We start from the raw sequence: 129,413 nt of genomic DNA, 5'->3' as shown, positions 1-129,413 counted from the left end.
TGCATATAAGAACTGGGGTACAGGCCAGAGGCGTGGGGGGTGAGAGGACCCACCAGAGACAGAGTGGGGAACAGAACAGGCAGATCGACTGAAATGCACTGCTGAGGGGAACAGCAGGCGAGTCGTTAGAGGTCTGCTGCACCACACGGGCAGCTCCCTGCGGGGGATTGAACTTGTGCTTCAGTGGCTGCAGATAGCCCTGTAGGTTGCGTCTTAACCCCTTGTGCCACCAGGGAGGCCTGGATTCTGGCATATTTTAAAAATTGTGTTAAGAGGATTTACATCAAGGATGATCCCATGATTTGCGGTCTAGCTCAATATTCAACTAGAAGCAGTATTAGGGAGATCTCAGTTTCAGACACATTGGGTTGGAGATTCCCATTCAGTATCCAAATGGAGAGAGCCAGTTGGAGCAGTCCTGAGTTCCAGGGGTAGGGCAGGCCTGGACATGTAGATGCGTGGGTGCCAGAGCACCAAAGACATTTGCTGGGACTTGTGGAGAGCCCAGGGATGCATGGAAAGAAGGGGTTCAGGAAGCTTAGGGGCACTTGGAGAGAGAGGGCACCAGAAGCAGGGCTTGGGGTACATGGAGAAGAGTCGGAATGGAGCCAGTATCTCCAGGTGCAGGGGCTAAGCATTCCTATGACCCAGAGATGTAGGGGAGAAGGACAATAAGAAGGAGTCAGGGGCTTAGCTCAGTGGGTGTTTATTTAGGCAGGAGCAGAGAACTCACTGTGAAGGGAAATGGAACCTCAGAAAATTCCGTTGTCTACAACATGAAGCAATTCCTCATTTGCAAGGAATGCTGCAAATAAATCTCTGCTCAGCAGGATTAGAAGGGGGCTGCAGTTTTCCAGTGGCGACCCCTTGTTACAGAGCAGCCACTCCCTACTAGTTCTGGTTTGCCAAGAAATCTTACAGGAAAAGGTGTGGGATTTACAAAGTGGCTTTCAGCAGGTATTGGATAATCAAAAGGTGTTCTCCTTTGCTAAGTAAATGAAGGGATCTTCTTCCAGAAACGGCCTCACCTGAGCTAGACAGCAGTGTCCAGACACCTCCAGGAAACACCGGTGACTGTCCTTCTTTTCCTTGTGCTGTGAGCAATTTCTGTGGCATACGAAGTATCTGTTCTTTGAGTGTCTGATGACGCTGTCATATAAAATGAGCATGGCTTTTGTTTTTAGGAAAAAATATTTGATCATTTTTCAATTTCCTCTCTGACGATTGGTCTAGTTTCTTTTTCTAGTACTTCTTAAGTCATTTTGGGTCACTGGAATTTTGCTTTAAAAGTCCCGTTTTCGGGCCTCCCCGGTGGCGCAGCGGTTGAGCTCTGGGTTGCGAAGCTGCCCGCAGCCTCTGCGGCGCCGGTTCGATCCCCGGCTGCTCCCCGGCCACCGGAGGAGGGTCCCGCATGGCGCGCAGACCTCTCCTGCCACCCGCTGCTCCCCTCAGCAGTGTACTTCGGTCCTTCTGCCTGCTCTGCTCCCCGCTCTGGCTCTGGTGAATTCTCTCACCCTCCCGGGCTTCTGACTGTACCCAGTGCATGTATCAACAAACAAACAAATAAATAAATAAATGAAAAACATGCCTCTATAGAAAAAAAAAAAGTCCCGTTTTCATTTGTATCATCCCATACAAGGGCACTGAGTGGCACGGTCTTTCCTGGGGATACTGTAACCAGCCCCCCATTTCCACTCGTATACATCTCTCATTCCTAAGACATTTATTTCTTCTCCCTTCTCTTTCCTCAATCAGATTTCACAACCAATTAACTCTCCTATTGGGCTATTCAGAGAAATGTCTTTTATTTTATTAGCCAACTTCACCATTGTTTCTTTTTGGCTGCTTTGATTGTGTTCTGTATGACTCCATTCCTTCTCCACTTAGGCTTATTTCATTGTTCTTTCTGTAGTGCCGCACACGGAAAGCTAAGCTCTTATTTTCAGTCGTTTCCAATTTCTAATGAATGCGTCATCACGCCACGCTTCCTACTTGAGCCCTTTGGGGGTGTCCTGCCGGTTTTAATCAGTGCCGCGCTCACTGTGTTCATTTCTGAATAGTCTATAATTTCCCTTCTGGTTTACTTCACAGTCCCCAAATTATATATCAGACTATTTTTATTTGTGTTATTAATTTCCAGGTAGAAATATTTTTGAAGCTTAGTTTTTGTCTTACTAAACTGCATTGTGTTTAATGAACAGACTAAAGAGTATATGTCTGTGAGTAGCTGTGTGTGTGTCTGCGTGTGGACTCTGTGAACAGGTTACCTTCATGTGCAATTTCCTAACATTTATTTATGGCCAATAGATGGCCAGTTTTTTTGTGTCTATTCCACTATGAAAGAAAAGAATATAAAATCATTTGAGCAATGCAGAAATGTACAAAATAAACTCTTTACTGTTTCATTTGCTCCTTTATTGACTTTGTATTCTGGTTTTTTTTTTTTTAAAGATTTATTTATTTATTTATTTTTATTTATACAATAGCTGGAGTATAGGCCAGAAGCACAGGAGGGTGAGAGGATTCACCAGAGACAGAGTGAGGAGCAGAACAGGCAGACGGATGGAAAGCACTGCTGAGGGGAGCAGCGGGTGAGACAGGAGAGGTCTGCCCCGCCATGTGGGACTCTCCCTGGCAGGCTGGGATTCGAACCCGCGCTGCAGAGACTGTAGACAGCTTCACAGTGCTGTGCTCAACCTGCTGTGCCACTGGGGAGGCCCGTGATCTGTTTTTTTTTTTTTTTTAAAAGATTTATTTTTTATTTATACAAGCACAAAGCAGGAGGGTGAGAGAATTCACCAGAGACAGAGCGGGGAACAGAATAGGCAGACTGATGAAATACACTGCTGAGGGGAGCAGCAGGCGGCAGGAGTGGTCTGTGCGCCCTGTGGGACCCTCGCTGGGGGATCGAACTGGCGCTGCAGAGGCTGTGGGCAGCTTTGCAGCCCAGCGCTGAACCGCTGCACCACCAGCGGAGGCCCCTGTGATCTGTTTTTAATTAGAACACAGGAGGACAGGGGCTCTGTTTTCTAAAGACTCCTCAGGTAGTGGTTGGAGAATTCAAACCTGAGGGCCAGGCAGAGGCCTGGCGAGTGGCGGTGGGTGAAAGGGTGAGGTCAGTAGGCTGGTGATGGTTGTTGTAGGGATAGGCCATCTTCACTCATGGAAAGCTTCCCCACACAGCAGCTCTCTAGCCCCTCAACTCCACACAGAGGATGCTGGTCTTAGTGTCTCTTCTCTTAAGGAGGCGTCTCTCCTACCATGGTTCTCCCCTCCTGGCCTGTTACCCTGTCAGTCCCTTGCTAGCCAAGCCCCAGGCAGGTGGGATCTTCCATTCTCTCTGGCTCTCCAGACAGGGATTAAGACTATGTGCCCCATAATACCAATGTACAGTTGGATGCTCGATGAAGACTATGGTCTGCTTCTGCCTGCTGTCCAGAGCCAACCCCTCCCCTACCAGACTGTCCCCACCTCCAGCTCCCAGAATAGCCCGCGGCTGAGGTTGGCCTGTGGTAAACAGCCCTGAGCCTCCATGTGGGTCTTGGATGAATAATTCTTAGCTAAACATCACAGGACCTGAGCCGTGAGTGGGTCACTCTGGGACTGCCTTGTTCACAACAGGGCAGGAAAACCTGTGATCCTTTGCTTGGCGAGGGCTCAGCCAGACATGAGCCACAGTTCCTACACAGTTCCTAGGATGGCCTGTCCTCTTCAGTCAGTTCTTCCTGCCCAGCTTCTACTCCCCAGGCCCTGTGGCTTGTGCTGTGGTGTGGGCTGGGTGTTTGTTCCTCAGTGCGGTTGCCATGTCTCTCATGCAGTGTCCATGGATGTGCAGTTTCTTTCCCTTTCTCACACACAGGTAGCATGCCAGGTGCATGCTGCACTCCTTGGTCCAGATTTTTTCTTTACTTAATAGGGCCCCTTTTTGCTTAATGAGAGGAAGGGTGGCTTAGCAGCCAGGCTGGCTAGTCGCTTCTCACCCCACAGAGACAGGAAGAGGCTTATGTCCGTCTTCAAGGTTGCAGCTTTGACAGGACTCAGAGAACCCAGGACAGGGTTCACAGCTGCTAGGAACCTATCAGAGGCAGGAGCTGTCTTGTCCCTCCTATTCCCAGGATCTACCGTGAAGGACCCCAAGACACCATTTCTCATGAGCAGGCTGCTCTGCTTTGCCTAGGAAGCTCCTACCCCTGCCACTTCATTGGGATCCTCCAATGACTGACCCTTCTCCCCCTTACACCTGCAGGTAGGGCTGAGTGTCCAAGGGTGAGGTGGAGAAGGGAGCTAGTCCTCCCGTGAGCCTTCTCAGTGTCCAGGTGCCCTATCTGGTTCAGGAATAGGAGGTCGGTCAGTCCTGCCTTGTACCCACATCATCCCGTTTCTCTACTCCCTTTCACACAAAGCCCCTTTAAAGATCACTCTCCACTTGGTCTCCATCACTCTCCACTTCTCCTAAGAGTCTTCTGCTGGTTTTCATCCCAACTACACCAAGACTGTCCAGTAAGCCCCCCCACCTGGTGTCCCCCACATGCCTCTCCTTGCTGGAGGTCCCAGGCCAGTTCTCAGTCTCCTACCCATTCTCTCCTGGCCCTGACACCCCATCTCCACCAACCCTGCCATGGCTCTAGGCACACAGACAATGCACAATCCAAAATCAGATCCCAATTTCCTTGCACTTAATTTGCTTGTTCACATAGCCCCCGGCTCTAGCTGAACCCCAGCCCTCCTTCCTTCCCATCCCAAGGTTGACCCCTTACCCTAGGTTCATCAGGTATCTGAGCCTGAGATATGGGGGAGCCTGCCCCTACCAATCCAGGTCACCGTAACTGGTCTCCTTACTTCTGCCTTCATCCACCCATCTCAGGTCCAGGCAAGGTATACCTCTCCCATTCCAACTTCTCAAGAGTTTCTCTGACCACTTATATAATAGTCAGACAAATGCTGTACCAACCCTATTTTTATTCAGAATTCCACTCACCACCTGCCATAATTTGTGTTGGCTCATTGAAACTCTAGCCTTTGGGAGGAAAAAACTCCCAGAAGCATTCCTTGATCTCCAGTGGGGCCAGAGTTAATCTAAAATGGGGCACTCTTTCCTGAATTTCCAGCCTGGCCCACCCGACTTTGGCCCAGGGACAAAAAGGCAGAGGCTTAAGGGAACTTCAGGCTCCATTCCTGTGTGACTGTGTATGTCTGTCTCATCTGTATATGTATACATGCATTGTGTGTCTCTGCGTGTATGTGTGTCTGTCTGTCTGTTATGTCTCTCTGTGTGTGTGTGTGTGTGTGTGTGTAAGTTTGCTCTTTGTGATTTTCACAGATGAATTTATTAAACAAAATCTAATTAGTCCTTGGAGCAAAGGACAAAGGAACCAGGCAGAAATATCAGGTCAAGGGCTTTCTATACTCTCTTCCTATGCTCTGTTTTCAAAGTCTTCTTTCATATGTGTCACCCTAGCTTCTTGACACCTGCCCCAAGTTGGATGTTGACTTGTGACCCCTTCTCTGCAGTCCAGATCTGTAGACTCCAAGGACAGACCCACAAATAAGCCACATCTGAGCTCCATGCAGTGGAGCATGACCATTGAGGGAGACAAACCACATTTGAGAGTAGAAGATGGGCTTTTCAGAAGTAGTGCATGTTTCTAGGAAAACGGAGTGGTGGTGGTGGACATTTCAAAATGGTCTGGTTGGTGAGACATTTCTAAGGAGGTGATAGTTGAGACAAATTAGGAACCAGGAAAGTGATCCATTCATTCATCAGTGAGTTGAAAAGGTCAACATCTCTGTCCCAAGAGAAGCCAGTCTTGGGGGTGGGGTGAAAATAATCACACAAGGAGTCCCAGTGATACCCCCACTCATGATGCCTGTGATTCATGGGGTCTGCCCACCCCATGTCCACCCTGACAATTCTGCCCACAGCTCTGCTGTGTAGGACCCATAGGCCAAGGGAGGGGGCTTCACAGAACCTCAAGGCCGAGAGAGACACTTGCTGGGTTGGGTGACCATAGACCTATTCTCCTTTGTGCCATTCAGCCAGATTGGGGGTGGGGTGGGGTGGGTGGGTTTCCTTTCACCCTCATCTCAATGCAATCATCTCCTTGATCTCTCTGGGTAACCCTTTCCAGAGTTACCTCTTCTGCTCATAAATGGGGCTGTCAATGTAAAAGGGAGAGGTGGGGAAGGGAGAGGATGGAGAATGAATGGAGGAAGTCAGGCGGGAGGAGTGGGTGAGGGGCTGGTGGAGTGAGGAAGGAAAAGAAGGGAGAGGGAGAGGAGCTCCAGCCCAGGTCAAATCTGTCTACACTCGCAGGCCCCCCCACTCCAACACAATAAGTGCCACTTTACTCATTTCAAACAGTTTCAGAAATACCTCTTTCACTGACCAGCTGCTGGGGTCCCCTCCTTCACTCAACAAGTGTCTTGGAGGTGCCTATTGCGTGTCAGCCTCTGTGTCAGGGGCGAGTCTAGGGGACACTGCAGGCTGGTCCATGGGCAGAGTGACAGGGTGAATGGGGAAGGAGGGTCTCCATCTCTGCTGCTCACCCGAGCCCGCCCGCCCTCTCAGTCCTGCAAAGGCAGGCAGGAGGGATTCTTCATCTAGCTGGGAGGAATGTACAGCGCCTTGAGGGGGCGCAGAGAATCTTGCCTGCTCAAAGGGATGTTTGTGACCCTGTCCCTTGGCTAGGTTCACTATCCTTCCTAAGTATGGTTTTAGGCTCACATTCACATTAACACTCCCTATGGGGCACCGAGAGTCCAGAAGCTGTGTGGGCTCAGAAGAGCCCAGTGATAGAATTCTCTCCCTGGATGTGGGTGGCCGATTTTGCGCATGTGGCTGGGCCAATGCAGCGGGTGCGCGCACTGCCCGCCCAAATCTAGGGAGCCGCCAACTGCTCTTTACCCGGTACCTCTCGGTGCCAAGCGAATCTTAGCTGCAGGAGGCAGCGCCACCAGGGTTAAGGCGCAGGCGTGGTCCCCTTGGATTGGGATGGTGCCCCAACCAGGCACGGCCCCCTCGCCGCTGTTCCGGCGTCCCTCCGGATTTGGGTCAAACGCGCGCTCCTCTAGTCTTCTTCCCTGAGTGCCCCACCACTACCACCTCTTCTCCTTCCCTCGCCCACTTCGGGACGCGCTGGGGCCGCCCCAGGCGGGGGCGCGGGGCGCAAGGTCGTCGCCCGGCGGGGAGCTCATCCGGCGGCGCAGACGCCCAGCAGCTCCGGGGAGGGACTTGGCCTGGGTTCTGGCCCTCACTCATCTGGGGAGGAGCCGAGAGACCGCAGCTGGCGGCGGCCGGCCCAGGGCGGGCGGGTGGAGGTCCTGGCGCAGCGGCCTGACCGCAGAGTCCATCTCACTGTTCCCCCGCAGCGGCACCGCGCTCCTCTTCCGAATGCTGGAACCCGGCGCGCCGGACCCGCACCCTCGCACCTTTCTTTCTCGGGCCTCTCCATGGTCTCTCGGCAAGCCACGGGAAGAAGGCGCCCTCTCCTTAGCGGCCGGGAGCTGCAGAGGCATCGCGGGGCGCGGCCGAGGGGAGGAGAAAGCAGAGAGCGAGCGGAGTCGGCCGGGACCCGGCGGTGACTCGCGGGGCTGCAGCTCCACCAATCTGCAGGCGCTGACGCGGGGGGCGGCTCCGCGGCGCTCGGATATCTCCCCGCCCGGGGCGCGGGGTGCCGAAAGCCTCGGCCGTGAGGGTGCTGAGCTCCGTACCCGGCCGCTGCACCTGCCTGGAGACCTCGCCTGCTGCTCCGTGCGTGCCCCCCCCCCACCCCGGCCCCTCGATCCCCACGGCCCCGCGCCCCCAATCCCCCTCCAGGTCCCCGCCTCCCAGCTGCAGTGTGAGTGCCACCAAGCCTTGCCCGAAGGAGCCGCCCCTTCTCTGCCTGGCGGGCTAGGCGCCTACCGCGGCCCACGGAGCCGCGGAGGGTACTGCGCGGCGGATCGGATTGCGCTGCGCCGTCGCCACCTCCACTCCCCGGCCGCCGCGCCCTGGCTGAGATGGGCCGCAGCGTAGGGGCCCTGTGTGCCGGCTGATCTCGGCCGCGGCCCGGGAGACCCGAGCAGGCAGCTGCGCGCGCCGGGCTTCATCCGGTTGCGCTCCCAACCACCTGGCTCGCTGCTCCCGGCGCCCCCAGCTCCGCGGACGAGGACCGCTGGGCTAGCGGCTGAGGGCGCGGCCGCTCCGGAGAGGCCGAGAGGGAGTGGCTCCGAGATGGCCCAGACAGCGGGCTCTTTGGCGGTGGGCGCCCTACACGCGGGCTGGACCCTGGTACAGCTCCGGAGCTGGTAGCTTTCTGAAGCCAGATGGACCTTGACCTGTGCCGCGGCACCGCGTTTGTGCCAAGCCGAGACTAGAGGGGCACGGACGGGGCGCACCCCGGGAGGACACCGGAGTCCCAGGCCGCGCTCGCCATGAAGATGATCCTGGTGAGGAGGTTCCGTGTGCTCATCCTGATGGTGTTCCTCGTGGCCTGCGCGCTGCACATCGTGCTGGACCTGCTGCCCAAGCTGGAGAGGCGCACCGCGCGGCCCTCCGGGGAGCCAGGCTGCTCCTGCGCGCAGCCAGCTGCCGAAGCGGTGGCACCAGGTTGGGCCAAGGCTAGGGGCCGCCCCGGGGAGCCTCCGGCCGCAGCTTCCGCCACGGGCGATGCGGGCTGGCCCAACAAACACACGCTGCGCATCCTGCAGGACTTCAGCTCTGACCCGTCCTCCAACCTCACGTCCCACTCTCTGGAGAAATTGCCGCCAGCGGCGGAACCGGCCGAAGGCGCCTTGCGGGGGCAGGATCCTGTCACTCCCCGACCCCCAGACTTGGTGCACCGGCCGCTGCTCAGAGATCCTGGTCCCCGCCGTTCCGTGCTGCCCCCTGGCTCTAGTGGGGACAGTTCCCTCCTGGCCAGATTGTTCGAACACCCACTCTACCAGCTGCCTATTCCACAGATAACTGAGGACGACGTCCTGTTCAATGTGAACAGTGATATCAGGTTCAACCCCAAGGCTGCAGGGGAGAATCCAGACTGGTGAGTGGGGCTGGAGGGCACTGAACCCCTAAGGCAACCGTGCACCCTTTCAGAATAAAGATCAACCTCAGCGCTGATTTCCCTGAAAAAGCCCTTGAGCATACAAGGCGTTGTGTAGAGGCACAGGCTCAGGGACACCCTGGAAGAGGCTGGGAAGGCAACTTTGTGGGGTGGGTGCCACCTCTTCCTCGGGGCACTTTGTCTCACCAGACTGCATCCCTGAGAAGGGCTCCTGGGTGGTTTGGGGGCTGTTCTCTGTGGCAGCTGGTCTGAGGGTAGATGCACAGCCCTGCTGGGGGAGAGCCGGTGCTGCATGTACAAGAAGGCAGTGGTGACCCCCAAAGCTCTGGTCATTGGGAGTGGAGTCAGGCAATGAATGACGGAGTTGTGAGTGGGTAAATGAGCCAACCCCTAACCTTCCCTGGACAGCTGCTGGCTGCTGGCTTTGAGATACCTTGGTGATGTTGCTCTGGTCGACTTGTCAGGAGGGTCTGGAGACACCTAATGAGACTTGTAAATCATTCACTGAGAACAAAATTAGCAGAGGGGTGTGCTGGCCGAGTGAGGCATAACAAAGGAGCGTTCCCAGCTAGGGTACAGAGAGTGGCCAGCCTGGGAACAGTGCTGGCTGTAAAGGATGACAGTTTCATAAAGGCGAGAAGCATCTCCCAGGAGCATCTCTATAAACTCTCCTGGGTTAACACCCTCTCTCTCCCCAGGCCCTCCTCAGGCATACATCAAGATAAGCAGATGCTGCAAGCCAGGGCAGTGAAATATTAACTAGCAGCAAGGCCAGAATAAATAACTACCTGCAAAAGGTTACCCAAGCAACAGCAGGGAAAGACCAGGTTTCCAAAAAACATCTTATAAAAATCCTTTCTCCCCTGAAATTTGACCAGGCCAGTGTTTTCTGTCCAAACACACCAAGGTGTTTGGTGGCCTCTGAGCTTTGTCTGCTGGCCAGGTTAAAGGAAATGCTCAGAAACTTGAGAATTAGAGCAGTGTCTCGGGCCTGAGATGCTTCATAGGAGAGACAGCCCACAGTCGGTGGTCAACGGTGGCCCTGGGTGGCTCCTTTTGCCCACCCTTCTTTATAAAACAACTTGGGTCAAAAAGACCTCACTTGCAGGGGAATTAGAGCTAAGTCATGTGCTACTTTTCCCTCCAGCCCAGCAGGCAGGCAGGGTCTGTCCTCCCCAGCTAAAGATGTGATTCAGGCCATGTGGCTAAAGATGTGAGTTCAGGCCACGTGGGCGGTGGGTCCTCAACTTGGACTTCAGCTGGAAAGAGTGCCTTTCTCTTTCCTCTCTCCCCACCCAACACAGCTCTCATTAAAATCAAATTTAGCCTCTTGCATCATCTCTACCCCTGGTTGCTGGAACAAAAGCAGAGAGCTCAGGCAAGGTTTCTGACAGACTGGGCGTGTCTGGGATTTGCAGTCTGTGGTCAAAGGTGGGTTCGCCTGTCTGCCCCAGGAAAAGCCGCCAGTCCCTCATACCCCACGCTGACATCACACTTGTCGGGCTGTTTTGGTGACCCAGGACAGACGCGGTGGGGGCCTAGTGCTGAGCTCTGGGTTTGGTCTTTCTTTAGTTATAGTTTTCTCTGGGTCTCCTGAGTGAAAGTAAGAATTAAGGGCCTTTAGATATGTTATTAGTTGTAGAACAACAGCCACTGAAAAAGTGCAGGCATCGCAGGTCCTGTTTGAGCAAAGGCAGCTTTCAGTAAATCTGCATTTGTTTGACTCCAGAGTTAAAACGTTGGTTGGCTTCCTTGCCAACACCCCTCCTCACGTACACACATATCACTCCCTGCCCCCGCCTGGTCATTGCCACTGGGTCTATCCTGTTGACTCTGGGTCACCTTGTTTCCATAGGCCACATGATGGTACTGAAGATGAAGGATTCCTTCCCACCGGGGAAGCAGCTGTGGACTCCTATCCCAACTGGCTCAAATTCCACATCGGTATTAACCGGTATGAGCTATACTCTAGACATAACCCCGCCATCCACGCCCTGCTGAGGGACCTCGGAGCTCAGAAGATAACCAGTGTCGGTAGGTGCTCTGGGGGTAATGGTGGGGGTGTGTGTGTGTCAGGCTGCTGTGAGCCCTCCTTGCATCACCTCCTGAGGTGATCATGCCAGAGGCCGTTAAACCTGAGGCTTTGGACAGAAAGATGCCCAAGGAAGACCTTAGGAGGGTGCTTTCTGGACCACAGGGCATCCCCAAGGGGAGCAAAGGGGCACTCCTGGTGACTGCAGCCCCTCCTCAGCCATACCCAAGCAACCCCAGCCTGGCAGGGAAACAGTGAGAGCTGTGGCTTCCTGTGGTTTTGGACTAGCTCTGTTCCAGAGCCCAGCCAGGCCTCCTGTGGACAGGGAGTGGCCGGGGCTTGGCTCTGTCCAGGGTGAAAGCCATGCACTTAGTGTTCAGAGGCAACAACTCTGAGTGCTTTGGGATCTGCTGAATTAGACAAAAAAAAGGGCACCCAATTACTGATTTCAGGAAAATGTGTCAGCAGCAGTTTCTGAGCGCAGAGATTTGGTACCATTGTTCTTGGGCCTGTAGGCGATTGTTTGTGAAGGTCCCATTAGTCACCAGTGGCTCAGAGAAGCAGGCAGTGGGGGAGGGGCTGCAGCCTGGGGCTTTGCAGGGAGCTGGCTGGGCGCACACAGCCACTGAAGGTGGAGGGGGCCAGAGAACAGGAGTGCTTTAGGCGGCAGTTCCAGGCACTGTCTTCTTGGGTGTCTCCTGACCATCCTTGATGCTGAAAGAGTTCTAGTCCTGGGGTTCTGTCCAGTGTCTGACACAGGTTAACCGGGAGGGCACAATGGGTTTCCCAAAGTTCTTTAGAGGCTATTTCTGACTCTCTGCTAGTGCTGAAGTGTTTACCGAACACTTGCCGTGTGTGGAAACGCACCCCACATGTTGTTGTCCACCTGGTGGCAGAGAACTTGCCAGAACAAGCTGGGGTTCTTTCTCTCCTTGTTTGCTGCCTGGAAGGAATCTGAGTGTCACCCAGCCCTCAGCCCCAGCCCTCCCTGTAAGAAGCTCAGCCCCCCACTGTCCCTTGAGGGGTCTTTGAGTGTGCTGGGAATGGGGGGAAGGTCTGGCAGACAGCCACAGCTTGGGCGTCCCTTTTTCTCCTTAGAGTAAATGAGGCTATTAAAAAAAAAAACAACACCACCCAGTGAGTGCATCAACTAATTTGCTCACCCATTCAGCAGATTTTCTTAATCCCCTTCTGCATTCAGGGCCCCTTTCTGGATTGTGGGGAGTTGAGGATGAGTCTAATCTTGTTGAGATTCTGCTGCCTCTGACCTTTGTTCCAGGTGGATAGGAAATGATGAGAAATAAATGCTTTCAATGCAGTGTAGACGAAGTCCAGGAGTGTTTGGAGAGATGATCTCTATCTGGAGAGGAGGGGCATGGAGAACCTTTTAGGAAATGTTGTTGGACCTGGATCGTAAATGATGTATAGACTTTCATCAAAGAAGCTGGGGGCAGGGAAGGCGGGGCTTCCTGAGAAAATGAGGATAGAATTTTAAAATTAGAAAGGCTTTTAGGGAAATGAAATATTCTTTTACAAGACCCTGCTCTGCTACTGTCTGTGGGTGCTTCTCCTGGCTTCAATTTTCCCACCTGTCAAATAGGCTCAAGCTCAAGCTCTATCCCTGCTCAGGAACATTGTAGGAATAGAGTAAGATGGTGAATGTGGAAGGATAAGATGGCGAACTTGTAAAATTCTAACTAGTGCTTTGTGCGGTAGGCTTCCTACAGCCATACCCCTGCAGTGCAGATCAGGGTCTGGGATGGAGGTGGGGGTGGGGGCTGCAGGGGCCCACAGGCTGATCAGGTTCATCCAATCCCATGTAGCCTCCAGTCCCACTGGATACGGTGCAGAGAAGGGATCAGGAATAACTGCGGGGAGAGATTGGGGTTTGAAGTTCCTAGGCATCCCTGCACACCTCCGGGTCCTCTCCTTCTCTTCCCCCAGGGCCTGGGGTGCCCCACCCCCTTTGCCTGACTCTCCCAGGAGGTGGTGTCCAGGTCACCTGGCTCAGGATGCAGTGGACAGAGTTCTCTGTAGAGTTCTGGCTGGATCTGTGCCTGGTGGTGACCTGGGCTGAGTGCCTGCCATCTGTGCATTGTGCTGTCTGAGCAGGTCTCACTCACCCCCTGGACAGCTCTGGCCTTGCTGGTCATCAGCCATCTGCTCTTTGGAGCAGCACTCCTCAGAGGAGAGGCTGATCACAGTCCTTCTGCAGGTGTCTGGTTGGTGCTGGAAGGTTGGTCCATCTCCTGGGGCAGAAGGGCCACCGAGGTTGAGACCTGTTCCACTAGTCAAAGTGATTTGTGGAACTGACTCAACTGACTAGTGCTTGGGACAGGATATGGAACATGCAGATGGTTATACAGATGGAATAAAGAACATACATTGCAAACTTGAAGTCCAAAAATAACACATGCAATAGCAAAATCTGATTCAACCTGAACATATATGGGGGCAACACCTAAATTTTGGAGGCTGTTTATAAATCCTTACTTTTCTCACTTGCAGTTCTTCTGAGGACAAGGGAGTGTGTTTAATTATGGGTTCTACCCCTGATTCAGGGCACTACATAATATGTGGTACCTATACACCACATATCCACCCTCCTCAGAAGTCGTCAGGATCCCCAAACACTTCTGCTCCCTAAGATTTTAAGGAGCATGGGACTGTGAAACCAACTTCACAGGGTTGTTGAGAGGCTTCTATGCATGCCTATGAGAAGAGAGGGAGTAGAGGCTGGGCAGCATCCTTGGCTAGGACTCTGAGGAGGCAGTGTTTCTGGGCAGGTGAAAGTCTCCTGGCCCAGGACAGCCAGTGCTGGTTGCTGGAGGCTGGTGAAGGGCCTCTGGGTACCTGGGCCCCACTGTCCCTGCTATTTTGGGCCTGAATACTCACAGTGAGTCCACATTTATGAAAGGCCCCTCTTCTGGGGCAGCAGGAAATCCACCTGTGAGCAGAGAAGAGAGGAACACTGCTCTAGGCATCCAGTCCTGTCTCCTGGCCTGCAGGGAACCCAGGCTGCTGCAGGCATTCCGGGGAGGATATGTGCATTCCAGGAGGTGTCTGTCTCCACATCCAGTTGGATATTTTGGTTGAAAATTCCTTTGCTGAGATGGCAGAGCTGGCTGGGTCCCAGCTTAGCACAGCCAGGGGGTGGGCTTGGAGATGGGGGTCTCTAGCTAGAGCGGTTTGCCTGATACCCTTGCCCCAGTCTAACTGTGACCCAGAGCAGGCTGCAGCTTTCCAAGATCCCACATAGGAAACCAGGAGCCTGGAGTGGCCTGAGGATTCAAAGCTCGGCACTGCCTTCTTTCTGAGCATGAATGGAAGAAAGAGAAGATGGCAATGACCATGGTGGTGTTATATAAGAGTCTAAATAGAAACAGCCAGAGTCCAAAATCCAATCCTACTTTCCATCTGTTAGTCTACAGGAGGGACACTGAGGCCTCAAGAGAGGGGGCCGCCCAGGGTTGGCACATCTTCACTCTGGCTCAGGGTTTTGTTCTAATCAGCCGTCCAGCCCCCTGGGTGGTCACTTTAATCTTCAAGTTGTTCATCTCACTATCAAATGTGAGCCCAGAAATATTGTTGTAATAGAGAGCATTTCCTGTAGTTTCCTGAAGCTTTCTCTCAGAATGGTTCCATTAAATCTCCCGTGTTCAGAACCACTTGATCCAATTCATGAGACACGTGTGTGTGGCCTACAGTACACCCGCTGTGGCCAACAGAGATTTATTTATAGCCTGGCTCCTGGCTGCTTGGTAACCTGCCGTTTGCCGCCTTTAAAGAGACTCGGATATTATCTACCTCTGTTCAGCTTGAAATCAGGCGTGTGTGCGGCGCCCTTGGCTTGGGCTGGTGATAATTAAATCCCTATCATGCACAATTATGGATGCAAAGAATAAATGACAAAATTAACTACTCTGTACTTGGAATTACTTAAAAAGAAGAAGTCACACCGGTGTGAGAGATTGGGGCAGCCTGTGGCCTGAGTACAGACTTCACAGTTGCTCTCTCCAGATCAGGACAAAAGCCTGAGGTTGGTGCCTGAACAAAGGAAAACGACTCCCTGGACAAAAGTCTTGGTGCTAATTGATCTAGCCAGGATCTGGGACTAATTGGCAGTGGGCTTGGAGGAACAAAGGGCCCCTGGCTGGATCATTCATGTGAGGCAGCTGCCCCTGGGTGCCTGGGGCTAACTCAGCGGTCCTGCCTAATTAGTGGAAGGCAGGCTCCTTGGGAAGGCAGTTTCTGCCTGAGAAAGGCCAGGTTTCCCCTCTAGTCCCCTGGGCTCAGTCTCTAGGGCCTGGCATAGCCAACCTAGTGAAAGAATTAACTGGATGTCCAAAGCTTTAGTCCTAGAGGGACCTTAGATCATCCTGGAAGGATGACAAAGACCACCCCAAAGGACAATTGAGGCAATCCAAGAAGGCTGTACATAGCTGAGCTGTGGCCAAGAGCTTTCCAGCATCTGATGGAAGATCAAGCACATAGTCTTGCAGACGTTGACCCAGCTTCGCCCTAGGATCTGCTTTCTCCATTTTGAATAGACAGCAGCTGTGGCCTTGAGCAGCTGGGAATCCACAGGCTGTGTCCGGTGTGTCCTAATCCTCCCCTGCAGGGTTGTGGTTTCCAGTTAGTAAATAGAACTTTCACAGTAAGAGTGAGCTGTCTTAAAGAAAAGCACAGTGTAAATAGCAGTCCAGGCTAGAGGCAGTTATGGCGCAGGCAGCCCAGGGTGGTGCTTGATGGACTGAAATTTGGGTAGTGCTGACGTGGCCACACCTGTGAGGTCCAGTCCTCCAAAAAGCTTTGCATCGAGTCAAGGTGGGAAGGCCCTGGCCCAGGGCACAGGCATCAGTCCTGCCTCAGCCTTTTGCAGCCCTTCATGTCGGAGCAGATGACCATGGTTCTGGTTCCTTGATGTCCCTCAGGACACTATGAGGAGCTTCACATGGGCTCCCAGGGATCTGGAACAATGTCAGACCTCTCCATGAGGGCTGGGGGAGGCAGATGGGGTGACCTAAGTGCTCTGGTATTGCATTCTCCTCATTTGAACTATCCTTGGGAGAGGCACTTGCTTCCTCTGACCCTTGATCAGTGGACCTTGATCATCACAGCAGTGGCTGTAAAAACAATGGGGCTGTCTGCCTGGCTGCAACCCTAAGGACAGATGTGAATCCCACTTCACAAATGAGATGACTGAGGCCAGGGTGGTGAAGTCAGAGGCCCCATTGTGGCCTGGAAGCCCCTCACATTTGTACTTGTTGATGTATTCACACTTCTCTAAACAATGAAATTCGTTCATTGAAAAGTCCCATCAAATATGGATCAGGATTCTTATTGGAAAGGGAGGCTGGAGACGCCAGCCCTGGTGCCCCAGGGAATAAACAGCTGAGTGCTGGCTGTACCCACCATACCAGGAGTGTGTGGTGCAAGCAGGTCAATGCAGACGGGTTCCATGTCCCCTGCTCCGAGCCCCTCCACCCCTCCTTCAGTGTGGGGTGCTGGGGCCCCAGCCCAGCTGCTCACCTTCCTTCAGGACTGTCTTTCTCCTCCAGGACTGCTCTTGCTTCTGGTTTAACTCGATCCTTCCTTGGGGAAATTCCTGAGAAATGTCAGCATCTGCCCGGGCTTTTCTGAAAGGAGACCCCTGTAATAAGATTGCCTTCATTCTATACCCTGTGCTGGGGAAGGATGGTGAGCAAAGCCCCTTCCATCCAAGTCTCAGTGGTCCTGGGGCTAACAGGCCAAGCCTGATATAAATAAGTTCACAGTGCTCTGCTAATGAATATTAAGGTATATAAGTAATGATGCATGCTATTAACATTTTGCAGTCATGTTAATTAATATGTGTATTGGAGCAGAGCTGGGGGGAGGGGCTTTTCAGGGGGGCTGGGAAAGACAGCTGACACCCTTGGTCTAAGACAATAGGTGGGGGAGCAGAAGGCAGGAAGGGGATAGTGCAGACAGTGGGGCATGGAGAGGGCAAACCTGGGCATCTGGTGGTGCCCAGTGTGTGAAGATGGTGGCCTGGAATTGGGTGGGGTTTTGGAGATGAAAAGGAGGAGGCAGGTGCGGGGGGGGGGGGGGGGCGGGGCCCATTCAGGGAGAGAGTGGGCTGCAGCTGTCAGGTGTGAGCTGGGACAGCACAGCCTCAGCCTGGCTTTGTGGCCACAGTGGGCTTGCTGCTCACCTGGCTCTCTCTCCAGGGCTGAGGGTGGGTGGATTTGAACTGACCTCTGTCCTCTAAGAAATGTGCAGACCTGACCAGCATGTGTCCCAGTCCTCGTGTGGGACCTTTTCCTGCAAACCTGAGCTCTCTGCTCCTATGACTCCTGTCTCCCCTTGTATGAGCTGGCCTGGTGGCCTCTCTCGTCCCAGCCACCTCCCAATGCTGATTTCCTCAGCGGCAGGATGCAGGCTCCTGGGTCTGCCTCTTTTTCACCCCAGATGAACACCTTTAGCCTTTGCCATTGCCTTTTGCAGGGAGGCTATACCGATTTTAGGGCAGAACTCCAAATGTCTTCCAAGAGCACATCCAGCTGGAAGTGAATGGTGTGCCTTGGCAGGAAAGCACACGTGCCCAGGCAAGAGAGACATGCTGGGTATTATTAGCAAGAGCCTGGTTTCTGGAGTTCTTATCACTGGGACAGTCTGATGTCCATTAACTTCTAATTATTTATTTGCTCCGCGGGGAGCTGGTCATTCAGCGGACACAGGGTCAGTGAAACAGCAATGCCAGTGGGACTTGCTTCCAGAACAAGAACGATTAGACTGACCAGATTTGCATAATGTTAGGTTATTTAAAAAAAAATAGCTTACATGCTCTGGAAAGAGCTATTGTGCTGTCCCCCATTGGCCCAGGAAGGAATAATTAGATCCAGCGACCCCATTATTAAATGGAATGGGGACATCAAATGGGGCTTGGTCTGGCCACTAATTTTTTAATAATCACTTCTGTTTTCATCTTATTAAAAATGTGATAAATGTTGATTGTGAAATTTAGAAAGCTCGGATGAGGCGGATAAAAGAAATTAAAATCACCAGCTTCTGGGAGGTAATCACTGAGGGAAGGTATGTACTAGATTTCCCACGTCCTGTCAAAAAAAGCAGATCAGAGAGCGTAAATGCTGTATGAGCTGCCTTCTTAATAATAAAATCATAAGCAATTTGCTGTGTTGCTAAAAATTCTTTGTTACCATCAAAGGGCTACATCTTTCCCCCAGATACTTCTGGATGTTTCTATTTTCTATATTCCCCAGTCTGTCCTCATCTAAACCAGCTGCCCAGCCTCTTTCCAATGCTTTATCCCCCTAGCCAAGCTCCCTCCGAGGTGGGGGCTATATCCACCTGGGTCCCAGCCATTCCTCCCTGCCTGAGGGACCCCTCTGAGACCCAGTGCTAACCCAGGGCTCCAAGGACCCCTCCCAGCCCCTACAGTGCTGCAGAGGAGCCCTTTTCTCTGCTTCAGAGTCTGTGTTTTCTCTGGCTCCTCCAGCACATTTGGCGCCCTCTGTCAGAACAGCCTAACTGTCCCCAGAGAGACCTTCCTGAGGGTTCCTCACATCCAGTGACCTCTCTTGGCCGCGTCCTGAACTCAGACTCCAGTGGGGACGCCTTGCCCACGTGACTCTTGTTCATGCCTGTGTCTTTAGCAGGTGATTGCCTGGGCAGTGCTTCTGCAAATGCAGGACAAAACCCCATGGCTTTGCCGCACCCTACTTCTGTGTCTTAGGTGGGCTAGGGCCCACATCATGCAGATGGCAAACTAGGACAGCTCTCTCTACCCCAGGGGCGCTCCCTCTCTAAGAGAATCTCTGAAATATTTTCCCTCCTGCTCCATCAGTGTAGGGGAAAGACACAGTCAGGAAAAGAGCAGGTCCTTTCAGAAATTCTTCTGCTCTCTGAGCTGGCGAGTCAGCTGGGGAGCCAGAGGGATGCTTCTGGAGGTATCCACCCCCACAATGTCCACGTGGAGCCTCTGAAAGTCCCCTCTGATGAGATAGGTGCTTCCAACCAAGGGGTATTCAGCGTCTCCTCTGGCTACCCTGATTTATCTTTCTCAAGAACCCTAGAAACTTAGATTAGGCATGCAGTGGGGTGTGTGTGTGTGAAGGTGTCTAAGTGTGTACAGATGTGTCTGTGAGGCAGGCATTGCTGGCAGGTTCACACATCTGGTCATCCTTCGAGAAGTCAGTCCTTTGTCTGTCAAACAGACTGTCCTAGAGACTCTGCCTCTAGCCCCAACACTTGAATACCAGGAGACAGTGTGTTTCAGGATATTTCAAGAAACCCCTAACTTCCCAGGGAGAATGGGGGCCTTCAGCCACACCAATGGCCAGGAGGGACCATGGGATTAGAGGCACTGCCCAGGCTCTGATCTGAGGAGCTGGCTTCATTCACTAGCAGAAAGAGGGGTCTAAGAGCAGCAAGTGACCCTGTGTCTCCTTCCTTCCCCCTGCAGCCATGAAGTCGGGGGGCACGCAGCTCAAGCTCATCATGACGTTCCAGAATTACGGGCAAGCACTGTTCAAACCCATGAAGTAAGTGGGGAAGGCTGCTTGGGTTGGGATGCAAGGTGTGGAGAGGGCCTATGTGGGAACTGACAGCGTGCAGTTCTCATTCTGTGATGGAAAATGTGGTGTTTCCTTCCAGAGGTAATTTGGGGTAAGCTATGGGTAACCACTCTTGGCTTCTCCCTATCATAACAAAACGGATGACACAAGGGTCCTGAACCCTCACCACCTACTTTTCCTGGCTTCCCTAGACTTGCTTCTCCTTACCTCATCCCCTAAATAAGATTGGAAATCCTCAGGGCAGTCATTCATATTCCATGAAAGCATTTTAAACAAGAATCTGGAATGTGGACACCAAAGAAAGTCAATGTTTTTACCCCCTCAGCACACCTCAGGGGTTAGCATACTTCTTCTCTGAAGGAACAGCTGGCAGATATTTTAGGTTCTGTAAGTCACATGGTCTGTGTCTCAGCAGTCACTCAGCTCTGCTCTCCTACCTTGGAAGCAGACAGACACTGTGTAAGTGAACAGTGTGGCTGTGTGCCAATAAAACTTTATTTATAAAGCCACCCACTGGCAGGTAGGCTGGATTCAACCTATGTATAGTTTGCCCTATTCTAGATAAAATAGAAATGGTGTTACCTAAATATATATCAAAACACTCAGTGGCACATGAAAAGTTGTGGGAATGGTAAAGGACATATGAAAGCCAACTACCCCAAGGAAATTCACTTTGAGGGCCTGAAGCTTATGGTGTCCACCCTAATGATCTGGGCACTTGGATTCCTCAAGGGATACAAGGCTGTCATCTTTTATTGGTGCACTGGCAAGAGTGAGTTTGTTGTGTTTATAGCATGGATTGAACTCCAGGTGCCCTCAAGGCCACGCAAGTCAGTGAGCCTGCTGGGCTGGATAAAGTCTGTGGCAAGCTGCGTGGACCACACGAGAACCAGCCATGTCTGCTGGTGCTCCCGATCTTAGCCTTCTGGCCTGATTTCTAATTTTTAAGATAAGCTAGAAGTAAGCTAGAAATGAGGATTTCTTTCTGATTTTATCTTCAAATTTAGAAGGCTTTCACATAATTTGCAGGTCAAGCAAACTATAGCTGCTCATTTGCAACTTATGGTTGAAAGTCCGTTTTTGAGCAGGCCTTAGTTTCTGGGCTTTTCTATTCCTCTGGATGGATGTCCTAGCTGGACTTCACAGGGGAGGGTAGCTCTGCCCAGGGCTTCCCCAGGATCTGCTGACCAGCTTCTGATCGAGGTATCCTGGAACTGGTGGGACTGATAACACCATTTACTCAGTCAGGCCTGAGGAAAAGCTGTGAACAGAGGTGAACAGAAACCAGGAGAAGGCAAAGACCTGGGGCTACTTATGGGGTAGAAAACGCTGAGCTAATTTGGAGTGAAGCTGCTGGCATCCACGTCAGGATCTGTGAGCAGTTGCCTCCTTCTGCTTTCTGTGCATGGAGGAGAAGCTCAGGTCTCTTTACAAGTATCCATAAAGCTTCCTGACCTGTCTCAGGAAGCGGACACTGCTAGCTTTGTGACTATGAGGGGTCTAGAAGGCCAACCTGACTCATGTAGCCCCCAACTCTCATGATGGATGATTTGGGAGAGGTGAGGCAGGAAGCGCCTGCACAACTGGAGGGTGCAAGTCCTGGGGTGGGTGTGGACTCTTTGGAATATTCTAGAGGGTGTGACTTCTGGGGGGTGAGGATGGGGCTTCTCAGGGAACTTTCTGGTCTCCGGGAGTTTCCTAGTGCCTCCAGCCTGTCTGTTTTGGGAACAGCCCCAAAAGGGCCTTTCAGAGTATACTCGGGCAGAGAGGCTCCTTCCAGGCCCTGATGTCATCTGAGGGAGGGAGGAGGTTGGGCAGGTGCGATTCCCCCGATGTGGGCTAGGGGAGGGATGGGGCTGGCCCCTTTCACTGGCAGTTATAGGAATCCAGACAATAGCTAGACATGATATCTTTACCACCCTCTTGGTGGGTACTCTCTTCAAAATCCAACCAAACATCTCAGGTATATTCAGAGGCACTGGGGAGTTCCTTCTGCTGACCCCCAAAAGTTGGTCTCTGTCTCTCAGGCAGTGCAGACCAGCAGCCCTCTGTAGATGCCTGGTACCAGAGAATCAAGTCAGATGGACTCAGGCTGCCCCTCCCCATTATCATTCCCCATCCCCTAAGCCCCCACCTCCACCCCAGTTAACCCCACCCCCCAGCATGGTGGGCACCGTCACCTCTGCGGGCACAGGAAGAGTTGAGATCAGAGGTCTGGCATCCTGCCTGTGACCCAGCAACTGTGACAGCCAAGGTCCAGAGCCTCCTAGGAAAGCTCACTAAACTCACCTTTATCCCACCTCTCCTCTGAATTTTCAAGGGGAAGGGGATCAGCATGGTGACTTTCCAGCATGTGGAGGCCAAGGCCATGGGCAGGCAGTCTGGGTGGGGCCCGTGTGGGTTGGTGTGGTCAGTGGGCTGAGTGGGGTGGCTGAGGCTGGATTACTGTGAACATGTGGCTCAGAGGTCCCAAGTGGTGCAGATGGGGGCTCACAAATGGCCAGTCCTCTCCTGGGTCAGGTCCAGGCATTTCCTGAGACTGGGTCCTCCTCTACCAGTCAAGCCTTGAGTCTGGCATTGATTGTGGTCCAGCAAGTGGCAACCTCCACTCCCCTGGTGACCTTGGGGAGCTGGGCCGAGATTGAGTTGCTTGTACATGCCTTTCCTGTCCTCCAAAGCCTGTGGTCAGAATATGAAAACAGCTGTGGTTTATGACCATAACATTAAAAAATTAAAATCTGTGATTAATAGTTCTCTTTAAGAAAATCTTTCTTCTCTAGGTTCATAATAGTTTTGTTAAGTTGTCAGTGGAATACTGTGAATTAATTGGGTGGTAGTCTTTTCCCTCTGAACTCTTGAAAGATGTAAGAGAGCGGGTCCAGCAAAGGGACAGTAGATGGGGCGGAGCTTGAGGGTCCTGGCAAGTGTCACTGATGGGTACGAGGGTGACATTGAACATTTAATAGTTTTATTCAGCCATCCCACCAACACTCACAGCCTGGCTGCCTACTCTAATCGCCAGGCTTGGGAAGTTCCTGCTCCTGGCGCTCCCTAAACTGTCATCTTATTGCCCCCCTACTGCTCAGGGTGGCCCAGGACTGGGGGCTGGTTCTCAGTTGGGGATCCACAGAGGTGTTCAGAAGGGAGGGGATAGGTACACTGTGGAAGGACATGGGCCATAGTAGCTGCCTGGGTTGGCTCTGATAGGACTGGCTACTACCCAGGGGTCGTCTTCTCCTAAATGTCTCTTAAATCCATGCTCCCCCTTCCATCCTCATGCTTCCTCTGGCACTGACTGGTGGGGGGGGGGGTTGGGCAGTCTCAGATGACTTCAGCTGAGGCCTGAGGATGAGTGTGAGGCACCACTGCTCTAGGTGGGCCTATACACTCCACAAGAGGCTGCAGCACGATAAGCCACATCATGTGGCTATTAAAGTTGAAGGAAAATGAAAGGAATATACAATTTAGTTCCTTGGTCTCACAGCTACATCTTGAGTGTCCGCTGCTCTCCTGGCTGGTGATTCCTCATTGGGCATAGAGGCACGGAACACCTCATCGCAGAAATCCTCCTGGCCAATACTGGGACTGAGCGTAGACAGTGAGGGAAGATGAGGCCAGGCAGCTGAATGGGGACAGCGGCCAGACCCTGGAGGGCATCTGGACCTGGATATGTTTTTTTGTTTTTGTTTTTCCCAGAAGCACCAGTCAGTCCTGCTGGAAAGGCTGCAGGGGCAAGGAGGTGGGGAGTGGCATGGCTTGATCAGCTGTCAGTGCCAGAGGAAGCATGAGGATAGAAGGGGGAGCATGGATTTAAGAGACATTTAGGAGAAGACAACCCCTGGGCATTGTGTGACTGGATATGGTAGGGCTGAGAGAGCAAAGGCTTCAGACTGGTGGCTGGTGCCTGGAGAGGTGTACTTCCAGAGAGGGGTATACATGGCAGCTGAGGGTGGAATATTACCCCAAAGAGCAGAGAACCCTGTGTCAGCCCTGCCACTTCCTTGCTTGTGTGACCATGCAAAGCTCACTTCCCCTTTCCGGGCCTTACGCCACGCAAGACTGGACTCCATGAGGCTGAGGTCTTCTGCCCCCAGCATCTTTGTGTTTCAGGTGGGGAAAGGTAGTGGGTCCCAGTATGAGTTGGATGGTAGGTTCAGTGGGAGTGGCAGGAGTGACTGGCAGAGCCCCCCACTGCCCTTCCCCGAGCTAATTCTTGCTCTTTTACTATTTCTGGGCACCTGTGGTTTTCAGTTCCAACCTGAAAACATCAGAGGGAAGATGAATATGTGGTGCCCTTGAATGGTGGCTGTTTAGAAAGTAGCATCTGGAGCTGGCTGGAAATCGGCTACAGAAGGGCTTCTGCTTGGTCCCTCCCCAGGGCCTGGTGAGGCTGTTTTAAGGTCTGTTGTCACCAAACACTGCCCTTGCAGCATTTGATTCAAAGGGTGGAGGGGATACTCAGCACTGAGATGCCTCTGTGCCTGTCTGGTAGCCTTGACAACAAGAATGCACCCCCAACACTGGCAGTTACAATTGCTGGTGTTCTGCAGATCCAGCCTTGCTTGCAAAAAAGAAGAAAGGGCCAGGTTCAGGGGAGTCTGAAATGGGTCATTCTGAGTCTGGTTAAATGAGCTCCTGTCATCCCAAGGCTCTGTGAAAGCCGGGGGATGGTGGAAAGGCCTGGATGCAGACAGGGTTGAGATCTTGGGGTGCAGAGTAGAGCCATGGGAGCCCGCATGGCATTGCCACAGTCACCATAAGGGGTTACCCAAGGACCTCATTACAGATGGGGAGACTGAACGAAGCTCAGGGCCACAGGAGATGTTCCCAAGGACACCTGAGGACACCCAAGGTCATCAAGCCATAGGACATGGGGCTGGAACTGCGCTCCATGCAGTTGGGTGCTGTTGTGCCCACTCGGGCCTCCATGCAGGTGTGTGTCCACGGGCTACCACTAGCCTTGAGGCCTTTCAAATGTAGGCTATTCTCTTAATTCCTTAACTTACAAAAACCATGGATAAAATTTATAAAAACAAAATTTATAAAACCCAAAACAACATACATTCGCATACCTGTATGAATGTTTGGGCTTCCGTAACAAAGCACCACAAACTGGTGGCTTAATGCAACAGAAACCCCTTCTCTCCCAGGTCTGGAGCCTGAAGTCAGAAATCAAAGAATAGACAGAGCCAGCTCCTGTGAGGCCATGGGGGAGGGTCCTATCTCCTCCTGCTTCTGGAGGCTGGCAATCCTTGGTGTTCTTTGGCTGGTGGTCACATCACCAGTCTCTGCTTCCATTGTCACATGACCTTCACCCTGTGTGTGTGTCTAAGACCCTCTTCTTACAAGGATGCCAAGTATCGGATTTAAGACCCACCTGAATCCACTATGACCTCTTCTTAAGTGCGAAGGATCTGCGAAGATCCTGTTTCCCTATAAGGCCACATTTTGAGGTGTTGGAGTTAGAACTTCAAGATATATTTTGGAGGGAGGAGCAATTCAATCCATTACAGCATCCAAGTAAGACATAGATTCCATGAATATCCAGCACCTCTTTCACTACCTGGGCTGACAAAAGGAATAAAGAGTCTTAATCTTTACTGCTAATCAATTCACTATGAACTCCCATGGGGCCTCTTTTTCTGTGTGTTGTATGAAGAGAGATCAGATTAGATCAAGAGCAAATATTATAAATGTTGGTAAAATCCAATAAAATTTTACTTTTACCAACATATAATAATATACCATTTCCATACCTTTTAAAAATTTATATTTCTATGAAATTATAACATTCCCAGGGAAGGCACAGAAATCATAGGCAGATATCCACAGACCAAGCAATACAGGTAATAGCACTAAGATCAAGAACAAATCCAGGGCCTCCTCAGTGGCGCAGCAATTGAACGCTGGGTTGCGAAGCTGCCCGCAGCCTCTGCAGCGTGGGTTCGATCCCCAGCTGCTCCCCGACCACCGGAGGAGGGTCCCACATGGCGCGCAGACCTCTCCTGCCGCCCGCTGCTCCCCTCAGCAGTGTACTTCGGTCCTTCTGCCTGCTCTGCTCCCCGCTCTGGCTCTGGTGAATTCTCTCACCCTCCCGCGCTTCTGACTGTACCCAGTGCTTGTATAAATAAATAAATAAAAATAAATCTTTAAAAAAAAAAGAAAATTAAAAAAAAAAAAAGAACAAATCCAACAAGCCTGGGTCCTTCATGCCCTTTGTTCCTGCCTCTCGAGGATAACTCCCCACTTCCTGTGGCTGACTGAGCTCTTGCTCCTTCAAGATTGGAGCCCTGTGCTCCCTCTGTGCCCACTCTGGTTCTATGTGGTCCATGTCTGGAGGTGCAGCTGGTGTGCCCCCACCCCACCCCACCCCACCCCACGCCCTGCCTCATGAATCTTTTTCCTCCGTGCAGAAACACCCTAATTTATTTGTCCCTTCTTTTGTTGATGGGCTTGTAGGTTGTTTCTGATTTGGAATATTATTAACAAAGCTGCTATTACTTTTCTTGTACTTTGGTGGCTCATTGTGGGGGGAGGGTGGGTATGCCAGAGACTGTGTGTCACAGGGTGGGTGTGGTCAGTTTCAGTAGGTTCTGCCAAAGCTGTCCAAAGGCTGCACAGTCTACAGTCCAGCACTCGGGATGAGAGTCCGGCAGGTGTGGGTCTGGCAGGATTCCTGATGTCTGTGATTGCCATGGGGGCTCCTTATGAATGGGTGTAAGGGTGCCCATCTGAGCCTGGAGAATTCACAGGCAGCACATGCCCAGCTACCTCTGGTCAAGCCAGTCTGACCCTTGGGTCCTCAGTCCACAACATGAGGGGCAGCAGGTCCCCTGCTGTAGTCAGGAAGAGCCACCAAGTGGGTCCCCTGTGTCTGTAGATCTCAGTGCATTTCAGGTACACATGGCTGAGGTGAGCCTGCAGATGGGGGTGCTTGCTTCTCTCTTCCTCCTTTTAATGTCTCAGAATGGCAGAAAGAACATTTTTCGAGGCCACTGTGCTGGGCCGTGTCTCTCTCCTCAGGATAAAGCTGTTTGTCATCGTCACATGTTTATTAGGGTTTTACATCAGTCTGACATGGAACAGGGCAGCCAGGTAGCTGGTACGTAAAGATGTTTGACCTTTTCAGCCATTGGAGATAGGCTTAATTTTCGTTATCAACTCTCCTTCAAGGAGGAGGAAATTGAGACGCAGAAAGCTTAAACATAAACAGGGAGCAGGCAGCAGGCCAGGGCTGGAGTCCAGGGTCTTGACCTTTAGGTCCCAGGCCCTTGGGATGACATCATACTGCGGCAAGCCCAGCCTGGGAGGTGGGGATCGGCATCCTACGGCCTGGGGTCTGTGCTAGGCAGGTGCTCACTCTTCCCAGCCAGTGGATTTTGAGAAGCACCATGCATGGTGAAGAGGCCTTATCATTCGGTTGTCTCCTGCTTGCTGTTTAGCAGGCTTTACAGAGTACAGGGCAGGGCCTCTAGACCCCTGTCCTGTCTAGCTGGGCCCAGTGCCTATGTGCCCTGTGTGCTGCAAACCTCACCACTAGCCACTGCTTTTCATTCCCTTTGCAATGAATAGAAATATGTGCTTGTGTCTATATCTCTGGAAAAAACTGTCCATGAACAGCTGTTTTGAGGCCTAGGAATTCCTCGCGGCCGAAATGCATAAACAGAGGCAACTGCAGAAAAATTTGCAGGCTGTGACAGTATTTGTAAATGCTGAAGCCAGAGCCACCCTCCAGCTCTTAGGAAGTGGAGCCACCAAATCTGGTCTCCAGGCAGTAGGGCCTGTGCTGCGAGAGGAAGTTCAGCAGGAGAGCAGCGCTTGTGACCTCGGTCTGAGCAGCCACCTCACTTGAGCTCCCCATGACCCAGGGGAGGGGCTCAAAGGATGGAGGGTCTGGGGTGCCCCTAAGGGGTAAGCAGACATGGCTGGGGGTTTAGGGACCTTGGGTCACACAAGGCTGTATACTGGGGACTGATGACCCCTTGTTGCCTCCAGGCCCTGCCAAGTCTTCCATGTGACTAGTGTCCAATTGGGGGTGAAATGGGGTCAGACTCTTAGATACGTATCATGTTGGGGCTGCCCCACACCTGCATTAGTAGTTAGTAGTACGGTACCCACAGACCCATCCCCTGCGGCCTAGGCAGGCCCTGCCCTCACAGGGACCCCCTAAACATTGGTGTGCTAGAAACCTGACTGTCATGAGCAACGACGAGCAAGTGATGGGGTGACCTTGGGATGCAAATTCTGGGGCCACCAGGGGCAGGAGTTTCTGCAATAATGGACTTGACTCCGGTGCAGTGTTTGTTCCTGGAACTGCTGCTAGAGACAGGGAGGTGACTGGGGTGACTGGGAGGTGACTGGGAGGTGCTGGCTTCCCTGACACCTCCCATCCTCCCTCTGGTGGGGTCTTCAGGTCCCCATGTGAGCACCCTTTAACAGGCTTAACAATGAACTGGGACTGAAGTCTTGTTATAAAATCGTGAAACCATTGCCCTGCTTCCACTTACCACTTTCGCAAGGAGAGGCTTTAAAGATACCTGGCAGAGGGGCTTTTATGTAGCAACATAATTATCATCTCTAGAGGTGGTGACATTTGCTATTTCTTCTCTTAGCAAGTTTAACTTTTACCGAGGTTTGTTGTCTCTATTTACAGTCTCAGGACTTAGGTATCTGTGCTGGAAGTCCTGAAACAACATCCTGTTTTCAATTTCCTTCCCATGTTCCATCAAATGAGGCTGGACTGTGAGGAGTGCACCTTGAGTAGCTGGGTTGCCTCCTCCACCACCTGTGGGCACGTCCCTGGCCAGGGTATTCATCTGTGCATCTGTGAGGTGGGGCCATGACCAGGGGCACAGTGGGCTCGCTGGCACAGTAGCAGGCCAGCCCAGTCCATTCACACTGGTGATTTTTCTCTGGAACTGTTGTAGGATTCATTCACACAGCACTGCTGGGGCCCTTCTGCAGGGCTTCCACAGTGCATCTAGTCTCATACCTTAGCCCCCCATGCTCCTACCCCAGACTCACCCCACCCTGCACTCTGACTGCCCCACATCATAGCAGATGGGGACAGGTACACCCAAATCATAGCAGATAGGGGGCAGATATGCCCACATCAGAGCAGCTGCAGGGGAAGGTGCACCACACATCATAGCATCTAGGAGACTGGTAACCCACCCCATAGCATCTTGTGGCAGGTGTACCCCACATCATAGCAACTGGGGGTGCAGGTGCACATACTAGGTGGTACTGCACAAAGAGCTTGATCATGGAGGAGTCAGCAGGAAGTAGCTGACCCCATTAGGGTGAACAAGGCTGACTCCATTAGCAGCTCAGGTCCTTTTGTGAATCTTGTCTTAAGGCCCTGATGTGAATGGGAGAGCTTTGTGGGCAGAAAGACCCCCTTGGCATTTGGAGCAGAGGCCTGAGGGTGGGCATCAGGTGGTGGGAGAGCAGATGAAGATGAAGAACTGAGGGTTCCAGAACACTTCAGAGTCACTGCTGGAGCTCAGTTTAGTCATGTGCTCTTCCTCTGTGCTGGGCAACCACAGCCGGTGGTGGCGGCGGGCCGGGGTGGGGGTGGGGGTGGAGAGCTCAGAGCCAGCAGGGTGGCAAGAGCTGCACAAGGCAGGAGGACTGAAGGAAGGAGTCCAGACTATTGAATGAAAAACTCTTGAGCTGGGTATTGCAGGGTGAATAGGAGTTTTCCTGAGTGTGGAAAGACTTCTAGGCATGTGCCCAACACTAAAGCTTGGGGAACCACTGAGCAAGCGGTTAGGAGTTTCCAAGGATTTGCTGTTCTCTTGATGATTCTTTGCATTTGCTCTCCACTGGGGCGCTTATCCCGGCCCCAAAGGCAAACAGATTGCCCAATAGCCAGTCACTGGATATGGAGCCAGGAGAGGCCTGGACTGACCAGAGGTGGACAAGAACCCTTTTGTGTTCATGCCCAGCTTAGGCTGTCTTCCAAGCCAGCTCCCCACCCTCTTGGCTGTGCCAGAGCTTCCTGGCTTCCAGGAGGTTTAGCATCCTCCCTGTGGGGTGCCAGGCTGGGATCCTTAGTCAGATCCCCATTCACGCTGCAAGAAGGCCATAGTCCTATGAGGCTACTGTAGATCTTAGGCTCATAGTTGCCAGGTCTCTTGCATAGAGGGGTCTCCCTGACCCTGTTTCAAAAGTTCTCCTCTTATAAACTTGGCGATTGAGTCTGTTCTTCTACACTCCCATCAGCCTGGCAGAGTCGCTGGGCTCCAGCTGAGTCCCTGCTGCAGGCCAGGTGCTGTTTTAAGCCTTAGATATTCAGTGGTAAACAAGATGCAGAAGGTCCCAGCTGGCACGGAGCCTGCATTCTGGTGGGAAGTCAATAGACATGTAAACAGACAAAAAGGAATATTTCAGAGGGTCAGTGCCTTGGAGAGGATTCAAGCTGAGGGCCGTGGCAGAGATGGCTTTGTAACAGGCAGGGCCTCTCTGGTGTTCATGAGCTCATCCCACAGATAGGCAGTTGACTAATAGGCAAAAACACTCTTGTATGTAGAAGCTGCCCAGGTCATGTGATTGAAGGTGGCATTTAAGCTGAGACCTGAACAACAAGGTGAAAACCAGGCCTGTGAAGGTTAGAGCACACCATTCTTGCAGTCTGGGTCCCAAGTCTGAGGCAGGTGGGGGAGGCTGGGTCCCAAGTCTGAGGCAGGTGGGGGAGGCAGGAAAGCTGAGGGCCCAGAGTAACACCTTTCCCCCACTTCCTCCCTGTCCTGTTCCATGACAGGAGCCAAGGGGTAGCTTTATGCAGAGCTGCTTGCATTAAAGGAACATGAACATGTATATGTGTGTATTGCACATGCCTGTACTTGTGTGTACATACACTGTGTTTACATATGTGTGCATGGGTGTGTGTGTGCATGCATGTATGCATGTGTACATGTGTGGGGAGCTAGGTTCCTTCCAGTCTAATTATGGCCTGAAGCTGGGTATTGGTTTAGGGCCCTGCAGGGAGATGGTCCCCTTAGATGTACAATGAAGTTTGACACTAATGGGCTCAGATGTAAAGACAAGAGCATCCTGGTGTCTCAGCACAAGTGGGGCTCCTCACTGCTGCATGTATGGAGTTGAGGGTTCTGGGTGCACCTCTGTTGGACACTCAGCCTGGTTGATGCACAGATACCATGTTTCATAGTGACATTTTCCTTACAGGCCAATGGTTGAAGGACATTAGGTTGTCTCTAATTTCGTGGATTCTTTTTATAGTCAGAAAAAAAATGGACTTCATTGAAAAGCCAATAAGCAACAACCTGTAACAGGCTTTTGAGAGTCTCCTGAGGCCCCCACTACTCCTGCCTCCCCCCACCCCGTCATTAGCAGCAGGACGATGCAGGTCCAGAGGTGGTTCCAAGATGCAACAGTTAGGACCCCAGCTCAGTCTGTCCCACTGTGGCCCAGAAAAACCTTTTTCCTAGGATCCAAGAGGCCCCCATCCAGCTATGGAGAACACAGTAGCCCGCTTTGCCCTCTGCCCCCAGCTGGCTGAACTCTGTGTGGACAGGTACGTGGTCGAGCTGCCCCTACACCAAGCAGCTGAGGTTCCTTAGCTACCCAAACACCCCACTGATTTGCCATCAACAAAATGGTGTTAGCTTGGGCTGACCACAAATACAAAGTCAGTTGTCTTCTGCTCCTGTTTGGCAGCTTGGTAAAAAAAGAAGGAACAGGAAATTAGTAGCAATTCTATAACAGGCAGGTAAATGAATAAACTGTACAGACAACATGCTAAAGCTTTCAGAGAATGTTCTGGGCTGTGCCCAGCTTTGCCCCAGTTCACAGAAGGGGAAGCCGGGGCCTGAACGTGGGACCCAGGCTCTCACTACCTAATCTTGGCAGGCGCCTGCCCAGGCCAACGGTGCCATTGTTTCCTTGGGGGCTTCTGGAAAAGATTATCCTTTGTCTAAAATCAGAGCAAGCAAGTCATTTTTTCCAAAAACATTCTTCTGACCAACAATATTGAGTATTTTTGTATTTTCTCTGGTTATGACAGTCTCTGGCATGCCTGCTGGTGTGTGGCAGTTGTCCTAGTTGTCATGAAGGGAGGGGGGATTAAAAGGAAGGTAGGAAATGTGGTCTTTGTTTTCCTTGTACTGGGAAAGAAAATGAGGGTCAGGGCTCTATTCAAGAGTGTTTAATTGCATCTGGTTGTTTTTTACACCCCAAAAAGAAATTTGGCAGACTGAAATCTCTTTCGACAGCACAGAGAAGGCGTCCCTAACCTCTGGATTCTGTTTATTGTTCCTCCTGGAGGAAAAGCAACATTATCGAATACCCTTGTTGTTAAATATTTAATCCATGATCTAGGAGATTGGGGCATAGTAGTTTCCTCGTGTTTATATTCCTTTGAGTGAAATGATGAGCCCCAAGCTTACATATGGAAAGAAGCAATGTGCACCTACACTTTCAGGGTTCCTGGAGGAAGCACATTTGTTCCCATTTTATTTAATTCTCTGTTCAAACAAAGCCAAGGACCTTGGATGAGCTCACAGGTGGGTGCTTAAAACATGTAGATAAGAAACTTCTGAGCAAATCCATTTCCCCCTTTGCTCTTGAAATCAAGTGTGAACCATTACAATTATTTTTAAATGGGCTTCAGACTTTCTTTATAGTTACAAATCTCCTTTGAATCATTTTCAAATTGGTTTTCATTAAATTGCCCAAGGAGTTTCAAGAGTCTCTTCTGAGTTAATTCTTCCACCCGACTGAGGAGTGGCTTTCCTCCTTCTGCTTTGAAGAGCTATGGTGGGGTCTCCTGGACACTCTGGGAGATGGGCTTGGTCACCTTGTTATAGAGCAACCCCGATATTAAACGGGTTCCTGGCTGTGGGTCCTCACCCGCTCGCTTTAAAGGGACTTATGAATACTCTACTACAGACACACGCAAAAGGGTTAATAAAAGGTTTATTTACAAGAGAAAAAGAAATAAGGAAAATGTACAACTCAGGGAGAAAATAGGGAAATAAAGTCTTTAATGCATCCTACCCGATCCGACGACCTGGAAACCCAAAGTCACTCTCAGAGCTGGCCGGATGCTGCGAGCTGGCCGAGAGCCCAAAAATGGAGAGAGCGCCCCAAAGCCCATGTGTCTGCCTTTTGTATCCACCTGGCTGCTTAACCCCACCCTCAGGTCCCAGCCACCTTCCCTTTGGTGGTGATGGGATTTGGAGTTCCCAGTGTCTTTGGCTTTGACCTGGGGTGGGGGTGGAGTCCACAAAGCCTATAAGGAATTTGCTTTGGGACATCCTTTTCCCCCTAACAACCTGAATGGCAGGACCTCACCGACTGGCTCTGAGGCTCTGGCCGTGGCTCATTGTGTGGCCGGTGGAGAATGTGCTGGTTTTTGCCCGAGCCACAAAATGCCAGGAACAAAGCCCATCCACTGGGCCTGCTCATGATGAGATCGTCAGAGAAAATATGCCAAGATTCAAAATAGGTTGGTAGGAGTCTCCTACCAACCTGGTCTTGGCGTGGTGATTTTCTCCCCCATTAGTTCTGGAAAGGGAGACCTTGGTGGCAAGGTGCTGAGTCCCTGGAACCCCTGGAACCGGAGTCCCTGCAGTCTTCTGCAGCTGCACAAGGCCAGGGTCCCTGGAGGGGGTCAGCTCTGTGTACTTACAGGTGGCATCAAAGCCGGGGTGAATGAGCGGCATGAAGATACTGCTAGGCCTGCACCCCAATTCCCATCACACCCCAGGGTGTGCTCTCTACCAGGCCCCACAGAGAGCAATCCAGAGGCAGTCAACAGGGAGCCCTTCCCTACCAGAGGGACTTTCGGGCATGGATTAGAAGGTCCTGGGGTAACCCTAGTGCCTCTGCACTCATGTGAAGTAGGCATGCTTTCCAGGCTAGAGGGGGCTGCTAGTGAGCCTTCTGCTAAGTGCTCATTACTAAGTCCCTGCATGGTGAGGAATTTGTCGGCCGTTAGGCAGGCCTACACATAATTCAGAACATTGCCTTTCTTCTTCTGGGCTTTCTGCTGGCCCCACTTCAGTCCCTCTGACTTGCACAGGCAGCAAGTTGGTGAGCAGGGACAGGGGCCGCCCCCCAATTCTGTATGCAGCACCGAGTCTCCAGAGCTTTAGTTCTAGCAGCAGAGAGGGTCAGATGTAGCCTGTAGCCCATTAAGAGAGAGTGAATGGACAGACCAGCTCCAGAGATTTTAATAAGGTCAGCTTGTTTTACCAAACAAACAGATTCCCACCCCCAGATGGGGCCAGGACGAGTGATGCCAAAATTAGTGGGAGATCTTGATGGTGTGCCCCAAGACTGAACCATCACGCTGAAGTGACTGCCGGGGGAGGCCCTCCTCTCTCCTTCCAGAACATCTACCAGCTGAAAACCTGATATTAAACAGCTTAATATATCTCTTTAATGACAAGGTGGCTGTTTTCTGCTGTGTGAGTGACAGGAAGATTATCCAAGATAGAAAGGCTAATTTTTGCCTCCTTGCTTTCATTTGGTGAGTCAGGGATCCCTTGTGTGTTCAGGAGGAAAAAGGAAGTGTCTACCTTATCTGGGGCTTTGCCTCAAGGCATCCCTTCTGTAGCAGGTTAGAAGAAGTCCCCAGGGGATTAAACCCTAATTCCTGGAACTGTGAATGGAACCCTGTTAGGAAAAGGGGTCTTTGAAGATGTGGTGAAGTCGAAGATCTTGGGATGAGGGGATCATCCTGGAGTAGCATGGCGGGCCTCAAATGCAATCATGTGTCCTTGTAAGGGGGATTTTTGGCACATGGAAACCAAAGCAGGCTACGTATGATGGAGGTGGGGACTGCAGTGATATGGTCACAAGCCAGGGGACACCTGGATCACCAGGAGCTGGAAGAGGCAAAAGTACCCTCCCTGGGATCTTCAGAGGGAGTGTGATCTGCCCACACCTTAATTTTGGACTTCTGGTCTCTAGACTGTGAGGGAAAACATTCCTGTTATTTTAAGCCCCTGTTTGTGTGTGACAAGTGGGCTTTGGGTCAGCAGCCTCTGCTCCTCCCTCACCAGTGGCCTTGTCTGAGCCAGCCCCAGTCCTCGTCTGTGAAGTGGTCTAGCAATGGCTGCCTTCTAGAATTGTGCTGATGGGGTGAGTCAGTGATGTGAAGCTGAGGACAGAATCAGGCGTGGAGAAAGTTCTAAGTTTGCTTTTATAATAGCATTGGAACATTGGTATTTGCTGTTATCAGTAACATTGACTTATTGAGGGTTGCTGTTGTTGATAATATTGACAATGGAGTCTGCTGTTATCAAAACAGAATATTGGCGTGTGGGCTGTTATCAAAAGCAACATAGAATAATGGGGCTTAGTGTCATTGATAACATTGTTTTGCTGTTATCAATAACATATTGAATATTGGGTTTTCTGCCATCAATAGCATCTTGAATAAATTAATAAAAAAGGGTGTTTGTGGACCTGCTGCCAGACCCGCAGGCAGCTCAGGGGTAGCGCAGGCTTGTCCCAGGTGGGGCTTCCTGCTCCAGCCATGCCCACCGGTGCTGGCTCTCTTCACCCATTGTGGACCTTCTCTCACCTGTCCTTTGGACATTCTTGCCTGTCCTTTGGCCCCACCTGTGTCCAGACAGGGGCTCTTGTCCAGCAGACTCAGCACACCTCTGGAGTATCAGGTAGTGCTGGGTACAAAAGTTGGCCATGCCTCTTACCAGCTTTGGAAAGTATACTTCATCTCCTCTGCCTCCATTTCCTCATCTGTAAAATGGGAAAACAATGGCTTTAAGTTCCCAAGTTGCTACATGTAAATGAGACAAAGTAAGCATTGGATAGTGTTGCTATACCATAATGTATATATACACACATTATATATGCACAATATAGCATCTATCACTGTATGTGTATATATACATGCATATACTCACATACATGCATATATACACACACACACATATATGTATAACTGCTGGAGGCAGAGCCTATAAAATCCATGGCCTCTGCCAGTAGTATTGCTGGGAATGGTAGGACCTTACAGCTTGCAGTCCTGTGACTGACAGTAGAAGGCCCCAGCCATGTGAGACTGACATGCGTTCTTTGTTGGGTCTCATTGGGACCCAAATTCCTTGACAGACAGCATGCTACTCCCTGCAGCTCTCAGCAAATGTGTAGCACTGCTCCTGCCTTTGTCCCACGCATGTTTATCCGGCACCTACTGCATACCAGGCACTGTTTTCACAGGGCACTCAGCTCGCAGTTAGAGCCAGATAAACGTTGGCCTTTATTTCTTCACAGGTTTTGGTAATAAGTTGCCAATTTCCTCTATTTTTAACCAAAGCAAAAGTTTTCTGTTTTCCCACAAATTAAGGAACATTAAGCTGTTAGTAGTGGCAGTGGGAACTGACAACAGGGGGAGGGAGTGTTTGTGACTGCGTAAAGGGTTGGAGGAAGTCACAGTGACACGCTGGGAAGGGCAGGAGAGTGCAGTGTGGTGGGGCAGGCATGCTGTTACCTATTTCCTTCCCACAAAATCACCATTGCTAGAGAGGTCCTGAGGTTCAGAGACACCAAATCAAACATTCACTTAGACCTGCGCGGGATTGGGGTCGGGGCACCTTGTTCTAGCCCAAGACCTGCACTGTGATTTTGCAGACACTCTTCCACTTTCTCACCTCAGACTTTCTCATCATTAAAATGAGACCCTTGGCCCAGTCCAGGGACAGGCATGGGGTGCTCTTGGATTCTGCATCTCTTTGGTTTCTGTAAAAATAGGGGCACCCCGTCTCAGAACATTCTTGTTGTTTCTTGTAAGTGTGATATGTTTCAGCAGTGATGGCAATGACCAGATCTGAGGAAATAGGATGTCATAGCTTTCCAGACTGGGAAGCTAAATCACTGTGTCCTTGTGCTGCTTTAGTGTTGCCAAGGATTGTGTGTTCATTTCCTTCTGTTGCTATGTGGAATTCTGCAAATTTAGTGGCTTGAAGCAACACAATTTTTTTCTCTTACATTTCTGGAGGTTAGAAATCCCAAATGAATCTGCAGGCTGTGTTTCTTTTGGAGGCTCTGGGGAGAACCTATATCCTTGCTTTCTCCAGATTCTAGAAACTGCTACATTCCTTGGCTTCCAGCCCCTTTCTTTACCCTCAGATGCCTTGGACAATGGGCCCAGATAATCCAGAATAATCCCCTTCTCAAGACCCTTCACTTAATCACATCTGCAAAGTGTCTTTGCCATTTGAGATAGCATATCCACAGGTTCTGGCAATTCAGGGCCACAGATTGCCTGGGAGAGGTCAACATAGTAGTCATTCTCACATTAGTATGAATAACCAGTCAGTTCTTATTGTGTTCCTTTGGAGCTAAAGGAAGTCCTTCTAAAGGAAGGAGCTTTAGGTCAGCTGTAGAGAAGAGGGAGAGAGAGAATGTTGAGGTGTGGGGGTCCCTTTTCAGGATTTTAGGGGACTTGAGGGTGTAAGAGGTGCTCAGTGTACTCCCAAGTCTCATCCTCCAATGTCTGCTTTCTAATCTCTGGATGATCGTGCAAGCCAGGTGGTGGAGATGTGTGTTTGGGGCCTTTCTGTGAGAGCAGAGCTCATCCCAAGGAGGATGTCAGCCCTTCTGCATTTCACCCAGTTCTGCCTTTTCTCCCTTGGATTCTCCCAATCTCACAGCCAAGGCCATCTTTCATTGTAATGGTCACCTCAACTATGGTTTTACACAATTTCTCAGCTGATGTTTTATGAGGAAAGTCAGCCTTTCAGCATTTTCTTTTCCACCTGCACAAACCCGTGGCCAGGTGTGCATTGTTCTGACGTTAAAGGCAACAACAAGGGGCTCCAGCCACAAAGTGCTCCTGTGTGGCAGCAGCAGCCCCCAGGAGGGTCTGGTCATACCTGGAGGCTCTCCAACCCTGGTCTACTCGGGTTCTTGGTGTGTCCCTCCAGGTTTGTGCTGCCTCGGGTGCTGTTCCAGGAAAACCTCACCCCAGCTGCCTGGTGACTCCACCTTGCCAGGGTGCTCAGCCAGCCCCACAGTGTCCGATAGCATCTCCTTTCACATCAACATGTCCCCACCCAGAAAAAAGCCCAGAGCCTGGGGCGCAAGCACCTGTCCTCCCACACCTGGGCATGCCTTCCTCCCAGACGCTTGAGAGGAAGAAGAGGCTGCCAGGTGCTCAGGTTCAGTACTTTTCCAAAGTGCTTTCCCCAAACTGCTGAGTCAGTCACAGCACCTTCTATTCTCTGTGCAGTTTAGGAAGTGGCGGGAAGATGGTCATACCTCCCAGCGTGGTGCACGTTCCCCCTCCAGCCCCTTCCCGTGTGAGAAGACCTCACTCCCCTGCCCTACCCAGCACCCTGTGTACCCCGTCTGTATCCTGAGCAGCAGCAGCATATCCTGGCCGGCCTGATGGGCCAAGATTGAAGGCGCCCTGTCTCAGACTCTCAGTTCTTCGCTGTGTGCTGATTGGCTTGTACTCACATCCTGCTGGCATGGAGCAGCAGGATTTGGTATGGGGTTCTTCGCCAGATGGTCCTTTGCCCCTTCTGGGGCTGTTGGCAGGCTGGGCTGGACCCTGGCTTCCCTCCATCTTTGCAGCACACAGCTCACATGCCTTCACGACCTCCTTTTAGTTTGGGCAAAGTTTGCACAGTAGGATGGGGCCTGGCTGTGGGTGGGGGTGGCGGCCCTGTCCTTCTTTGATGTCCTTAACAAACCAGTCACACATCTTTCCTTGGCACACACTCACCTTCCTTCCACCAGCTCTCTGTGTGTGCGTGTGAGTGTGTACGTGCCTGTGAAAGGAGGAGCCATATTTAGTTGCCACATCCCGTGAGGGGCCAGGTGCTCTCCCCAGAGCCTTGTCCAGTGATCTTTTGGGGAAGGAGGTGGAGAAAGTGTCTTCTTTTTAAAATCAGCTGGGGGAGCTGAGGGTCAGAACATTTAGCTCACTCTCCCAGTCCTTCCAGCTGGTGACAGCGACACATCTGCCCACTGCCAGTCCAGGCACCCATATTCTGTCTTAGAGGACTATGTGTTCCTGCCAAGCCCACCTGTCCGAGTGTCTGCCTCCCCTGCAGGAACCTCCTGGGTGCCCCGCTTATTTCTGGGCCTATCAGGACATAAAATTGGGCCTTGTCTGTGGTGCTCATAACCTATTGGAGCCTTAAAACTGTTTGAGTATTCTGCCATCTGGAGCGTGGCCTGAAGAAGACAGGCCCAGGAGCATCTCGGTACCTCTCACGGAGTGAGAAGGTCACTGGCACATGGACAAAGAGGCATTCATCACCCTTCCTTGGACTTCCAGGCCATACCGGGGCAGGGGTATGGGGGTGGGCTGCCCTTGGGGCCTCAGGGCTGGGAATAGAGCTGCCTCTTTCTGTGAACCATGGGAAAGCCCTGAGGTGAAGATATGAGGGAACCAGGAACTGTCCTGCAACCAGAGAGCCTCCAGGAAGTGACTGGGCTTTTCTCAGAGAGCAGAGCTCACAGACACCTGAGCAGGTGTGTGGCCCACTCAGAGGCAGGCAGGGTGAGGGAGAGACAAAGACCAAATCATTACTAGATATAAGTACTTTTTAGCATCACAGATACTGCCTTTGTACCTCTGGCAAAAAGAGGTCAGAATTTGGGATAATAGGCCTGGAGGTGGTGCTAATGCTGGTGATGGTGGTGATGGTGGACATTGAAGAAATGGGTGCGAAGAGCGCAAGGGGCATGGATTTATGCCCCCTCGATTTGCATTTTCCATCATTGCCTCATCTGCCCATTTGTTTGCTAAATACCTTTTCTAAAGCAGATAGTTGGCGAGGCATTCCCGCCCCAGGCCATACCAACAATGATCTGGTGTCCCAGTGCCAATCTCCTCTAGAGCGGAGCCGTGGTCTCAGGCCACCAGGGAAGGCCTGCAGGGACTGAGACAGCTCTTGGGGAGGGTGGAGGAGGAAGTACAGGCAGAGGGCACAGCACAGCAAAGACAGAGATGGGGAAGCCCTGTGGGCTGGGTCCACGGAAGGGTTAGGGTTACAGGAACCACAGGAGTTGAGGGGAAGGGGTGGTGGCAGGTCTGAAGAGGTGGCTTGGATCTAGAGGAGCTTGGGAGGTTTCTGATAGCAATAATCATGGGTTGGGGTGCCTCTCCAGCAGGAGATGGAGGAGGAGTGGTGAGTCTGGGCGGGTGGAGCAGGTCAGCACTGTGGCTTTAAAGGAGCCCTGTTGACAGCCTCTTACCTCATTCACTTGGGGCTGCTCCCTGATCTTGCCTATATATCGGAGGCTCCAGCTCTGGCCCAGAGGTGGTGCTGTCCTTTCTGCCAAGGACTCTTTGCTGCCTGGCTTGGCCTTGGAGTTTGTGGTCACAGAGGCAGGGCCTTGCCACAGAGCCGGGGTGGGGCTGCTCCCTGTCCATCTGCTGCTGGGGCTATGAGCAGAATGCAAGTTGGGCAGTGGAAGGTGCTTTTCTGGCCTGATTTGTGCAGTGTGCTCAAGAAACAGGTTACTCATGTCTCACTTGAGCTTTGAGTCTCCTTTTGCAGCCAGGAATTCAGACTGTTTTTCCACAGTCACTAAATGCTCTTTGCTGGCCCTTCTGTGTGAGAGAACTCACTTTCTGTGCTGGAGAAGAATCATGGGTACTGGCTCCTAACTCCCTTCTCTCTGAGATCCTTTCTGACACCCCTGTACTGGAGTGGGAGTGCCTGCTAGTGTGAGTGCAAGTGTGTGTGTATGCACCTTTGTGTGCATGTTACATGTGTATGGTTGGTCGGAACCAAATCCAAAACCCAACAACAACTGGGCCTAGCCCTTGCTGCCTTAGGTTGTAACAGGTCTGCACCACCCTGGGCCTCAGTTGCCCCCCTGTGAAATCAGATGAGGGTCACGGTGGCCCTATTGCTGTGTGCTGGCCAGGACTGAGAGCCTGAGTGGATGCCCTTTTGCAGTCCCAGCTCCAAAAGCGAACGTCGTCCTGCAACCACAGAGAGGCAGCTGCTCTCTTTAGGGTGCGGAGCCAGGACACTGAGAGGGGTCATGCACTGGCCATGGGCAGAGCAGGACCCTCTTCCAGTAGAACCAATGCTGTGGAGAGAGAGCTTTGCTCGAAACCAATGCTTCGAAGTTGAGTTCATGACTGCTTTTTAATCTCAAAAATATCCACCCCTCTGGAAGCTGCCAGTTCGGACCCATGGGTGGCATTCAGCAAAGCTCATGTATTTGGTTTGATCCATGATATTTTTTAGAAAATGAAATTTACCTGCCAGCATTAATGTCAGGAGATTCCACAAGTCTAGACTGTTTCTCTTGAGATCTCAGAAGCCCTGGGCAGCCTGGTGTCACCTCAGTGGGGCACTCTTGGCTCTGAGAGCTGTGAGTAGCTGCCTTCCCTGGGGGCTGTCCCTGCACCAACAGCCCTGCTCTGCACACCAATCCTCTTTCAGCATCCGTTGACTAAGAAAAAGCACACTGACCACTTGGGAGGTCGCTAGATGGATGTTTGCTTCCTTCCTCACATGCCATCTGTGATCATCTTAAATAGCTCCTGTAACAGCCCTGTGGCCTCATAAAGGGCCCTCTGTGCAAGGCCAGGGCCATTCCTAACCTGAGTCCTGCCAAGGCTGGTGTCACATAAGTTGGGATTATGAAAAACAGCCTGTTCCCCGCATCACACACTTCTTCCTAGAAAGACTGACAAGGAAGCTTTGACTCAGGTGAGTTCAGGGGAACATGGAAAAGAGCCTATATCCCCCTATTAGGAGCTTAAAGCACACAGGGAACTGGGACCCACATGGACATAGGGCCTGTTGGCAAGATCCAGGCCCTTCCCGAGAGACCTCCCTGCCTCTCTCTTCCTACCCCCCAGCCCCCAGGATGGCTATTCTGTTCTCAGTGCCTGTGATCTGTGTGTGTTGGCTGGCAATGAGGTTGGGTGTTCAGAGGGATACTGACCAACCTCAGCTGTATCAGGAAGGGCGGACCCAGGCAGGGGAGCTAAAGATGGGAAATCCCCAGACATTCATGGGAGCACTCAAGCCAAGACTGACAGCTTCCACCTTGTGTGGGGGTATGGTCTGGGTCTTGGGTGAGGCCCTTATTCTCTTGTGTTCTGTGTTTTCTAGCCTGGGGAGGGTTCCTGGCATTTGGTAAATTCTTACTAGGTTGAGAGCTGAGTTCCTTCCTGGGAGGTGCCAGTTGGAGGTGGGGCTCCTAGGGACCTGGATTTCACACAGGGAGTTTGCTCTGACACAACTTTAGACAAAGATCAGTTAATGTCCCCAAGTCATTTAAGACAGGCACTTGAGTCACTGATATCCCTGCTTCCTGGTGCCTGTGAAGCACTGACCTTTACAGAATAGATAGGGCCATCCTGTGTGTGGCTTCCTGTCCCATTGTAGGGACAGAGGGAAAAGCCTCACCCCACCTGCTATCTGCTGCTTAATGTGATGACACAGGATGTCAGAGCCAAGAGGGTCCCAGAATCCCCTAGTCCATCCACTCCTGGGGATCCCAGGAGGGCCCTAGCCAGGCCAGGGGTGCACACAGCCAGCCAGCAGGGGTGCTGCGTGTAGGGGGATGAGCTGGTGGCCCCGCTCAGGCTTCACGGTGGGTCACTGTGGAGCCACCTGCTGCTCAAACAGACTTTCTGTCCAGGGATCACAGCTGTAGCTTGCGGGAGGTAGTGTGGAGTTTGCCTTTGAGCAGGACTTGGCAATGGTTTGCCCTGAAAGCTTAAACCAGCAGTTGTCAGAAGTGTTCATGTGGTCACGTGTTGTGAATAAAGTGAGCTCCAAATCAGTGGCTGCAGGCCTTGTCAGAGCCTTCACAATACTGCAGTGTAATGTTGAGGCAGCAGAGGGTCCATTAGGCACCATTACCCAAACTCCAAACTTTCGTTGACTGAGTACTCCTTTTGTGCTGGAAGCTCTGGGCTGGTGTTGGGTGAGGCACATACTTGGAAATGCTGGCCTAGCCACTTGGAGACATGAAGGGATGGTTATTCCAGGAGATGGAGCAGTGCGAGGAGAGACAGCAGAGTGAAGGTGACAAGCATGGGTATAGCAGGTGGTCTTGACCCCAGCTTGGGAGATGGAAGGAGCAGAGGGGACTGACATGAGGCTGGTGGAGGCAGGTTGTGAGATCCAAATGGTAGGGTGCTGCTAGTGGGACACTGAAAAGCTGATCACCTCCTGTAGCCTTTGGAAAGGGACCCACACCTGGCCACTAGAAAGCCCTCCCAGGGGGAGGGTCTCCATGTGGGGAGCAGAGGGGTGGCTGAGAGCAGCCTGACCCTAACCCTGGCTCATGCATGGAAAAGCCAGCCTTCTCCAGGGAGGCTCTCCTGCTCCTGAGGCACCTTCCCCTGAGAGCTCCCCTCACCGCCAGGGGCTGCCTCTCCTGGCCGTCTTTGGGAGGGTGGTGCCTGGCGAGTGGCCTGGATCTGCTGGTGGCTGATGAGTCCATGGTGGGGGAAGCACCTGACTCACAGAGCTCGCTAGTGTCCATGGTGCCAGCCCTTCCTGTAGGCTGACCTGTGGTCACTAGAGGCAGAGCTGGGAAGACATGCAGGAAAATAACAGGGGATCGAGGAGATTTAAGTATTTATTACTTTTAGATGTATTTACTTAATTGTAAGTTTAAATGATTTAATTTCTAATGAGGACTCGTTTAACAAACAGCCTACTGTTGAAAGCCACATGTGCTCCCCCTTCCACTGGAGGTTTCTCTGTGATCAGCTTGTCTTTGTGTCCCATTTCTCTAGGCAGACACGGGAGCAGGAGACACCCCCCGACTTTTTTTACTTCTCTGACTACGAGAGGCACAATGCGGAGATTGCAGCCTTCCACCTGGACAGGTGAGCCCGTCCTGCCTGCTGGTCCGCAGGGGCGGCTGCATCCCTGCTCCTGATGGGAATGGAGGCCCATCAGCCATCCATTGGCCCAGAGCCCCATACAGAGACCCTTCCTCTCACACAGACAGGGCCCTGCCCTTGGGGCCTCTAGCCCAGGTGGGCATGCCCACTGTCTGGCACAGGCCCCATTCCTGATGGGAAGAGTCTCAGGAATGGACAGTGATCACAGGGCAGCCAGGTGGGCAGCTGGGAGTGAAGGAGGAAGAGGGAAGGAGTGTGGAGTGCGTGGATTTTAACACAGAGAACTCCTGTTTTTAAGACAGGAGTCTCAAAAAACTGTCTCCTAGGAGGGGGAATCTGTTCTCAACAAAATGTGAGTTCCTTTTGGGTTCCATGGGGCCCCTATCTATAGGGGCCCCATGTCAGTCCCCTCTGCAAGGTGGGTGGATGCATAAAGTGGACTTAGCAGCTTCTGGGGCTTGCTCAGAGCTGTGCACCTCCGGGAGGAGGTGGTTCATGGGCCTGCCTCTGGGGTCAACTGTGGGGTCCACTCCAGCATCAGAGGAATGCAAGACCCCTGCTTCAGCCCCCTGGAGCCTCCTGTCCACAGGGCAAGACAATGGTTGCTGGCCTCCTGTTAAGCATCTGGCCCATGGACAGCAGCATTGCCATTCCCATCTAGCTGGAATGCAGCATCCAGGGCTCCAGACCTTCCAACCAGAATCTGCCTTTTAATAAGATCCCTGATGATTTGAGTGAACATTAAAGGTTGAAAAGCCATCCTTTTACCATCAAAAAGCTTATATGGTGGCTACAGAAACCCCCAAGTCAGATGCTCCACGAATTCAACTACCTAGAACAGCTTGAACCCAGCAAAGGGCCTTCTATGAAAAGAGAGGTTGCCTTGAAGTCCATGAGAGTTACTCGTTAGGAAACGCGGAGCTTGTGTGTGCACAGGACACAAAGCCTTTTGGCTGGTGCTGGCCAACGGGGTGGAGGTGCAGTGCCAGACTTGGCTGGTCCTGCCCGGATGGCCCACATGCCTTCGTGCCTGCCACTCTCACAGAGGGGAGCTGCGCCCTCTATCACTGTACCCCCTCCGCTCACATTTGGCACTTGACATTTGGTCAAGCGGCAGTACATGCAGTGCTGTGCAGAAAGTTCCATTAAAACTGGCTCATTTAGTTTCATTTATTTTAAGCTCAGTCCTGCAATGAAGACATTTTAGTTGCCCAGGAGTTTTGAGGGCCAAGGACAGGTAAATGAAGAACCGCCAACCTCAGTCTATACCGCTGTCAGTCACAGGCAGAGGGAGGCAAGTTTGTTCTGCTCCAGCTTGGAGAGGTGTGAGGGGCCACGGAGATAACTACCCCTCCCCTGCCCTTCCCTGCCAGGATCCTGGATTTCCGTCGGGTTCCTCCAGTGGCCGGCCGGATGGTCAACATGACCAAGGAGATTCGGGATGTTACTCGGGACAAGAAGCTGTGGAGGACCTTCTTCATCTCTCCAGGTAATCTGAGCGGGGCCACTCCTTACCTGCACTGGGCACACCGTCACACCTGATCTGGGGCCCAGCCCTTGCCTGCACAGGGCACATCCCTGACCCCAGCTTACTGCTCACATCAATGGGAGCTTAGTCACCTTATTCTAACAAAAAGGAAGTCATTATAGAATATAGTTCCTCACTTAAAGCGCCATGCTCCCTTCTATGTGGGGTTGTCACTCTACATTATGATTTTAAAGGGCTGCCAAGAATGGTTGTGCCATCAGTTTGCCCTGATGGGGCAAACAGGTCTGTTCCACCATTTTTTTTTTGTTTTAAAGTACAAAATGAATTCTAGCCTCTCTAGGAATCGGCACCCTGTGGATAGCTAGAGGGGATCTCTGCTTGCTGAACTCCTGCCTAGATTAAGCCACCCCAGCAAGACCCCGTGTAGTGACACAGCCCTGCCACCTACCCTTCTCACCTCAGCAGCTGGACAGGAAGTGGAGGAATACCCTGTGCTCATGTGCAACACTTGTATCTGTTGAAGGCAAAAGCCTCAAGACTTCATACCATGACTCTTCAATAAATACCCTGCTGCATTACTTGCCCCAGGTGCCCCAGGTGCATCCTGAGCCCGTCCCGTACCAGGCCCTGCACTGAGTTAGTACAGGCCATCACTGTGGGGAAGCGTGTCCCCAGACTTCTGTCTCACACTGTTCAGAGAAGGTTCTTGGGGGCCCCAGTGATGGTGGCAGAGCATGAACCCCTCCTACTCCCACCACACTTTTTTTTTAACCATCTTTGCTAATTCATGCAGATAAATCCCAAGTGAGACCCTTGGCTAGCTGAATCGAGTTTTGCTGGCCCATGGACATGTAAACATTCACTGCATAGATCTTCTGATCGATATACTCTGCACGTTGTCCTAACTGCATTCATAAATCTGTCAGAATTGCAGCCATAAATCCATAGTTCAGTTAAGCTCCATTCTCATTGTCCAGTGCTCACCTCACAGTTCCTCATGCCCAGAGGCCATTAATAAGGGACAAGGAGGACAGAGATCCCGAGAGGCAGAAAGAACACTTTCCGTCCCCTTTGCCGGCCAAAGTCCTGTCCCACATAACCAGAAATGAAGGGTCAAGTATGAGCCTGAGGGTGGGGAGGGGTCTGCAGCTTTCCAGGTCAGTCTTCTGGAGCCTGCCTGCAGCTTGCACAGCCCCAGTGACTGAGAGCTCATCGCTTTCAGGTGACTTGGTTCCTGTTTGCACACCCTGAGCATATGCAAAGGGCTAGAACTTTCTCCCTCACCCGTGTCCTAGTGCTTTCTGCCAGGATCCTAAGCACCCCAGTATCTTCGCTCACTCTTACACCCCCAGTAATGATCACCTTGGACTCTGGACTGGGCTGGCCCCTGGTCTCTGGGGGGGACCACTTGCCGGGCTGGTACCCAGGCCCTGTGGCTGCTCTTACTGGTTTTTATTGCAGTGTTTCTAATGATGTAGTCAGTGGATAAACATTAAGAGAGTGAGTGACATTCCAGATCTCTCGTGCCCACCACCCAGTTTAGTGATCGACAACATTCATGTTAGTCAAGACTCCACCTTTCTGTTCAGGCCTCTTTTCTGGGGCTATCACCTCAGAACTAACTGTGTCTGTTGCTGCTGAGATCATGTCATGGTGTGGCCACTGAGGCTGGGAGATGTCACCCCACTGAAACTGAGCCTTCCCCAGGTGTGCTGCCCTTCCCCAGGTGTGCCATATGCACTCAGCTCCCCAGACTCCCACAACAGGCTCCAACAGTGGGGTGGGAGGGGCTGGGATGGGCCATTGGGATGTCCTGCCGTGGGGACTGGGGTGGCACTGCACCCTGACCAGTCCCAGTGAAACCTGCAAGTGCAGGTTTGTCAGCACAGCTCCTGTGAGAGCCCAAGAATCTCACCCGGGGAGAAGCCAGTTCTGCCTGTACAGTGCTCTCTAGAAACCTCTCCCTAGATGTCTGGCTTTACCTGAAACTCACGCCTGCAGTGCTCTCTACAGAATTTCTTTTTTTTTTTTTTTTTTTTTAAATTTTCTAGAGGCATGTCTTATTTATCTATTTGTTTGTTTGTTTGGTTTATACATGCACTGGGTACAGTCAGAAGCGCGGGAGGGTGAGAGAATTCACCAGAGCCAGAGCGGGGAACAGAGCAGGCAGAAGGACCGAAGTACACTGCTGAGGGGAGTAGCGGGCGGCAGGAGAGGTCTGCGCGCCATGTGGGACCCTCCTCCGGTGGCCGGGGAGCAGCCGGGGATCGAACCGGCGCCGCAGAGGCCGCGGGCAGCTTCGCAACCCAGCGCTCAACCGCTGCGCCACCTGGGAGGCCCTCTCTACAGAATTTCTATCCCTACGCCCTGCTCTGTCAGCCAGTTCTCTTCCTGGAAGCTTTGGAAATGTTGGCTTTACTCTGAGTAGGATGACGGGAAACAGCTTTGATCACGGGATCTGCTCGGATTCCTTTGTACAGTTTTCGCTTTGCTAGACCCATCTGATGCCAGCATCGCCATAGATGCTGAGCTTTGCTCAAGGGCCAGGCGCACATTGGAAAAGACTTTAATCTGCCACAGATTTCCTTTCTGCCTCCAGGGGCCAAGTAACTGCTCTGTGGTCAATCAAAAAAGGGAAAATCTATGCAGCCAGTGGAGAACAAGGCTCTGGGTTGGAGGGGTGTGGGGTGGGGGCAGCACCCTGCTCTGTCAAACCCAGGATAGCAGCAGCAGGATGATGTGTTGCCTTGTTGGAGGCAGGAAGGAACAAGGCAACTGCCCCTGTTGTACCCAGGCGGGCCCTGTTGCCCCACAGCAACCTCACATCAGCTGTGAGAACTCACACTCAGGGGCAGCTTAAGCACCCAGCACCACACAGGGCACAGGCAGGGCTGGGACAGAAGGAAGTCTCCAGGCCCTAAGCATTCACAAAACACATACCTGCACTTTCTGGTAAGTTTCTGTCCCCATGTCATGCATCGTGGAGGCCGACACGTCATCCACTCAGCTCTTATTACAAGAACCGCCTGTAAAACCTAGGGCAAGAGATGGAAAGTGAGCAGCTCAGAAGCCCTCTGCCCCTCTCAGGCACTCAGCCTGTATGTTGCAATTGGCCCTTCCTTCTGCCACAGAAGTACAGGCCGTCAGGACTGTTCACACACCAAGGACACAGTGTCCAGCTTAAACTTGAGGTCTGTGCTGTGCTCCCCAAGGTCCCTGACTCAGGTGACAGCCACCGTGCTTTGGAAATGTCCATCTGGGCTGGGCTGGCAAGAGTCCTGTTTCTAAGGCTCCCCTTGCTGCTGGGCAGTCCCCTGAAGTATTTGGAGAAAGGCCTGGTTTGCACCCCTCTGGCCATGGGGTAGAGGGACTCTCTTGACCCTTGTGGAAAGCCACGTGTTACAGTTCTGTGGAGTCCAGGCTCCTCCCTCAGATGCCAGCCATCTGTTTTATTACTAAGGTGAAAAGCTGCCTCCTTCCTCCCAAGCCCGGCCCTCCGTGCCTTGACTGGTCACTGGCTTGGTTCCAGACAAACATCCCCGACTTCTCCCTGATCACCTCATTTAATACTCAGCCTGGGAGGCTGGCGCTGCTGGGCCCTCGCTGCGGACGAGGAGACAGGCACAGAGAGGTGTGGTGTCTTGCCCCAGGCCACACAGTGGAGAGTGGGAGACACTGGCTTTCAGAGCCCCGTCCTGGCTGTCCCTTTAGAAACTGGATTTGAATCTGATGAGGAAAAGCTGTGGACCGTGAAATGCCTTTCTCTTTTAACCCGATACCATCTAAAGCCGGCTTAGGCTATTAGAGTTGATGAATTCCAGACTCCAGCCAATGAGATGGGATAAAGATTTTCCTCCTGAAAATGGAGCTGCTGCCTCGGCTGAGGTTTATTGTGCCTCTGTGAGCTGCTGATTGAACCACTGACACACAGATGAGATCACATACCCGTTTTCTGTCCTTCCTACAGCATTTATCAGCTGCTTGCTCGGGGATCAGGAGGAGACAGGCTGGGGACTTGTGGTGTGGCTCCTTAAGGCCAGGAGACTTGCACTGTATCAGAGGGGTGCTCTGGCTCCCACCCCCTGACCTCGGTTTGAGGAGGCAGCCTGGTCACTCTCCATACCCTGAGCTGAGTCGGGCCAGCTGGCTCAATTTTAACTTCATTGGGGAGTGGGACCACCCCGTGACCTGCAGGTTCCAGAAAAAATGGGAGAACCACTCAAGCAGGCCGTGCTGCAGGCAGAAACACATTGGCTATTTGCACAGATGGGAAGGAGGTTGCAAGTGTTGCGTGGCGCTTCGGCTCCCACATTCTACACACCCAGGCTCTTGAGAGCATCTCCGCTAAGCAAAGTAATTACACACAAGACCGTGGATTCCCTCAGTAAATAGACAAATGAGTATATACACATGCCCTTCAGGCCTGATCCCTAGGAGGTAACTGACCTGGGTCTCCAGCCATAAACTGTGGCAACTGGCCAAAGGGATGTGCATTTTTTAAATTACTCTTAATGAGTTATAATTCACATACCATAACATTCATCTCTGAAGTGTGCTGTTGAACGGTTTTTAGTGCATTCAACATGCTGTGCAAACTCCAGGGACTGTCCAGTCACCGCAGCCAGGCACCTTGTCACTCCAGGTGGCTCCGGCTCTGCCGCGGCACAGCCTGCTGGGCTTAGTGCTGCCCAACCAGGGGATACCATTGATGACATGACAAGAGCCCCATGTAAGGGGATGGGTTCCATTTAGAAGATTCCCTTGGTGGTGGAGAAAACGACTCACCACCCATGAACTAACCTGAGCAAGACTGAGCCCAAACCTGGCCAGTCTGGATCGTTTGGTGGCTACTCAGATTACACGTTCTCTTAATGGGATGTCAGATGGTGACTCTGGAAACAATTGGAATGACTAGCAAGCCTCCCAGTCTCCTGCAAATCTTTGCTCTCTTTCTCTGGCTTCTTTCTGACATTCTCGGTTTTATGATCTCACCTCTAGTAGTCGTAGTCATGGCCATCTCTGAGTGTGACACCTCCCTTATATCCTGGCCTCCCAGCACAGGTGCCATCACTTACACATGCACACTCCCATGATCTCAGGGCCCAGGCATCCATAATCAAAGGCTCACGTGCCCGCACCTATTCTGCTTAGCTCCAGGCATCCACGCCAGAGGTAGGGGGGCTCAAAGAAACCTGATTTTTAACCCATTTACCCTACACTCTGCTTCAAAGAAAATGCCCAGGATGAGCTCAACATGGAAAACGACCTCAGCACCAACTCTAAGCCACCCATTAAATAGACTTCTGGAGAACTAGAAGTCTGGCAGCTAAAACAGGCCCCATGTTCCCAGCAGGATAATCAGATGCACCTGCTGCACCCCCAAAGGATGCATGCAGGGCTCAGTTTAGCCTATTACCATGTTGGGCAGATGATGTCCACTAATGACGAGTTTGAATCCAGAGGGGAATTGCACTGAACTCCAAGACCCTCAGGGTCTCCTGTATGATGTAAAAGCCAGGTCGTCACCAGGTCCCCCTCACTCAAATATTAACCCCACTGAAGTTCCTGTACCTGGAACTCTGGCCATTCACAAAGTACCTGTAAACTGAACACTGGAACTTCTTGGGGTCGATGATTTTGTAAAGTGAAATTAACCTTTCTTCAGTTCTTTTCCTCTAAATTTCTTTTATGGATTAGGATTTTTTCACATCAGACTAATTTTTAAAAAATTGAACAAGAAAAGAAAACAAAACACAATAAAAACAAACCAAAAAAATGCCATGCAACTATCATCACCATCTAATTCAGAAGTTTCCTCACCTCAAAAAAGAAGCCTGCCCTGTAGGCTGTTAGGCCCAATTCTTCCCCCTCCCCAGCCCCAGGCAACCACCAATCCTTCTGTCATGGATTTGTCTACTCCGGACATTTCATTTCAGAAGGATCATACAATAGGTATCCTTTGTGATGGCTTCTATCACTCGACTGAATGTCCTAAGGACACATCAGCACTTTCTTTCATGATCAAAGAATAGTCCATTTTGTGGATACCCACATTTGTTCATCTGTTCATCCACTGGTGGACTTTTGGGTTATTTCTACCTTTGGACTATTATGAATAATGCTATTATGAACATTTATGTACATATTTTTGTATGAATATGTTTTCAGCCCCCCCATGGTATATACTTAGGAGTGGAATTAATGGGTCATATGGTAATCCTATGTCTAACTTTTGGAGGCGGCACCAAACTATTTTCCATAGCAGCTGCACCCACCATTTTACATTTCCACCAGCAGTGCATGAGGGTCCCAATTTTTCCACCTTAACACTTGTTATTACCTGTTCTTTTGATCAACATCATCTTAGCAAGTACAAAGTGGTATCATTGTGGCTTTGATATGCATTTCCCTAATGGCTAATGACACTGAGCATCTTTTCAGGTCCTTGTTGGCCATTTGTGTATCTTCTTCGGAGAACTATCCATTCAACTCCTTTACCCATTTATTAATGGGGTTATTTATCTTTTTTCCCTCCTTGAGTGTAAGAGCTCCTTGTAGGTACTAAATAGAAGACTCTACCAGGTATATGATTTGCAAACATTTTCTCCCATTCTCCAGCTGTCTCCTCACTCCATAGTATGAATGCCCTTTTTAAGCCATTGCACCTTGCTCCAGAATTCTCATAGATTTTTGTCCCTTAATTTTGAGGGTGAGTAGAAAACCTGGGTGAGGTGTAGCACTAACCCTGTGTGACCTGAGGCAGGTCAGCCCCTGCTCTGGGGCCTCATTGTTTATAAATGGGGTTGGAATAAGGAGGTTGGAATGGGCTGCTGAGATCAGAAGTGAGGTTGTGGGTAACAAGGTGGGCAGATCCCAGGCATCAATCAGGAGGACTATGGGAGGATGACATGTGGCCCATGACAGACATTCTGGGGAGCGGGCTGGGATGGGAGCTAATTGCTCCAGCCAGTCCTAGTAACCAGCTGTGTCCTCTACCGCCAGCCAACAACATCTGCTTCTATGGGGAGTGTTCCTACTACTGCTCCACAGAGCATGCCCTGTGTGGGAAGCCCGACCAGATTGAGGGCTCGCTGGCGGCCTTCCTGCCAGACCTGTCCCTGGCCAAGAGGAAGACATGGCGAAACCCCTGGAGGCGCTCCTACCACAAACGCAAGAAGGCAGAGTGAGTGCGAGTGGGCAGACCCTGGCCTGGCCTGCACCCTCAGTGTTCTGACTTCTATCCTTCTTGCAGCTGAAAAAATGGGCTCAGAGGGCCTCAACCTTGTTAACGCCCACCTAGTAGTTAAGAATGGCAGGAGGCGAGGCCTAGCAACCCACCCAGCTGAAGGACACTAGCTGATTAGGTGATTAGAAAAGGCTTCCTTACTCTGAGAACTAGATGTGTCTACCCCCTGTAGTGGTGCTGGCCTGCCTGCTGGGGTCTCTGGAAATGCGATTACCAGTGTTTGAATATAGCTTCCACTCCCTGCTCTTTTCATCCCTCATGTGGGAGAAATGGCCCCTGTTATTCCAGCCACAAGATGTCTTTGTGAGTGTGGTTCCAGGCCCTATTTCTTAACAGTGAACCTCCAAAAACATGGCATTCAGAGCTGACAATAGCCTCTAGGTGTTGTCCGCCAAGGGCAGAATGGTAAGGCTTGATCACCTCCTGGCCCCATATTCCTGTTAATGTGGCCTCAGCTTGCCCTGGTTCTTGTCCCTCTGCAGATACTGTGTCACTTTTCCAACCCTATCCTCATCGCTGCTATGTACATCCACTGCTTCTGCTCTGCACTGAGCTGTGCCACCCCAGCACTCGGTTTGGATCCCCCTATCCATGTGAGGAGGGTCTGGCCTCATACTGGCTCCCTTGCAGGTGGGAAGTGGATCCCGACTACTGTGAAGAGGTGAAGCAGACGCCTCCCTACGATAGGAGCCATCGTGTCCTGGACATCATGGACATGACCATTTTTGACTTCCTTATGGGTGAGCCCTGGCAGGCAGGCAGATGGGCTGCCATGCACTGGGAAGGTGGGGTCAGGGGTTCCCCCACCCCTTGTTACCCAGATCTCTGGGACTTTTTGCAGGGAATCTTCCTATACCTGGGGTTCGAAGAGTGACCAGTTCCTACTTTTACTCTGTTGTCAGACTTGGGGAGGGAGGAAAGAGCCTCCAGCTGCACCCAGACTTTCAGCAAGCGGGACTATTATGCTTCTCTCCGCAGGAAACATGGACCGCCATCACTATGAGACATTTGAGAAGTTTGGAAATGACACGTTCATTATCCACTTAGACAACGGAAGAGGGTGAGCCCTGCTCTTGCTCTTCCAGACACAACGGAAGGCTGACTGCATCCCCGCCTATTTGGAACCCAACCCAGACCCAGAGGACCAGGTTCTCTGGGGAGGGCTATGGCTGTTCCCGAAGGCTCACTCTGTGAGCGATGAAGGGTGCCAGTCCCCTGCCTTTAACAGAGGGTGGACAGAGGGTTCAGGATGTTATTTCAACTAATTCTCACAGAAACCCTGCGAGCTGGGTCCTGTTACAGCCTCCTATGGCCCTGGGAAAACAGGCCCCGGAGGCTCCTGGCTAAGAAGACTGTGGGGCAGGGACACTGCACCCTACACACAGGGGCTGGACAGATGGCCTGCCCTGCCTGGTTAGGCCGGCCTGAGGTCACTGCTGGCTGACCACTGGGCAGTGCTGGCTGCCTGTGCCCAAAGAGTTATCAGTGAGTGAGGGCTGCAGGGTCTCCACTGCAAAAAGGGAAGCAGCAGGCACTCAGAGACCTCAGGGTGGCCTTGGACACCCCAATGAGTACATATTTAGATCACATTGTAAAGGATGCCCTGGACTCGGCCTCCTTGTGCCAAATCCACCCATTCTGCCTGTCACCCCTCATTTCTGAGCATCTGCCTGGTGGGGTGGGTAAATCAGACACCAGGCTGATTCAGGGACCTACCTTGTCTAGACCCTGCCTCACTTCTTGGGTTCTGGGGTCAGACATCCTGGGCTCTGTGTCATATATCCTGGGTTTTGGGGACACATTCTGGATTTTGAGGACACACATTCCATGTTCTGGACATACCATACCCCAGCTCAGCAGAGCATGTGGGTACTGTCAAGTGCCCTGTCCCTGGGAGAAGCCTGCTGTCGCCTCCCACACTAGTGTCCACATACATGGGGCCCCCTGGGTGATTTTGCTCTTCTTCCACAGGTTTGGAAAATATTCCCACGATGAGCTCTCCATCCTGGTGCCTTTACAGCAGTGCTGCAGGTATGGCCCCGCTCCACAGCGTGCCCCTGGCAGATGCTCTCCCAGCACAGATTGGTCAGGGCCCGCACCCCTATCCCAGTCATAACACAGAGAGAGGGAGTCATCCACAACCTGAAACCCATCCCACCCTGCACCCCTCCCATTGCACCCTGATGCTATTCTCTCCCAAACTTGACTCCTCACCCTCCATCACAGCATACCTCACAGTTGGCGACGTGAGCTGCTGTGTAGGGTCGTGATGAAGATGGTGTGACCCTCAGTAAGGCTCCAGGTCCCTCATTTTTACATTTGGGGAAACAGCTTGTGGACAAACCATGCCCTGCTCTAGGGATGCCCAGGTGGGATGGTCTCCTGGCGAGTGAGCTGTCCCCACTTCAGGGGCTGCCTGGAGCAATGGGTGCCTGCCGGCCACTGCTGCAAGGCAAGACTCTCACCATTTTGTCTCTGAGTCAGGGCCCTGAGCAGGACAGAGAACAACCCAGTTAGGGTGATGAAATGCTGATGGCAGTCTGTCCCCGCACTTGATTGCCGACACTGGAGGTCTTCTCCCTCTGAGAGGGTCTGACCTCTCTTCCCCGGCAGGATCAGGAAGTCCACCTACCTGCGGCTGCAACTCCTGGCCAAGGAAGAGTACAAGCTGAGCCTGCTGATGGCAGAGTCCCTGCGGGAGGACCGGGTGGCCCCCATCCTGTACCAGCCACACCTGGAAGCCCTGGACCGTCGGCTTCGCATCGTGCTGCAGGCCGTCAGGGACTGCGTGGAGAAGGATGGGCTGGGCCGCGTGGTGGAGGACGACCTGGGCCCTGAGCACAGCACACTGCCCACCCAGAGGTAGTGACCAGCCCCCGCCGGCCCACTGCTGAGAACACAGCGCCCAAGGGAAGTCAGTGGAGTTGAGACTGGAAGGGACCCTTGGGCACATGCAGGGCCCTTCACAGTGGGCCCAACTGGATTTGCTCACTGTTTCCAGACCAGAAGAAGTCAGAGGGAGTGCTGGTGCTCATGGACAGGCGGCCTGGCGGCAGACACCCACCTTTTGTAGGAAGGAAGCCTTTATTTACTATTTTGTATTTATATATGGTGTATATGTATATAAATAGCAACGTCTCTACCGACCTGGACCATCTACCAAGTTAATGGAAGGACACCTTCTTCCCCCAAGGTGCTCTGGACCTAACCGAACTTAAAACCCTTTTCCTCCTCCTGTCCTGGTACACTTAGAGGGCAAGTCTGCAGGAGGCTTCTGTTGGCCGTAGTGGACTTGCATTGTGAGGATCACTTTCAGTTTCAGAGTGACATAGATGGATGTAAATGACCTTGCCCTTGGCCAGTTAGTGGGCCCAGGGCTTTCCTGGCGGCAGAGCGGTGCCACCTCCTTCTGATAGTGGCTGTTACAGGGGTCCTCTGTGGCCTTGGCGGCAGGCCTACCTTTGCAGCATTTTTGTGGAGTAGTTTGCAATGTGGTAAAAGTGCAATAAAGATAAGGCAAATGTGTATTGGGGGGTCTCACTGAGGTCCAGGTATCCCTTACACTATAGTGCTGGCTGCCTGCCTGCCCATTCTCCCAGAAAAGCAAATCCTGGACCAGGTGTGGCCAAGGCTCTGCAGAGGTGGCCTGGTGCCTGGGCTGGGGCCTGGAGTAACACTGGAGTGCTCCAAAGGCAAGAGGTAGGTGGGGGCAGTGCCTGCCCTACTTTCCATGTGATGGGAGCAAGCTGGGCAGAGACCCCCAAAGACCTGGACCAGCCCCACAGGGGCAGTATTCTGTCTAAACAGCCTTAGTACTGTGTGGGCACACTGTATTTACTGGCAGGAACAGGGACAGTGGTGGCTGGCCTGGCTTCAGGAACTGCCCACACAGGGCTACTCAGAGCCAAGGTAGCTTGAAAGATGCCAGCCCCTCCAAGCAATGCACCCCCACCACTGGCCCCAGGCCTGAAGTCCACTTCCAGTGAGTCTCCTTCCAACAGTTGCCAAGAGCATTTCCTGCATGCTGAGTGTGCTGAGCACAGGGTACTACAAAGTCTTGTGCCTGGAGGTAGTGGGGAAACCTGGGGGTTGAGGGCTCACTATGAACCTCACTGTGGTCCTGTGGGGGCAGAGCCAGAACCCCAGCTTAGCCGTGCCACAGTGCCTTCTCTCCAACAGCCTCCATAGGAGCTCAAATGCACCATTAGAGTGTAGAGCTGACTATTCCTGGCCAGGGAGAGGATGTGGGAGAGGCCAATCCTTGATGGCCTTGGGACTCTGGTCATGCCTCTGCCCTCCCCAGGGAGCTGGGATATTGGGAAGCGGTGGGAGAGTCCCCCACCTAAGCACCTCCTTGCTGCACTACTTGCAGGGGTCAGGGCTTCAAGGGGGAGACCAGCAGGGGTCTGTGAGGCCAGAGGAGAGCAGCTGATTGGGTGGGATGTGGGGCCTGACAGTAACAGCCTGCTTATGGATTAGGAATGGAAAGCGGGATGACTCAGCCCTGGTGAACGCCCTCACCCTCTGCAGGAAGATGCAGACTTCAGGGGCCACTTCATCACATTACTCCATTATTTTCTTGGGCTTGTGGGCTAGCCTGCCTTACCCAGGCATAGTTCAGGGATCTGGGTGAGTCCCCAGTGTCCTGGCTGGGGCTCACAGAGTTCAGAGCCTGGGCTTTGCCATTCCAAGAACCCAAATCAACTTCTCCTTCTTGGGCCTCGGTTTTCCCATTTGCAAAAAGAGAAAAATAAAATCAACCTTGCAATTTTGCTTTAGAGACCAGTAATAATTGATAATGACTGCTTTGCTCCTACTACATGCCAGGGTGGGGCCATGGGAGAGACAGACAAGCCCTGTCTCCATTATCAGGCACAAACAACTCACAGACCAGACCACCATAAAGAGTAGCAAGCGTGGCAGAGGGAAACAAGCTCCCCGGAGACGTCTAGGCAGGGCAGTGAGAGAAGGGGTCATCCCCTGAATTGAATCCTCCAAGTTCACAGGTTGGAGCCCTAACCCCCAACATGACTATATTTGGATATATATTTAAAGGGAATTAAGGTTAAATGAGATCACAAGAGTGGGCCCTGACTCCACGGGACTGTGACCTTAAAGAAGGGGCACATCTCTCTCTGCCAACCCAGAGGAAGCCAGGAAGGAGACCAACCCTGGCTTTACCAGAAACCAGCGATGCCATCAAACATCCAGCCCCCAAACTAGGAGACATAAATGCTACTGTTTAAGCCGCCCACCTGTGGCATCATAAGAAATAGAGATTTGGGTTTTGTTCCCAGTTCCTGACAGAAAGTCCCTTGGGATTTCCTTAGAGAGGAGTGTCTTTTATCGAGGTGGGTGCTGGCCACCAGAAAGGCCATGGCGGGATTGCAGTGGGTGCTTTCAGGCCCACCTCAGACCTGAGAGGCGGGGATGGCTAACCACCAGCAGCTAATTATTTAATCAGCTGTAGTGGCAGGAAGGCACAGAGCAGGTCCTCTATGGATCTGGGTAGATGGTAAAGGCGTGTCCTGGAGCCCTCAGTGGCTTTTTCAAGCTTTTCATGTTCTTCCTATGCCACTTATAGTGCGGCAACCAGGCACAGGGCAGGCAGGGGGACAGGAGGGCCGGGGTGCGGGGAGACTGGCAGGCCCCTCCCAGCCCCCGGAGAATCTTTACTCTCTGGGCTCTCTCTGGCATGATCTCGTGGTCTCTTCCTCTTGTAGCCCTTCCACCGCTCTCTGCTGCACCATCCTCCACTGCCCTTACATGCTCAGCCTCCAGACTCAGGTGTGGCCACTTACGCACACCCACACCTAACTCCAGGTGTCCACCATCAGGCCTGAGTATCCCAAGCCCACACTCCCAAATGCCTCCTGCATTCAAGGCTGCCAGTGATAGCCACAGAGGCCGACGGTGCAAAAACCTGAGCAACCTTCATTTATCCTACATCAGCCAAGACTACATAGTGAGACCTCCATAAATACCCTACACAGTGGGGCTCTGAGATTCTCTGGCTTGGTGACTGCATGCAGGAGGGCAGCGTGAAAGGGCCTGGAAGCCCTCCCCCACCCCCTGGCTTGCCCTGAGTACCTGCATCTGGGTATCCTGAGTGATGTCCTTTTATAATGAACCAGTAATCTACGAAGTAAAGTGTTTTCCTGAGTTCTGTCAGTCATCCAGCAAATCATCAAGCCTGGGAGGAGTCACAGGACTCCTATTTATTGACCAATCAGTCAGAAAACAGGTGTCAACCTGGGAGTTAAAACTGGTATCTGAAGTGGGGTTCTATCGTGAGGCTGAGCTTCCAGCTACAGGGTCCCTGCTGCCTCCAGATAGTACCAGAACTGAGCTGGCTGTTGGGTGGAAAATCCATGCATTTGGGTGGGGGTGGGGGGGAGTAGGGGGGTGGGTGGTGGTGGTGGTGGTGGTGTAGAAATAGTTTTCAGTCTTAGCAGACCTCCCTCTGAGGAAGGGGTGTGACTTGAGCAAACAAGCCAGAAGGCAAAGAGCAGACCTAGGAGATCACAGATGGAAAGATGGCCAGTGCCTCAGACTGAGGGGAGCCAGCTCCACTGGCTGAGCAGGGACAAGCACCCTGTGGGGACCCCTCCTGGCTCTGCTGCGGGCAGAAAGGGAGGATGCTGAGTGTGCCTAACAGGGCGGTAATACCATTATACAAAGCAGGTGTAGTCTCTTTGTATATTCTAACCCATGATGCTGTACATACATTAACTGCGTTCTTTTGTATATTAATTTGTCAGAAGTTCAGAAATAACTGAAGTAAAGCTGATGAGTCACTGAAGTAGTGATTAGTAAACATGTGTGTGTGTGTGTGTGTGTGTCTGTGAGCCAATGAAGGCCTCGGGTGGCAGAGAGGTGAGGAATTTGCATAGACACGTGTGGCAACAGGCTCAGAACACAGCTGGTGGCCATGAGGATGCTGGCAGGGGATAGCCACCAGACCCAGGTGAAAAGCAAGCAAAGGAAAACAGGCCGCAGGAAGAGGGAAGGGGTCCCTAAAATGATGATGGAAGATTTACTCCCAGCTCCCAGGGAAAGATGGGGCTCCCAGGAAACAAGATGTGGAGGAATGTTCTGTGTTAGAAGAGGCTGCCCACCCCAGGGTGAGAGCTGCCCAGAAACCAGGAAAACACGAGGTCCAGTGCAGCTGCAGCCATCACTTGGGAAAACACAATAATAGGCTCTCAAGGCCCTGATGTGAAAGGCATTTAAATAAATCTAATAATATAAGCAACAATATTATTTTTCAAAAAAAAAGAAAAGGCGATATAACTGATTGGGAGGGATGGGGGTGGAGCGTGTCTGTGTTGGGGGAGGGTAGAAAGATGAGACAGTATGTAAAAGTTAAATAGTAAGTTGTGGAGAAGCTTGTTTAGAAACAGGCAAATGAGGCCTGCCAGGTGGTCTGCAGGGGAGGGAAGGTGTGAAGGGGGCTCAGGGAAGTGCAAGGGAGAGTTTGTCCTTGTTTCTAGAAGTCTGAGAGGGAGGGACACTCCCACCCAAGTCTCAGGAGAATAGCCAAACCACCTGTGGACAGTAGGGCTGCTGCCTCCCAGGTGGTTCCCCAGATGCAACCTGTCACTCACCTGGACGCCAGCAAGTGTACAAAGTCCGTTAAAATCCAATCCCACAGGGGAGGGAGGGCCAGAACCCTTAGCAGGCTCCCATGGTCAGGATACAGGGGCTCCCTGCTCTGGCCCCCACTCTCCAGGGAGGTTCACCTGAGTGGCCTCTGACTGCCACTCTGACCACAGACTCACCCCACTTGAAGGCCTCAAAAGAAGCAGGTAAAGAGACTTTGCGAGCCTCTGCCGGGCTGGTTGGAGCAGTCAGAGGTGAGAAGACAGGCCTTTGTTAAGAGCAGAATTCCCGTGGGTGGGGGTGGGGCAGTGTTCCCATATGCACAGAGGGGTCTTTCTTCTCTCAGATCTGGAATGAGGAAGGAAGGGGTTTGTTGGTTTGTGGGCTGGGCAGGTACTGCCTGACTGGGAGCTGAGCCTTCTGGAATCACTGTCCTGTCTCAAAATGAGCGGCGGAGGGGACTCACAGCTGCTGGTCTAGAGCTATAATGGGATGTGTGGGGGAGACATTAAAGAGACAGGAGCATCCCTCCTCTGCTGGGTAGGTCTGGGCGTGGGAGATGGGTCCTTACCTGCCTCAGCCTAGGCCAGGGGCAGCCCAGCTAGGTTACTCCAAGTAGCCAGCCCCACTGAAGTCCCTGTGCTGCCCTGCTCCCTCAGCTTACCCCAGCCAAAATGCTGCCAACAGATGCTTCTTGTGTGAGTGACCTGTGAAGGCCCCAGAGGCCTTTAGATGCTCATCTGTGGTCCTCTTCCACCATCTAGAGGAGAGTATGAGAAAAGCAAGCCCCAGACCACAGGGCAGAGGCCACCAGAGCCAGCACTGGGGAGTCCGCTTGATCCTCAGAGCTAGAATCCAGGACCTCAGAGGCAAAGGAAACTCAAAGACCCTGAAGTGCAGGTCCCTCAACCAGGCAGGTCATTAGCAAGTCCCCAGCCTTGCCCTCCAGTGCCCACAGAACTAAGGTGACCCCGGCCTCCTACATGCAGGCCCAGAACCCTGGCAGGGGGCCTATTTACTGCCCATGGTCTCACAGAAACTTCCACACCTTCCACCCACTATTCTTTCAACTTTTGGCAGGAATAAAAAAGGTAAAAATACATTATTTTTGCCTTTGATATTTTACTGAGGTTTGTTTGGTTTTATTGTTTGTGTGTGTGTGATTTTAGCCTAATTTCTCATCAAATATTACAAATATTTTATGAATACTTGAAAATACTGTGTGTTCTTTTTGTAGATGACAGAAATTTCACTCAACTTGCCACAAGACTTTGACAACATCTTCTTCGTAGGGGACAAGGTTTTCTGTATACCTATGAATTCAAAATTGTTAATAATTAAAATAATCCAATAATAAAGCTTGTTTAGTTGCTCTATCAAAAACTAAGACAAATATATTATGGCTTCTTACATGTCTTCTGTCTATTTCTTTTTATATTTTAACCATATTTTGGTTTTTGAGAAATCATCTCAAAGCAAAACTGATTCTAGAAGCCTTGTGAATTTAGGGACCCAATGGTTTTTGTTTATTTATGCATACAAGAGTTGGGGTATAAGCCAGAGATGCAGGGGGTGAGAAGAACCACCAGAGACAGAGTAGGGAACAGAACAGGCAGACTGACCGAAATACACTGCTGCGGGGAGCAGCGGGTGAGACAGGAGAGGTCTGCCTTGCTATGTAGGTTTCTCCCTGGCCGGCCAGAGATGGAACTTGTGCTGCAGAGGTTTTGGACGGCTTCATAGTACTGTGAGGTGCCAGGGACCAAATGGTTTTTTTTTTTTTTTATAATAAATTTTATTTTTATATTCCCCATACAATTGCAACCCCCCCATTCTGACCCCAATCCCTCCCCTAGGGACCAAATGGTTTTGAGAAAAATGCACATGACATTTTCATTGCAAAGTCTATCTTTCATGAATATGAAATGACTCGCTTTTATTAAATAATTTTTTTTTATGATGCAGTGCAGCTCACACTATTACTTTTACTTACATTTATCTGGCAACTCTTCCAACATTCCTTTTGGGACTGTGTATGTAATTTCTCACTTTCCTATTTTAATATGGAGTGTAAACCATGAATTTATTATCAAAATGGAGATGTTCGCCTGTATATGTCTCTATATATATTTCTATAGTCTCTATTTTTGTGCTTGTAGTTTTGTTTCTTTGGGGGTTTTTCTTTTGGGATTTTAGAATAGCTTCTCTTTGTATTTATTTTATATACTGACTCAACAAGTAGAAATCCAGTTCTTGAATTTTTTCTTTTCTTTTTTTTTTTAAGATTTATTTATTTTTATACAAGAGCTAGGGTATAGGCCAGAGGTGTGGGAGGGTGAGAGGATTCTCCAGACATAGAGTGAGGAGCAGAACAAGCAGATGGACCGAAATACACTGCTGAGGAGAGCAGCGGGTGAGGCAGGAGAGGTCTGCCATGCCATGTGGGAACCTCCCTGGCTTGCCGGGAATCGAGCCTGCGCTGCAGAGGCTGCAGACAGCTTTCCAGTGCTGCACTCAACCCGCTGTGTCACTGAGGCCTGAATTTGTTCTTTATGTATTATATAATCCATCTTTCTCAAACTCAGAAACAGGTGAGCAACTTCATCCTGTCCTCAAACCCACTTTTCTCCAAACTCATAATGGGAGTCACGGAATTAAAGAAATCATCTCAAAACAAAACTGATTCTGGAAGCCTCTTTTAAACTAAGACAGATGGCCCAATGCTTTTTCCCTTTAAAGATAGGCACTCGGAGCTCTTGTCAGTTCTAAGCTGTGCCACATCAGGGCTGGAATGGACTGTCCTTGCTTTAGCCACCACTGTGAAGATTTGATGGCACAGGGCAGTCAAGCTGTGAGGCCCTCAGGCCCTGGGATCATAGAAATGGTTAGTTTTTTTTAATTTTTAATTTTTTAATATTAATTTTTAAATTTTTTACATCATTGTTTATTTTTAAACAATATGTGCATCCCCCCACCCCCTCAGGTGTAGTCCCCATAGAGTTTCCTTCACCAATGCACCTGTGCACCATCACCTCAGTCCACTGTGCTCCTCCCTTGCTCCCTCTGATCCCCCTCCAGCCTCCTCCCCTGCAGGATGTCTTTGATTTATAATTGTCCATTTTTGCTTTGTTGTGTTTTGTACTGTTGTTATTTTTTTTTTACATTGATATCTTATTTGGTTCCCCTATATTCCTGCTGTAAGTGAAACCATCCGATATTTTTCTTTTTCCTTCTGGCTTATTTCACTAAGCATAATTCCTTCGAGTTCCATCCATGTAGCTGTGAATGGCATTAGTTTGTCTTTTTTTTTTTTAAGATTTATTTATTTATTGATACAAGCACTGGGTACAGTCAGAAGCGCAGGAGGGTGAGAGAATTCCCCAGAGCCAGAGGAGAGAGCAGAGCAGGCAGACTGACGAAATACACTGCTAAGGGGAGCAGCGGGAGCGGCAGGAGAGGTCTGCGCGCCATGTGGGACCCTCGCCTGGCGGCCGGGGATTGAACTGGTGGCGCTGCAGTGGCTGTGGGCAGCTTCTCAACCCAGTGCTCAACTGCTGCGCCACCGGGGAGGCCCGAGTTTATCTTCTTTGATTGCTGAGTAATATTCCATTGTGTGTATATGCCACATCTTCTTGATCCAGTCATCTATTTTGGGGCATTTGGGTTGTTTCCAGGTTTTAGAGGAAATATAAGAGTTATAGGCATTCCAGAAGGCGAGGAGAGAGACAAAGGATCTGAGAAATTATTCAAGGAGTTAATTTCATAGAAATCATTTCAATCCTGATTCCCCCATATGCTCTGCAAACTCAGGCAAATTATTCACCGCTCTGTACGCCTCTCCCCACTGTAAAGTACAGATGATCACAGTTCTCGCCTCCTGGAGTTGTGATGAAAATTAGACAAGCACATGCACATGGAGGCACTGTCCGTCAGCGTTAGCAGTTATCATTTATCACTATTGCTTTATCCAAGTAGCTGAGGAAGGTGGTGAAGAACCTGTCCCCCAGTAAAGAGGAGGTGACATTCCTGAGGAGGTGAGGTATGCAGACTTTTGGAAATAGCCCTTCAAAGATGACCAACTCCAATCCTCAAATATCACAAAACACATCTGGAACTTTATTAGCCTGCCTTCTCCCATTTCCCCACCGCTGTACCACCATGAGACCCTGGAAGGTCTTGTAAGGTGGGAATGAGGGCAGGATGCCTCCAGCCCACTTTTCTTGGACTCTGTACCAGTATCCAGCTATCTGTGCTTGTGTTACCAACCATTCCTCATCAGGGGCTCTGCAGGGATGGTGCATTCCTCTCTAGAAGGCACTGGGGGGACACAGCACTCCCGCATCCAGTAAGTCAATGGGGGGAGTCCCAAGGGGGCTGTCAGATGAGGGGAGGTCTCATCCTTCCTGGGTAATATGTGCCCTACATCTCTGACCACACTACATACACTTGTCAATAAGTTCTCTTCCATGTGAGCCATTGATTCTGTTACCTCCACGTGTTGAATCCTTGTCTCGTTTTTGGGTACCAAGCCCCTCAAATGTTGGTATTTTCCACTACAGCCATCTTTATAGTTAAGGTGCTGGGATGGACACCTGTTACACCTGCTTGTGACCAGTTTGGGAGACTTGCAATGCCATGGAAGCCTGGCCGGTGCCTGTGAGCATGGGGATGGGGATGTGTGCTCAGGGACATCCCTGGTGTGCCTTCCTTCTCAGGAACTGAGCTGCAGTCATTAGCCTCCTCCCTCATGCACTGCCTTCTCCCATCCTGACTGCCTGGATTCATTGGGGTGGGGCCCTCCCCGTGGCTGTTCTGATCTGTACCCCCTCCCCACGGGGATTCTCCTCTCCTTCCCGTGCCCCTACTTCATGCTGTCACATCCCAATGCCACATCCCACCTGCCATCTCTCATCTGGCTTTTTATCCAAGGGAGTTTCCCTTCTAGTTTACAGCATGGCTAAAGTGTCACAGATACTCGTGGGTACAATGTATCGGTGGCCATCCATGCACTTAAATATGTTTATTATGTGGCAAGAGCATATGAATATCAAATACTTTTTAACATTTCCCCTATTATTTCCATGGGTTTAGTAAAGGAAGGGGACTCTGCAGCATGTGCTTGGGTGAGTTCAACACGAACAGCTTACCTGCTTGCTGGCAGACCAGCCTTCCGAGGGCTGCATAAAGTGTTAGGTATTTAAGCTTAAAACCACTGACTTAAGTTAAGACACACTTTGAGGACACAGTTACGAACCTTCAAAGACAGTCTGGGTGCCAAAGATGTAGCACCGATGTGTGAGTAGAAGGCAAGGCTGACCCTTCTGAACTGCAAGTTGATGTGTAAGGTCAAGACATTCCACATGTTCAAGAAATCAATGGATTTACCAGCCTTTTAGAAATGCCCTGGGCCTCCCTCCTGGCACAATGGGTTAAGCACTGCACTATGAAGCAATCCACAGCCTCTGCAGCATGAGTTCGATCTCAGCCGGCCAGGGGAAAACCCACATGGCAAGGCAGACCTCTCCTGTCTCACTCGCTGCTCCCCTCAGCAGTGTATTTCCATCAGTCTGCCTATTCTGTTCCCCACTCTATCTCTGGTGGATCCTCTTACCCCCTACATCTCTGGCCTGTACCCCAACTCTTGCATGCATAAATAAATAAATCTTTAAAAAAAAAGAGAAATATCCTACTAGTTGTCCTTATAGTCATTTGGTGGAAATGAGAAATCACGAGCCCATCAGCAGATTCACTTAACATATACCCTTTGCAGACGTGGTATGATTATCAGGAAATCTACTGTGCTGTAGTCTTGTCCTTTCTCCAGGTTTCTTTGGTCATTCTCTAAACTAGATGCTTCTAGGAAGACATACATTTTAGATAATAAAATGAAATACTGATTCCTGGTAAATAGTTCCTCCCATTGAGTTACCTTGTTTAAGAATTTCAGCGAACTGCACCCACACTCACACAGCTCAAAGATTCTCAGAAGAAATGTCTATGCTAGTAATTCTTACCAACTTATCCTTATAGCCATTTCTTAGCAGGAGGAACCACTTCCTATATCCCCAACTTATTCCAATGGTCTTTCAGCCCTTGGAGATCAGCCCACCAGCCAGCATCATGCCCACTCGCCCCCACCTTGGATGGTTCTGTTTGTATGAATCGGAGTCCTCTCTTCCTCCTTCCGAGGGGAGCTGAAGGGTGTGAGGGCTATACTGTCTGCTGAGGGTCTGTCAGGCGCCAGCCGCATCAGATCCAGGGGAAGGAGCTGCCATCATTGTGCCCATCCTACAGCTGAATAACTGAGGATCAGGAGGTAAGTGACAAGGTCACAGCCAATAATATCTGGGAGTCAGATTCTCTTCTGCCTGTTTGTCCACCTGAAGGCCCACATTAATGAGTCTAGAGCTCCCAGGAGCTTTAGAGCAAATGTATGACTCTGCTCTTGTCAGGGCATCAGGACTGCCATGGCCAGTGTATGCATGCCCTCTGGTCTCTGACAGCCCCACCACACCAAGGTGACCTCCCAACCACCTGGGAGGGAGCAGCTGACAGGGAAGAGCAGGGCCCTTTGCTCTTTCCAGGTTGGTGATTCCTTCGAAGTCAGGGAGAGGGCACGTGTCCCAGTTGGCAGTCCTGCATCTCAGGCTTGGGTACAGAAAGTGGGGTAGGGGCCAGGGGTTTCCTCACCCTTCTTTGGGCCAGGAAACATTTGGTGAAAATTTTCCAAATATGTCTTGTTATGTATCCCCATTGATGAAACTCCTGGGCATTGGCCAAAAATTCATTTTCTTCCCCAACCCTCAGAGCTGTGGCCAGGAATGTGCTGTGTTTGCTCTTGATGAACACCCCATGGGCTCACCACTCAAAGTCTCAGATGTGTCACTTACCCAGACCAAGTGTTGTTGTGTTTCTACTCCGGGTGTGCAAGGGTTTGTGACCCCAGAGAAGAAACTTAAGTAACAGGAGCGGCATGAAATCATGTCAAACACTCTCTACCTACAGGACTCCTTTTGCCCTGGATGATCATATGATCATATGATCACATGGCACTACCATGTGCTATGTGGAGGGTACTGAATTGTCTGGAGATACCTGTGGGTAATTGTCCCCTGCCAGCCTCAGCCCTATGGGCAGAGGGAGACTGACCTGACCCACTTGGTGTGACCACAGAGATTAACAGGGGATGGAAACTATACAGCTGGACCAGTGAGAGGTGAGGGACTCCTCCTGGGTCACCAGAAAGAGCACCTAGTGGGAGGAGGGAGCTCAGGTGCTGCTAGAGGGAAAAGGTGCCCGCCCACCTCATTTTGAGGTCAGGGCTTACATCATTGCTTTGTTCTTTCTCTGGCTATTCATCACATTAAAATGAAGCATTCTGGAGAGAATATTTTAAATTGTAGACTTTGTGAAAGTTAGATTTTGTGTCTGACAAAGACACACATTGCCTCCATGAATACTAGCTGCAGAAGCACACGCCAGAGCAGGGATCAGGAAGTTGCTCCAATGCCTGCTGCATCAGTTGGGAAAAATGACAAGGATGCAAATTCCATATCTTCTTTATTTGCTCCATTCATCAAATATTTAGATGCAGAAGAGCTGTGGCTCAGCCAGGGAGGAGTGGTCTTTTCCGAGAGTTTCTGCTGGAGCTCCCTCTTCTAGCTACCCTGGGACAGACACTCTATCTCACCGTGCCCCGGGTTTGGGAGCAAGAGAGCCAGAAGACACCAACTTTTTTTTTAAAAAAAGTGTGTATATCAGAACTTTAGGAAGTTTCACAGAATTTCAGAATGCTCATTACTATGCACACACATGCTAGAAGTGTTACAGAGCAATCGACATTAAAAAGGGGAGGTTCCATGTTCCCTGCCCACCTGATGAAGGGTGGATCTGAGCAGCAGGGGGAAGCTAGAGAAGACCTGGAGGAGGCACAGGGAGCAGAGAGATATGTGAGGAAGACAGGCTCACTGGCGTCTCAGATTTAGACTTGCATGAGGGACTTGGGGGGCTTGAAAGGAGAGACATGGAGTTAAGAGATGTAGAGACATTGGAAGAGATGTGGTCGAGATACCCATGGGGAGGCTGACATGGCAGTTGTCACCTTGATTTGTACTTTGATTTTGCTCATTTTGTCCTCTTGTGCCCCATTTCCTATGGCTCCTTGCTAGAAGATGCCTTAGCAATGTGGCAAGCCTTTGGAACTCAATGATCCCACTTTGGGCCAACCCTGCCCACCAGGAGATGGGTAACTCTGGGTGTTTGTTTCATTGTGAAGCTATTATCCTTTCCTCTCACTCTATGCACACTAATCCTATCAAAGTTATTTTCTATTAAAAGTTTTTTCATCCTAAAAAAAAGTGTGGTTCTGGTTTTTAGGCTTTTAGGGAAACTCAGCAGCAATAAATCTATAGTTACCAATTAGTAGGTGATTCTTTATGTAATGAGGTTCCTGGAATCTTACGCTCTCCAGAAATATTTGAAACATGATTGATAAATGAATTTTGGCATACTCAAAATTTAAGTATTTTAAGAATATTATGCTTTGGCAGTTTTGCAAATGGTACCTGACTCCAAAATTAGAGGGATATATACAAGCATGTGAATAGTAGCTTATTTTGAGTGATGGAACTACAGGTATTTTTATTTTTTATACTACTCTCTACTTTTTAAAATTTCTGCAACAAACACAGCTTTTAATTAAATAATCAAAATGTGAAAGTAACGTGTCATATGATGTTATAGAGATAACATGGAAGTCTATGCCCCCCACATTCTCTGAGCCAATATAAGAATTTTGTATTTTTGCCATATGTATGTGGCACAAACAGTACAATAATAAAGTAAAACAAAGCAATGTTCTGTTTTGATATGCATGAATATTAACGCATTATAGAACTTCAATATTCCATGGGACATGTTGATGAGGACTACTAGATTCATTTATCAAACTGCTGGTGTCCAATAATACTCACAAGGACAGCTGCATTCCCCCCCACTGAGGCTGGGCTATGTCCTGCATTTACCCACTACGTGTGTTGGGAGGGGCAGCTCCTATAGGCCGCAATCTGACACTGGAATTGCAATTATTAAGAATTATCTTAATGGATTGCCTGGGCTCAAATCTAGTTTCACCCCACACAAGTGCTGTGACTTTGGGTGAGTTGATTGCTCTCTCTGTCCCTGTAAAATCAGAATAAACAGTGGCATCAAACTCATGGAAAGTCCTGAGAAAAAAATAAGTTTGCTGCTGATGCTGTTTAATAGTATTGCTATGGAAGGGAATTCTGGGTTAAAGATCAGAGAAGCCTTCCTTCTTACTGTCAGGCCCCAAATGAATAACTTAGTTTTAAAAGGGAGTCAAGTAAATGTTTTAAAACTCTAAGGAACCAGAATTTATTATAAAGATTCCCTAGCCAACTTTTATTGTCTGTTCAGTTAAAGAAATGAACAATTGCATTGCTTTCTCCACTATCCCCTTTTCAGGTTCATCCTTTAGTGCTTCAAAAGCTCCTCCCTCCTCTGGCCATACCCTCCTCCCAAACTCCCCACCACCACCACCACCACTACCTGGGAGGACTGGCCAATGCCTCTGCTGGGGTGAGGGACATGCTGGCTCTCAGCTTCCCTCGGTGGTCCCTGGAGAAGGGCCTCCTTGCAAGCCCCCTGCCGCCTCTCCCAGGGGTTCTGTTCCCTCCTGCAGGCCCTTGTTGGCCAGGAGGACCAGTACCTGCTATAGAGGAGAGTACCTACACCCATTCCCCTTGGAGACACCTGTTTCCTTGGACTTGAGTTGTTGCCCTGCAATGTCAGTTCTCTGCTGGACTCAGGAAAGCTGTGGTCATGTGGGTTTCTGGTTGCTATTTGCTGTGAGGGTGGTGGTAATGCACCATCTGACTTCTGACCTACAGAGCTGTGAGCTAACAAACAGGTGGTAGGTTAAACCACTAAGTTTGTGGCAACTGGTTACATACAATAGAAAACATTACAGTAACCAATGTGAACTCATAATATTTTTATTACACAAGAAGAAATACCCAAATACACTGTCCTTACAAAAATTAAGGCACTATGACTGATTCCCTCCCCAGAGGTCACCACTGTTATTAATTTAGACTGACTCTTTCCAGATCTTTTTTATTTTTTTTAGACTTAATTTATTTTTTATTTTTATAATTTTTTTTTAGATTTATTTATGTATTTATACAAGAACTGGGGTACAGTCAGAAGCGCAGGAGGGTGAGAGAATTCACCAGAGCCAGAGCGGAGAGCAGAACAGGCAGACTGACAAAATATACTGCTGAGGGGAGCAGCAGGTGGCAGGAGAGGTCTGCGCACCATGTGGGACCCTCGCCCACTGGGGATCAAACCGGTAGCGCTGCAGAGGCTGCGGGCAGCTTCTCAACACAGCGCTCAACCGCTGAGCCACCGGGGAGGCCCTCCAGATCTTTTTTAAAGGGAGGCTAAAACATGCTTGATCTCCTCATTTTGCCATTTGACAGCTGTGTAACTCTGGGCAATTTGTTTGCCTGGAGCTGTTGATGGATTGGGTGAGTTTACACATGCACAGGGCTCAACTGGGCCAGCATACAGCAGTTGCTGGGAAAATGCTCTTTATGACTGTCCAGCATTTGCATGCATGTATGGACCCAAGTGTAACACGTGGTGAGTTGCTGTCCTTTTTTGAATGGTGTTAGACTGAAGGTAAGTTTAACTGGTCTTTCTAGGAATCTGTTCTCTGTGGGAGCGCCTGACTTTTATTGCGCTCAAATAAACTGTTTTTCCTCTTTGGTAGACTTGAAAGCAGCTGGCAGGTGACTCAGGAGCTTCCCACACTTTGAGTTCCAGGGGTAAAGCGAGTTCCCACGTGTCAGCCAGTGCCATTCATGGGACTCAGACCCCTGGGCACAGACCTGTAGAGGCTGAGGGGTGGTTAGGCTTGCGCCCCAAAACAGAACGAACAGTCTCCTGGAATGTGTCTGTCATTTGTGCAAGTAATAGTATTCTAGCAGGGGAGTTACAAAATGCATCATGGGGATTGGGACCAAATTCTCATTCCCAATGAAAGAGCCCAGTGGTAGCTAGGTGAGAAGGCACTGCCTCCGTGTCCAGCCATTTTGTCTCTGGTGTTTTCCATTGACCTGGACGCACTGAGAGCATGGCTTTGTCAATGAATCAGGAAGAGCTGTCTTCATGCTTGGGCTCTGATCCTTAGCTGTGGGTTGCAGGGCTAGAATTATTGCCATATGTCCCCTTAGGGGGCTGATGTGTGGCCTTTACAAAGGAAGGAACCATTTTCAGAGGAGGGACCAGCACATATAGGACATGTGAATTGCTGAATGTGCCAGTACTGCCCCTGCCCCTGGAGGTGGCTTTACTGAGAGGTGAGGCAAAGTGTTAACACAGCGACTCTGGGTGGTGCCAAATCCCAATGCCCTTCCTGTAAACTCTGGCTTGGGCATTTGCTGAGACTTGGCAGGCTGGAGTGAAGTAGCCATGTTGCTTTCTATCTGTAAATCATAAATCTGATAAAGGATTGATGTCTTCACCTAAACCCTCAATTACATAGGCTGCAGTGGGGACAAGAGCTGCCACCAAAACTCCTTCTTCTGCTTCTGCCTGTGTATGGGATTCCTGGGAGGGCAAGCCCAGGATCCAAGGAGAAGGGCAGAAATAGGAGTGGGCAGATATGGGCATCATGATTCAGCTAAGAGAACCCAAACTAAGGGAGGGGGATTCTCTCCTTTTGGCATTGACGACTGACTGTCACACCACACTATCCTGTTATTCTACCATCTGGCTTGGCATCTTGGGTTTCAGCCTCCATACCTTAATATGAAGGGTAGGCCAAGAGGATTTTTATTGAATTACATTTTGATATAATTTAGATCCCATGCATTTCTAAGAAACTGTAAAAGAGGTCCCATGTACCCTTACTGGTTCCCTTCAAAACTTGTAAAACTAATGCAACTCCATACCAGGATCTGCTGTGACCTGGCTCAGAGCAGAGCAAGTCAACACCACAAGCACCCCTTCCGCTTCCCCACCTCCTAATCCCTGCAACCCTAGGTTTGTTCTCCATTTCTATTATTTTATCATTTCAAGAACATCTTATAAATGGAATCATGCAGTATGTAACCTTCTGGCTAGCTTTTCCCCCTCCATTGTAGATTCACCCAGGCTGCTGCTGCATCAACAGCTGGCTGTTTTTTATTGCTAAGTAGTGTCCAGCATTTGGATAGACCGCAAGTGTTCCACCACTGCCCTGCTGAAGAACATCTGGATTGATTCCAGTTTGGGGAGATGACGAATAAAGCTGCTATGAGCATGTATATACAGGTTTGGGTGAACTTGTTTCTATATCTCTGGGATAAATGGCCCAGAGTGTAATCCTAGGTCATACTGGATTGTCTATTGTGTTTTCTAAGAAACTGCCAGCATGTTTTCAAGAGGGTCGTATCAATTTATTTTTCCACATTTTATATTTTGACCCGTGACCCAGAGGACACACAGACCCACTGAATGTGTCTGAGAGTGAGGGTGCTTCAGATGCTACCAGAAGCCAGACAGCCCCAATCCCAGGGAGATGAGGCGACTACATACTACCCCTGCTGGCTCTGGGACTTGCCTGGCTCCACCAAGACAGGCCTGCCCCACTTCTTATCCAAGGGCAGTGGGCAGCCTGAAGTCCCCTGAGTCATTTCAGAGCTAAACGTATTGCTTTGAAGGGAAAATGTTTTGGAAGAAGACTATCCAGGTTACTTACAAACATGGCTCATGGGCAGAATTCTTCAGATTATTCAAGGAAAGGCCTTTCGGTGACAAGCTGCTGTAAAACAAAGGGCCCTTCACTTTCTTTTCCTAAAATTCCCTACCCTGTCTTCTCTTCTGCATGCACCTACCCATACATGGCACCGAAGCTTTGGAAATACAGGACCAGTAAAGCAGTGAATTAGCTATGAGAAGTGCCCTCCCAGGAATGCCAGCCTTTGGCCCAGAGCTCTCAGGGGCCCTGCTATACAGCAGGTCTGGCCCCCTGGACTGGAGTCAATGCCAGGGCCCCTGGAGGAGGAGCACATATGGGCTGTGAAGGTGTTTGGAAGCTGGTTCTGGAGAAAATGTTGGAACCTGTGCCTCTCAGAGGGCTCTGACCCAGTGCCCCAGGCAGAAACACCTCTTCAGGGCCTCACCAATATGGGGTGGGGGGGGAGGGTAGGTGGGCTGAGCCTGGCTGCAGACCTGGACAGAGTTACAGTCCAGAGCTTTATGCCCAGCAGGATCCCTGCTCTGTCCCTTCTGACAGCCCAGTGTCCATGGGCTCAGATTCCGTGCCTGGGAAGAACCTACCATCTCTAGGCCCTTAGGTCCAGAAGCTCTGAGCAATGTCCTCCAGTACGGGGAGTTAGGAGCCCCCAGATCTGGGCCTGAATGGCTCTGCCCTGAACTCCCGCTCCACAGCAGGAAGTGTGGCCAGGTGCACAGGCAGAGTACACCAGGACAAGGGTAGTGCCAGCCCTAATTACCACCCAGAACTCGACTCCTTCTCCCTCCCCTAGTCGGTCAAGTGGGTCACTGAGAGCCTGCTCCACTCCCTTCACTCTCCTCAGCAGTGGCTTTACCCATGACTGGGGCCTCCCCCGCGTCCGGATTGGATGCCAGGAACGGGGTGGGGGCGGGCCGGGGGACCCCAGAAACCCAGGTTCCCAGCTCTGGTGGAGAGCAGTGTTCAGTGCAGAAGCTGCTGGCTTGTGCCAGAAGGACCTTCGCACAGTCCTGGCGGGCCGGTGGGCAGCGTGGAGGAGGTAGCTGCGGAGTTGAGCACCCGCAGGCAGGCGCTTGGCAGGCAAGGATGTTTGACAGCTCGCAGTATCCCTATAATTGCTTCAATTATGATGCAGACGACTACCCTGCAGGCAGCTCAGACGAAGAGAAGAGGCTCACAAGACCCGCATACAGGTGAGCAGGAGGTGGGCAGGGGGCTGGGGCTGGAGCAGAGACTTCCTCCGCTGGGTCTCAAAGAGCTGGATGTGCCTGGGGAGGCGGGTGGGGAAGGGACCTTCTTTCAGGCAGGGTTCAGAGAAGACATGGGTTGTTACACATGTTTCAGGGCAGTTGGAGAAGCTTCTCCCAAGCTCTCTTCTGGACCTCCAAATTCCAGGGAGAGTTTTGAGGTCTGAGGAGAATGGGGGGGTGCGATGGGGGGATTTGGGGGGGTGAGGGGTGCAGAGAGCTGCCCTGCTGCTCCCCACCTCCATCACCCAAGACCTCCTGCGGGGAAGGACTGTCGAGGTTTGCTTCCGGCGTGGGGTAGGGCTACTACTCCAGAAGCCCCGCGGGCCCCTCCTCCACAAGGGCTGGCCTGACTTGCAGCTATATCGCCCTGATCGCCATGGCCATCCAGCAGAGCCCAGCGGGCAGGGTAACCCTGTCGGGCATCTACGAGTTCATCATGCGCAAATTCCCCTATTACCGTGCCAACCAGCGCGCCTGGCAGAACTCCATCCGTCACAACCTATCCCTCAACAGTTGCTTCATCAAGGTGAGCCCCCCTGCCATGCCCCGGGATGGCTTGCAGATTCTGGGCCAAGTCTCCCTGACGGGTGGTGGTGGGATTTGGAGTTCGTAGCTGCTGGAAAGTCCTGGGCACTGCGGGCGGCATCCGCCCGCTCAGTCAGCAGCACTGTCCCAAAGAAGGGCGAGCCCCAAGGGACGGGCCCCAAGTGTGCCCCGATGCCGCGAGGGGCGCAGCTGGGACCCCTTCACTGACACCCTGTCGCGGCGCAGGTGCCGCGCACGGAGGGCCAGGAGAAGGGCAAAGGCAACTATTGGACGTTCGCCGGCGGCTGCGAGTCGCTGTTGGACCTTTTCGAAAATGGCAACTACCGCCGGCGGCGGCGACGCCGCGGTCCCAAGCGCGAGGGGCCACCGCGCGCATCGGTAGGAGCCGCCGAAGGGCCCCCGGGTCCTCCCGAGCCCGTCAGCTCGCGGGACTCCCCTGCTGCCCGCGAGCCCCCGACCTCCACGAGACCCGCTGACCCCGCAAAGGAGGAGCACAAGGACATCAAGTTCAGCATTGACTACATCCTCTCTGCCCCTGACCCTTTTCCTGGCCTCAAGGGGCCCCACGGCACTCAGGGGGGCTCATATCCCCAGCTGGAGGCCCAGCACATGAACCTCCACTTTTGGACTTTGTGAGGAGGGAGCTGAGGCTGTTCCCCACCCCATGCTGGGGGATGGGCCGCCATGCTGCCAACCTAGGGTCTTCCAGTAATTTCAGCCCCCTCTGGATTCAGCCAAGAAGCAAGGCTTTGCCACACCATGCAAATGTCTTCCACAGACCCACACTGTGCTGAACTCCTCCTGGGTTGGAGGGAAAGGAGAATTCATTCGATCTTGTGACAGGTACTCATTGTAGAATTGTGGTTTTATCTTTTCATAAAAAAGTTCCCTAAGCAGGAAAATCCAGAGGCTCCTGTTTTACTTAAGGGTCTGTGGTAGATTCACCTAGTAATCCTGCTCTGAGGAATAAGAACAGGGGTCTCGGGGTCACTTTCACTCACAGACAAGGTAACATTCCACTCCTTAGTCTCTGGAAATTTGCTTCGTAGATAGCTAGCTACACGCCCAGAAGCCACCAGCACACTCAGAGATAGTGGTGAGGTTGGTGGTCTCTTCCCTATAGCTAAAAAGTGCAGGTGCTGAAGCCAGATAGTAATCAATCCCATGACTGTTGGGATGAAAAACCCCAAGATTTTTGACTATTTTCCTGTTATGGATGATGTGATTGAAAGTGACAATTCTGTTGTGGGCAGAATATTTTATAATGGTTTAAGAAATTCCATGCACTTTTTTAATAGAGGAAAGAAAGGTGCAGGAGGGAGGGGTCCAAATTTGGGGCAAAGTGGTTTTGCCCCAAAAGTGGTTCCCGGTTCTTCTGAGCAGAAGAAGACACAGCCCCTTGCGCTGTGTCCTACTCAGCTGGTTTTCCAAGAAAGCAGAGAGCGCTTGTGAACGGCTGATCAATCCCTGCAGCCTGGAAGGTGTACAGTTAGGAAGCACAAAATTACAAGCATTGGAGGTGGGTACACTCCATTTGAAATGTAAATGATTTAATTACTGTGTAGAGACAGGCGTTTTAAAAAACACAATTATGCACAGTGAAACTATTTGACCAACCTTATCATTTTTCACCAGCCCATTTTTGCAGAGTTAATTGCTTTCCATGACTTAATTTGAACATTAGTATGGATTACACCTAATCGGATTTGCTAGGTGACAATGATTTGCTAATTTTGTAAACAGCAAAAACACACCCAACCAGGCTGGCTGTCTTGCCTGGGAATTACATAGACTTGCTTTAATGGGCTCGCTTAGAAGCAGGGATAAAATTAATAAAGCAGTGGGCAGCAGGGACAGACTGACCATGCGGAAGACTCCCTTGGACCTGGTTTCACTTCTGACCAGAAAGCTTAACAGATCCTTCAGTTGCAGTATTCCTTCCTTCACCTGCCCCCTAAATAGAAATCCTGTGTGTTCCGTTAATTGGTTTGAGAGGAGAGAAGACTGTTCCTTACAAATGTTAAAATGCCTGTTCCCAGACTCTGGGAACAAGCACAGGTGGTGATGTGCCCACTCCCTCCTGGCCTGGCCCTGACCTCACAGGAGTAGAGGAGCCCCAAAACCCCTTGTGAAACAGGTCTGAGGCCAGGAACAGGGAGGACACCTCTTTCTGGCAAATACAGCTGTCAGAGTTCACCCCTGGGAAAGCAGCCACAGGTGAGGGTGCTCACTGTCTATGGGGTATGCTGCTAAGACCCCAATAACTGCTATCTCCTTGGCAGGTATGCCAGCCTTGGGCAGTGGGTGCTGTTGTTTGCCCTTAGTTTACAGATGGGACCAAGAATGCAGGGATGTGACTCTGGAGGCAGCTTCTAAACCTCCCTGTGCTGTGGCTTGTCCAGGATCAGAATGGTGTGTGCATGTGTGTGTTGTAGGTATGTGTTGTTATCTGCCCTCCTATTATTTATATTCCTTTGTTGGTATTGTTTTAAATTATACTAGAAATAATTTAGGTGGTGATATGATGCAGGTGTACTCTACATGAGTATGGCATATAGAATATCTGAAAATATATATTTTCTGCTGCCACCTGAGCAAATAAAATTTGCATTTTACTTTTTGGTTCCTGCTCTATACCTCTGTTTCGTTCCGTTGAGCCAAGCCTGGTAGAGAAGAAAAAGTCCCTTTGCCCTAAATGGGTCATTCTTTGGAGGCCCTGGCCTTGGAGAGGGAGATGAGGCCTTGGAAGGAGATGAGTTTTGGTTGGCATGTCCTCCCTGTGCATGCATTCCTGGGCAAACGCCCACGGCTGCTGGAGAGCACGGGTGGCACTGGGCGGGTGAGAGCCGTGTACTATGAGGTGTAACATTTGTTTTGCAAAGGATATCAATCATGTTTTTAAAAGCAAAGGGACATTTTCAATTTGCCAGCATGTGATATCCTGCGACTTCAGAAGGGCTCCCAGCCCTTCGAGTGAGTGGCATTTAATACCAAGTACACAGCAGGGTGAGGGCTGGCTCTGACCTATTCAAATGTCGCCGCCACCATGCAGACTTGCCCTACGCAATTATAATTAAATACTTTATGCCTCTCTTGCAAATCCGTTGATTGATCACCGATATGTACATTACCACCACATTACCCCCGAGCAGATGTCTGCCACACTCGGTTATGGATCACCAGGTTTCCATTAACAAAGTTGGGAGGCGCTGCCATGTAGGGGTTCAGGGGAGATGTGTGCAAATTCTGTCATGCAGGACAAAGTTCCTGGGCTGGGATGCACAGGGCCTGAGTGCCTTCTCCCCAGCTACCCGGAGACTGTGGGGGTGTCCCTCTCACCAGATGGATCCCCAGAAGAGCTGACTGCTGCAGGAGTCACGGTGGCCTTCAGAATCCTGAAGAAGGATGGGGCACCAACTCACTTTCATCCTTCCCATGGTGAAGGGGGGCTGCGGGATGGAGCATGGACGGGTCTGTGAGTGCTAACTGGCTGGCATGGTGCCTCTTGGCCCCCATGTGGGCAGGTGGGGTCAAGCATCACCAGGTCACCTCAGAGCAGCCTCCCTTGACTGATGGTCAAGTGTCCCTCCTTACCAAGCTGAGTTTAAACTCGTGGATGCTGCCATTCCCTGGTCTCTGGTGTTGGGGTGTGGGGGAATTTATGAACCTGAGGCACAGTCTGTGTCTTAACTGTGTGTGCATGGGCAGCAGGGGTGTTTAGATATAGGGATGACTGGGGGAGTGACAGGGACAACAGCTATTTCAGAGACCACCCTCAGTTGAAGCCTGAGGATGGGGGAAGAGGTAACCATGCAAGAGGAAAGAGCATTCTAGATTGTGGAGATGGTAATGGAGCCCCTATGGAGAGAAGGAGGTGGGGGGAGCTTGCACAATATACTGGAAGGCCAGTGTGGCCAGAAGGGAGAAATGAATGAGAAGACCATGATGGAGCTGTGATCTCCCATCCCCAAGTCCAGGACAAACACCCACTTCCTGTTTGGTCTTTGAAATGTATCTCCTGCATTTGCATCAGTTTGTTATGGTTCATTCTGAAATGAAAAAGTCCTGAAGGACTATCATCTCCCATGTTTTGGGTACTTTGCCTTGGTTAATGTGGCCTTTCTTCCTGACCTGCTCTTCCTATGCTCCTAACACTGAATTCAGAGTCCCAAGACCCAGACATAGGTGCTGGTTGGGTGGGTGATGTGGTGAAGATGGTGTGCAGAGGGTGGAAGGGTCTCCAGAACTCCCTTCAACACCAGTCTTCCTTGGAATTGTTCAGGCCTTGGGTCTGCTCATTTAGGTTCAGCTATCCCAGACTGACCTAGAAGTTCGATGGTGGCCCCCAGTGCAACAGTCTTGGTCTCCCTGGGCAGGAGGCTAGCGGCTTTATGTGTCCTCAGATAAACCATCTATCTGCCCACTAGAGCCTTAGATCCCTCACTGTAAGGTGGTCTGTGATAATTCCACTCTGGACTTAGCTGAGAAGCCAGGCTGGCAGGCACTAGACCATGTCATGTTCCCATCTCACAGCCCCCACCTTTGATCCTGGCCCTAGGGCCCCAGGAAGGGAGGCAGAGGAGGGACTGTCTCCCTAGTGAGAAGGCATCCAATGGGAATCTGTGGCTACTCTCTTACAACAGCCTCCAGGCTATCTGCTCCTCCCCTGAGGCCTGTTGTAAGCTCTTGGGCAGTGCCAGCTTTCTGTGACCAGGGCATAGGCCACCTCCAGGCGCCAGAGCCAGAGGGGCAACCCAGGATCCCGTTTTTGTGGCTCCTTCAGTGATTCCTCTCTGTGGTTGGGCTCCCTCTGAAGCTCCTCTGCTTCCAACCTCCCCCAACCAGGGCCAGACCCCAGGCTGTGGGTGTAGACCAAACAAGAGTGAGTTTATCTTGATGCCAAGAACTCTGGAATCTTGTATACATTGTAAATTAGGAACCCAAACAGTCCTTTCTCACCCAAAGTATGAAACTGAAAAAAAGCATTGCAGGGTTGACCTGGGGGCATTGCACGGTTGACCTGGGGGCTAGGGTCCATGTGGGGCTGGGGTATTCATGGGGTTGGGGGCTGCCTGGGACTGGGGAATGCCTGAGCTTAGGGTTCTGCCTTGAGTTGGGGCCTGCCTGGGTACACAGGGACCAAACACATTGGTATCCCAGGATCTTTGCAGCCACTGGGCCCTGCCTGGGCCAGGTCCACACCTCCTGGAATCCTCTGCCCTTAGCCTCTGGGCCCCTTCCATGGCAGAGATCCAACTTGGTGGGTGTTTATTGTTTTCTGTCCTGGCCTTTGACCTAGTTCTGTTGAAATCACTTGCTGACACCTCAAAGCACGTTTCAGAATTTCTTGTCATCTGCAGATCTAAGAAGTCCAATCCAGGTGAACACAGAATTCCAGCCTTGGTCTCGGCAGACTTTGGTGTGCACTTAGAGAGGCCCACTGTGTGCCAGACCCATCTCCCCCTTATGTGCCAGTGGGAATCAAGGCAGTCACCTGCCACATATAAGAGGGCCTCCCTGATCTTAGGCCCCAGCAGATGGAGAAGAGGTTGTGTAGGCACAGGAGGGGCAGCATGGGGGCCCCTCAGCTCCTTAGAGCCACAGCTCTCCTCTTGAGGGCTCTTGATACATGAGCCTCCGATGGGAATTTTGGTCTAAGCTGGTATCTAAAGAGCTTTGTGCTATTTTACAGAACCTTCCCGTCTCTTCCGACTGGTCCTATCTTACACTCCTGGTCCTCTGCTCTGGTAGCTCCAGCAGCCGTGAGCAGAGGCTGGGAAGCAGGAATCCATTTCACAGATGAGGAGACAGGGAGGCCTCATGGGGGCTTGTTCCAGATTCCAGGTGCCCAGGGTGCTTGGTGAAGGCAGAACAATGCCCTCCAGCCTCAAATTAAATGTCCTCAGGCTCCCTCTATCCACAGGCTGAGATCATTGGCCCCTGAGCAAGTGTCAGGGGCCCCAAAGCCTAGAATGCAATGAGGGCACAGACACATGTGCCTCCTAACTTCACCCCCTGTGGTCTTTTAATTTGGGGGGACCAGTGCCGCCTGACGACCTCCCCTTGGGATGCATCCTGGTGTGAGGCCCATACAGTAATTACTGCAAGAGAAACCCAGGAAAGCAAAAGTGCGTACACAGTCTGTTACCTGTAATTTGATTTTGTATTCAGTTAAATTAACAACCCATAAACATTTGCAAAATTACATGTTTTCATCCCATTAAAAATACCAAGTGCATCTTATGTAAATAAGCCTCATCCCCACGCTTTGCTATTCTAGAGAAACCAGCTCCTCGGAACCAAGGGCCAAACTTGTCAGGCCACGCTGTCGATTACAAATTAACAGTCCTCATATGCTTTTCTACAATTACATTTCTTCCAGCTTTAGGCGACTTTAGACCCAGATTCCAAATAAGATGTGAGTTCACTCAACTGAAACTTGCAGTATTAGATTTATAATAAACAAAGAGAGGTCACACGGCTATGCCATTTCAAAAAGAAAAGGAAATTGAGTGGGAACATTTGAACTTGATTCAACTTCCCTCTGCACTTTGTGTTCAAAGTGGCAACACAAAGAATCCAGGAGCCGCACCAGGAGGAGGTGGCCACCGAGGTCTCTAACAGGGGTGAGATTGGCTCTCCTGGGCACTTGCTGCATGCCCATCCCTGTGCCCTCTGTTTGGTGGGGCAGCCACCATTCCCTGACCCACACTGCTCACCATGCCAGCCTGCTTACCCCCAGGGACTGACCCCTGCATGCCTAGAACCACATGCCAATTCTCACCCGAGATGCTTCACCTTCCAAATCTGCTCCTGGCTTCCAGACTGAGTTAGAATATGGAGCTCAGTCCAGCTCTCTCCTAAAACACTGATGGGAATCGACCAGCTTTCAGATATTGATGGGGGATACCCATGTCCACCTGCACAATTCTTTGTGTGATAGCTGACTCAGTCCTTTCAAATGTAAATGGTGAGCCACAGCCCGGGTGTCCCGAGCACAGCACAGGTGCAGCAAACAGTGATGAACTTGAACATAGGTACCCACTGAGGACCATGTCCCTGTGGTGACATCTACCACGAGGGTAGCCCTCATTGGAGGCAGCAGAACCTGGGACTGTCACCACACGCAGGGAGCCTGGTCATTTTAGCCAGAGGAAGAAAACAAGCAGGAGGGCCTAGTTCCTTGGGATTGAGGTGCCTTCCTCAAAGACACAGGGCCAGGTGGACTGTGGCAGTAGGTGGGGAGTCTGAGGAGTCATGAAGAACCTCCTCTGTTGCCACCTGCTGAGGAAGGGACACAGAGACAAGAGCCAGACAAGTCAGGCCCGTGGAGTTCTGTTAATGAAAACTCTGGGTTGGTGGTGGTGAGGGGTGAGTAGGGTGTTGACTATGAGCCTCTTGGGGATCACCTGAGCCCAAGGTTGAGAAAAGTATTTTCCCCATGCCAGAGAGGGTTGTCCTTGGGTGACTAAGCTTCCATCTTATCACTCTGGGAGCCTGGGGGCCTCATCTGACCCAAAGAGAGACTGAGGTTTGGAAAGGGATCACAGCCTTGAAGTACCCAAAGCCAGGCCTAATACCCAGGCCCTCAGATTCCCAGCCAGGCTGTTTCCAGATGAGGAAGCTGACATGGTTCTCAGACGCACACACATGTACACACAGGCACATGATAGCAGCACGTGGAATCACACATGCAGCTCAGGCAGGATAAGAACTACCTCATTCCTCTGCAGGGGTCGGGCTGGACCCATGCTGCTGGCCTGTCCACCTGCTGTCATCAGCCTCCACACCCCACAATGCCTTTCTCATCTTCTCAACCTCATAGCAACTTATTTGACTTTCAAGTTATGGGGTACAAAAGAGCCTTCTCAGTCCAGGCCACCCCAATGACTGTGGGTGTCTTAGCTCACACTCCTAGAAATGGTGGTGATAGAACAATCACATTTACAAGTTGCATGTTACAATAGGGGAAGCTGGGCACCAGAGAGACTTGGAGGGGTCACATGGACAGCAGTGGGAGTGAGGATTTGCACAAGTCATGCTGGCGCTAGAGTTCCTGCTGTGGCCCATGGTGAGGGAGGTGGGGACATAACAAAGCAGAGATAGATGCTCTCCAGGCAAACGCCAGCCCAGGCCTGACTCCTGGGGGTATCCAGCTTCCTGGGCCTGGCAGGTGCTCAGTCAGTACATCTTGGGACACTTTCCCATCTCCAGGGAAGCCACAGAGCAGTACATTCCAGACACAAAGAGTGAGAAAACAACACGTCTGAAGTTTCTGAAAAGCTGGCAATAATTTCTTCCCACTGCTTTCTGTTTAGATTAACTGTTTAGATTAGTCAGATGTTGACCAGGAAACTGACTGATGTGTCTCATCAGTCAGTTGATAACAGGGGACAGAACACTGTTATCAACATTGTTGATAACAGTGGACAGAAAGGGCAGGTGGGGAAGGCATAGGACCTATGTCCCCTCTTTGCAGGGGTGGCCTGCGCCCCAATGAGTGCCTGAGTCAAACCAGTCCTGGGGAACCCAGCAACTCGAAGCCATCCCCTGTGGTGTGGAAGCCACATTCTCTCCTTACCTGTGAGCTATCTGGCAGCTGGGCCCCCTGGGAAGGCCTACCCTCTACCTCCAGCTGCCCCTGTCAGGACCAGCACTCTAGGGCCCCCCCCCTCTTGAAACTGAAGGGCCCCAGGTACTCTCCTTAGCTTGACGCACATTGGAAGAATTTGAACACATACACTGGCTCTGAGAAAGGGTGGGTAGGGTTTGATTCTCCAGTCCATAGAGGTCTGGAGAGCAGTTGGTTTGCAAGCTCCTCTCCCCCATCCCTCTCCCCCTACCCCCAGTCTCTGACTCCTTGACCCCCACTGATAGCCGTGTGTCCCTGGGGCTAGGAATGGCTGCTTCCCAAAGGTTTTATACAAGGGAACAGAGACAGCAGGATATCTTTGGGCTCAGGCAATGCTTCCAGATTATCCTGGGTCAGAGCCTACCCTTCCAGGGTGAAAGTCTACATTTCCTGGGTTAAAATCTATAGTTCCTGGGTGTGGAACCTATATTTCCTGGGTCAGAGCCTGCATGAGTATGTGTGTGAGTGTTTGCTATTTTTACGACTGTGGTGGTGTGGACACAGGCATGTGTGACAGGTGGCTGTGGGTGGGTAGCACTGGCATGTGGGCCATGGTCTCTGGGAACTTCACTTTCAGCTGCGCAGTCATTGGGGTGTGTCACCACTATCTTCATAAGGCTGTACACATCAGTGCAAACCTGGCAGCCAACAGCCAACACCTTTTCCAATTCTTTTGTGCCAAGAACTGCTGTGCAAAACAAGGGAAACTGTGATCTGGCCAGAGGTCTCCTACCAAGGGAAGTGGCAGGTGAGAGTCTCCAGTGAGTCCCGCTATAAGGAGCAGCTTAACTGGGGACACAGTGAGAAGTGGTCTCAGTAGAGCCACCACCATGGCAGCTGAGAGGCAATCAGTGCATGCAAGCTAGATGGAAAGGTTAAGACATAAATCAAAGGGAAATGTCAAATGTTCCTTAAACTGATTGAGATGTAATTTGGGGAGGGACCATGTGCTGGCCGATCCATTTACTGAGTCCAGAGGATCAGTCCATTATCACCTTGAGATTGAGGCTCCTCCTCTCTGGATCAGCCTCTGCTGTGCCCCAAGATAGAATGTACATGGCCAGTGCTGGGGTCCAAGGCCCTGGGTATTTTGGGCACCCAGGATAAATCACAAGCACAGGATCTGGGTCGCAAAAACTTGCAAATGCATGACCTCCTGGGACCATCCCTGAGGGGCCCTGAAAACCGAGCTCTACTTGTAGACCCTTTCTTCAGCCAAGACTGCCCCACCAAGCTGTTTCCCATGCCCTCCTCAGGCCACGAGTGCCCGTGTTTGTCTGTGACTGCCAGCCCCAAATAGAGCAGCAGCCCTCGCCAGGGTGATCTATGCCACCCCAACTGCTAGGCCCAGTGTTGGAGGGTCCTGTCATGGGGACTCTAGGCCTCACATCTACTCAGGATTTTACACACACACACACACACACACATACACACACATACACACACACATACACACACACTCTTTTATACTTTTTGTTATACTTTTTTATATGACCTCCAGATGAGATGGCAGGTTTACTTGGTCCTGCAGAGGGTCATCCCACTCCAGGGAGGGAGGTGGCCAACACCTGTTCAGACTCTGGAGTCTCTCACTTGGTTGCAGGCAAACAGGCTGGAGGCTATCCCAGACATCCCTGGACTGGATGCTCGGGGGAATTTCTTTGCCAGGCCCTTCCGCATGGTCTGGACTTGGAGACAGAGGCCTCAGGTTGGTGCACAGCCCACACCTGGAAGACCATTTCTGCCTGCTCTGCTGATCAAATTCAGCTTCGTCCAGACCCCACTGAGACTTTCTCAGGACACAATTGACACCAGCCTCTGGTAGTGCTGGATGGCCCCCTCCTGCACTGTTTTGGGGGATGGCTGATGAAAGTGGGTATGCGTGGTTCTCCTCCACCTCAGGCCTCTTTCCCTCAGTGCGTGGCCACCCCTTCAAGCCCAGGGGTAAAAGGGTACAATCTGGGAAAAGGAGTAAGGGGAGGCTGGCTTCTACCATTCATACTTGGGGCCTCATGGCATCCCCGGTAGAAGCGTGGAAGAGTCAAGGGCAACCCAAGAGACCCAGGACTTTCCAATATGGTGTAATCAGTGGTAAAAACACAACCCACAGGAATAAGGTCACCAAAAATCAGACTCACCAGGAACACGGATTTGACTCAGGCTACCGAGAAAAGAACCTAAGGTTATTTTGAGAACAGAGGGAATAGACACGAACAAGGGTTGAGAAATACCAGATACAATATCTTGACAGGGACTGAGTAGTCATTTCCTCTTTGAGCTGTGCGGATGTGGGTCTATGCTTGCTCATTTTCCTCTTTCCTCTCCCTACTGCTGCCTCCTAGAGGTTGGTGGCTGAACTGGGAAGGATTTCCCCCACGGTTCATTAGTCTGGATCTAATTTTAATGGTCACACTCGGCGGGGCAGGAGGCCTAGAGGTACTCCTTGTGTTGAGGGAATATTGGCACTCTGCTGTGCTGAGGACCGCTGCCACCTGAGAATGTCAAGAGCACTGGGTTGAGAGGCTGGGTATTAAGCGTTCAACAATAACCATACTTGTCAAGATGACAGCATGCCCCCTGGAGACCCCATCCTAAAGCGGGGTGCCTTGCAAGGCAGTGGTGATATGGGGCTGGGCTTTGCTTCTGACTGTGGATCTGCAGTACCACTTATTTTTAAGTACTGCTTTTAATATGATGCATTTTTTACTCAGTTAAAAAATACTTTCTAATATCCCTATTGATTCCTACTTGCATCGACTTCCCAGAACTGTGATGTTTCACTTTTAAATATTTGAAAAATTTCCAGAGATCTTTCTGTTGTTGATTTCTAACTTAATTCTACTGTGGTCAGAGAATACATTTTGTAGTATACATATGTAGTATATGTATAGTATACATATGTAGTATATGTAGTAAACATATGAAGTATACATATGTAGTATAGTATATGTGAATTCTTTAAAATGCTTTGAGATTGGCTTCATGGTCGTCCGGAATTGTGAAAAGAATATGCTCTGTGTTGTTGGGTGGAGAATTTTGTAAATACCGATTAGATCAAGTGAGTCAATAATGTTGCTTAAATGTTTTATATCCTTGTTGATTTTCTGTTCACTTTTTCTATCAATTATTGAGAGTGATAATGAAATCTCCAACGGTAATGGCAGATTTATCTATGACTTCTGATATTTACTGTTTTTTTTTGTATTGTGAAACCTACTATTAGGCACATAATCATATAGAATTGGTTAAGTCCTCTTGACCCCCTGACTCATTTATCAAGATGAAATAACCTCTATTCCTGGCAACAATCTTCACTCTGAAATCTATTTTTTTCTGACATTAATACAGCAACTTCAGCCTTCTTTTGATCAGTGTTAGCATAACGTACCTTTCTGCATCCTTTTACTTTAAACCCATTTGTTTTTATATTTAAAATGTGTTTCTTCTAGGCAGCATTTGGCTGGGTCTTGTTTTTCTAATCTAATCTGATAATATCTGTCTTATAATTAGGGTATTAACTTTTAAAATGCTTACTGCTATGGTTATAGTTGAGTCAGTTTTCCTACTATTTTTCCTCTCTTTTTCCTGGTTTCCTTTCTGCCTTCTTTTTTAACTGAGTACTTTTTATGAATCCATTTTATTGTCCTTGTTGGCTCATTTGATATAACTCTTTGTTTTATTATTCTAGTGGTTGCTTTAGAGTTTATGGTATACCTTTTTATCTTATCACAATCTACTTTTAAGTGATATATGTATGTCTCATTTCTTTCAGCATGAGAACCTCATGGCAGTAGCTTTAATTTCTACCCCATTGTTATTCTTGTCACACATTCACTTTGACCATAACGGGAACCACACATACACCCATATTATTTTTGTTGGTGGAATGATTATCTTTTGAAGATAGTTGAATAATAAGAAACATTTTGTTTATCCATGTATTTAGCTTTTCTGGTGCTCATCATTCCTTTGAGTAGATTCATATTTCCATCTAGTATTATTTTCCTCCACCTGATTATCTTTACCATATTTTGTGGTGATTCAATCTTTCACTTTTATATTTTGAAAGACATTTTGTTAGGTAAGGAATTATGAATTTCTGTTTTTTTTCCCCCTATCTGTACTTTAAAAATGTTTCTCCACTGTCTTCCCACTGATTATTTGTAGTGGTGAATCTGCTGTCATTCACATCTTTGGTTGCTTATAAAATGTCCCTTTTATCATTGTTTTAAAACATTTTGATTATGATGTCCTTTGTTGGTAGTTTTCTTCATGCTTCTCGGGCTTGGAATTCATTGAATTTCTTCTATCTGAGTGTTAATTTTTAGATCAAATTTAGAGTAATTCCAGCTACTATTTCAATTTTCCTCCTCTCACTTTTGGGGATTCTATCCCATGTATACTTGGCTGCTTAAAGACACAGCTCACTGACTAGTGATTTTTTTCATTCTTTTTTCTCTGTTTGCATTTTAGGCACTTTGTAATGTTGTACTTCCAAGTTCACCAACTTTTTCTTAAGATTTATTTATTTATGCATACAAGAGCTGGGGTATAGGCCAGAGATGCGGGGGTGGGGGATGAGAGGATTCACCAGTGGGGAGCAGGACAGGTGGATCTACTGAAATACACTGTTGAGGGAAGAGGTCTGCTGTGCCATGTGGGTAGCTCCCTGGCTGGGGCTTGAACTCGTGCTGCAGTGGCTGCGGATTGCTTCACAGTGCCGAGACTTAACCCCTGATGCCACTAGGGAGGCCCAACTTTTTCTTTTTCAATATGTTATCTATTGTTAACCCCATTCTGTGTGTTTTTCATCTTAGACATTGTAATTTTTACCTCTAGAAGTTCAATTTGGGTCTTTAAAAATTAGCTTCCATTTAGGCACTTAACTTTTTGAATATATGTAGCACAGTTTGGATCAGTGTTTTAATGCCTTGGCCTGCTGGTTCTAACATCTGTGCAATTCTGTGCAGCTTCTGACAGATTGACTGTGCTCATTGGGTCATGTTTTCTTGCTTTGATATGTGCACTATGTGCCAGGCACTGTGAGCTTTGCTTTACTGGGTGCTGGGCATTTTGAGTTTCTATAGACATACTTGTGCTTGTTCTGAGATGCAGTGAAGTTACTTGGAAATAAATTCTAGCAGGAATGAGAAATACTTAGTTAAGGGCTAATCACTCTGAGGAAAGACTCCCTTGTGTTTACCCCGGTCCTACCAGCCACGAGGAATCCTACCTGGCTGATCAAATAGGCACTACTCCCTCCTCCTGCATTGGCCCTGCACTGTCACCTCTAACATTCCAGGTGCTTCTATCTGCTTCCTCACATGAATGTGCTGCCTTACTTAGTCAAGTATTCCAGGGGAATTCTTGGAAGACCAGATTTATACCACCTCATCCTGCGCCATATCCTGGAAACCCTTTGCGGTGAGCTGGAGCCAGGCTGGGCATTCCTTGCAGCTTCCTGTGTCAGCATCACCGTCTTCTACATTTGTCCATTTCTCGAATGTTCTTGTTTCATATAATCTGTCTGTTTTTATTGTTATTTTAGGTGGGTCACAGTTTCTTTCAGAGGTAGCAGTCTCTGGCTATTCATAAAAATCACTCCTTTATTTTTAAATTTCTGCTGTTTCATGCTATTGTCTGTGTGAGGATTCGTTTTTATTTAGCCTGCCTTTTTTTTTAAATATTTTCCTTTTCAATTTCTTTTTTTTTTTTAAAGATTCATTTATTTATACAAGCACTGGGTACAATCAGAAGCACGGGAGGGTGAGAGAATTCACCAGAGCCAGAGCGGGGAGCAGAACAGGCAGAAGGACCAATAGCCTGCTTTTGAATATGGAGATTTGTGACTTCCATCAATCCTGGAAACTTTTTAGCCAATATCTCTTCAAAAGTTTCCTTATTTTCCCTATGGTACTCCCTGAGACATATATTACATTATTTTAATTTATCTTTATATTTATCAATCTATCAACCTATCATCTATCTATTCTTGATAATCTACCTATCTATTCTTGGTAATTTATTCAGCTCTAACTTCTCATTGTTAAGTCTCTCTTTTCTAAGTTGGCTTGTTCTTTTTACATAGCATATTGGTCTTTATTAATTCAAAAAATATCTTCTTTTGATGTTTTTAAACAAGCAAACTGGTCCAACCACTATGGAGAGCTGTGTGGAGATTTCTGGACCTACTAAACATAGAGCTTCCATATGATCCAGCAATTCCACTCCTAGGTATTTACCCAAAGGACACAGAAACATCAATTCCAAAGAGCACCTGCACCCCTATGTTTATAGCAGCACTATTTACAATAGCTAAGCTTTGGAAACAACCCAAATGCCCAAAAATAGATGACTGGATCAAGAAGATGTGGTACATATATACCATGGAATATTACTCAGCATTCAAAAAAGATAAACACATGCAATTTGCAGCAACATGGATGGCGCTGGAAGGGATCATGCTCAGCGAAATAAGCCAGAAAGAAAAAGAAAAATACCGGATGGTCTCACTCATAGCAGGAATCTAGAAAACTTAAATAAGGGACCAGGAAAATGAATAACTATAAGAAAGTGAAAAGCAAAATCAACAAAAAGCTATGAACCAGAGACATTCTATTGGGGGTAGAGGGCAGGAGGGGAGGGATTGGGGTCAAAATAAGCAGGTTGCGATTGTATGGGGAATATAAAAATAAAATTTATTATAAAAAAAAACTTTTTAATGTTGGGTATTTGACAACTCATTTGAATTTCTTGACAGTAAAGCCTTACACTTATAGATCTTTGCAGAGCATACATTTTTTTCTTGAGGTTTCTGCAGATTTTACTCATTTCCAGGGGTTTTATCTGGGCCTCTGTGTTTATCTGGGCCTCAGCTTCTCCTGAAACTGTGTCCTCAGGGAGGTGTGTAATTTACTCCTGCCAGAGGCCCCCAGGGCCTCCACTTTTCCTAATCCCTCCTTTAGGTACCCCTGGGGGTGTCAGCCTAGCCTCACAGAGGCAGCTCCACCAAATTCTCAGCAGAAACCTCCCAGATCAGAGCCCGGGATCCAACAAACAAGTATGATTCCCACCCCTTTAGTGAATAGCTTTTCTTAACTCACCCTTTCTCAGGGGTACAGGGCTCCCACACATTCTGGGCTTTATGGGGATCACAATTCCACCTTCACCATGAAAGTCACTTCCTCTCCAAGGTTCCTAAGATGGCAGAGCACCCTGAGAGAGACGCACCTCACACTCTTACCCACTTGTAATAGTTTTCAGCTGCTTCTAATATTTAGTTTCTCAAAGCTCAGCTCTGCCTTTGAAAGGTATTTGTCATGTTCTATAAGATTTCTAAGTGATTTCTATCAGACATGCTCGCAAGGTTGTTAGCTCATGACATGCTGGAGCCCCCATTTTACAGATAAACTGAGGCCTCAACCTCCCCTAATGACAGGAAACTTTGATGAGAATCTTGGATTATGTATGAGATTTCTCAAGCGGAGGCAGGAGTGGGAGGGACATGTTCCCGGACTCATCCTTCAATAGTCAGCATCAAGGTGAAAGGAATGTTGGTAACTTCCCAATTATAACTAATTAGAAGCCAAGGGTTATTTAGCAAAACAAATCCACCCAAATGAGAAACTGTGTGTTCCCCTCCATACAGATTCTGTCATTTCCAAATTGGTCGCTAATCCATGGATTCCACTGTTCCTGTCTAGGTGTTCAATCTGCCACAGGCCAGTCTCAGGCAGGGACTGGCCAGGGGCTGAGCAGGGTCAGGGTCATGTAACTGCTGAGCCAGCCTCTCTGTACCCTCTCCCGAAGCTGTGAGACTTGCTGACCTTTCCCTGATTCCAGGAGGTTTGGGGAATGCTGGATGTTCCATATCACTAGTCCTTAAGGAGTTGTGCATCGAGCCATGATGAGGTGCAACTCACACTCACTTGGGTAGCTAGAATTTTTTTTTAAAGAGGAAAACAGTGTTGGCAGGGATGTGGAGAAATGAGCCTTCCAGCCTTACTGTCAGAATCTAAACCAGCACAGCCACCTTGGGAAATAGTTTGGTGTTCCTTGAAAAGTTAAACAGGCTTTCCGTGTCAACGACAATACCACTCTTCAGTGTATGCTCAAGAGAATCGAAAACAGGTGTACACAAAAGTTCATCGCAGTGCTACTTAAAACAGCCCACATTAGAAACAACCCAAAAGTCCACCAGTGGATGAAGTGGATAAGCAAAACGTGGCCTGTTCATACAATGGGACATTTTCCTGGTATGAAGTGGATCAGGACACACACTAGAACCGCACCAACTGTGCAGACCTGATGCTGGGTGAGAGACAAGGGTCACCAAAGGCTGGTCATGGCAGGGATCCACTTCTATGAATTGGCCTGAGCAAGCGAATCTATGGAGAAGGAAAACAAATCAATGGTTGCCAGGGAAGGGGTGGGGGACTAGTGAGTGACTGATAGCGTGCACAGGAATTCTTTTTGAGGTGGGAAAATGTCCTGGAATTAGGCAGTGGAGACAGTGTTCAACATTGTGAATATACTCAAAACCACTGAATTGTACACTTCAGTGAATTCTATGTTATTTGAATTATATCTTAATTTAAAAATTGCACACACCTCCCTAAGCCAGGTTGAAATCCTGCTCAGCTCCTCTCTGCCATAGAAACTGTGAGCGTGTCAGTCTGCACCTGAGTTTCCTTGTGCCTGAAATAGGGGCAATAATTCTGACTCACCGGGTTGTTGTGCCAATTAAGTGAGATAAGGCACAGAACGACCTGGGTTATTGTGCTAAATAAACGCTAGAATGCATGCAATGTAACACGAGGCTCGGAAGGGGGGCCATTTAAAAGACGTCACCTGGCTCGGCTCCCATCACATCTGTGGGTGATTCGTGCCTGACACCTGGGAGCCAGCCTTCACACCCCCCCAACTCTATCAGCCTTAATGCTGAGCACAGTCACTTCCCGAAGCCTGCCCCCCCAGCCCCTCCTGCCCAGGCAGCAAGCCTCCCCAACAACGGCTCTCAACTGCAGCCAGAGGGGGACTTTTGAATCACTCAGGCCCACCCTCTGCCTGCCACCCTCTCACAGACTAGGCATCTGTGGGTCTAGAATGAGCTTCACCTCTGCCCCCAGCCCTGCTGAAGATCTGCTTTGCTCACCCCACTTCCCTCCGCAAGCTCCCTCCCCTCTCCCTGCACTGAGGTCACACTGCTTCCTGACTGTTCCCAACTCAGGGCCTTTGCACCACTGTCCCTGGCCTGAGGTGATCTTCACTTGTTATCTTCACTCACTTCTCCGGGAAGGCCACCTGGCCCAGGGCCTTCCCTGTCTCAGCCAGCAGTGCCCACAGCAGAACCCATCTCCGTTGAGTCCTTTCCTTATTCGTAATCATGCTTCCCTCTGAGGGAGGTGATGTCATTTTATTCTTTATGACCTTGTGGTGTAATTATATCGGTTTCTCAGTGCTTGTTTCCTTGTCAGCTGTCCTTCCTCCTGGAACACAGCCTCAAGCCACAGACCTTAGGAGGCTCTTCTGTCTGAACAGGGGCAGCGGTTGCTGAAAGCAGCGAGAAATGTCCACAGACTGCACAGAAGACTCTCCTCTCACTTTCCCCATCTATAAAGCCAGGGAAGCTGATACGTGGTCTGCAGAGGTTCTGCACAGCAGCAGGATGTACCTGTCAGGGAAACTTCTAGGGACTGAAGTTGAGTCCAGCGGGACTTTGTAGTGGGGGTAGCTTACTCCCCCACCCAACCTCCTGTGTCTCGGCCTCAAGGTGCCTAGAAGCTCCATGTCCTCCTTCCAGGAACACAGCCACACCTGCATCTCCTCCAGGTAAGGCCCGCAGGGTGCACTTCCGCGCCTCACCACCAAGTGGCAGCAGAGCGCCAGGGAAGCAGAGCCCGCCGCAGCACGCAGTGTGGGGACCCCAGCCCCTCCCGGCCTCGCTCAGGCCCCGCCCCTCTGCTCTCGCCCCACCCAGGCGAGAGTTTGGGGTTGGGATCTTCAGCTAGACACGGTGAAAAGAGATCAGTGCTGTGGATGATGGAGCTGCGGTTGGGTTTGGGGGGGTGGCTGGAGGACTCTGCCAACGGAGCCAACTTATCGAATTGTCACCGTTTTTTCTCAGCACCTGACTCTCATTCTCATATGATCATGACCAAGACGATTCCCTTCTGAAGACCAGACATTTGGAAAATACTATATGTTTTTCCAGGACTCTTGGGGCACAGAGAAGCTGAGAGGGCCCTGGGCTGAGTTCTCCCAGGCAGCTGGGATTCCTGGCAGGAGCTGGCCCCTGGGCATCCCCATGGACACTCTCCCACACCTTTCCCCTCCAGCCCAACTAAGAGCAAGGACCACCCAGGGCCCAGGTGGGCCCTGACCAGGGGTACTGGTGGGCTCTGGTCTGACAACATCCCTCCTCATTCGAATCACAGCCCCTCACTGTGATCTAGTAGGGATGAGCCAGAGGACAGATGTCCATTGGACTGGCAAGGGATTGTCCCTGAGCTGCAGGCATAAGAGTCAGACCAGGGCAGGCAGCCTTGCCTGCCCTCATGTCCTCCGCAACCCACCCCTCCCCAAATACCATTATAGGGTCTCTGAGCAAAACTTGAAGTCTAGAGCTATCTCTGACTTCACTCCCTTCTCCCTTTCTTGTTCAGACCCCAGGCCAGGACTCCTAACTCTTGTCAGGAGGGAATCCCTGAGAGGCTGCCCTTCAGGGGAGCCCTAGGAAGTCCATGCCTCTCCCCTTTGAGGGGGCCATGGATTTTAGAATACTTACCTCCCTACAAAGTTTTATACCAAAATAATCAGACGCCCTCCAGCAGAGAGCACAGAATTTTCATGAAGTTCCTTTATAAAGCAGAAATACTGATGAAATTTCAAACTGGAATTGTTTGAGGCTATGCCCGCAGCACCTGGTTGGGGGCACATTTTGGGAGTCCTCTCATTTGAAAGGTGTGCTCTTGGAAGCCACCATCAGCCACTAACACCATAATAAGAGTGAGTGGGAATTATTTTACCAGAATCCATCTGGAGGGGCAACACTTCTTGTGTAAGCTGCAGGTTGGGGGTGCAGGCTGCTCTAGCTGGGCCATAGCAGCTCAGGTGCTGTGGGGCCAGATCACCATCAGGAGGGAGATGCAGGGTAGGGCCAGGTGGGGGCGGCCACACAGGATTGGCCATGCTCCTGCTCACCATCTCTGTTCGCCTTTCCTAAAGCCTCCCTCAGGCTCCCCAGCCCTGCCTATTCTGAGCCCCAAACTCCACATCCTATGACCAGGGGGGTATTAAAGGATCATTTTTTTAAAAAGGTAAAACCGGGCTTCCCCTGGTGGCGCAGCGGTTGAGCACTGGACTGTGAAACTTCCCACAGCCTCTGCAGCACCGGTTCTATCCCCGGCCGCCGGCAAGGGTCCCACATGCTGCACAGACCTCTCCTGCTGTGCCCGCTGCTCCCCTCAGCAGTGTACTTCGTCGGTCTGCCTGTTCTGTTCCCCACTCTGGCTCTGGTGAATTCTCTCACCCTCCCACACTTCTGACTGTACCTAGTGCTTGTATAAATAAATAAAATAAATCTTAAAAAAAAAAATACCACACATGCTCCTGGAACTCTTAAAAAAATAAAAAATAAAAAGGTAAAACCATGACTATCATAGAGCTATAAAATGTAGCAAAGATTTTATTGAACTCATTTATTAATGAGGAAACCAGTAACTGTTAGAACTGACTCCAAGGAGAATTCAGAATACCACATGGTACAGGAAATAAGGAGACTGCAGCAAAACACACATGATGCAGAACAGGTCTGGCCACAGGGCAATGATCGATCTCAGTCTACCAGACAGAGGCAACTTGCATGTCTATGGAGGTGAGTGGTTTGCATTAATTGTCAGTTTTCTGAAGATCACCTACATGAAAGGTGGAGATAGCACAGAAGGGGTTTCTGGTCGAGACACCCAGTCATTTCTGTCCGTTTCAAAGTCTTTCCAACATCTTCCTGCAGAGGCAGGACCGCTTGCTCGCCCCCATGGTTGCAGACTCTGGGGTTCTAAAAGCCGAATTGGGCCTCTCTGTGCAGGTGGGCTTCCCTTCTCACCGCCCCTGTCTGGCCCCTTTGGTCTTCATGACCATGACCTTGGTTGCCTGAGTCTTCAGTCTTCATGACACTTTGGGTGTCATGTTGGGAAGAGTTTGAAGGACTGGGGTGAATCCTAATTTGGCCATAGACTAGCTGTGGGATCTGCAGACTCTTCTATTCTGTCCTGGGGCTCACAGCTGCAAAATGGGGGTTGCAAAGCATCCACCCTGCAGAATGGCCAAGGACAGCCTGAGTGAGGCAGTGGGACACAGCTGGAAGACATCTGGCTGTAGTAGCAAAGCCAGTTTCCCTGACCCACCCAGGCCTCTCCCAGCACCCCCACCATCTCACCCCCACTACAGGTCCATCCTGGGGCACCTTACCCAGGCTGTGGGGGTAGCAACTCCTCTCCAGAGAGCACCCCTCCTCCTCAGGTGAGCTCAGGGACACTGCCCGCATAGGCCTCCCTCCCACTTGCCCTCAAGGCATTTTTAGCTCTTGGAAGTATTCTTTTCTTAGAAATGAGAGCCAAATGCCTTGCCCTGGCATGCAAGCTCCTTTAGGTCTGGCCCTTGGATCATGTAGTTCCAGCACTGGAGGTTACCCACCCAGCATCCATTCTCCCTCCCCGTTCCTACTACCACAGCCCATGGGTTTGGGGCCAAGCTACCCACCTTCCCTCATGTAAGTGGGCCATGATTTTCTTGTATTCTCCACATGTTCCTCTCCTCTGCAGTGCATACCTGCTGAGCATGGGCAGGTCCCCCAGGGTCCAGTCAGGGTGACTTCCTGTGTGGCCTGATGGTAGGACACTTTCACCCTCCTTGTAGGCAGGGTGGTGTTTGGATGTGAAACCTGGAACTGTAGCAGCTATTTTGTACCCATGAGGGAGACCTAAATGAGGCAGATTGTGCAGAGGCCAAGATAGAAAGAAAGCAGGACCTTGACAGCACTGTTGAGCCCCTGGATCAAGCCAACACTTAACCCTCTCTGAGTTAAGGCCATTTGATTTGATTTTCTGTTATTTGTAGCCCAAAGCTTCCTAACTGATAGACGTCACCTTGTCTGCAGGTGCAGCTGGCTTCCACGTGCCCACTTTCCTGGATGCCCCAGGCATTGAGTGGCTTGCGCCACCCGGCCCACCAACCCATTGTTCCACCCACCAGCCAGCTTATTGTCTTATGGCTAAGCCCCCAGAGACCCCCAGTGGTGGCCACTTTCAAGAGGCCAAACATGCTCCAGGACAGGTCAGATAGCACTTGCAATCAACCCATGTGAAACTGTGGGTGCACTGGATAATACCTGCCATTGCAAACCCAGGAGCCAGCACCCAATGTGGCTGTCTGGCTGTTCCTGCAGCTTTTTTTCAGAGGACAGAGCAGATTGGCACAGATGGCAGGGACCAGTTTACCCTGGCTTTGGAGATTTTGGAGTTTTCTCTGTATATCTTTTCTCCTTTCCCATCTTCTCAAATATACAGGCTAACCCTCCACCTCTTGTTGGGAGGCAAGGACATTTCCATGCTGGAGATTTATGGAGAGAGCAGCCAGGCCCCACCAGCAGGCCTAATAGCTCCCTAATTCCATGTCATTAGTTATAGGGGCCCCTAAGTTTTCCTTACACAGCAGCTCGAGTCTAATTACCAACTGGGGAGTGCTGGTCATGCCGGCCTTGTGTCTTGTGTTCTTTAAAATGCCCTGAAAAGCTTTCACGATTCTGGCAGCTTCGGTTGGTCTGCAATTACAAGTAGCCCTTATTAAAAATCCCTGCAGCCTCCCACATCAAACAAAATTAATCAGTAACAAGCTGTGATGTTATTAGGTCATTTCCCAACACACAGTAACTCAGGGGAAGCCCTATCTGATTGGCCCACATGGAAGGCCTCAGGAATTCTCCCGCATTTATCTGTGCCAGGCACTTCACCGGAGATGTTTGTCTTTGGCTGAATTACATCAGGTATTGTTTTGTGAAATATATTCCGACTGACCTGGCAGGAGATTCACTGAGGAGATGGTCACCTCATTCTGGCCAAGACCAGGGAGGACCTACTGTGTATCAGGACTGAGGGAAGCTGCAGGATGCTTTTCTCCTCCATGGGGACAGCGGCATGGTGTCCTAATCCCCCCTGCAACTGCCAGAATGAGTCTTTTGAAATCATCTGAATCTCATCATTCACTGAGTCCACACGATGACTCTCAGCTACTGCCCTGGCCTGGACCATAGAGGTGAGCTTCTGTCCTGCTCACTGGCTTTTGCCTAGGCCATGCGGTGCCACATGGCGGGCTCCACTTCTCTGTGATGGCCGCACGAATCTCTGCTCCCATGCACTCTTCCACAGAGGACTTGAGGAAGGTGGGTCTAGGTTCTCTGCCTGGACTCTGAGCTGGACTAGTGACAATGGCAGAGCCAGGCTATAGGGTCCTCTCTGGGGACAGGCCACATAGGCTGCCTGGGTGTCCCAAAGAAGGCCAACCTGGCTGCATGGGAGGCCACATGGAGAAGGCCTGAGGGTTCACGAGGGAGAAATGTGTCCATCCATCCAACTGCTGCAGCTCCTACAGTGCTCTAGCTGCAGCTGTGGGATAGAGTCCAAGTTGGACCCGCCCAGCAGGTCCAATTTACATCCAGGAATTGTCTATCGAGAGCTAGTAAAATGACCATTGTTGCTTTAAGCCATGAAATGTTGGGGTGCGTTGTGATGCAGCACTAGATGAGGGGAGCACAACCTCAGTTGGTCCCTGCAAAGTCCCAGCTCTTTCTGCCAGAGTCTTCATTCATTTTATTCCTCCTGCCTGAAATGCTTCTCCCCCTGCTCTCCATGCGGGCAGTGCCCTTCATGCGCAACGTCTCAGTTTAGATGTCACCACCCAGGTGAGGCCCCCTGATGCTCCCATGGTCTCTTGCTGCCCCTCCCTCAGCACCACTCATGTCCTTCCATGGCTAATGGTATATTAATTTTTCTACTTGGGTCTTCCCCAGTAAGACTGCACCCTGCTTCGCTTACCACCAAATGCTCAGGATTCTGTGAGTGCCTGGCATGGCAGGGAACAGGACTGTGACTGGGTAGGCTGCCTGTGTGGTGGCTGATGGTGGCTGATGGCCCTTCTTTCTCCCGCCATTCTAGACAAGTCAGTGAACAAGAGTGGGTCATGCACCTGATGGGCATGGGGACCCTGGAGAGGCTCCGAAGGGCTGCAGGGCTCAGCTGATTTGAGGGGCCAAGGAGAGAAGAGTATGTCCATATGTTTTGAGATGCAGGGGAAGCCAGAGTCTTGTCAAGCCCAGATCCCAAAGCCCAGGTGTGGACCCTGACTGCAGGAGGGACTACCTGGTGGGGAAGGACAGTGTGTGAGGTGAAGTCTGAAGGGGAAGTGCCATGCCAGTGACTTCAGGGCAGCTGGCAGTAATTGGTGCATCTGGTCTCATGATGCCTGGGTGGGCACTAGTGTGACCCCAGTGACATGAAGAATCTTCCAGCATTGCCTTTAGACCCATTAACACGCACACTGATTTCCTAGACGTGTCCCAGGCACAGGTGACCCAAGGGTGACTCTGGATACATGTTCCCAGCTGTTCTCTAGAAACTTTTACAAGGGTGGTGCAAACAAGCATTTCCTCCTGTGGATGAGTGTGTTCTCATCACTCTTCTCCAACACTGGGTTTTATCATTTCGGGAAATCTCTGTCACTTCGTTGGCACTCAAGAGGGGGCATATTTTGTGTGTTCATTGTGGGTGCTCATTTCTTTTGGAGATGTCTGTCGTGCCCTTGACCAGGCTTAAGGAGTAGCAACCCTCCTCTCCCCCACTCCAGCGGCTGCTCACCTGGGCTATTCCACTGAGGGTATAGCATGAAGCACGTTTTACCTGTGACCAGCAAGGTCCTTGCCGTTTTCTGGTGTCACCAACCGGCCCTCTCTGATGTGTGCTCTTGTCTCCTGTCTGTCTGATTTTTTCTATAGATTTTGGAAAGGTTAATAGCAAGCACTGAATCTTCTACTTCTGTGGCCCTTCAACACCCAGTGAAACCTCTTCACTTAGAAAATATTTTAATACCGTGCCTCTCCCGTGGCGCAGCAGTTGAACGCTGGGTTGCGAAGCTGCCTGCAGCCTCTGCGGCGCCGGTTCGATCCCGGCTGCTCCCCGGCCACTGGAGGAGGGTCCCGCATGGCGCGCAGACCTCTCCTGCCGCCCGCTGCTCCCCTCAGCAGTGTACTTCGGTCCTTCTGCCTGCTCTGCTCCCCGCTCTGGCTCTGGTGAATTCTCTCACCCTCCCGCGCTTCTGACTGTGCCCAGTGCTTGTATAAATAAATAAAAATAAATCTTCAAAAAAAAAAAAAGAAAATATTTTAATACCACATAGGTGCTCAATAAATGCAGGCCATCTGCTCACGGGTTGGGCTGACGTTGTTTGGAATTGCCAAGAGTCCTGGTCCCAGTTACCAAGCTGAGAGCGATAAGGCAGCAACAGGAAAAACAACAGGTATCTAGGATTAAGCCTAACAAGAAATGTTAGGACATATATAAAGGGAATATTAAGATACTACCAGCAAAGCATAAAGACAGCCAACCTCCTGGGGAAAAGATAACAACACTTATATAACAAACACTGAGCCAATTTCCCAACAACTTGAAGAACTATAAAACATAAAGGCCAGAATCCTAATTAAAACATGGGGACAGGATATTAAAAAGCAACTAGCTTTTTAACCTATAGAATTGCACTCATAATGTAGGCAATGAAAATTAACACTAAGTGGAGATCCTGTTTTTTTATAATCAGATCAGCACAGAGAAAAAAACTGGGCGCCGAGGCATCAGCACCAGCATCCTCATGACAGCAAGTAGACAAAGTTGAGACTCAGGGCTTGTCATGCAGACTCTGGGGCAAGACCCCAAGAGGAAAGGGGTTTTGAGTGGCTATGGGGCTAGGGGGCTGAGAGTTAAGGACAGGAGCAGAGCGTGGGCCCTGGGGCTCCCTGACTCACACCCAGAGTTCTGTGTGGACCCAAGGACATCCCCTCCCTCAACCCATTATTCTCATCTAAGAGGCTTGAGCTTGGTGCTGGGGTCCGCCTGCACCTCAGACAGACACTGTCTCTGTCCTGCTCTCCTGACCCACCCCAATCTGGGTGGGGCCAGCTCTGCCCTCCACTTCTGTGTCCTAGGCCTTCATGTGCTCTCCCCCCATGTCCAATATGCCAGCAGCTCCTCTTGCCTGCACCTGCCAATATGCCCAGATCTTACATTGTTCTACCTTTGCCTCCGGCCCTTGGCCCAAGCCCCCCTCCTGTGTTCTGACATCAGAGAGACCCATTCCCGTAAAACAGAAGACAAAAAATCTACCTTCCTTAGAATGCCTGCAAGGTCCTGTGTGGTCAGCCCCCACCCAACTTTTTAAAAAGTCTAACATTTTTTTTAGAATATTTTTAGATTTACAGAAAAATCGTGAAGAGAGTACAGACAGTCCCACATACCCGACACCCAGATTCCCCAGTACTAACATCTGCTACCGTGCAGGCGTCTGTCACCATCAATGAACTAGTATTGACACTGTCATTAACTGGAGCCCAGGCTTGGATTTCATGAGTTTTCCCACTGGGCTCCTTGCTATTCCCAAACCTGGCTGGAATTTGAACCATGTGGCTGTATTACCTGTTAGTTAAATGATTTAATTTCTTTTTGAGCATGTCCCAATCCCTGGCTGGCTCAGTAGCAGACCAAACCCGTGACTCATAAGTTCGGAGACACCGTAACCTGAAAGCTGAAGGCCAGGTGTGGCTCAGAGCTTGCCGGGCCCCTGCTGGGCAGAGGTCTCAGTCGGCCTGACCTCAGTTCTGCCTGCAGACTCAGGAGCAAGGTTCAGGGCAGAAGGTCCGAGAAGCAACCGTATGTTTTCCAGGCTGCTGAGGCTCATTACCGGGCGGATGACTGAAGACGTTTGCCTCCTGACCTTTGGTGACGCTGCCTGCTGCAGCTTGTAGGGCTGCTTTCCAGGGGAAATGCTATCCGAAGTGTGAAATCAGCCATTCCCAGGGCGTGAAGTCACCACTAGGGTTGGGCCTGACCTGGAAGGCTCACCTTCCAGGGAAAGTGCTGCCTCCCCGGGTGCCCACAGCCATAGGGGCAGGAACAAAGTGGCCAGTTCCGCAGGAAGACATGGGGTGTCCCGGTCCACATGTCCTCGCCTGGCCTTTGAGCCCCATGGATGAGACAGAGCAGGCTGTGGACCCTTCCGACAGCACACAGCTGAGAGCCATGCGTGTGGCGAGGAAGCCATCTGTGTCCACTAACCGCCCCCCCCCCCCCCCCCCCCCGTGTCTGCGTCCCGCCCCAGGGCGGCTGCACTGTGAGCTCTGCCAGCAGTGCACCTGCAGGTCTGGTCGCCAGCAGGATGCCTCTCTCATTCTCTGGTGGTGCCACAATTTGAACAACAATCTTTTCCTGCCTCCAGCCTCCAGTTTAGCACAGGGGTCCTGCCCCAGCCTTTGAGGTACTAACTCAGTAAGAGGGTCTCCAGTGGAGCCCCAGCCCGAGGCAGCAGGCTCCAAACACCTCCACTTTGACTGTGGGCATCTCTGACCCCCACGCATCCCTCTATCTTGCATGTGGAGCTCAAGGGCTGCAGGGACCCCCAGGGAAGTGTACTGCATCCCAAGGTGGGGCCTTGTAGGGTGGCCATGAAGGGGTTGTCCTGAGGGCGAAACTCCGGGCTTGGTCCTGACTGCCCCTCCTGCCCACTACCGGCCCCTCTGAAAGGTCTTTTTATCCCTGTGTGGACAACGCCGCTAGCCGCATCAAAGAATTCCTATGGAAAGTCATATTTTTCCCCAGACCAAAAAAGTTCAGGCTTGGATCACAAACATTCAGCTCATTATTTAGAAATAACAAGTCCTCCGGGTCCTGGTATCAGATCAAAGCTCAGAAATTAAATTCTCCAGAAGAGGAGGCGGCCTGGGATCAGCAGATTTGTGTTTGCTTATTTTTTTTCATTCGGCAGCTAAAAAAAGGGACTCGAAATCTGCCTAGCGGTTTGGAAGTCTGGACGGGGTTTGTGAGCCGCGAGGAGACAGCGTGCTCGAGGCTCCTGGGCGTGGAGGCTGAAAATATTTGGTTGACATGACGATGGAGACACTCGGCAGCCTATCAAGTGCGGGTCTCCGAAAAACTAGGGCCCACTTCCCCCACCTCCGTTCACATGCAGACACACACACACACATACACACACACGTGTGAGTGTGTGTGTATGTGTGTGCTTACAGGTGCCCACAACATACAGGAGCTCATGCACACACTTACAACACACACATACATGAAGCACACATATACACATGCAACACACCACACTCACACAGAGCACACCACACTCACACACACTACACACACATATAACACAGCACATATACACACATATAATACACACACTATCATACCCACACACACAGAGGCTCAGAGCAACCCACAGGAGAGGAATCTCACCAGGGACCAGGGCTGGCCTGAAACTTGTCCCATAACCAGGGAAACACAACTCCCTGCCCCAGTTAGCAGGCCAGCCCCTCAAGGTTTAGCAGCTGTGAACCCTCAGGACTTCTCCCAGACCTAGGAATGGGACCCCGCTTCTTCTGCCACCCCCCCCCCCGCAGGCTCCCTGAGGCCCCACATGCACACCCAGGGACTCAGGCTACAGGAAAAAGCTGGTGGCCACTGGGCGTCACTGTCTTTGACACCCTGGTTTCAATGGCGGCCGTGCTGCCCCTGCTTGCTGAGTATCTTCAGGGTCTCCTGCATGGGCCAGACTGAGCTCTGGTTGGCGAGTCTGCCCATCCCTCTCAGGTGACCGGGATGGACAGGCACCTAGGTCAGGCCTAAGCCAGTCACCACAGCAGAGGGCACGTGAGCTGGTCCCTGCCGGTGAGGTGCAGGAAGCGTGAGCTCTGTCCTGTAGAGCATGCAGGTTGACGTCCAATCAGCCTGCCAGCTTTCAGGATGGGCAGACTGCCCATCAGTGCCAACTCTGCAGCCCCGCCAGGCCAAGTGCATAGCTCAGGGTCACATGATAGGGCCCCAGTGCCCACACTGGTTCTGCCAAGGGGGTCTGTATACTCTTTGATGAGCAGAGGTCATTTGAATCAGGGCTTTCTCTAAGTGCCACAAAAGTGTGGCATGGAACCCCTGGTCCATTCATCCTGCTCTCCTGGAGAATGAGTGTGAACCCCTTCGTGGGTTAACAGTGTGCCATTCCCCAGCCACACAGAGACATCAGGAGGGGCTTTTGCTCAGGTTCTGCATGACTGACCACTTGCCCTCTGACACTACCCACTGACACTGCCCACGGCCTTCCTCGGCTTTTCCAGACTCACCTGCCTTCCTCCACCTGTTTTTGGCTCAGCCGCTTCCTCTGCCTGAGACACAGTCCCAGCCCTCTCCTCCCCCTGCCTCTCTCATACATGAACACATCAGGATACCGGGGCCCACCAGGTAACACTGGAAACGCCAGCTCAGTCTTACTGTACCCACAAAATCTTTTTCATATAAGGTGACATTGCCAAGCCCCTTTTTTTGGGGGGAAGGGTGTCATCCAGGCTTCTACCTGTACACGTGTGACCGTGTGGGGTAGCAGATACATGATGTGCTCACATGTCACACGTGCATATCAACATGTTTTTGTTGTGCAAAGCAGAGCCTGAGAGGGTCGCTCTTGATGCATTATGCCCCAGCCCCCATAAGGGGGGCTCAAAGGCCTCAAAGGCCTCAAAGGCCCGTGGCCCCCACAGACAAAGCCTCTATGCTCCTGAGCTGGTGCAGGGCGTCTGGGACCAGACACGTCCAGGATAGCATGTGCAGACACATGTGCTGCAGAGTACCCTTGCGCTTCTGCTCCCAGGACAACCAGGTGCTGGGCAACACGGACACTAGCGCACCCAGAGCGTGGATGCTTTCAGCCCAAGGAGGCTTGTCAGGAGGACACGGCGTCCATTCTGGCGCGTCCATTCTGACGTATCTGTGAGCACTCCCAGAATTCCCATCACTAAGTTTAGCACCAAACAGCACAGAACGGAAAGAAATGGGAAACAGCTGGAAATGCTGACAATGTGACTCTTTTTTTTTTTCTCAAAAAAAAGATAAAAATAGTGTCATAGACAAGTCCGTTTTCTAGGCAATGCTATTTTAGGCAGCATGTATTAATGGCAAGAGAAATAGCGCAAATTAAGTAATTAGGCGCAGGCTGACAGCTAGAGCCACAGACACCAGCAGATGCGAGATTCCCATCTCACAGCTGAGGCATAGGACCACATGGCTGGAAACACCTGTCCTCAGGTCAAGGATGGGGCCACCAGACCCTTCAAAGGTCACACTGGGTCCCAAGCCAGGTCAGAGACCTCTCTCTAACCTCAGCTTGTGGACAGACCCAAGGGGGTTACGTTTTCTGGAGCTGCTGAAATCATCACCACCTGGGCATTTCAAACAACAGGAATTTATTCTCACAGTTCTAGAGACTGAAGTCTGAGACCAAGGTGGTGCAGGGCTGATCCTTGTGAGGCCATGAGGGAGGACATTTCAGGCCCTCACCAGCTACTGGCAACTGCGGCATCCTCAGCTGTCCTTGTCTTGTCACTGCTTCTCTCCACCCCTGCCCGGATGACACATGAGTTCCTCTCCATGTCTTCTCTTCTGATAAGGACACCTGTCCTTGGCTTTGGGCCAATGTAAGTTCAAGATGACTTCACCTTCAAGCCTGTAACTATTTACTTACATGAAAACCCTATTTCTGAGTAAGGTCATGGCTAGACTGAATGTCTGTGTCTTCCCAAAATTCATATGTTAAATTCTAATCCCAATGGGGATTGACACTGGGAGGAGACTTTGGGGATGATTAGGTCATGGGTGGGGTTGGAACTTCATGATGACATTAATGTCCATAAGAAAGGGGCTGCAGACACCCCCCTCACCTTCCACTACATGAGGGCATATGAAAATATGAGGACATATGAACCAGGGCAGGTTCCCAGCAGGCAGCTGATCTGCCTGTGCCTTGATCTTGGACTCCAAGATCAAGAGAAGTAAATGTCCACCATTTATAAACTGCCCTGTGTCTGGTGTTGCTCTAATGGCCAGAATAGACTAAGATGGTCATGTTCTGGTGGGCAAGAACTTTGGGGAGACTGTAGCCAATCCACTACAGGGGTTCTACAATGAAAAAGGGTTGGGGAGGGTTGTACACTCCCACTGAACACATCAACCTACCACAAAGGAACCGAGGGCCTGCAGTGGGGCCTTACTGAGCTTCACAATCCCTAGAGCATGCGTCCTCCAGCCTCTGGGTTCCTCTGCCTCCCTCACAGTCCTCTTTTCAGCTTCAGGGGGCCAGCATCTCCAGAAAGAACTTCTCTGTCATGAGCCTCTTCAGCTCAGCCATTCAAAGCAGGGTCTCTGGACCTGCAGCACCCACATCACGGGGGCTTGTGAGAAGGGGAAGTCTCTGCCCCATCCAGACCTTCTGAACCAGAAACTGCTTTAACAAGATCCCAGGTCACCCCTGTGTATGTCAAAGTGAGAGAAGTGTGGCCAAGTGGTTGGATGTGGACAGTCTGCCCTCAGCAATCTTTGTCTGATCCAGTGCAGGCGCTACCCTGCCCTCCCTACCCTGGCCCTCAAAGCTACAGAAAAACTCGGTTGAGTATGAGAATCACCACTTCGATGGGGCTAGAATCCTGCTGGGGCAGGCCCTGGGACCCATGCCCTGCACCGATGGGGCCTGCAGCCTCACAGGCTCCCAGCACCCAACCTGCTCCCTCTTTGGCACCGGCACTTGGTGCTTCTTGGTGTGGAACTCTAGGCAGCTCCCCTGGCATCTGTACCCTGCCCCTGCCCCACCCCCTCTCTGACCAGTGGGGAAAACAGCCTGGCAGCCAGGGTGCGAGTCTGTCCCTGGCCCCAGCTGTGGAGCAGCTGAGCTCACTGGAAACCAGGCTGTGGGACTGAATGCGGCCCTTGTCTCCTGGCCCTTGTCAACAGCCACCATAACCGTCCAGCATTCTATTGACTCAAGATAAGTTCCGGGAGGCCTGGAACAGCTCTGTTTGGTCCAGTGTCTGCCACCCGGGCCGGGCCAGCTGGGCTTGGCAAGTCCTGCATGCCAGGACCCAGTTCAGCACACACACCACTAGCCGCACACTATTCTCATCCCCAGGGCCCCCATGAGCAATTACACCTATCAGCTCTACTTGGCAATGCCAGTGTGTAAAGACAGTCACGTGTTGTTGCAGTTCTGTCCAGAAACAGGTGTTGGAGGTGACATCATAGCTCATGGCACAGATCACTTAAGTCTTCCGACTTTATCAATATTTACGTTTCCAGCTCCATAGAGAATCTAATCAGACTTCCGATGACACCTGCGCATTTCTGGCCCACTTTGCTCTTGGCTCAGGCTGTGGCCATGAGCCCAGGCTCTGCTGGCTTGGGAGTTTGCCCTCCTAAGGGCCCAGTCAGCTGACAGGCAAGGCCTTGGGGAGCCAAGACACAGGGACAGAGTAAGGCTTGGGGGTAGTGGCCCAGGGTGATTGGGTATGTGTGTGGAGTGGGGTGTCTTAAGCTCAGGCTCAGTGGGAAGACAGAGGATCCATCCCCTCTGTGATACTTGGGGAATAGCAAGTCCCAGGCTCAGCAAGAGCCTGACACTCAGGTCAGAGGTTTGCAGGGAAAGAAAGGGGTGGGGGAAACGCTTTCTAGAAAATTTTTTTTGAAATCAAAGCAACTTTGATGTCCAAAGCTTATGTAGCAAGTACAGTATAAATCAAGCCCACAGACAAGTCCCTGCTTGCTGGAGAAGGCCTGGACTACCGGGGCCAGTGTTCTGGGCTCATCTAGCCCCCTGCTCTGAACAAAGCAGCCAGGCTTTCCCTGCCTGGCCAGAGCAAATCCCCTCAAGTGTGCTGTGACCCCTCAACCTGCCCAGAGGCCCCAGAACCTCAGAGAGACTTCCCAGCAGCCTGGGTTTTATTGACACGCCAAGAGCAGGAGATAAACCCCACCTAATGTCAGAACAAATAAGAGGCTGAAACCAGAGAGGCCGGGAGAGATAAGACAGGCATTCGCCTGGGGCTGAGGTGAGGGGGGGAGGCTGTGCCTAACATGCACCCCCACCCAGGAGAAACAAAGACCTCTGAGGCCATGTTAATCATTCCTGGGGGACCCAGGGAGAGGCCAGCCTATTGGTGGCAGGCCAGCAGGCCTCATCTGCAAGCCAGGCCAGCACCGTGTCCTCACAGGTGCCTCACTAGGTGACCCCAGCACCAGGTGCCACCCCCTAGGACCCAGCACTAACCAGGCAGCCCTGGTGCTCCCGACACTTGGGTGGAGTGAGAGACACAGTTATCCAGATGACCTTAGAGGTAGACGCTGCAGCGGGTAGCATCACCTCAGGTGGTAGCAGAGTCTGCAGTAGAAATGGAGACAGCACAACTGCTCTCCATCTTCAGGGAACATGGTATAGGTCAAAGGGACCCCCTCCTCCCCTTCCCAGTTGAGACTTGAAATTATCACAGGGAGGATGTGGAGAGGGGAACCCCGAAACACCACCTGGGATGGAGCAAACCCAACTCAACTGATACAGCTATGCTGGGAGGTGAGGGGCAGTGTCTGAAAGTGGAGGTCTTTCAGAATTCCAGAAAATCTGTGCCCAGGGTGGTCCATGCTGCCCAGGCCCTAGCAGACAGCAGGTGACATGGCAGGTGGCAAGGAGGCTTGGGAGAGGCTCATGGAGAAACTGAGGAGCATACCTCTGTGCCCACAGGTGAGCTCTGTGGGCGACCACCAGGGCAGGTGACCTCCTTGGACAGGAACTTGCAGGAAACTGCCAGAGCAGAGTCTCCTGAGACGAGCCTGAGAAGAGGGGGCTGATGCCCTAGAGTTAGCCAAAGGCAGGGGTTTATCCCTGGGCCAGATTCTTCCTAGGGTTACCAGGCTTTCAGTCAACAAAGGGACTTGTCATTACCAGGTGCCCTGAACCAGGTACAGTATAGGTACCTCACAGGTATTTATATATTTTATGCCAACCAATTTAATGTAATATAATATAGTAATGATATTATAATACTTTTAGCCAATGAAACTGCAACTCTAGATGGAATTGACAAATTCCCAGGAAAGAAATGGCTTAGCAGGCTCACACAGAGTAAAGCCAGTGAACATTCACATGGACTTGGAAATGCCCTTCAGTTCCAAACAAAGACACAAATCAAAGCAGCGAGCTGGAGCCTGGACTCCACCCAGGTCTCTAATCCTAAAGGCCTGGTTCTTTCTACTCAGGGAGGAAAGCCCAACTGTCCCCTCGATAGGATGTGTGTGCACGTGCACAATGTGTATGTGCATCTGTGCATGTGTGTGTGCAGGTGTGTGTAACACAAGTGTAGGCACATATACGAGTATGTGTACATGGATATATGCACAGTATGTGTGGACTTGTGTGCATTTGTACAGTTATAGGTGAGTGCATGCCCAAGTGTATACTGTACATGAGTGTGTCCAATGTGTACACAAGTGGGCACAACTGTGCAAGCATGTGTGTTGCACCTGTGTGTACATGAATGTGTGCATGTGTATGTGTGTGCACTTGTGTGTACAGAGCGAAGATGTGCAGATTCCAATGACATTTGAATATCACGAATGTTATTATAATCTTGCCTTGGTTGATTAATGTTCAACAAAGATGTATTTTCCAGAGCAAACTCTATTAATCCAATGTAATTAATCCTGGGTTGTCTAACCTTGAAATCAAACAGTTTCCAATTAATTTTTCATTTCACTGAAATTATATTCATAAGAAACACTTCTCTTCTGTTTTAATTTTACAACAAAATTATGATTTATTCACTGTTAATTGTTTGATGATTAAGCTTCTTACATGGGGGCCTTAAGGGCTGGGAGCCAGACGCTCCAGGGTGAGGGAACAAATCACTTCCTCATCTCTGCAGACATCAATGTCCACTTTTTCTGAGCATAATTTTGCACAATTCTCTCTCAGAGTTCAAAGCAAGATTTATCATGGACAGTTGGTGTTAACAGTTTTATTTTGTGTGTTTGATTCCTATCATTCTTTTTAAAGAATCATAGGAAACAGTGATAGTTTCTGTATTTCTTTCTTGTTATTTTGCCTTGTTTTTGCTTCTGTTCCAGTTAGTGCAGGAGAAAATCAGGAGCAATTTTCCAGGACTGAGAAAACAGAAGAGGAGAGGGTGGGGTGGGGGCTGGGCAGTCCAGGGTGTGGGCAGCTGGACACCTACAAGCTCTAGTTCAAGATGCTCCAGGTCTTCAGAGATGGTCACAATGTTTTCCAAAGTCATGGTCAGCCAGTATTGCTGGGAGACCACTTCATAGAGCAGACTGTTTCAGGTTGGGGATGCCTTGGGAGTTCAGAATCAGAATGAGTCATGGGACACATTGGTTGATGCCTGCCCTGTGGGGACCCCTGCAAGGGTACATGGAGGGCAGAGACTGAATGCAACTGGGCAGATAGAAGGTGACCCCAAGAGACCAGCAGCCTGGATTTGTCCCCAGGGTTTGGGTCCATCCTGCTACCTGCTCTGAGCCCAGGCTCCTCCCTGATGCTGCGTGCAGCAGGTTCACTGGTGACTTGTACGGGTGTTGCAGATGGGTTGGGATATCACCTCTGTGTCTCTCATAGTGGCCCACACAACTCCTGGAAACCCACTGTAGAAGAAAATAATTTCAACTTACGGCCTCACAGGGGGCCCTTGGTGACCTCTCCTTAAAAATCAGTCCTAGTGGTTATCTTCCTACGGAACCAGGAAGAATCATGCCTCCCTGGCTCCTGCCAGGTGACTTTACAGGTAGGGAGAGTCCTGGTTCCTCCTGGGGGCTGGTGCCAACTTACATCCACCAATTCCTGGGAGCTCTTTAGGGGCCCAGCTACCTGGGCAGGGCAGGGTAGAGACTGTGGAGGCTACCCCCTGAGCATGAGGGGTGGGTCTGCCAGGAAGTTTCTTGCAGCCACAGCTCTCTGGCTGGGCCTGAGGAAACCCATCCCCCTCCGTGCTGATGCATCTGTTGGAATCTGTGCTCCTGTTTTAATTTGACCTGAATTAATTACAAGAGCAAAGACAGGGTTCTCTTCTGGTTTCTCTCCCCCTATTTGCTTGCAAATGGTTCAGCAGCCTAGGGTGGGGTCCCTCAGCATGTCCAGGGCCCAGGGTGAGGCTGAACTTGGGCATGAGCTGGATACAACCTCCTTGACAGGGACTGCTGGCTGCTCGGGAGGATTCTGGATGCCTTCCAGCTGGTTCTTATTGCTTTACCTGCACTCCAACCTCTAACCCAAGTGCAATGATCCCGATTTTAAATCAATCAGCAAAGGATCAAGGAACTAGAAGCCAGGGGCACACCACTCCACCCCCTCCTGCAGGATTGAGACCTGTTGGTTAGGGAAAGTGCCTTCAAGACACCCATACCCCAGCCACCCACCCTGAGGTGGTCCAGCCTTGCCTGGGTTTGGTGACAGACAGCCTCTGAGATTAAGTGGACCCAGAGGAGCCAGGGTGAGGCTCAAAGACAGAACAGTCCCTGGGTGGGGAGTATTTCCATCCCACAGGCAAGGTTCCCATCCTGTCACCTGGAGAGAAGACAGTCACTTCATCTTGCAAATGGAGAAACAGGGGGGCAAGGTTGTGGCAAAGACCAGGCTCACAGAGGGGTCTCCTGACCCCCAAGCGCTGCCCCTCGACAGATGGCAGCTACCAGACCCACGGCCTGACAGCCTCCCTTTGCCCCATATCCCCATACCTCCCCATCACTAAGATACAGGGAGCACACAGCCCCCACAAGGCACAACATCGGGAACACCACCAGGAACCTGGAAGGACACTGCGGTGGGGAACTTGTCGTGTGGCCACATGTGAGGGAAACCAGCAGGTTCAAGAGCCACAAGCCAGCTATTCGTGCAGACCCCCAGGCTGCAGGGGGTGTGCTAGCCATGTGACCTTGGGTCCCTACTGCACCTCACTTCTGAGAGCAGCTCTAAACCTGGGACAGTACCCACACCACAAAGGTGAGCTCTAAAAGGTATAGAGAAGAAAGTGAATGGGCCAGGATCCCAGAAAGAGGTGAAAAGCCACCATCCACGACCCCCAGCAGGTGAAGAGAGCAATCCAGGGCCTATGTCTCCCAGCATCCAATCCGACAAAGGAAGTAGCTCGAACAGGAGTGCCATTCCTCTGCCTCTGCCCTCTGTTCTCTGTTCTCTTGTTCTCTGTATGTTGGCTGGTCCTAACCCCAGTTTCTGAGGAATCTGGGAGATTCCAGATTGCATAAGGGCAACCAGAGACAGGGGAGGGTGTGGGGCGTCTGGCTGACTGTCCAGTGGCTCATGATTTGGGACTCCCCCTGGGTATGGGCACAATGCCTACAGGGAAAGCCCTCAGGGCAAGTACCAGATACCAACAAGCTCCCAGAACATTCCTTCTAGGCTGATGTGAGTTGCCAGGGATTCGATGCCAGGGGGAGACTTCGATCAACACAGGATGTGCATTTCCAGGATGTCTGAGCCAGCGCAGTCTCCAGGGCTCACTAGATATGCCCTCCACGCCCCCCAATCTCCAGGATCCAAAAAGTTATGGCCAGGGTTCCATGCAGGAGTAGCTTGGTGCCAGGGATGAAGGCCTGGAGTCCTTGCCCCTTCATCTGAGCAGGATGACCTTGGGCAATGGAGGCCAAACAGCTCCAGCCTCAGTAACTCATAGGAATGGCCAAAGAGCTGGCCCAGGTAAGGTCATCAGTGCTGAGACTTGTACACAGAAGGTGCTTAATAAAGACTATTAGGACTCTGTCCTTGAACATGCTCTATGATATGCAGTCACCTCTAGGTGTGCAGTTAAGTCCTGGCCAGGGAAAGTCTCCAGGCCCCTATCTGTATCTGGAAAAGAGTGAGATCTGAGGTCTGTAAAGTGTTCCAGAAAAGGACTCTTTGGGAGTGCATAGGTCCAGACCTAAGGAGGAAACCCCCAAATCTACTGTGGCTCAATTGACAATGAAATTGTTGGCACTTGTAGATGAAGTTTTGAGTTTGTTGGCGAGAGGCATTCATTGTCTCCCTGGAAAGGGGTTCTCTACACAGGCATGCCCCACTGTCTCATTATACAGATGGAGCTCAGGCAGACAAAGGACCAGGATAAGCTTAGGTTGCCACAGCTGAATCCAGCATGCCAAGGCCTCTGGTTTATTGCTGTTTAACATGACCACTGTGCTCTCCCAACCTCATGGCCAGCCCAGGAATTGCCAATCCAGGTCAAGGTCTCAGCAATGTCTAAATGCCTGGCTTATGACCCCTACCTCTAGACATCCTTGAGCCTCAGCTTTCCTCTAAGTCCCTCTTCTCTGGTGTCTCCAGGGATTATCCTTATGTGTCCAGGAACAAGTCAGCATTGCCTGGCCTTCTGCCTCAGGCAGCAGAGGGAGTGTGTCCCGGCTTCCCTGTGCCAGGACCCTCTGGGAGGGCACTGCTCCACCTGAAACAGCCACTGTCTTCTCTCCCTGTGGCGCCGTCATGGGCCCTGGGGGTCAGGCTGTTCTGAACCTCTCTGTCCTGTGGAACCTGAGGCAGGACTGCATGGGCCTTGCAGGGACCTTGCCAGGCTTCTGGCAGCTTCTTTTGCAGCTGATGTCCTTTCCATAGAGGCAGCCAGCCCGGGGGCAGAGCCAGGCCATACTGTCCTTGGTTTCACAGGGAAGCATAGAGGTCAAAGAGTGCTGACTCAGCAATCTCATTAACTGGGTTGCACTCCAGGTGCACCCGGACCCCGCTTTGAAGCTTGGGGTCACTGAGTCAGCCTCTCACCATAGCTCAGGGAGCTCCCAGCTCAGGGGCTCTCCAGTTCTGCTGACACTGAATCACCTGGGGATCTTTAGCATGCCTGATACCCAACTCCCACCCCAGATATGCTGACTTAATTTGTATGGGGCCATGAACTGGACTTTGACATTGAAAACCTCCCCAAGAGATTCTTTGGTACAACAAAAGTTGGAAATTACGGACCTAACTCACTGAGTGGACATAAAGAGGAAACAAGATAACATGTATGACGCATGCAAGCCTGGCCACATTTAGGACTCAGTGCATGTATGTTTGCCATCCTCATTGTTCTTCTTAATTTCGCCACCACCATCGCCACCACTACCACCATCTCCTCATCACCAACACTGTCACTATCATTATCGTTACCACTGCCACCACCCTCGCTACCACCACCATTTTCATCATCATCATCATCATCATCATCACCATCATCGTCACCATCATCACCTCCACCAAGACCTAACTCAGGTTTCTAAATCCCCAAATTCTTGCAAACCTATTGCTGCCTAATGACCAGGCCAAGGACTGACCCCTAAGCTCTCTTATCATGCCTGGCCCCACTGCGGTCTCTACCTTGCTTGAAGTGCGAGCCTTGCTCACTGCTAGGTTTTGATATGCAGGGGAGGGAGAGAGGCATCCGCGGTTCCCACCATGGGCACTCTGGAGAACCGACAGCCGAAAGAGCTGAGCACGACTCAGGGACCCAGGGACCCAACCTGGATCTCTCTGATGTCTACTCTGGAGATGGTCCGCAGATCCTGAGCTGTGACATCAGCAAGTGCAGCCAGCCTGACTCCAGGAAACTCTTCAGGGAAGTGCCCGAGAGGGCGGGGCCACAGAAGTTATGTTCTGGAGAGTCTGGTGCTGATCAGTTACTCCCCGAGGGGCAAAGGGATTGGGGCATTTGCCCTGCAACTCCAGCAGCCATTAATAATCAATCACTGGTGACTGACTGTGACCAGCTCCCCCGCAGTTCTGGCCACGGAGCCTTTACCCAGCGGTCCAGGTGCCAGAGAAACCTTCAGACAATGCATCCTTGAGGTTGTGCCACAGGAACAGTGGGCCAGGGGCGGGTGGAGGCTGAGTGAGCACTGAGATGTGTGGTCTGGCTGACTTTTGTCTTGGGTTTAGGGGGAAAGCACAGGTACCTGGAGATGCTGGAACGGAGGTGCCTTTGTTCTCCGTACGTTTTGTAGAGGGAGAGGCCATGTGGTACTGGCTCAGGGCCTGCAACGTTGTGGAAAACAAAAGCTGTCCAACTGGTGTCAACTGTTCCCTGATACTCACATAGAACAAATTCTCCAAGTCAAATTTCATCCATTTCCAACCACAGACCCTCCTGGTTAGCTCTAAATTCATCTCGTGCTCTCTTAGGCCCTTCATCCCGCTGTGGACCCACGTGCCCAGATTTCAGCAGCTGAGCAGCAGCAATGCTCTCCACACAGCCCCATCACTGGGCCGACCCAGGCTGGCTGTGCTCGTGGCCTGACTTGGGACTTGGCACCATGCCATCTCTAGCCAACCCCCACCCCGTGGTCCACCAGGCAGCCCGCTGCCGGCTTGGTGACAGGCCACGGAGCAGCACTCCCTCGTCAGAAGTGCCAGCCTCCAGCCCTGACTCCAGCAAAGCCCTTGGAGGCAGAGGCCTCCACTCTTGCCCTTTCCAAGAGGAGAACAATGCTTGATTTCCCTCCAGGCCTGTTTACCCCTTCTGGGAATAAGGTATGCCTGGAGAACAAAGACCTTCCTGTCGGAACCTGGAGCAGAGAATGAATGGAAGCTTCACAGAGCTGGAGCCTTTGGCTCGAGGTACCTGTCAGTCCCTTCCCCCTCTACGAACCCTCCACAAAACTCTTTGTTAATTGCTGTGGAGCCAGTCTTCAAGATGGTACTCAATAAGCCCGCCTCCTGGTACCCTGCTGTGTGGCTCCTCCCACGGGGAGCACAGACTGGTGACAGTGGGCAGCCTCCACGCTGCTCCAGCTTCTGCGTGGTCTCCATGGAAGCTGCGTCCCATGTGTGGGTGCCCAAGCGAGTCATGGAAAGGCCCATGGAAAGGAGCCAACTTTCCTCCCACCCATGGGTGCTGCCTGGAAGTAGGTCCCCCAGTCCCAATCAAGTCTTTGGATAACGGTGACCTCATGAGACACACTGAGCCAGACCACCCAGCTCTCCAACCCCAGGCCCAGAGCCATGGACACAGGAACAGTCATTGTCTTTTTAAGTCATTAGGTTTGTGGCAATTGTTGCACAGGGATACTAATAAGTTTTTCCAACATTTTGAAATGTGGAGCTCTGTTTTGGGAGCATTTTTATTGCAGGGATGGTGTCAGTGTCCTGAGGTAAGAAGCCTCTACTAGGATTGACCCCACGCTCAGAAACCCCAATCCCAGTCTGCTTAAAGTACGTAACAAACACCACAGACTAGGTGACTTGAATGACAGACACTTATTTCTCACACTTCTAGAAGCTAAGCATCCAGTGTCAGGGTCCAGCTGGACTGGATCCTGGTGAGGCTTATCTTACTGGCTTGCAAGTTCCATGGCCATGTGCATGTATGCAAGGTCCTCTGGCCATGTGCACATATGCATTCTGGCCCCTTCTCAAAGAGCCACCATCCTACTAGATTAGGGTCCTACCTTCATGACCCCATCTAGCCCCAGCCACCTCCTAAAAGCACATCTCCAAATACAGCCATACCAGGAATAGGGCTTCAATTTGGGGGACATAATTCAGACTATGGCAGACTCTGAGAAAAGAAGACACTTCTCTCTTTCCCCTGCTTTTGGAAGCCCCTTCACATATCTGGAAGTCAGGGCCCAGAACACACTGGTCCTGTGTACTTTAAACTTCTACCCTACTGTTACTGAGGGGGCTTCCCTGACACCCCTTGGGACAAAACCCATGTGTTTGGAAAAGCCAAGTTCTGAAGGGAGACTGAGGCATTGCCCCTCAGCCACATCTGGGGATCCTACAGGCAGGCTCCAAGTTACCAAGCTTGATCAGTTATTTCCAAGGTCCTGCTCTCCCAGGGGATAGAGAGAGAGAGAGGTTGGCCCACCTCTCCTGTGAGAAGCAGACACTCATGTCCAGGCTGCCAACCTTGCAAGGCCTTGGGATGGAGTTCAACAGTCTCCTTGTACCGTTTGGGAAGCTGAAGCCCAGGAGGTCATAGACTCTGCCAAGGTCACCCAGCAAGCAGACCAGTCTTCTTCCCAAGGCTGGTTTCTGAAAGACACCCCAGAGTTACTTCTTCTCTGAAAGCGAATATAAACACCTTGCTGTCAGCTACAAACCACCAGGATGCATCCACACACACAGCCAACCCCAGCTGCCCAGCCTCTCTCCTGCCCTGCCTGCTGAGCTGCGAACTGGTTCCACTGGTCATGGCCACTGACCAGAGTGAGCACTTGCAGGTACAGGGTGGTGGGTTGAGGCCAGGACCCCTGGACAGCCTGGATACACATCAGCAGTCCATTCTGGGGCTTGACCCACAGCCCAGGTTGGTGCATCTCCCTGGAGTATTTGGGGACCAGTGGGTTCCTGCAGGTGGCTTACCCCTTGTCTCTGGAAGCTCCAAAAACGTGTGCAGGGAAGGTGTGGGCACCACAGAGTGACCAAGTTGATTCCTGGAGGGGTTGCTTACTCTGCAGGGCCCAGCAGGTACTCCAGCAACCTGGTATTCTTTACTCTAAACCCTCAGCAAACAGGATCTAAGGTGGGCAGCTGGCCTGCATGTGCAGCAAAGCACTTTTGGAGGACAAGAGGGATGTGGCGTGTGAGGTGGGGCTCACAGGGTGTGCTCTTGACCATCAGGGAAGAAACTGGTGTGCCCCAGGCAAGCGAAAAACAAGGAGAATGAGAGGAGGGTATTTGCAGCAGCCAGATGCCAGCTCCAAAGAGTATCAATTCCTTTCTGTTTTAAAGTTTAGTTTTCTAAAACTTGTGAATATGTCACACACTTGGCAGAGCGAGTTTAGACCTTCTGCGTAGAGTTTGTTTTGGGGGAACTCTGCTAGCACCCCCAGGGGGATCCTGCCTCCCACACCTCTGGCCCTGCCTTGTTCATCTAAGCAGTTATCATGCATTAGCCCTCCTCTGTTTCTTAACTCCTAATAAACAAAACTGAGCTTCGCTGGTCCTGTGACCTATTCGTCCTCAGCTGAGTCCTTCCTGCTGGTGTGTGAAGCTGTATAAACACACCACCCGTGGCTCACGCTGCTCTGAAGTGTACATTTGGGTTGTTTCCAGGGTTTTTTTTTTTTTTTGCTTTATAAATAACACCGCCATGAACATTCCCACAAAAGTCCCCTAGTCCGTCAGGAAAGAATTTCTCTGAGACAGACAATGGACAGTGGCGTGGCCAGGTCTGGGGCAGGCTCCCCCAGCCTTGCCAAAATGTTCTTGCCAAATGACCCCCACCCCAAAGGCCATGAGGGTTCCCATAGCCCTCGCCAGCCCTTGGTATGATCAGACTTTTTAAACTTTTGCCAATCTGCTGGGTGAGTAATGATCTCTCATTGTGATTTTTAACTTGCTTTTTCCTGATTACTAATGAGGTTTAATCATATCTGGGTTTCCTCTTTGGTGAAGTCATTTGCTCATTTTTAAAGATAGGTTCTTTGTCCTATTGATTCCTATTAAGGCTTTTTTTATTTTCAATCTTCTGGACTTTCCTTTTTTGGTTGTACATATGGCAGATCTTCTCCTTTGTGCTTTGGCACTTCACTCCTTTTATGGTGTCTTTTAATGAAATAGAATTTCTTAATTTTAATATATTAGACTTCATCAGTTTTTGCCTTATAGCTATTAACTTTGTATACTGTATTTTTTATACAGTTATGAAGGTATCCCTCCCTTGTCTTTCCTAAAACCATATTAGTTTTGTTTTATATTTGGGAATTTTATCTACCCCAGCCTTTCCCCTCTTCTTTATTTAGTAATGTGAAACAGAATTACACTTTTCGCCCACTTTTTATACTTTTTGTACCTGGATATTCAGTTATCCCAGAAACACTTATTGAAAAACCATCTTTCCCCACTTAAGCATCCTCCACCATGGGAAGGGTGGACCCCTTTGTCATTGTGTGTGTCCCTCTTTATTGCTCTGAAGCTCACTCACTGTCTGAGATTAATAGAGCGTCTACCATTTTCTTCTGATTAGTGTTAGTTTGGTATATTATTTTCCATCCCTTCACTTTTCATTATGAGTCTCTGTGTTTAGAATGGGTTTCTTATCGACAACATCTAGTTGAATTTTGCTTTTTGCGTTTTTTTGTACAGTAGGATTGTACCACTGTGACAATCTCTGTCCTTTAATTGTTGCATTTAGACCATTGATATTTAAAGTGATCATTATATAGTTGGGTGAATAGCCACCTTATTCATTACTATTTTCTATTTGTTGCCCTTGTTCTCTGTTCTAGATTTGTCCACGCTAGTATATTTCATTCTCTTCCTGCTTTTTGTAGTTTTAATTGGGCATTTCATACAATTCCATTTTCTCTTCTTTCTTAATATATCTAATTATGCTTCTTATTTTAAAACCTTTTTTAGTGACTGCCCTAGATTCTGCAATATACATTTACAACTAATCCAGGTCCTCTTTCAAACAACACTCTACCATTTCCTGGGTAGTGAAACACCTTAAAATAACCACATAACCCTAATTCCTCCCTGCTATCCTCATGTCACTGCTGTCAATTTCACTAATATATAAACGTAACCTGAGCATAAACATGTAAGATGCATACATAAGTGCACATAATCAAATCCATCATTGGTATTGTTATTTAGAACAGATCGATTAGAGTAAGGAAAATGGAAGTTTTTTGTTGGGTCTTCACTTATTTCTTCTTCAATACGCTTCCTTTTTCTGTGTAGATCTCAGTTCATTGACTTTTTTTCTCCTCTCTAAACACATATGTTCCTTTAATAGTATTTGCAAGGCAGGTAAAAGGGCAACAAGTTTTGTTTGTCTGAGAAAGTTTTCAAAAGTCTCCTTCATTCTTGAAGGATAATTTCATAGGGTACACAATTCTGGGTTGGTGGGGTTTTCCTCTCAACCCACTAATGATTTCGATCCGCTCTCTTTTTGCTTGCATGGTTTCTGAGAATAAATTGTATGTAATTCTTATCTTTGTTCCTCTGAAGGCAAAATGTTTTTTCTTCTATTTTCTTTCACGATTCTTTCTTTATCTTTGATTTTCTGTAGTTTGATAATAATATGCCCAGGTGTAGGTTTTTTGTTTTTTGTTTTGTTTGTTTTTTTGCCATTTATCCTGTTTGTTGATCTCTGAACTTCCAGATCTATATGTCAGCATCTGACATTAATTTGGGGAAATGCTCAATCATTTTTGTTTCAGATATGTATTCTGATATATTTTCAGTGCTTGAATATTTTGTTCTGTACTTTTTTCAGTCTTTTTTCCTTTGTGCTTTTCCATTTATAAGAGCCTTATCAATGTGTCCTCTAGCTCAGAGATTCTCTCCTCAGCATGTCCTGTCTGCCAATGAGACATTTAAAGACATTTTTTCTATTATTGTTTCTTATCTTTAGCTTTTCTTTTTGATTCTTTCTTATGACTACCATCTCAGCTTACACTGCCCACTTGTTCTTGTGTGCACTAAGAGGGCTTCACTGGCTGTGATCAGACAGGAGCATGGAGGGCAGTGGGGTCAAGTATGAGGCTGCAAAGACCAGCTGTTCCTCACTGGCAGGCAGGAGAATCACCTGACAGTATCTGTGGCTCTAATACCTGCCCATACCCCTGGGTGACATGGGGTGCTATCACTCAGGTGGTGGGCAAAAGGTGTAATTGGAAGACTCCATCTCCACCTCAGCTCCAGCCCCTCTGGAAGATGGTAGCTCACTAGTATTCAGCTTTATCGACTAGTTCTTACTTCCAAAATGATTTCACTAAGGAGCTGAGAAGCTCTTGTGAGGATAAAATCCTCCCCGGTTTCAGGATCCTGAGCAGGGAATAGACTGGACAGCTTACAGACAGCATCTGCTGTGGGCAGGAACTGGACAGACCACAGCCTTGGGAAGGACGCTGCTCTAGAGAGAATCCTCTGGAGGGACAGGACCTGTCTGAGGCATGGAGTAGGTACCATAAAGCTGAGCTGGGACTAGCAACCACAGTAATGTCTTCTTCCCTTTACATAGAGAGGAGGTCACAGGAGCTGACCCAGTGGGGGAGGAGCAGAAACTAAGTCTGGTGCAGCCCCTCAGCTCAGGAAATCTGAAACCAGGACTCAAAGACCATCATAATCAAGAGTAACAGCAGAGCTCCCAGGGTCCCACTTGGGCCTGCTGAGTCAGAACCTCTGGCTCTGATGGGCACTGCCTCTTCCTGGCCCTAAGACATTCTCTGGGCACCAAGTCTGAGAATAGTCCTCCCACAGGATCCAATTTCTGTGTGTACCAGATCTCTGGTCTGTCTGCTGGTCACCTGGGGTTGATGGAATCCTTCCAGCTGTCAGCACCCTGGATGTCACCAAGAGGGTAGAAAGAAAAGGAGAACATATCTGAGCCGCACATCTGGGCTGGTATCTGGAGACCTCAAGGTCATCCCATAGGCAGCAACTCTCTGGTGTCCCTCAGTGCTGGGGTTTTGCGGACACATGTCCTGAGTCTGGAACATGGAGTAGAAATTCTCCCACACACCCACTTTGGTCCTAGCCAACTGGTCCTGAATTTCACCCATCTGCAGTGACTTAGTTTTGTTTTATTTGGTTGCTGTTTCAGAATCCACAGGCACCTTTCCATCTGCAACTGTCAGCCCAGATTCAGGCCCCTCTTCCCCCCAGGAGAATCTAGCCAGGGACCCCTGAACTCTTCCTCCCATGTTCCTTTAGCCACAAATGGTTCTCCTCCAGACATGTCTGCCAGCCTGACCTGCATCCTCACAGCGAAGGCAGCTAGAAAGCGGACGTCAGGAGGAGGGAGAAGGCAGGGCATTCCCGGACAAGAGGAGACACGGCTGCGTCTGTGGCTGCTCTTGCTGAATTCCGGATGTAGCTCACGGCACATGCCTGGTCTTGCGGGACAGGCAGCCCCTCCTGGTGCTGACAGCCGGCCCCCCGGGCAGCCTCTCCGGGTGCAGGTGGCCTATCAGCAGCAGGAGATCAGCCCCAGGGCTGGGGAGATCGATCACATTCCTGGGGGCCCACCCTGCACCCTGCATGCCAGTCCCAGAGCAGAAATGGAGGCAGGCCCCAAATTTCCAGTTCCCGGTCAGCAGGCGTCCCAGAGCTGCAGGCTCTGGTCACAGAGATGCGTGGTGGCCCTCGCTCCGGGCACAGGGGAGATAAGACACCTACACAAACAAGGGCACAAAGGAGGCTCTCATTACCAAACACCAGCTGCGTGCCAAGCCCTCGTCGGGCACTTTATGGCACATTATCATCTCTGCGCCCACAACAGCCTTGCCAGGTGGGATTTTTGCTCCCATTAAACAGATAAGGAAAGAGGGTTCCGAGCGGCGAGGGGTGACCAAGGTCGCACAGGTTATAAAGCGGCTGGGCCTGGATTCAACCCAGGCCCACCTGGACACAAAGCCCACCCCCCCCAATAGAATGTGATAAATAGACTCTTTGTCTAAAGAAAACATTTAAAAAGCAATGCTGGTCCCAGGGAACGAGCGTGGGCAGGTGTAGCATCGGCCTCCAACACCCAACCCCCGACAAACCTGCAGTGAGGCAGTGGTGGAGGGAATGACTCCCGGGGGTGGGGGTCTGCAGACAGAGCCCACGAAAGGCCATGGGGTGGTGGTGTTGACACTTGAGTGGCGGAGTGCCATGGGGCCACCAGAGGGAAGACGGAATGACTGAGTAACCCCTACTCTACATGCCCAGGACACCCCTCTCTGACCCGGACAGGATTCAGGAGATTGGTTCAGAGTGCTTGGCCTCTGGGGTGCCAGTCATAAAGTGGGAAGCCACAGGATGGAGGGGTGCTGATGCCAGGTGCCTGGGCAGCTCCAGAATGTCGGCTGCTGTGTCTTTGTTCTCTGGGAAGGAGAGGGAGGGTCTACCTGCAAAACCCACCCCAGAAGGACAGCCCCAGAACTTCCTGGGTAAACTGGTAGCCTGACCCCCACATACCATGCCCACCAGAACAGAGAGAGAGAAGAGCCCAGGCGGGCAGTCCACCCAGAAAGTTCTCCATGGGAGAGAGATGTCACAACTGGGAGAGCTAGAGTCTTCTGAAAGGACTCAGAGACACAGAATTGCCCTCAGAAATGAAAAAACAATGGTAATATGGAAGGTCCAGTGAAAAAAATCTTCCAGAAGGTAGAGCTAAAGGACAAAGTGATACAGAACTGGAGGAAAGAGTTTAAACTGTAGGCAACTGGGCCAGTAGGGGCAATAGGAAACAGAAAAAATGGTGGGGGGAACCCCTGAAGGAACAATTTAAGAAGATGCTAGGAGTGAAGGCACACTAAGAGACTGTGAGCAACCTACCACAACGAAGCCTGTGAACTTCAGAACTCGGGGAACCCAGAGACTCCTCAAAGCCCAGGTCCCTCAAGAGGAAGAGCGACCACATGGTTTGAAATTCTCCGCAAATGCACAGGATGCTTGAGACCCTAGAACTGACACCATATTGAAACACTAAAGTATTGAAGGAAATGTTTTTCCACCTAGAATTCTACCAATCAGACCGTTCTTGTGTGCTGTAGACTGAGGGAAATTTCACCACATGTACTGTGCAAATGCTTCCAGACATGGTTTACATGCACACAACCACACACACAACCACATATACTTCTAGTAAATGGATGATGTTACTCAGTCACTGTTGTACAAGCTTTTTTAAACTCAAGAACATGTCATTGACAACGATCCTTGTCAATATATACATTCATTCATTCTTTTTATCAGCTGCATAGTATTCCTTTCTATGAATTAGCCTAACCTATTTAGACAGCCCTATTGTGGAGCATTTCATTTATTTCCTTTTTTTTTTGGTTGTTTCTCCACCCACACCTCACCTTTGGTCTTTGTTGTACAGGGGTTGTCCATGAACTTATATTCTGGTGCATCTGTGTGGGCATCTTAGCAAGATAGAAACCCAAAGTGGAAATAATGCACACGTATGTTTTCAGCGTTGACAGGTGCTGATGTATATCCCCCATATTGGTGTGAGAGGTCCATTTCTTTGGCCCCTTGCCTTCAGTAAATGTGGGAAGTCTTTTAAACTGATTGATCCGATAACTGACAAAATGGGAGTTTACAGAATGGGTAGCTTATAAAGCAAACATGAGTTTCCTGAATCACTTGTGAGGTTGAATATCTTCCCCCTTCTGTAACTCATGCTTCTGTCCTGTGTCCATTCTTTTGTTACTTCTTGTTGCGTCTATCATGGGTGTGCAGACACTCTCTAATTAGGGCATTAACTCTTTGTCACATAGATTCTCATCCTATAATCTGCATTTGACCTTTTTTTGGTGGCATCTTTCCATACAGGAGTTTTCAATCTTTAGGTGGTCAAATCTAGGACTCTTTTTTTTCTCTTTTGTTGCTCGTTTGCATGTGGCTTATAAAACATGCTAACTCTTGAAGAGCCTCGGGTCCTAAATACCTTTCTCAGCATTGCAGCTGGGTGCCTGCATGGTTTGAGGTTTTACTTGGAGAAGTGTTAAATAGGAGCAGAATGCCTCCCAAACTGATGGGCCCGCATAGAGCTCCAGCCAGTGACCGAGGGAAGCCACAGGGACTCCCTCATCCCCTGAGGAAGGCACAAATGCTGCACTGGCCTTCCTAAAGGAACTCAGCTGTCATATGCAGACAACAATTTCACAGAACACAAGTTAACGGATCAAGTGCATTTGGGTGGATGAAAGTAACAGTGAGATGGAACCGCCTGGTCATTGCCACCTCACTCCTGTTTATTTTGTCTCTCCAAAGCTACGTTCATTTCCTGGGGGGTAAGGAACTACTAGAGAGTTGGCACATAGTAGGTACTCAGGAAAACCAGCACAGCACAATGACTGCTGGTATTGCGGGGGAGTGCCTGAGATGACAAGGTCAGAGACCCACTGCTTTCTATAGAAGGGTTGGGAAGGTGATTGTCCTCTGAGTCCCCCACATTCTCCCATCCAGGCCTCCTGGAGGAGGAAGGGTTCAGGGTGACAGAGGCTCAGGACAATCAACTTGGTCAGACATCATAAGCCCCTTATTATGTGGCTGAACATGAGGGCCTGTTTCCTCACCTGTAAGTGGGTGTGTCTGCAGGGGGTGGGGGATTGCTGTGGGGTTGGTTCACACAGCGGTGCATCACATGCTCTCTCCCATTGGCTATAAAGAGTAGTAGTTTGGTGGGAGACTCCCCTTCTTTTCCTGTCATTTTAGCCTCTTCTCTGAACCCCAATGACTAAGAGAGGCCCCTCTTACCACACTCCCCAGGGTCAGAGAAAGTGGGGATTTTCTAAGTGGGGTCCAAGTTGTAGGTCTTATTTCCAGGAGAAATGCTGATTCCCCACTCTTTCCTTTCCAGAAAACCCTGGCCAGGGGCTGGAAAGCACTCAGAAAATGAGGGAATGATGGGGTGAGTCCCAGCTCTTAGGCAGGGACCAGGAACAGACAGTAATTTTGAGGATCCTAAGGAATGAACCCAGAGATGCCCAGCCCTCTGCAAACTGAACCTACCACAAGGACAATGTTGGTAGTGCAGCTGTCCAGATGTGGAACGCAAGGATCCTCAAGGCAGAGTGTAAAGGAGGCTGAGGAACAGACAGGCCACAGTGGGCCCAGGCCACAGGCAGCAAGTGTGCAGCCTGGATGGTCACCACCCTGGACCGTGGGCCCGTGAGTCAGTGGGGTAGTGAGTGGGGAAGCCATGTCCCTGCCCTGAGTATTAGCTGCCAGGGTGCTGGCTGGACCCTGCTCAAAGATGCCTTACTGTGCTCACCCCTGCTCAACCTCTCTCTGTGTCTGGGCCATGCAAACACCATCTATTCTTTAATGGGGGGTGGGGGGGAACCATCTCCAAATCTGGTTCCATGTGCAGAAAAGAGCCTGGGGAGAGTCCCAGGGTGGGTCCATTTGGGCTCTGCACTTCTTCCCTGTACCTGAGCACGGCCATTGTCCCTGACCCTGCTCCTCTCCAGCAGGAAGATCCTTCAGTGGTGGTCACTGAAGGGGGCATTGTGGGATCAGTCAGAGTGTGGGTGTCGGGGGTAACCACACACGGATGGGAGGGGGTTGTCAGAAATGTGTGAACCTGTGTGTACACCTGTGGAGGTGCATGCACACAAGTGTGTGTTGTGGACACACTCACTGAGCTCACACAGACCCCGGAGTGAGCAGCCCTGACGTGCAACTTACTCAAACAATATCCTCCCCTCAGGTGCAACTTACTCAAACAATATCCTCCCCTCAGGTTCACGTGGCTGGAAAAGAACAGAACTGGCTGAGTTCCTCTCCCAGATACAAAGCCCTTGCACTGAGAGGCAGAAGTTTCTCTTTTCCTCTTTTTCAGCCAGAGACATTGACTGCCCAACATTCTGCTTTTGAAAAACCTTGCTCATAGCAGGGGCTGCAAATCCAATAGAAGAGCGAGAGGGAGAATGGAGATGCAGCCCCTATATCTTATATCGGAGGGCAGCATGAACTCTCTTGAAGGACGGGTCTTGTCATTAAGACTCTGTCCAGGGACCAGCACTGTGCTTGCCTGGAACTCCACAGTGCTGGCTAAGACAAACCCACCACCCATCTGGGAGCCTCTGTGGCTTCTGCTCCATCTGCAGAGCCTGAGGGCCCACTGTTCCTAAAGCTCCCCATTCATCAACATATGAAGGGCCTCCCATTTCAATGCCAGCCGGGACTTCCAGAAAACCAGCTTCCCAGCCCTCTTCATCCTCCCGTGCTGCTGACCTGTATGTCTCCCTAGGACCGGTCCTGTGGGCCACATGGGTATCGGTGCTGCCCATTTCCAGAACAGTGAAGCCACCAGGAGCCCTCCCAATGTGTCTCCCGCTTGGAGGAACAAACCCAAAACCCCTGTACTTTCACCAAAATGTGAAAGAAGCCTGCAGATGCAGAGGCAGATGCCTCCTGCCCCTCCCCCCACCACGGCCTCACGGGAGCCAGATGGGCGTCCTGGGCACCGCTGGGCTGATGGCTAGCCACCCTAAGCAGTTCTGAAGGGGCCTTAGGGTTGTAGGACCAGGTTCTTGAGAGACTGGGATGAGTCAGAACACCTCATCCCTTCTCCAGCTGTCACGGACCATGGCCTCTGGCAAGAGGCTCAGCCTTGGAGGGCTTAGGGCACACCCTCCTCCATCCAGCTCTCTTCTCTGGAGGCGGAGAACCAGCAGCATCCCAGCTTCTAGTAGGGCTCCCGCTTCCTCCTCACCCATGCTTGAGGCTTGGGCTCAGGAACAAGGATTCCCAAAGAGCCAACCAGAGCTCTTCTCCTGAAAGCCCTTCTTTAGCTCTACAATCACACCAGCCCCACCTCCACCACCTTTTTTAATGGTTAACTGGAGTAATAAAAGCAGGCGATAATGGGGGTTTTGATCCCTTATCAGCATCTTAGAAGGCTGTGAAGGCCCTGAATGTCCCTCTCTGGGCGACCCAGGCCCGACCACCCTTTCATGTGCAGCCAAGCGACTCAAAAGAGGGAGAGCTTGTCCAAACCAAACGTCTTTGCCAGTGCAAATTTTGCAGTAAAAATAGAATAGGAAATTCCTAATCTGCCGTTTCATGTGTGACAAGCGGTTCTGCGGTGGGACAGCAGCCGGAGAATGCTCCGTCTCTTCATCCCAGACCTTGCTGCCTGTTCCCAAGGCAAGTAAATACCAGAGCGCCCAAGGCCTTTGTGTTCTGCAACCAGCAGCCACAGGCTTTATTGTGGGGAACAGAAACTCCAGCTGGGGTTGCCCACGTCCCTTTTGCCTTTGATGTGCATTTGGCACCATGAGCCCAGCGGCCGCCCATCCTGGCACCGGATGCCTGGGGCCTCTGTCCCCAAACACTGACACTGTCCAGCAACAGTGTGCAAAACCAAGCTGGATGGAGGGTACAGCCTCCCACTGGCAGCTGGGGGCAGAGGGAAGGCAAATTCCAGACTGTAGGGAGTTCGGCATTGGGGTCTTTTTGTCTGGAGCACCCCTTTCTGTGCATTGTGCTCTCTGGGTCTTAAGGCCCAGGGTGCATTTATCGGCAGTTCTTAAGAAAACACAAACTTCCGGTCATGCTCACAAGTTCAAGAACTGTAAATAAGCTTTCCCAAAAAAAAATAATAATAAATTCCAGGAAAATAGTACCAACTGATATGTTTTGACGTCTTAAAAGGTCTGGCCTCTGTTATCTGAAGATACCAGATGTAGGAACCATGGATGAAGAAACGAGTGAGTGAATGAATGAGTGAATGAGTGGAGGTGTATGAGTAAATGAGTGAACGGATGAATGAGTTAGAGCAAACTCCTCTCCCAGAAACAAGGGGAGCACCCCTTTGCGGTCTGGGAGGCCCAAGCTCCCCCATCTCCTGAAGGTCTGGCTCCCCAAAAGCATTTGCTGAGCTGGGTCTCCTCAGGCCGACCCACATCTGGAATGGAGCCGGGAGCTGTCTCACAAACCCTCTTGTCTTAGAAAAATGAGGCCCCTGTTCCAAGTCTTGCTTTGGGTCGCGACTCCTTCCCACTCACATTTCTGCTGAATTTTTACAATTCTTACATTTTTTTACCTGCACTCACTTTGAGGTAGAGGTAGAGAGGCCCATGTCCCACTCTCAGCCTTATGCCCACCACCCACTGTCCTCAAGGGTGTTGTGCCAGGTGTGGGGACCCGTAGGTGGAACAAGAACCCAGCTTCCACCCTTTGGGACTCACTGCAGAAGGGGGGAGTAAGACATAGAAACAACACCCCAATTCAGGGCTCAGCCTTCTATTTTAACCTCAATCCCAAATGCTAAGGTCGGTGGGAGGGGCAAAGGCCAGGAGCCCCTTCACACAGCAAGGTGTGGAAGCGTCTCCTGGCAGGGGCCTCGGCTGGCAGGTTTGGTGTGGGACGCGGGCTGTGTGGTGACAGAGGTTCCCAGGGAACTGACTGATCGGGAGGGCAGGCACACTTGTTCTAGCTGCCACGACCTCTTATCCAGTTTTTGGAATTTATCAAGCCGACCAGAGTGGCTCATTTTAGGGGGACAAGACTATCTGTCTCATTCCAGTTAGACTGCACAACTGGGAATAAATGGGTGGGGGGAGGAGGGTGGGGACCCTGCCACTTGACCCAGTGGCTGGAGCTCTGTGTGACTCACTTAGTCCCCGGGGGCTGGAGAAGACTAGTGCACACCCGCCAAGTGAGCCTAGAAGCCCAGAATTTTCAAGGAGGTCCAGATGGACAGAAACTCCTCAAAGAGCCCCGCCCGTTTCTACACTCACACCAACCAGGCTGCCTGGCCCCTAAGAGACCCCAACTGACCCAGACAGCCCTGGGCTCACTGCATGACCTCTGGGAAGAAGCCCGGCAGACAGGCCTCCTGCCCAGTGGCCAGTCTACAGCTGTCCCCTGCTACCCACCAGCTGGGTGATCCTAGGAGGGTCCGGCAGCCACTCTGACACTCGGTGTCCACCCACCAGGTCCATCTGACGTGTGCTGCCAATGCTCAGAAGTTACATACTTAAGAAGTAGGAGTGCGTGTAAGGCAGGAAACCAGACAGGAGCTGGAGAGCTCCCAAAGCATCACGGGAACCTGGACTGCCCAGCCTGCTGTGGCAGAGGACCAGCAAGGTTTGCCCACTTCATGGATGGAGAAATCAAGGCTGTACAGGACAAGAGGAAGGTGCTGTGATCACAGAGAAGCACCAGGGCATGCGACTCCAGAAAGACAAGCATTTTGAACTGAAAAAGGCATTCCCCTGCCAGGTTAATGGGATGTCTCAAGTTAAGATGTTAAAGTTCACTTGAAGTTCACTGACGCTTTTAGTGCCTGTGCCATGAAAATTGCTTGCCTTGGGCCGTGGGAAAACCGCAGTCAGGGAGGAAAGAAGCAGAGGGACACGGGAGGAGCAGACTCAGTCCTTGGGACTTAGGTAGGCTGACTGGGAGAGAAAAGGAGACTGGGGTGCTCTCTGCAGATGGGAAAGTCGACAGCCAGCCCCGGGACCTGGGCTCACCAGGGAATGCAGCAGGAAGAACTGTGTCCTGTGAAGCGGCCTGGGGATTAAGGGTGGGGTTTCCACCACCCTTGCTTCCTGACCCCACACCATTCACCCCGGACACTGCTCGCGGCTCACTAGCCTGCAATGGTTCCCAAATGCCTCCCCCTGGGAAATGGCACTAAACAGGACCTTGGAGGATGCAGAGGAGTTCACCAGGCAAAGAGGAGGCAGGCAGCTGGGCGTGGGAACTGGGTGAGCAAAGTCGCAAAGGCAAGAATGTGTGGCCGGAAACCATGGGAGGTGAAGGGTGATTGAGGACAGCGATGGAGGAGACACAGG

General features: G+C 50.7%; 2 protein-coding genes across 2 annotated transcripts; both read left to right on the top strand.

The window, feature by feature from the left end:
* Positions 1-8,112: 8,112 nt before the first annotated feature.
* FAM20C (FAM20C golgi associated secretory pathway kinase) lies at positions 8,113-58,601 on the top strand. The gene is made up of 10 exons (XM_037506754.2): positions 8,113-9,020; positions 10,897-11,075; positions 19,541-19,619; positions 43,378-43,470; positions 44,862-44,977; positions 51,980-52,160; positions 52,854-52,963; positions 53,202-53,283; positions 54,195-54,254; positions 54,837-58,601. The coding sequence occupies exons 1-10, from the start codon at positions 8,413-8,415 to the stop codon at positions 55,087-55,089; spliced, it is 1,761 nt and encodes a 586-aa protein (XP_037362651.1). The 5' UTR covers positions 8,113-8,412; the 3' UTR covers positions 55,090-58,601.
* A 15,070-nt stretch (positions 58,602-73,671) lies between these two features.
* FOXL3 (forkhead box L3) lies at positions 73,672-75,269 on the top strand. The gene is made up of 3 exons (XM_037504494.2): positions 73,672-73,778; positions 74,193-74,361; positions 74,607-75,269. The coding sequence occupies exons 1-3, from the start codon at positions 73,672-73,674 to the stop codon at positions 75,015-75,017; spliced, it is 687 nt and encodes a 228-aa protein (XP_037360391.1). The 3' UTR covers positions 75,018-75,269.
* Positions 75,270-129,413: the final 54,144 nt, after the last annotated feature.

This window comes from Talpa occidentalis, unplaced genomic scaffold, assembly GCF_014898055.3.
Source record: "Talpa occidentalis isolate TD23 unplaced genomic scaffold, MPIMG_talOcc4v2.1 talOcc4.12, whole genome shotgun sequence".
Lineage (NCBI taxonomy): Eukaryota > Metazoa > Chordata > Mammalia > Eulipotyphla > Talpidae > Talpa > Talpa occidentalis.
Note: the sequence above shows the minus strand (reverse complement) of the source record. Positions and strands in the feature narration are given on the sequence as shown.

Bases quoted from the DNA above. Each gene is read 5' to 3' on its own strand.
- FOXL3 (XM_037504494.2), top strand. From the start codon at position 73,672: ATGTTTGACAGCTCGCAGTATCCCTATAATTGCTTCAATTATGATGCA. The intron at 73,779-74,192 runs GTGAGCAGGAGG...CCTGACTTGCAG, and splicing joins CTCACAAGACCCGCATACAG to CTATATCGCCCTGATCGCCA. The intron at 74,362-74,606 runs GTGAGCCCCCCT...GTCGCGGCGCAG, and splicing joins TCAACAGTTGCTTCATCAAG to GTGCCGCGCACGGAGGGCCA.
- FAM20C (XM_037506754.2), top strand. From the start codon at position 8,413: ATGAAGATGATCCTGGTGAGGAGGTTCCGTGTGCTCATCCTGATGGTG. The intron at 43,471-44,861 runs GTGAGCCCGTCC...CTTCCCTGCCAG, and splicing joins GCAGCCTTCCACCTGGACAG to GATCCTGGATTTCCGTCGGG. The intron at 53,284-54,194 runs GTGAGCCCTGCT...CTTCTTCCACAG, and splicing joins CACTTAGACAACGGAAGAGG to GTTTGGAAAATATTCCCACG.